This window comes from Macaca nemestrina, chromosome 10, assembly GCF_043159975.1.
Source record: "Macaca nemestrina isolate mMacNem1 chromosome 10, mMacNem.hap1, whole genome shotgun sequence".
NCBI lineage: Eukaryota > Metazoa > Chordata > Mammalia > Primates > Cercopithecidae > Macaca > Macaca nemestrina.
In genome coordinates, this window is record NC_092134.1 from 138,942,067 (window position 1) to 139,086,245 (window position 144,179).

A 144,179-nucleotide genomic window follows, 5' to 3' on the forward strand; every position below is an offset into this window, starting at 1 on the left:
TGGACTGAGGCTTCTAGCTTATAAGCCGGCTGCATGGGCAGCCCCCGTCCCCTAGCAATGTCAACAATGACTTGTGCTGCCATAACACAGAGGCACGTGTAGATTCTATTCCAGGTTAGAATGTGTCTCATGCCACTGCCAATTGTTGCAGCAGCATAAAACAGAGTTCTGACGTGAGACAAGTGTATTCCATTCCGACGACTGCTGGTTGATAAATAAATCAAAAAAGGCCAGATGACTTAGGTCAAGGTGAGTTTATTGTCCAAATAGCATAACCTAATTGCATTCAAAACCATTTTCAAATCCATCTTTAAACTAGTCAGAAAACAGGTTATTATTTTTTTAAATCACTTAACACTGAACAGATAAGACCTCTTAAAAGGCAGCTGACTATATCATGTCACCATCATAGCCAATGCAACATTTTTGCCACACTTCCTAAAAACCTTTTCGCGTCCACTGATCATGCTACTTTAGCACTTTCTAACATCCTGACCAAATAGACACCCACACCGCTTATAGAGTACACTGTGAGAGAATAACATGGACTTGATATGGCATCACACTTGTTTCAAAGCAAAAAAAAAAAAAAAGTAAAAAAGAAAAAGAAAAGAAAAGAAAAAAAGTCCAAGACAAGAAACTATAACTGAGAGAGAGGAGAGAGAGAGATCTGAGGTACATGATATAAGGGTAATGAACATAATGGAAAAAATCCAATGGCCTGGTGATTTGCTGGGGATATAAGAGTTGGCCAGCAGTAAGAACTAAACCAATTAAAAGTAAAAATAGAAACTTTGTTTTTCAAGGACAGGCACCTGTCAAAAGACATTGGATACTGTAATGGCTACAGTCAGTAAGGCACTTTATTTCCCCAAAGTAGGCTGCAGGCGAAGGGATGCAGGCTGCGCGTACACATTTGCTGCTGGCTTCTTAAAACCTGAGCCGAGAATAGGGTCTGATAGCCCAGCCAAGTTTAAAAGCAGACACACACGAACGTAGTATCGCTGTGCCTGAAATGACCATTCTGGGTTGTTTAGAATCCAGAATCATCAAAAGCCATGCGGTATGAGGAAGTAATAAACGTCCTCTTGAATCTTCTCACCCCATTTTACGCAAATGGATGGCTGCATGAACAGCTCTTGTAAATTGCTCTGAGTTCACACCAATAGAAACCTGCACTCATTCTATAGCTACAGAGGGTTTGCTGGTTTAAGGGGACTTTATCGTCTCAGCATTAATTTTCCTTTTAAAGCTATTCTCAAGGTTGGACTGTCTCAGAGATAAACAAAGAGGAATCCTTTTGGCTTAGAAGCCAACTGGCTTACTCAGACTTCCTCCCCTTCCTACCTCCAATTCCCACGCTACCCATATTATCTTCTTGAACTAGAAAATCAATTATTTACATGACATAAGGTGCAAGTCTATTTCTTCTCCCAGCCCTGTCCCCTGTGGCCCATGGAGAGAAAATTCCCCTGCCCTCTTTGAGAGAGTCATCTGATCCTGCCTAATGTTCTTAACCTTTCAGTCCCAGAGCTCCCAGGGCACAGTCTGGAGAGGCCCTAGAGGTGCTAGACGGCAGGAAAGCGCAGCTCCGTCTGAAGAGTCGCCCATGCTGCTAGCAAAAGGATGCAGTGTGACGCTGTCAGGATTGTCTTCTCCTTGGCTTTGTCACTTAAGCCATGTATGCCCCTGACCTGGCTGATAAGAGGCAGAACAGAGCCTCCAGTACAGAGCACATAGACCAAGGGTGACCCAGTGGTAAGGCATGCTGTGCTCTCCAGTGGGGTCCTGAGGCAGTTCAAAGTAAGGCCTCCTGGAAGAGCAGCCCCTTCTGGAAGGAGCTCGCCTCTCAGCACGCGTGGGGTGTTCTGCGGAGGGAACTGCCCTTGGCTTTCTCCTGCAGGCTTCTGGGCTGTTAGGGACCCGCATGGAGTTTAATTATGCTTAGCATATATTTTTGGCATACTAGGATTTCTTCCCCCTAGGATTTGGCCAAAAGAGGGGAAGGATCAAAATTTGGCAGGCTGGGGGAACTCGGCCCCCACTGATGGAGAAAAAAAACAAACAGATGGAAGTAAAGACGAGACAGAAACACAACAAGGTAGAAAAAGACCAGGATAATTTGGAACCCCTTTAGTGGGAGGTAAGAAAAAGAAGAGAAAGAACAACAACAAAAAAAAGAGCAAGTTCAAATCCACAGCGGGAGAGCCCCTCTGGAACAAAACTCCTACCAAAGAGACTAAGATCCAAGGAGAGGGCAAAATCCAGGATTCCTTCTTTTGTTTAAGCAGGAGCAGGCAGAAGAGCCTAACAACCCCCTACTTTCCCATCAGCAGCCCCACACCCATCATCACACAAGGCCCCAAGGATGGGAAAGAGAAAAGCTAGAAGGACCCAGGGGCCTCGGGACTACAGGAAGAGTAGAAAGTTACAGACCGTGACTAGAGTCGGGTAGGCCTGTGCCCTTCCCTATTTGTCCAGTTCTTTCATTTGCTGCTGCTGTTTAAGCTCAAGGGTCAGTCGCCGTGAAATGAATTTGCACCTCAGTTTCTCTTTAGGCTCCAAGGTTCCCGAGAACGCCACGGTTCCCGCCTTCCCCATTCTGTGGGACTCCTTGGGGCCCAGGAGAGTGTGCTGATCAAAGCTGGCTCTTGAGAAAACTCTGGCTAGCTAACTTGCTGGCTGCTCCACTTTCCTCTCCAAAATTTCAGAATTCGCCACCCACTGTCCCACCAGAAATCCCCTAGAATTTTAGGGTCATGCTAACTCACAAAGCCCTGAACCCTTCTAAACACACTTCCCAGGAGACTGACTCATCTGGAATTTCACCTCTGTAGAAAAGCAGCCTCTTCACCTCCCTTCAACTATCATCCCATACTTCTCTGACCTATTTTTCTTATCCTGCCAATTCAGTGTGATTGAAAACCTGACCGTTTAGTACCGCTTAGCAGAGGACCTGGGCTTGCCTAGTGCTTGCCTGCGCAGCTGGAGACAGAGGAGGGAGAAGGAAGCACCATCAACGCTGTTTGCTATTTGCTGCAGATTCAGCTACTCGCAGATTCAGACCTAGGAAACCCACAGAGATGATCCTAAACTCAAGGTGTCCATGCCAGGGGAGGGGAAAGACGGAAGGAAAAACTTCAAGAGGAAAGGGCCCTTTGCACACGAAGCCCCGCTTTTGAAAAAGCTGCAAGATGAGGATCTCCAAACAGCCTGCTGGAATTCTTTTTAGTCTGTTTCCTGATACCTGGTACCTAAGTGCAAATTACGACATCTGAGTCTACTGCATAAATGTGTGTACTGAACGTCTGCCTTGAAGGGGAGGGAGGATCCCTTGGTTCAATGTATTTTTTCCATCATGATTAGGATACTGGGGGGTCTAAATGGGAGCCCGATGGCCTCCATAACCAAAAAGGTCCCTGGGAGTGAGACCGCCCTGCCTTCCACCTGAGCGGGAGTCGGCCCTGCTCACACCACTTCTCTATTCCTCACGTGAATGGGCTCCAGGCAGAAACTGTACGGTTGTGAGGTATTATGAAAACAAAAGCGTGAATCATTGTCTTTTGTAGTTATTGATTTTGTCCAGTAAACCTGAGGTAAAGAATACTCCGTCTTTGAAGAATGTGACCAGAGGAAAAAAAAAAAAAAAAAAGGAAGAAACAACCACCATGAATATGCTACCAGAAAAAAACAAACTACGGAAGGGCTTTTCCAGTATGAAGAACTCATATCTCAACCATCTACTTCAGGACTTGGAATTTAAGCAGTAAAATAATATATTATAAAAATGTTTATAAAATAGCAGCACACTCTGTGAAACATTACAGCTAGGTACTGTCAATGTGAATAACGATGGATGATTTTAGCTTCTTAGCAGCGCAAAAAAAAAAAAAAAAAAGAAAAAACCAAACTGAACAAAACGAAATGAAAAAATAAGAGACCCTTAGATCATTTTCCATCTTCAACCCTCATGCTATGAAACAAGGCAGAATCTGTGTCTAAAATAATTCTTCAAATAGCCCTGTTCTGATTTTTCTTTTTCACTTAAAAAGGCAAATATTTTAACAAATAGCTTCATTACCTGTCAATTACAATTGTGCAAAAAAAAAAAAAAAGTTGTTGCTCCAACCTCTTTGCTAACTGAATGCCTCTAAGAAGTGGAGAGGAAAAAAATTCAAGTACGCTGAATACAACTTTGCAATAAAATTAACAACAACAATAAAAAAAAAAAAACGGAAAAGGGAACAAAATGCCACACCCTGATATCAGTTCAGCCATCTATCTTTGCACCAGCAATAACTTTTCTTTCCATGTCCAAAGGAGAAGTATAGAGATGGGAATTAAGATCCTTCTGTGCCATCAGAATGGTAACAGATTTTAGTTTACAGGCTTTTCTGAGGAATGTTGTGATGGGAATGTCAGCAGGAAGGGGCGTCTCTCGAGTCCTGGGAGGAGCACCAGAACTGTGTACCAAAGAATGGCAGATACCACAAGCGAAGAGTAACCCAGACTGGGGGCAGGAAGGGAGGGGGCAAAAGAGAAGAGGGGAGGAGTATTCAGCATGACTTGCATAAACCATCCCATCTATCGCTCGGGAACAATTTTTCAAAGTGCTTTTCGAATGGAATGGTTTATAACAATGCTAAACTGTGAACCAGACATGCCAATCAGCACCAAAAATTCGTTTTTTTCTAAGAAGAAATGCCAAGGCCACATTACCCTTTAAAATACAATAACAGAAAGGATTCCATTCTGGATCCCACCCTTGGTCTCCATCTGCCTCAGTTTCATGTGAGTTTTGGTGATGGCCCATAGCTACATTTCCCCATTAGGCAGCAATACGGTGGTGTCTGCAATGAACTGCATTTGGAAGAAGCGGGATGTCACAGAACATGAAACCCAGGAGCCAATCACCTGTGTCCAACTGGCAAAATAAAATATCTTTTTTAGGTAGCAGCTACTGTAGACAGCAAGAGGACATTAATGTAGAGATCCAACCACACTCCTGACTTAGTAACAGGTGGCTGAGAGCAAAGGCGCTTCTCCACCCCAAATGGTTCAATCATGTTGAGAGATTGTTTTGTACTCCTTCCCCATCATGTCCCTCCTTATTTCAATTCCTTCTTGAGTTCATTGCTTTGCAATCTAATCATGCCATAAATGGCGTACACAGTTCCTTGAAATTATACTACAAGGGGGTGTATGTGCTAGCTCATAACATGAAAACAAAGTCTCCACTAATTTGTTCCCATATTGCAGGCATACATATTCTCTAACTACTCTGCAGGTTTTCCTGTAAGCATTTTACTATTACTTTTACATAATCAAACAGTAACTGTTCGCATATACAAGGGATTCCCTTATGCTGTACTTCAAATAGGCACCAAATGCTCTTTATTATTCCGTTTTTATAGGACTTTTTTCTCTCACTTCTAAAAGATCTTTAAATATGATCTAGGTGGGGGCAGAATTTTTTTTTACGTTTCATCCTAAAACACAAATAACAAAAACATAACCAGAAAGAAGGAGAGAGCAGATTATGGACGCGTCTCTCTCTTTCGGCCCAACTGGCATCCTCACAGGTCGATATCCCGCACATCTGTAGGGGTGCTGGCTTGGTCCAGTTCATCCTCCGACTTGGATCCGTCGCGCTGGTCCTGACGGTACTGCTGCAGGCTGTTGAGGAGCACCGCCTCAATCTGCTCCTGGCAAGCTTTGAGACAATCCTAGAACAATGGTCCAGACCAGAGCTGTTAGCAGGAGAAACAGGACACAGAGCATCCTCCCAAGAAAACATGCATAATTTAGCTTGCGTAAGTCTATGCTAGTTCCCAGTTGAAATAAATGTGAAGTAAAGGAGGGGTGTTCTTAAAGTGCCAAGGAACCTCACTACTCTAGGTCGGGTCCGTGGGCTGGCAGTGTCAGCATTACCTGCGAGCTCGCTGGAACCGCAGGATCTCAGTCAATCCAGGTCGAGCTCATCAGAACCTGCATTTTAGTGGAGCCCAGGTGATTGGAATTCTGAGAAGCACTGGCCTAAATGACGGTCCACTTACGGATGCCTGGTAATCAAGGGGCCGACCAGATGCTTTCTGCCTGGGGAAGCTGGGAAGTGGCTACTAGAAAAGGGGAAGGCTACTAGAGGTGCTATGACATTAGCAAACTCAGCCCCTGAGAACTAGATAAGAAGGAAGCCAACGAACCAACGTACTGACACTCACATAAACTGTAAATACATTTTCTCACTCTTGTCCCCCAGGCTGGAGTGCAGTGGCACGTTCTCAGCTCACTGCAACCTCTGCCTCCCGGGTTCAAGCGATTCTCCTGCCTCAGCCTCCCAAGTAGCTGGGACTATAGACGCCTGCCACCATGCCTGGCTAATTTTTGTATTTTTAGTACAGATGGGGTTTCACCATATTGGCCAGGCTGGTCTCGAACTCCTGACCTTATGATCCGCCTGCCTCGGCCTCCCAAAGTGCTGGGATTACAGGCGTGAGCCACCGTGCCTCACTGTAAAGACTTAAAAAAAAAATCCCCAATTTTTTCTGCTTCTTTACCATTTCCTTAACTCTCATAAAGATATAATGCAAAATGTCTACAACATTCTGGACCCTTGAGCCATCCAATCTGGGAATAAGCAAGAATATGCAGCATTGCTTTAGTTATCCGTCTATATTGTAGGGGAAATGGACAGTGTGTCTGCCCCAGGCAGGAGCTTCCCTTAGGCAGGTGACATGCGATGCAATGACAAGTCACCGGTATCACTGGACAGGGACCATTGCTGGTGTTAGTAAGAGGGTACGAACAGTAGACTTGCTTCTAACAGGCATTTTCTGGCCTCTCTCCTCTGCAAAAGTGCCTCTGTGCACTCTCTTAAGAAGCACATACATAAGCAAAATATGTTAAATTGAACCTCCCTGTGTCTTTTCATAGTTTAATACAAACTTCCCTTTTGCTTCTTTCACTGTGCAGTTCTCCCCACCCAGAGGTTTCTATTTTGCCAAGTCCAAAAGCATTCTCTTTATTTCCCAAAGATCTAAAATACAGCAGGCCAGGCATATTGGCTCCCGCCTGTCATCCCAGCACTCTGGGAGGCCGAGGCGGGAAGTTGAAACCAGTGCGACACCAGCCTGGACAACATAGCTAGTTCCCCATCTTTAAAAACAAACATATAAATAAATGAAATAAAGCTGCAACTAACCACTAAGGAACAAAATTTCCATACCCCTCAAATGTTCCTTTCCTATCGCTCGTCTATTCCACATTTCAGACTACAGCTTTCAATGAAAATTAAGATTAGGAACAACCACAGACTAAGAGGCCAAAGGCAGAGACGAAATATCACCTGGAACAAGGAGATGAGGAAGGGTGGTATTTGCTGCCCACCTACCATGCTTGCAGGTGGCCCTCACGTTATTTAACTTTTCTTATCTCAGAGTTTCCCCACAAAACACTCAGAGTAAAGGGCAACTGAGATGATATTGATATACGTGCAGTGCTAAGTAGAGCTCGATAAATGATCATGATTATGTGTACCAATAAATTGGTCCTGGAACCTGAAAGAATCCCTCAGATTTATTTGAAATGAGGTATAGAATTGCCTTCAGTCAAGACTGGTGAAGTGTGTGTCAAGATCGTGTGTCTGGTTCTGGGGCGAGCGCTGAGCATGACAGACGTGAACCAGCGGCAGGAGTCTCCGTGCCACCCTGAACGAGGCTGAAACGGAGTCAGGCACTGGCCTCCGGGAATTGCTAACACCTGTCAGACGTTCCTGTGGCATCTCCTGGTTACACCTGTCCGACCTGCTGAGCTGAATGAATGATGAAAAATCGCTTGGGGCTCACCCGCCTCATCCCTGTAGAGTTCTTCCCCAAGTTCTTCCCTCAAGGACCATGTGGCAGCACTGTCCTCATAGGTTACCACTTGCTAGGTGGGAAAAGTTAAGGTGTAATGTTCCTTTACTTTTTTTTTCTTTTTTCTTTTTTTTTTTTTTTGAGACAGAGTGTTGCTCTGTCACCCAGGCTGGAGTGCAATGGCGCGATCTCGGCTCACTGCAAGCTCCACCTCTCAGGTTCAAGTGATTCTCCTTCCTCAGCCTCCTGAGTAGCTGGGATTATAGGCACCAGCCACCGCACCCAGGTAATGTTTGTATTTTTAGTTAAGATGGAATTTTACCAGATTAGCCAGGCTGGTTTTGGACTCCTGACCTCAGGTATCTGCCCGCCTTGGCCTCCGAAAGTACCGGGATTACAGGCATAAGCCACTGAGCCCGGCCTGAAAGTATAATGTCTTTAGGGGCACTTGCCTTTCAGTAGATGTGTGAAAACCTTAAATCCTTATAATCTAAAAAATTTAATATTAAATATAGAATCAAAATGAATGTGGGGGTTAAAGGCAAAAAGCGACTACGGTCAAAACTACTGTTGAATGTCCCTTAGGAAGGTTCTACATCAGGGAGGAATGGCAAGTCTCATACCATCAGTTTTTCTTCTAAAGCTGGGATAGACATAGACAGCCCTTTCTTCATCTGAGCACCGCGTGAAGGAGTTCACTGAAATGCCGGAATCATCGTGGTATGAGATACTCTCTCCACCGTACATGGGCAAGAGCTGAGATCCAGAACAGCAGCTTCCACCCCACATTCCATCTGTCCTCCCTCATCTCCTGTAGCCACTCACTGAGTGAAACGTTGGACCTAACAATTTAAATTCATATTTTCTTCTTTCTCTTTTTTTTTTTTGTTTTTTTTTCTTGCAAAGGAGAATCCATTGAATCCAGGAAGTTCATGTGTAATGTTCCTCCACTGTTGAGAAGCTGTCGAAGGGGATGTTTACAATTGTTTTTTTCCAGGAGGCAGAGGGGCTAAATCAGACCACCTCCATACCATAGATTCAGTGACTATATACTTGTTTCCAACTGAATACCTGTCCATGGAAGACAAATCCTACCCAAAGCATAAGGCCTAAGAGCTTTTGTTATGTAAAGGAGATGGCAGGATTCTCAGCTGACTGAGGGACCGTGCACGCGCGAGTTTTGGTAGACAATAGCTCTGAACCATTACTTTAAAAAGGAAATGCCCGTTAGGTGTAGCAATGTGGTACCCTGAAAGAGGGTTTCGCATGACATAGCCCTTGGTGAATACTTTTCAAGTTGCAGTTCCTGTGGAAGACCTTGCTCCTCAACAAAAACACTCTCGCCTCCTGCCCAATCCTGCCTTGCTCTCCTTCCTCACAGGCTGTGTTCTGGCCCCCGGCAAGGTCATCTGGCTTAATGCATCTTCTACTGCAATATGGCCAACTTGGGACTCTATGGCCATTAGTGAATTAACCATGCCAGCATGACCCTCCACATGGGGAGACCAGGCTCCAGAAAGCTAAAGACCTCGGTTTCAGGCCATGCACGTCTTCCCTTTGGGGTTCCCAGTGTCCCCACTTTTTCTGCTATTAGCCTTCCCTGCCAGCAGCCTGAGACCTTAAAGGAACAGTTCTGAGAAAACCCTACAGGAAGGACTGGGATGTCTGACTGTCACTTCTGGACTTTCAGAGCCACGGGACTTGAGGTGACATGTGCGTGCACAGTAGCGTTTTATGTAAGTTCCAGCCAAGAATGAGTGCGCAGGCTGTCCCACACAAAACGGAGGAAGGTTTCATAGATAGACAAAACTCTCTCTTTTCTTCAGTCGCATTTTGATTTCAATCCAAATCATCACTGGCTTGACTACGGCCAGCTTTGTTTTGTTTTGTTTTTTGAGATGGAGTCTCATTGTCACTCAGGCTGGAGTGCAATGGCGCAATCTCGTCTCACTGCAACCTCCACCTCCCAGGTTCAAGCAATTCTCGTCTCAGCATCCAGAGTAGCTGGGATTATAGGCGCACGCCACCATGCCCAGCTGATTTTTGTATTTTTTATAGAAACAGAGTTTCACCATATTGGTCAGGCTGGTCTCGAACTCCTGACCTCAGGTGATCCACCCACCTTGGCCTCCCAAAGTGCTAGGATTACAGACATGAGCCACCACGCCCAGCCTGGCCAGCTCTTGCTTGATGACCCCTCTGACTGGAAGATAAAAGGATGACCAAAGCAGGTACTCCATGGATTGAAGAATTCTGAACTCCCTTCCCCACCCTCTTCTAGACTTACCTTGTGGCAAAGCAGGACGCTAACCCTCTCTGCAGTCTCTGCCTAACCTTCCTTCAGGTTCCACTTCCATGAAACTTGACAATGATCAGCTCGACTTTCAACTACACAAATCCCTCATTCTAGCTCAGCAAGACTAAAAGGGCAAAAGCCTGTCTTGTGTAAATGATGTTGAACACTACTCTCTGATGGTGGGAAGAGAACTTGGCCTCTCCCTTCCGTGAGACAGAGCTCAGGCCCTGCATACGAATACCTTTGTTTAGCATGGCAGGCGCCCTTTTTGGACTTGTGAAGGGCATATAAATTCTGTGTGCTGGTGGGAAGTGAAGGGAGAGGTGCTGATACATGCAACTGGACATGCCAACTCCACATCGCCTGGGTCTTGCCCCAAGCAGGAGGGCAGGAGAATGCATGGGATTGGGGGGTGGGGGTGGGCATGGGGGCAGCCACCTGGAGAGAGGAAGACCTCCACCTTAAATCCAACCAGGTTGCTTCTGTGAGAGGATCAAGCTGAGAGAAGAGTGGAGTTAGTGTTTCCAAAGGGGCTGGATTATAAGAAGACATACATAAATAATCACAGACTTGGAGAATGTGGAGGTCTAAAGGGCCTTTGGAAATCAAGTAGCCAAATGCCCTCATTTCCCAGCTAGGGAATGGAGCGTGGAGAGTTGACGTGGCTTGCCCCGCAGTGACATCTGGCTAAAAGCTCAGACTGGCTTTAGAAAGGGCAAGCCTCCAATTTCAGAACTCCTTTTTCCCTATATACCTCGACTTCTAAGCGCTAAGTAAAGACATACAGACCAGAGACTCTCCAAGAAAGAAAGACATAGCCCAAGTGGCTGGAAAACCACGAAAGCGCCTCTAATCAAAAGATGTTACACGCACGTAAAGTGCGGCGGCTCTAGGACATCAGCTTTCCTGCAGCCTCCAAAGCACCAGCCATTGTGTTAAGATGCCCCAAATTAAGCTGATTAAAAGGGAAGCCATAATGCTCGTCTGTCAGCCTGGACAGGTGGTACCCTACTGCGCTGGAGGTCGGGCAGACCTCCAGCTTCCATGATAGGCCCCCTCCCTTGCCCCCTTCCCTCCTGGCTGCCCCCGCCCCCACGCCTGGAGCCCTGACAGCAGTGTTTGTGATCTTCAGCTCGTTACAAGGGCCTCTGACTTCCTCTGCTTGCTGGCTCGAGCTCCGCGCCCTGCACCCTCCTCTGCCTCCATGAATGGGTTGACGGAACTCCTACCATTAGCCCTCAGTGTAACTGCACAACTCCATTGTCACACACACGCACTGCACTCAACAGGGGGACAAAGGGCTGAATGAGCCCCAGACCCGCAGCCAACTCAGGCAGAGACAACTTAGGAAACTATCTCATTCTTCCTTTCTTCACAGGCTGTTTGGCTTATTTCCTTGCATACCAAATGAGGCCCACAGAAAAATGAGGCAGGAGAGGGAGGCATCAGCCCCCGATTCGATTCCACCTCCCCACCCCCAGCTTCCAGCAACACTTCACAAGGTTCCTGACCACAGGCCCTCAAGAGTCCACAGAAGACAGAATCTGTAACAGCAGAGCCTTGAAAATGACCTGTGCGGAGAGTGCACCGGCGCTTCCAGCTACAGAGCAGACACAATGCTAAAGCCCATGAATCACACACGTGTCGAAACTGAGACTTCTTCCGGGGCGCCTCCACCTCCCTGCTTTTTAATAGCTCATTGACAACCACGACCAGAAAATGCCAGGATGACCCTAAGGAAGGGATATCCTGGAATCTTCTCTGGGCAATATTTAGGAATGTGTCTAGGGACAGGGATGAGCGTTGAAACACTCCCTTTTGGGTACTGTGTGCACTATTTGGGTGATGGATTCAACTGAAGCCCAAACCTCAGCATCACACAATATATCCCCATAACAAACCTGCACATGGATCCCCTGAATCTAAAGTTTGTTGTTTTTTTTTTTTAAAGAATGTGACAAAGAATTTTGATGTGCCTTAGACAAAAAAAGGTTTATCAATATAAGGAACAGATGACTAGAGTCTTTATTCTGTTAAATATCTTGCAATGAACTCCACAACATCTTTATGGCCTGTGAGCCTCAATTCCACATTTTAGTTAATGAATTTGTGCAACTGTGTCATGTGAAAACGAAGCCACTTACTCTAAGACAAGGTTAGGGAACACTCAGAAGGCTCGGAAGGCCCCGACACAGAATTGAAGTTAAAAAAAAAAAGATAAAGCTTTTCAAAGGACATGGACAGACTAGTGAGTCGGAAACACATTGGAAATCCATCTGCCTGCCTTTGTCCTTTGCTCCTTCCTTCCTCTTCCCTTCCTCTCCTAAGCATCACTCCCGATGACTCTGCCAGGGGCTCTGGATAAAGAGCTGAGGAAAAGCTGGGCCTTATTCAAGAGGTTCTATAGACAAGGAAGCAGTGAGATCAATGCTGGCAGGCAGCCCGAGTAGTGTGCAGAGGGGACGGAAGAGGACCCCGATTCAGCCCAAGGAAGCAGGGCCACAGTCACCGGGGACCCAGGCCAGTGGCACCCTCCTCTCTCAAACCTACCCAGGCACTGGACACCCCCAATAGACGTTCCCCCTAAAGCCAAACTGCCTCTCTGACTGTTTTTAGCAACTCTTAGGATTGGAAGGAGAAAGTATTTAAAATATACCACCCTCTGAGACTTTTATTCCCTAAAAAACTGTCAGGCCCCTCACTCAGCTTTCTCTTTGGAATGAAGCGTTCTGGTTTATTTTGGCAACCAGACGCAGCAACAAAGGCCGACTTTCTCAGAGCCGCATGGGTCCCTCCTATCAAAGCTATCTGCTGCTGGCCAGGGAGCCACAGACTCGCCTGGCCATCTCACAAGAATCAGGGGGACCCTCTTTCAACAGCTCGATCCCCGACAACCCACAACCTAACCCCCAAAGGGGCAGAGAGCGCTGCAAGTTTGAAGAGATCATAAACAGCAAGGTGCGTAGGAGCTGACCTATAACTTCAGGGGCTCTGGGGGAAACCGTCAGCTCTTCCCGATTCCTGTTTGTCCATGCCCTAGGGCCAGGGGGCAAAATGTGGTCCTGTGTATTTCACTTTTCCAAGGAAGAGCCCAACATCAACCCATGGGCATTTCATAGCGTGGCCCGAGGATGTTCCAGACACATGCACATACGTATATATGTATCCATTTATGTATGTGTGTATGTACATACATACATACACACACACATTTTACTGTCGTAAATACACGTAATGTCAAATTTCCCTTTTCAGTCACTTTGAAATGTACAGTGGCATGAAGTACATTCATACTCTCGTGCAGCCATCAGAACTCTCCATCTACAGAATTGTTTCATCATCCCAAACTGAAACTCCATACCCATTAACCACTAACTCCCCATCCTCTCCTCTCCCCAGACTCCTGGAACCTCTATTCTACTTTCTGTCTCTACGAATTTGACGATTCCAGGTACTTCATATAAGTGGAATCATACAGTATTTGTCTTTTTGTGTCTGACTCATTTCACTTAATGTAGTATTTTCAAGGTTTGCCCATGTTATAACAGGGACTGGACTTTCATTTCTTCTTACAGTTGAATAACTGCGTGTCCGTACATTTTGTTTGTCCACTCTAAGAACAGTTTCTATCACTCAATTTTCTCTTCTGGGAGGCCGGCATTCTACATTAGGCCTCACGAGCTCCTTCTTCCGGCCTGATTTCCTACTGCATTTGGCGTTCATAACACATTACTTAGCACACCTTCATTTATGTTCTTCATTTGCCAGGGTTTTGCATGCTTTACTCTTGATTCATCATACGACTGCTAAGTTCCTTGAATGCAGGAATCTCATCCTCTACTTCCCATATGCCACCCATCCACCCCAACTTCTAGCAACAACTGGGCCCTCAGTAAAGACTTCCAGAAATGAATGAAGGAAATACACCACTTCTTGACTCATGAAATGGTAAACAGAGCTCAGGGAGCAAAACTCACCTCCCTCCAAATGCTAATGTGTTCTAAATTCTAGTCCTTTTATTTTTCTTCCCTCTGAGCGTCAGCTTTTCAGAGAACACAGGTTGATGGATGGGAGGAGATTTAGCATTTGGGAAGTTGCATACACACACACACACACACACACACACACACACACACACACACAGTCTAGCCCAGAGCTGCTTGAACGTTTCCACTAAAAACATTTTCAGGGAGAGCGAACAAGCATCTGGGGTGCCAGAGGTAAGCCTGGAACTTCCTGAGGTCTCAGATTTGTATTTGAAAAAGTGTTATGAATTTTACATTTCACTACGTTCACTCTTGGTTTTTAAGTATGAAAATGTTCAACCCAGGCCCACTGGTGTGAATGAGGCATACACTGGCAGCCCCAGTTAAGAAACACGGTGTGTGCCCATTATAGAAATGAGATACCAACTCGACCAACAGTTGGGATTTATAGGAGGACACCCCTACACCAGCTTCGTATCCACTTCATGTTCATTTGACAGAGTTGGCCAGCTGACTTAAATGGACTGGCTACGTAGTATCGGAAAAACGCAAACAGTTTCTCCAGATGAGATGACAGACTGACTTGCCTGCAGTCTTGAAAAGCCAAGAGAGTTAGCAGCAACTCCCCGGAGTGAAACTGACACCACTGTCCATGTGCGATCAGTAAGCGGGGACAGAGGCAGGTGGGAAAAGGCTGGAGCCGGTAGGGTGGTCAGCCCATCAGAGCAGGTCTATCAACAAGCGGCGGGGGTGGGGAAGGTTACAATGCCTGGGGGCAGGAGGAGGGGGGTGGCCGCTCAAACTCCTGTCACTGACATCTTTGTCTCCACACATTGAGGAAGGGCTTGTCTTAAATTGGCTGGGAGTCCTATTTGTAAGGCAGCCTTAATTGGAGACACTGAGAAACGGAGGAAAAAGTGTACCATTTCTATAAATGTTAAGTCCTGTCCACGATTTTCCTCTGGAGGATTAGAAAAGCATTCTTCATGCTGCACCGGAGGGAGCTTTTCAGTCTGCGTTTTGGAGCCCTCGTTTAAAAAGCGTTATGTTTGGAGCCCGCATTTTAAAACCATATCTAAGAACTATCTCGGAGGAGGATCCCGGATTTGCTCGGTCAGCATCTCCCCGCGCCATTTCTCTGAGCGAGGAACAAACGCCAGGAAAAATCCAGGTGGGCGGGAGAGGAAGCCAGGGAGCTGCAGCCCTGGGCTCTGTGAAGTTTAATCTGTTCAGTAGCCCTTGTGCAGGCCTCAGCCATAGGCCTGTAAATCACATGATCCCTTAACTCAATAAAAGCCCACAGAGGGCATCTGAATCCCCCTGGACCATCCAGAGGGTGTCATCGTGAAGTGCCCAGCATTCTTCAGCCTCTCCATGGTGATGCATGAGGGCTCAGGGCCAACAACCCTCTCTCGGGTTGACTTTAAACCCAAGGATTTTTTTCAAACCAAAAGATCCCAGGAGCGGCAGCAAGGGTGGAGTGGAAAGTTTCCAGGGGGCAGTCGGAGCTTGGGGGTTCTAGTCCCAGCTCAGCCACTGCCCAGCCCCTCCTGGCTGGTTACTTCAACCCCTGCCCTGCCCGTGGAAAATAAGGAACTGCTTCTCTGACCTCTCAGCACCGTCCTGGCTCTAACGCCCTAGGACTGCAGCTTCCTACCAATTCAATTCGGAGTCTCACTTGACCCTGGTCTCTCTCAAAACCTTTCTTCTCAGGAACTCCGAATTCTGGCAACAGGAAGTAACAGCCTCTGAGCCGTCCACAGGGCACACAGAATGGGGAAGCTCCATAGCTAATAATAGTTTCTTGAGTTTGTATGGCACTTTGTCTTTTGAAAGCACTTTGTCATCCATTACTGCATTGAACAAAAGGGAAGAGAGAGCGGGGAGGGGTCGAGAGGTTTGCCAGGGGCGGACACCGTTCTCACAGTGGGGCACCTCTTGTGTGTCTGCTCCGTCCACTGCAGCTGAGTCCTGGCTCTCCTTTCTCCTCTGTGCGCCTTACAGCCTCAGCGTGTGTGAGCAGACACGGCGGCTCTTCACTGCTGGGCAGAGGCAGCCCGGCAGCGTGTACAAATATGGCAATGAAGCAACAACTCAGACCCACTGGGAAGCCCACGCCATAGAGGAACGTCGGTAAACAGCCCTCCCGCCCCCCGCCCCCCGCATCTGCTTGCTGAATTTTCTTCTGTATTTTGTGGTGCACAGCTTTTCAGAACCTTAAGAGGGCGTGTCACCTGCTGAACTTTGTACTCCCTTGACGTCGATCTTAGAAAACACACCAAAAATATACCTCTGACACAACATCATCAAATCCGTCGTCTCTTTCCCTGAGCTGAGAAGAGACATCTGGACTTAGCCAAGAAGGTGGTGGCCACCTACCACGTCTGTGTTGGTGATCTTAGCCAGCAGCTCAGTCAGGGCATCACAAGTGAGCGAGCTCACTTCCTCATCCTGCTGGAGCCCGCAGATGGCTGCTCCCACACTTCCAGTTGCGATCATCGATGGTGGGTACATGGCAAACTTAAAGTCTGCAAGGAATGAGAGGCAGAAGGTCAGGCCACAGAACGCATTCGGATCCTGGAGCTCCCTGATGCTGCAGAGACTCAGAAACAGGATGGCAGCGGGTCAGCTGCACGAGTGACTCCCGTGCCCTACAGGCATGTCCTCCCTCGAGTTCTTTCACAAGAAGCCTGTGTTTATTTACCATCACCGTGGCTGTTCCAGATTTAAATGGAGGAGACTGAGGCAGGGAAGGAAGGCAGCTTATCTAAGTGCACACAATGAATGCACAGAGGATTCAAGGTCCCCAATCCCCAAATGCCAGTCATATTAAGCATGTGCGAGGTAACATTCTTGACCCTGGTGGGGGCAGCAAGGTGAGCGAGTCATGGTCTCTGGAGGTGATGGTGGGAACAGAGCAGAGAATGCCTGAGACCAGTGCAGATAAGGTACCCCATGGGCCATGCAAGCAGGACAGATCGGGGGTTCCAGATGTGAGAAGGATGGAAAGGACAAGGAGGTGGGAGAAATGGGCAAAATCTATGCAGAATGCTAATTCAGATGGGATCTTGCTATAGTCTCTGGACAGGCATCAAGGATTAATATGACCCCCCCCCAAAAAAAAGATTCGATTTAAAAAAGGAAATGAGAGAAGCAGCAATGCAGCAAGTGGGCGAGTCGGGGCTGAATTCCACCCAGTTCCCAACCTCTGGCCCAACAGCAAGAACCCTCAGAACATTAGGGCAGAGGATTCTAACCCCAACATAGGCTCTAACTAAGCACCAAAGATTAATCATTGCATCTGAATCAGACGGGTGACTTGGTTTCGACATTATGACTCATGAGCCTGAAGTCCCCATCTTATTACTAAGAGAAAAAAATGTGACTTGCTACAGAGAAGTGCAGAATGAGGATAATAAATCAGAGGGCTTGAACCCCATCCACTGCCATTTCTGACAGCAAATACAGAGGATGCTCCCGTGTGCTGCAGGGCTCCTCTTGAAAGACCAGACCCCAGGGGCTGCGTGGCTATGATCCAGCAGCTGCTTGGTCCACCAAGGGGAAATAAAGACAGCCAACTTCCTCCTGTTACTGCTGCCGACAGCTACCAATGACCACCATATGCAATACGCTACACGTTACGTCCTGTTTAATTCACCCATCAGCCACAGACAGTGCACAAGAGCGTCACCCTAATGGTATGGGTGAGACCCCTGAGACTTCTGAGAGTTCAAGTTGCCCCTGCTCACGTTGACATGACATTAGAGTGGGTATAGTTTCAGTCATCACCCCAGTGACGGTCCTGGAGTGCAGTAAGTCTTCCAAAGCATACTCTTCCCAGTTTTAGCATTGCTCTAGTGAACTTACTGTGTGTAGACATGGAAGGGGCACGTGGGGGCAGGAGACAGAGCATACAGGGAACCGGGGGTCACCCTTCAACGTATAGCAAAAATAATCAGGTTAAACCTACAAAACCAGCCCCTCTCATATCTCCCCTTCTTCCTATACACGCTCTATTACAAACGCATTTTCTACAGCAGCTGTTTTAATGGTGGGCCCATTGCCCCAGCATCAAGTTAGACACTATGGATCCCTGAGCCAAGCGTAGCCCTCCCCTCCCATCACGAACGCAGAGCAAACCTGGCCATCTGCCTGTCTCCTTGGCTTTTTTTCCCATCGCCCTCTCACCATCTCCACCTCTTGAGGGACGTATATAATGGTGCTACGCCCACGCCTGCTGTCCACCTGCCCCTCCTATGCCTTCTCATCTTCTCTGTCGCCACGGACAGTGTGACAAAGCCGGCCTCCCTGCCTCTTGCTCTGCTGTAGGTCTCTTCCACATGGGTCACAGGAGAGTGCTTCTCTGCCCAATAACCTCATTAGCTCCCCCCTGTGACATTCATAACACAAGCGGGGCAGCCGGCCCATGGCCCTGGGCCCACAAAGGCCCGGGTGGGAGCATCTGCCAGGGAAGGGGCAGGAAAGCATCCCCGGCCCTCCCTTCCCTCTGCCACAGGCCTCAGACCGGGAAGCACACCTCACACATGCCCGTCTCTGCTGTCCCACTGCTAGCAAAACCAACTCTTATTACTGGCATACAAATGAACTTCTGGAAGCCAGCAGGCATGGGGGAACAGGTGTACCAGCGGCACAGGGAGACTCTACCTCCCTTTTCGTTTTACTAAGAAAGTTTTCAGGGGAGTCCTCCTGGGGACATTGTCCCGTCCCACGGAATAGGGGAGCACTTTGTGCTTGAACTTGGCTGCCTCTCAGCAGCTCAGAGTGGCACCAAAGGAGCAGCGTGTTCCCACAGCCAGAGGAGAAGAGCCGCCGGAGACCAGGATGGCGGCCGTGCTGCCCTCTGTTGCCTGTACCCAGGAGAGGAGCATCTTCCTTTGGATCCCTGAGCACGCCCCACCTCTCCTCCAGGTTAGTCAAATACTGAGGCAACATCAGCCCTCCAGCTAGGTCCAGACATGGGACTGTGGGCAAATCACTTCCTCTTCCCAAAGGCTTGCTTTCCTATTTGTCTAATAACTGGTTGGGTGAGACAAGTGTTTTTCTAACTTCTAGCTGCAGGTCATTAATGGGTCATGAAATGCATCTGTGGGTCGTGACCAGCATTTTTTGTTGTTGTTCTCCTTTAACCAAATAGAGTAGGATAGAAAGTATCAGGCTCACTGCATGTACTGAAGAGCAAATATTGTTCGGAGAAACTTTTGTATCCGTTTGATATACTTGTACAAGTATCCTGAGTTGTGTTATAAAATGTATTTCTTCCTTCATGGCTTAGGTCAGAAAGAGTTTAAAGATCGTGGGCAGGGTAATGTCCCAGGTGCCTTACAGCTCTAGTTTGCTCTTTGAGGATCTGGAATGGGAATGATTCCCAAGGAGAAGAACAATGAGGAGACGATAGAATGTATTGCGGCCACTAGCAGCCAGCGAAGTCACAAAGCAGCCGTCTCCACAGAGCAGCACCACCTCCCCGTGGCACCAGCACCAGGGCTGCTCCAGGACCGCTCTCAAGGACATCCCCCTCTCTACCGGGAGGGGATACTGAACAGAGAGAAAAACAGAAAAATGAAACATCATTTCATCTGTGCACTGGCTTCCTAGCTGTAACTAGCCAACCCCCACCCTCAACTGTGGAAAGCTGCACCTACCCAATGCAGCCATTCCTGGAAACCATCAGCTTTGTCGCCACGACAGGATGGAGAAATGGTCGCAATATCCACTCAGAAGGAGGAAGCAGAAAACCCAATTACATGCATGCGATGATGAACATTGCAACCATAGGTACCTACGTACACACATGCCTGTGGATGTACCGGAAGGATGCACAGAAAATCAAAGCTGTTCCGTTAGGTGGGAGAAACACAGATGAGTTTGTAAATTTTTCGCATGATATTATTTTAACAAATAAAAGCCAGGTAAAAATTTATCAGCAGTCTCTTAAGTCTCTTGATCAAAATGCCAACAAGCTATACGCTGGTGCAGAAGGCGCGCTCAGGGGTGAGGGTATACCCTCTCCATCCTTAATTGCCCACCTGGAGAGGTGAGATGCTGGCAACTTCCTGAGATCCCTCCTCCTGCAGCAGAGAGAGGCAACGAACTGATCGGCGATCCATTTTCACTGACTCATTACAATGTGCTCCTCCCTGTTCCAGGCAGCATGGAGGACTCCCCCCAAAACGCACAACATTAAGACTTGTTAAGGCTGGGCATCAATGCATTGGATAGCAGAGGATGGTGTGCTCTAATGGCTAGGTCTGTACTGCTATAGGGATAACTTCTAAAGAAACTTCTCAAAGAAAGGAGGCTCTTGAAGGCCGGACACAGTGCCTCACATCTGTTAATCCTAGCACTTTGGGAGGCCGAGGTGGGCAGATTACCTGAGGTTGGAAGTTTGAGACCTGCCTGGCCAACATGACCCCGTCTCCACTAAAAACACAAAAATTAGCCAGGCATGGTGGTGCGCGCCTGTACTCCCAGCTACTCTGGAGGCTGAGGCAGGAGAATCACTTGAACCTGGGAGGTGGAGGCTCCAGTGAGCAGAGATTGTGCCAAGCACTCCAGCCTGGGTGACGAGAGCAAGACTCTGTCTCAAATTAAAAAAAAAAAAAAAAAAGAAAGAAAAAAAAAGAAAAGAAAAAAGAAAGGAGGCTCTAGAGTGAAGAGGAGCATTTGAGACACTTCTCAGAAGACTCTCCAGGGAGATGGGAAGGATTTGGAGAGTAGACCCAAAAAGCTCCGAGCTGGAAGGTGAAGTGCATGGAGTTTGGACAACCTCCACTCCTGCCCCAGTCCCCACCAGACCCAGGAGGGCCTTTCTCCAGGTTGCAGCATCTGGGGATCTAAAGAGAGCAGGAGCAGCCACACACCTTGCCATGGGGAACAGAGGCCGTCCCAGGGCCTAGGCCTCCAGCTCTCCTCCAACCAAAACAGACCTCTGGAGAACACAGCTCACTGGTTCAGAGTATTAGCTCTGGAATCAGACTAAGGTTGAATCTCCATCTACCACCTACCAAGTGTGTGAAGTTGGGCAAGTTACCTGACCTCTCTGAGTCTTCATTTTCTGATCTGCAAATAATGAGAATAGCAATACCCACGTCGTAGTGTTGTTCTGAGGATTAATTTAAAATTATCCTTGTAAAAGCACAGTGCCTGGTTTAAGGCAAGCAACGAATGTCAGCCAGCATCCTCCGCAACCTGCCCCTCCTCTGCTCTCACTCCTGGGACTTTCTGCAGGACTGCGGTGGGGAGTTCTGACTGGAGATGCTCTCCAGTGTCTGCAGAGATGAGGAGAAAGGCGCCCAGCATCCCTGGATTGCAGGCAGATGCAGGGAGCAGGCCAAGCAGGCCAGGAAGAATGAGGGCTCTGTGCTTCCTGGAGAATCTGTCACTATCCAGTTGTGTATGTGTCCCAGAAATGACATCACCGAGTCCCCAAAGTCTCCTGCTGCTTTGCAGAACTGGGAGAAAGTGCAGCCCCGTGGGGGAATGAAGAGAACCCCACGAACACTCAGCGAATGGACGAGAGAAGTTGGCAACGCTAACCCAGCACGTTCCACAATTCATTCAGATGCGGTTCACCCGAGCCAGGAACGATGCCCGCATAACCAGGAACACCCGACATTCCCGCCTCCCTCCCGGCAAAGTGGTGGAGGCAAGGGACACACCTTAGGGGAATCCCAGCTGGACCCACAGGCACCAGGGGCAGCTCTGGTGTGGGCTGCATGCTTGTTCATGATGGCGGTGGTGATGGTGAGGTATAAATAAAAAGGAGCTAAAATTCATCTGTTTCAAACATCTCCTTTTACGGGTGAATCAATGAAGTATTGGGAGATGAAGTGATCTGGCTCATGTCATTCACTGCGAGTGTTGGGCCTGGGGTCTGGATGAGATTTTGGGACTCCGGATCCAGAGCTCTTCATAACTTACTGGAAACTGACCAGCTCCTCAAGGTCACCTCCCATATACCACTCAGGAGGATAGGGCAGCCTTTCATGTCAGAAGTGGGGGAAAAGCCCCAAAGGTGGCACTCTGGCTCAGGAGTCAAAGGACTTGGGTCCCAGCTCCAGACCCGGCACCAGCAAGCACAAATGGCTTATCCTCCCAAGGATGCCCTGAGAGCCCCTGGGGGTCCCACTGGGCTCCCTCACCTGCACGGGCCCTGAGAAGTGCTGCATTTCATCAGCTTCGTATCTGTACTTCTTGGTAGGATTTTACTGAAGAAAGAGTTCAGAGCTAAATAAGTTTAAAACCATGGAATACACGGCCCTGCCCAGTAAGTTTAGCACTTATCATTTTGGCTACGGTGGCCAAGGTCGTGGGGTGCAGGGGTGATGGCTTTGCTCCTGTTCACCAATGGGGGACAGAGATACGCACTCTGAGGCTGAAGAAGGAAGGGAAGGCCAGGTCAGGCTTTCCCCATGTCTCTTCTTCTCCAACCTGCAGTCAGGTGGAAGTTCAAAGGGCCAGAACCAGAGTGTTCTCAGGCCAGGGACATCACTGGGCACACACCTCACCTGCCACCCCCAGAATAGGACCAGCATACCCTGTCCTCGTGGGGCAGGACTGCTACAACAAGGGAAGGCCCATGCAAGGCCTGCTGGGAGGAGCTGGGGAGGGGGCTGGTTGGAGGGCGATGAGGAGCCTGCTACCCATTCATCTTACATCTGCAGAGAAGAGAGATGGCAAGCACCACAATGCCTGGCTGCCTGTCCCCACAGGGCATGCTAACGATTTCCCCTCAGTCCCGTGACCTCTCAGCTTCAGGGGCAGCTCAGAGGCTTGCAGATGGACAGACGGTTTCCATTCTTCCTTCCCAGCACCCCTCAAGGTCAATCTCCCACTCTAGATCAAGGGCCAAATCACAGAACTTCTCTGGGCCACCACCATCTCCCTCTCACTTGGGGATGGAATCAGAGGGAACACCTGCAGGTAAAGCCAGAGCAGGGGCTAGGACAGCACAATGGGTTATAGTCAACACTGGGACTCTGGCCTTGGCGTGGGGAGGCCTAGTGGTGGCTATTGCGTGCGGCAGAAAGAGCAAGGTGCAGCATCTTAGGGTGGGCTTCTAGTGAAGAAAGAGGGGACGTGGGTGCCTGGGGAGGGAGGGTGAGCACCTCCCCCTCCCCGCTGCCAGGTGTAAACTCAACGCCATTGGCTCTGCTAAACTAACTGGAATCATCCACCGAGCATGATACCACACGTCAAGAATCTCCCAATGCCAGAGTGCGATCCCGGCTCATCTCCAACGGTCTTCTTTCCTCGCTTGCAGACCTGTGTGCTCTATCAGCAGAGCTGCAACCAGGGAAGCTATGGCTCAGTTCTGCTTCCCCAGTTTTGGGAACTCCAGGAACGGGAATGCTAGGAGCTGTAGTCAGGAAGATCCCCCGCCCAACCCAGCCATGCCTGCACTGACCAGGACCTGCTGCAGAGGGATACCCTGTCCTTGCGGCCCTCCCTCTTCCAGAAGCCATTTCAGGCTGAGCAGCGAAGGAAGGAGGGCTCCTCTCTGCCTTGCCACCATCTTACCCTAGAGCCCCATAAAGCAAGACCGCCACTTCGCCACACTTCCCACAGCCCCTCTGTGTTCTCCCGCTCTCCCTTCCCCTTTCACACACACATACGCTCCCCACACACTGCAGAACCACTGCCAGCTCTTTCACAACCAGCTTTTCCCATCAAATAGCTGCACAGCCTGAGGGTTGGCTGCCATCTCTCGGGACCCCCACCCTCCACCCACTGTGGGCCTCCAAGACCCTGGCCACAGGTGTTTCATCAGCTCCAGGACGAACATCCAGGACTGGGGGAAAAGGAGAGAAGGGTGGGATGTGAGGGGCAGGTGAGAGCAACAGCTCAGGCTGGGGAATCCGCATCTCCTACCTCTGGTCCCCAGCCACCCTGTGCCCGCTACTGGCCAGAGTCCTAGGTCCTCGCCCATTCATCATACTCTGGCCCTACAATGCACAATCTCTTCTGCATGGAAGGTATTTCCTTCAAGAAAAGCGGCCTTTGGTGTTAGTATTGTGAGGCCAACTGCTGTAAAACTCCACGCAGCCAGGATTCTACGTGACTCGGTCAGTTGCACAAACCCAGATGCAGATCAGGGGAAGCAACGTCTTGTGATGCAGGCCCATCCTTTCCAGACCTAGGAAACCGCCCAGGACCTCCCTCTGCTCTGCCCAGTCCACGCCTGAGGCTTCGTGCTTAGCGCACGATTTTCATTTGGTTTGGGGTGTCCTTTCCCAGTCCCTGACCAGAGCTAGTTCAAGGTCCCCAAAACACAGCCTTTATAACTGCCTCTGTCTCCCTTTGGGCCTCTGTCCTCAGTCCCTGAATCCCAGGCTCCCTACTCTGGCCCCGGAGCTGGCAGCCAGCCCAAAGATCTGGGCAAGAAGGCCACGGATGGGGGATGGGATCCCCAGTTTTCGAGAATGGGTCTAGATGGAATCTGGGGATCTGCCCACACCCAGGTAACTCCACCCAGCACCCCTACCCCAATCAGAGATCCGAGAGGAGGAAGGGGTGGATGGACCCCAAAAGATCTGTTAGACAAGAGACAATGTCGAATCAGAGCTCTGGCTATCAACAGCTGGGCAGTGGGGGAGTTTAGGGTCGGGGGTCAGCTGTCCTTGGGCCAGAGAGAAAGAACTGGCTGACCCCTCCCCCACAGTGAATCAAATGAGAGAGGAAGGAGACAGCCGAGCCTGGGAGACAAAATGACAGGTCACTGGAGGACTGACCTCTCGGGCCCCCGCCAGACAGCGGAAGGGAAGGAAGCCAGAGTGACCACTATCCAAAAGGCAGCAGGGGTCCACAGGGGTCCTAAGAACCACCCCCAGGGCTACAGGAAGGACAATGGACTCTCCCACCAAGGCGCACGGGGCGCATGTGCACGCCATGAGGCCTGGCCTGCATCCAGAAGAACAGGACTACAAAAAACCAGCAAAGGGTTGAAACCTGTGCCCTGGATGAACAGGCAGGAGGCGGGAAGGACTCCACACTCAAGCCTACGAGTGCAGAACACACAGGTCCTGCTAGAAACAGACAAGGGCAGCCAGTAAAGGAAAGCCGTCATATCCACTTTAGCCGGAACAGTTAAAATCAGGGTTAACATCGGAGATGGTAGCATTTTCACAATTAGTGAAGGTCCAACCTACACTTCTGGTTTACAAAGCATTTCCACGTGCATCACCTTTCTGATTTTAATTTTCCTAGCTGCTCGGAAAAGGCCACAGGATGATGTATCAATAGGCTTGTTTTGGAGATGAAGAAGCTGGGGTTCAGAGAGATTAAGCAGTCAATCAAAGGTCACCCCACTGATATGTAGCAAAGCCTGACCTTCCGACTGTGAGCACAGGGCATATGCACTACATTGTACATCACATAATCATCTGTAGCACTCACGAGTAACATGTAACAACCTACTGAAAAAAGTTACCACCTGAGTCCACCTAGCAATTTAACTACTCTTGGCAAATGTGAGGTGAACCACACCAAAAGGTCTTCCCAAGTGATCAGCTTTTAATCTAAGGTTTCTGACTGTCAAAACATGAACTGCTGACATCTCTGCCTTGGATGAGTAAGGTTCCGGGGTCTCTGCCATGGCCGCTACCAAGAAAAAAAAAAAAAAAAAGAAAACCAGTAGACACTGGCCAAGGCTGTTTAGTAAGACAATAGCAAACCACTGCCTTCAGTTTATTAGGAAAATACAAAGCAAATGGGCCAGGAGGAACTATGTATCAATTGTGGGATCCCCGTGGCAGGCAGAATTGCAATGTTAAAGGCTGCAGCCAAAATCAAAACACCTCCACATGAAGTGAGACCATCAGAACCCAGCACTCAGAAAGCCAAGCCTTACCGAAAGCCAACCGGGTTCACTCCTCTGCCCAGTGGGGCAGACAGCTAGAGAAGTGAACAGCTAGAAGGCCATAAATGCCCTACAGTAAAAAAAAAAAAAAAAAAAGAATTCCTTTGGTCTCCCTTACCACTAATCAAGGCAGCATATTTATCTTGACATTGTTCCTTTAACCTGTATTTGCCCCCATCCCCCCCAGATTTCCTCTTGGGCTTATCTCCAAGCCATCCTTTTCCTTAAAAGATTAAAGATTTAAACACAACCAGTGAGCAGTGTGTATAATCTTCAAAGAGCACTTTAGCCATCATAAAGAATATTTTAACAGGCACTCATTTTTTTTTTTTTTTTTGCCTTAACCACACCTGTCCTCATAAACCATTTATGAGTTTAGCAGAGAAAGCGAATATACAAAGCTCAGATAAAGTTAAAAAAGGCAACCCAGGAATGAAACCTGGGACTTTAGACTACTCAAGACCATCCCTCCTCTAAGCTCCTCAACTAAAATCAAAGTTTGTACGGCCTTTTGCCTCTCCCTGGACGCCTCCCAAGTCTCTCTCCCGTCTCCCTCCCTGGCTCAAGCCTCATCTTACCGGTGGCACACAGAGCAATGAAGGTCTGGGCGTGCTTGCGGATCAGAGACTGCTTCTCCCGCTGCTGGGGCAGCTTGCGCAAGATGTGCTCAATGAAGTCATGAGGAGTGACAGCTGCCAGGTTCCACTTCAACTTCCCCAGCACCACCAGCTCCCACTCCTGGAGGGGAAGGCAGGAAGAGGAGAGGAGAATCTCAACTCCACAGGCTGACCTGGTGTAGGGGGTTGGGGGTTGGGCTCCAGACCAGTTTTAAGGCCGCTCATTAGGACGTGGCTGCTAGATTGTAAGGTGGGCCCATGTGTCAATGTGCCCCTCAAGCTTTGAAGTTGTTGACAGCTCTTCTTAGGCTTCAAATGTCAGGCTCCACTGAAAATAATGAGAGCCCAGGTAGCTGTTGCCAAGATTCTATTTTCTTCTATTTCGTTTCCACTCCAGCTCCCCTAACCCCCTCCCTCCCAACCCTGACTTGCCGGCAATACTGCTTCCCGCCCACCCAGAAGGCTGAACCTACAACGAGATACGGCCAAGGTCATTGTGGCCCTTTCGTGGTAATTTATTGTATATGTCTCTATCACCGAACTAATAGTCTTTTTAATCTTCATGGAAAAATGATGCACACAGATAAAGCTCAAAATAAGGTTCCTTGGCCCAACTCCTTGGCAACCAATTAGCTTGCTTTTACTTAGTCCCCAAAAGTGCCTTTATCTCTCTGCTGTTCAAACTTTCCCCTTTGACATATCAGGCAGAGATTTTGGGGATATGACCCCCAGCCCTTTCACCTAAATGTTTCAAGGGGCCGTTGTCATCATGACTAAAGGACCACATGGTCATTAGCAGACCCATTTTGCAGGTGGAGGTGATTCGGGGCAAGGTGAAGGTGCCTGCTTAGTGTCACAGCATCCCTCGGTGCACCTGTGGGGACCACACGACCCTGTCTCTCTTGGGTCTCTCACTAGCAACCCACCTGAACAAAAACTTTGTTTCCCTCTTTCACTGAGATATTTATGGGAAACTGCTCAAAGGGAAATAGTCCAAAATAAAACATTAAAAATATTGTATGTGCTACCAGAAAATATGCCTATCCACTGAGCTGTCATCAGAATCAGAGGCAGGGCCTGTTTGCCACTGCACCCCCTCTCCCATTCACCCGGAGAACCTGGACTCTCTTTCATTTGCTAAACCAGCAACCAGAGCACCAGTCCCAGAGCTGTGGGGCGGGGGTGACTCCCTTTCCCTCCCAGGCCTCAGCCTCTCATTTGTAAAATAGGACTCTTCCAAATCCCAACTTCTGGGATAAAGGGAAAGGGAACAGGAAACAGCCAAGTTTGTTTGGAGCAATATAGTGCTTGGCTAGTCTTGGAAAGATGTGGGTGTCCTGAAGAACATCTCAGTTCACCATCCTCTGGAAACAAAAGAATCATATGAAGATTATTTTTCCTGCTCTCTCATGAGAAAGTCAAATTGGTTCCCAATTCTAACAATGTTTTTTTCATAAGCTTTAAAGTCTGCCCTTGGCTTTCTGTGGACAGTTGGGGTAAAGGGACCTAAATAAACTACTAAACCACCACCATCTTCAAAGACGGCTTGAAATGCCAGCCCTTCCTCTTCACAGGGTAACGCGAGTACGAACCACTGGTCTTGCACCGTTATTAAAGGAAGCAGATCTCCCAGAAGACAGCACCTTTCTAGGCCTCTCGGACCAAAAGAAGCAGCTCAAATCTGGCAGCGGTTCAAAGGTGAAGTCATTCAGGCCCCTCTCCACATTCTCGGCAATTCCTCCCCCAGCCTTGTGCATGTCTTCCACTAGATGGCAGCACAGCCCCAGAAAGGAAGAGGCTCCTCACAAAGAGCTCAGTTCAACAAGCCAGCCTCAGCCCTGTGGACTTTGTACAGGCCCTGCCAGTAAGGAGGGGGAGGGGGGGAAGGAGGGGGTGCTTTTCTACACAGTGCAAAGAGGGGTGTGCAAACCACGGAAGGTGGGCCTTGGAGCCGCTCTTCCATCCAGTACAGCTGCAATATGGCCGTCTTATATGTGAAGCTGCAGGGAAAAGGAGTTAGATCAGGTGGGAAAGAGGTTCCCTGGTAGAAAACCAGAGATAAGACAGGATCCCTGGGGTTGTAGAAAGGTCACAGTCCCACTGGAGGTAGGAACCCAGGCCTCGGACTCCTTCAGTGAAAGGCCACGTTTTGACTTTGCTCAAAGTCAATGGACTGATATTTAGTGAACAGCTATTCATGTGTTGGTATCTTGAGGTTTTGTAGATGCAGAGGGCTTTACCTTTGAACTCCAAGTCTTTAGGAGACACACACCGCAGCCACGTACCTATCATGTGAACACGTTCTCAGACTATTTTTGAAATTTTGGAATTTAATTAAAATATCACTGTTAATTAAAATATTCCACGCGTCCCCTACACACATGCATACACAATTGCAAGTGCGTCTCACCACCAGATCTCCTCGAGGATCTTATTCACAGATGTTGCCTCAGTGCTGGGCACGGAGCCTGGGCACATAGTAGGAACACAAAAAATATAGACTGTGGTTTCCTATTAAATGAGCTATTGCCCGTCAGTGTGTAAATTCTATTGGTGGGGTCATTTTGGATCCCAAGAATCCGCTCTGGAAGTGGTGAGAAGAAGGCATATTGTTGGCCAGGGGAAAGCGGGAATCGCAGAAAGGAAGGGAAGAAGGGGCCGGTCATTACCAGCAGCTCCTGAGGCTTGATGGAGTTGTCGGTGTAAATGCACAGCTTCTCCGCAGTCAGCGGGCTGGTCTCTTTGAGTTTGGAGGCCAGGAACATGCAGACAGCACCCAGGAGTTGCAGATGGGACTTTGGAGTCGGGACCCCAGCCAAGAAACGGTCCAGGTAATTCATGGCCAGAGGGAAGACCTCTTCTTCGCACTTCTGTTCCTCACAGACCTATAATGGGAGTGGGAGAGGGTTGGGGGGCGGGGGTGGAGAGCACAGCATCAGCAAAAGAGAAAAAGAATGAAAAAGCATAATCTATGGGAACAAAAAAATTTAATTTTTTGTGGGGAGGGGGAGGGGAGTAAAATGGGTGATAAGAATAAAGAACAAAGATGAGGAAACTGGGGTGAATCAGAATAGCCCATCGGTGCTTTGGTATTCCAGGGAGCCTATAAAAGGGGGTGAACTACAGCTCCAAAACGGGGAGTCGGGGAAGTGCGCAGCAGCCGCGGCAGCTCCGCGACGCTCCCTTTGGCTACTCCTTCGCGCACTCTAACTCACTCACTCTTTTTTGGATTTCGTCATCTTTTCAAAAAATCAATAAAAATATTCTGGAGGCTCCGGGGGTCCACTTCTTGGTCTCATCCGGATCCCCAGATCCTCCTCTATCATTCCCGACAATTGGAAAAAATGTCTGGGGGGGTCCCTGCGGCCCAGGGGCCGCTATTGGGGGGGCGGGTGGGGAGAGGTGGGGAAGAGAGGGGGAGGGAGGAGAGGAGGAAGAGCGCCGCAGCCTCGGCAGCTGGAGTCGGAGGGGGGGGGACGGTTTCAAAAAATAATTAAAAATCGAGGAAATATCCTAGAAAAGCCCTTTTGGCGTGAAAACCCCAAAGAGGAGCCAGGCTTCCCGAAAGGGAGGTTTCGGGTGCCAGAAAGGTCTGTATTCCGACCCCTGGGGCTTTGGATCCCGGGAGGAAACTTGAAGGGGTGAGCGCCGCGGCGGGAGTGTCCGGCTGCGGCCCACAAGGACAGAAACTAGGGAACGTGGTGACGAGCTAGGGGAAAGACGGGAGCAGGGAGCCCTGGAAAGAGGCACGGGGGGCTCCAACCTCTCTTTTAGGGGTGACCCGATATCCCCCCTACACACACCCCCTCCCCCCCCTTCCTACCCCACCCAAATCTCCGCACCGAGGAAGCTGGAAAACCAAACTGTAAGTAACCTTCGTGAGGTGGGGGGTGGGGGAGAGGGCACGATTAAAAGTGGGGTGGCCGGGATAATGGGGTGCGAGGGTAAGCGGGCGACGTTTCCCAGCCTTTCCAAGGGGAGTTTGCAAAGCAACATGGCGAAACCACGGCAGGTCCAGAGCTGTGCATACGTGGGCACACGGCTCACTGGGCAAAGACTTGGAGTGAGGGGCAAGAAGTGGTTCTTTTGGGTTCCCCCGAAACACACGTTTCTTCAATGGGACTTCCGGGGCTCCTGAATTCCCCGTTTCTCTCCTTCTCCCTCCTCCCTCCACCTCCCCCCTGAAGTGCCAGCGCGGAGTCGCGACCACATGCGGGGACCTGAGGCCAAGACGAATTTGCTCTGGCCTTTTGGGGGGCTGCCTTTCTACTTGGGGTCCCGATTTCAGGCCCCGACTCCCTTCCTGACCGCAGCGCCAGCAGCCGCGGCGGCTTCGCAAAAGACAGGTCGCGAGGGGGGTGGGAAGAAGAGGCAGCCACATGCAGACACACGCGCGCGGGATGCTCCCCCACCCCCGCCCAGGGCAGCCTCGCTTCTCCCAGATTTTCCTCCCCCCTCTCCCTCCCCAGTTTATCTGGAGAGGAACAGAAAAGAAGCCACGCGTCTCGCCAAAAGGCGCGCGGTGACCTCCCGCACAGGAGCCGAGAGGTCGGCGCGGGGATTGCCCTCTCCCAGGTTTAGGGCTCCGGCCGGGGACCCGAGAATCCGGGAGGGGTCCTGGCTCCTAGCGAGCGCCGCCCGCCGACCTACCTCCAGCATCCAGGTGGCCACCATCCTGCGCATGTAGGGTTGGATGTCCTTCTGCACGCACTTGAAGTAGGAGCACTGCGGAAGGTAGCGCTCCTCGATGGTGAGCAGGTTCTGCAGGACGCGGTCGTCTTGGAGCAGGTTGCGGTCACGCACGGCCCTGCGGACCGGGTCCACCTCGCAGCACAGCAGCTCCATGGCCAGCCCGGCGACCCCTCTCTCTCCTGCTTTCTCCGGTCTGGAAAAGTGTTTTTCTCTTTTTGTTTTTTGGAAGGGGAGGGGAAAGGGTTCCCCTTACCTCCTTCCTTTGGCTAAATAGGGGGTTTTCGGGGGAGAGGTGAGGGCAGAGAGAGAAGGTGGAGCGGAAGAGAGGCGAGGATTGGGTGGTGGGCGAGCAGAGCCTCCGGGCTGCCCCACTCGCACCGGTCCTCCCCTTCAAACTGGTCTCGCTCTCCCCAGCTCGCTCTTCTCCGCTCTGAGGCGGTGACGCAAGCTGGCTGGGCAGTTAGCTCTCCTCCCTCTCCCCGCGCTCCCCGCTCTGGTTCCTCCTCCCCTTCCCTCCCCTCCCGGTCCTCCCCTCCTCCTTTCAATCTCTCCCTCCCTCCCTCCTTTTCCCCTCTCGTTATTAAGGAGAACAGCAGCTGGCCCGACCTAACTTCAAACGCAGTCCCCCGCCCCCCCACCCCTCTCCCTCCATCCAGCCCTGCATGCCAGGGGCCCCGGACAGGGCAACCCACAAAAAACTACCGATTCCTATTTCTGCCCTCTTAATTTCACTCATTCTGTAGGTGTAGCACGCCAAAATACGACCCTCCAACTTTGGCTTCTTCAAAACGGATCCTAATACTTCTGCCCTTGGATTTAAGATCCAGGAACGTAGGGTAGATTGTTTGAAGATGGGGTGACCTCAGACAATTTGGAAATAGTTCCCTTAAGTGAAAAATAAGAGAGGGGGTGATTTTAGAAAAGAGCAACCTCGCATACCCAGAGATAAAGGTCATGTCCCTGAAGTTTGTGTTCCTGATAACTTCGAAGCTGTTCCAAAAGCCCCGATTAAAGGGACCAGAACAACGTCCCTTCTGCCCCCCTGCAGACTGTGGGCAGAGGAAAAAGAAGAAGGAGGGGTGCGTGTGAGGAAGGAAGGGGGATGCTTCTCTGGAGGGATAGAATGTGATCCTCGAGCAGAAACCATAGTGTTTCTGGGGGCCCTTGGGGCGCCGTGGGGCGACGCGGTGCAGCGCCTAGGGCCGCCGCAGGCCGGGGGCAGGGCTCCCAGAGGTTTCTCCGCGGCCAGCGGCCACGCAGGAAAAACCCGCTTCCTCGCCCCTGCATCTGCTGACAAGCCGCCCGAGGTGTCTGCGCTGAGCGTGGCCACACCGATACAGCTTTCTAGGAAATGGCCCGGGAGGGGGAGGGGGCGAGTGAGGGATTAGGTCTGGCTCCCCCTCGCTCCCCCTGCGCAAACACCACCACCCCTTCCTTTCCCCGGAGGCATGAGGCCTCCACCCTCGGTCCTTCGTCCGCATCCTCGCCGACCCCTCCGGTTGCGCGCCTCACTCGCCAGGCTTTTTCCCTGGGAGCCAACTGCGGTGAAGTCGCCGCCAGCACGGTCGGCCCTGACACGTGCTCTAACGCATCCTTCAGTCAAGGCTGTCTTTACAGGAGATAGGATCTGGTGGCGTTTCCTCACCTCCTTCCTCCTGTCACCCCCCACCCCCACCCTGCCCTTCGGTGTATTTCAAGGAGGAAGGGGACAGACCAGCGCCCTGATGTGCTGGCCGAGCTGGCACGTGCAGCGGGCATGGCGTGGCTTGAGCTCTCTGGGCACACCGAGGCCGACCGAGTACCTCCCTCACCGAGAGAGGGGGCCCCGGCAGGGGCGCGGAGAGCCAGCAAGGCAGGGTGGGGCGCGGGCAGGGTGAGCCGTACACTAGGTTCTCTGCAAGGCGGAGGAGGGGAGCAAAGAAACCAGAGGTGCAAGCGATTAACTCAGGCCCCGGAGCCAGCCTCCTTAAACGAGGGTGGGGCGGAAGGGGTTGTGGGGGGGAAAGGAGGGGATATCGCTTTAAAAGGGTGAGTAAGAGTTTGGGGCGCCGTCTCCCCTCCCTCTATTTGCATAGCCAATAGCTCTGGGGCTCCTGCTACTGCGCGCTGATTGTTACCGGGCAGATTACTTTTTTTTTTTTTTTTTTTTTTTAGTAGGACGCGTTCCCCACTACATCAAAAGGAAGCCAAGGGAGGGCGGAGGGAGAGCGGGCGCTGGGGCGGGCGAAAGCTGGGGAGAGGCCCGGCCGCCTCCGACCTTATCAATAGCAGCGGGAATGAGTATGCCATCTCCTATATGTAAAGAAAGGGGAGGGAAGGGGCGGGCGAGGAAAATGTCTAATTGCTGTGGAAGCCATTAGCTTTCAGGAAGAAAAAAAGCTCGCTGAAAAACCCAAGTTGCAAACTCAAAATGAAACAGTCCAGCGCCGCGGATGACACCCGGGCCGAACACCGTGTTCACCCGCACACAGTGGGTCCCGAACAATCCCCTATTGATTTTAGTCACGTTGGACTTCCGGACTGAAGCTTTTGAGTCACCCCGGATAAATACATTCACTTACATTTTAAGACCCCCCATAAGGGAATTACTCCAATTTCACCTAAGCCACCTTTAAGCGGATCAAAGAAAGTTGCAACGGGGAGAGGGGAGAAAAGGAGGGAGCGCGGGAGGTATTTTTAAAGTATAAATCTAACCCGACAGGCAAGGACAGAGGCCACCGGGGCTCCCAGCCTCTGGACATCACTTGATAGTTCTGCGAGCAAGGTCTCTTCCACCCCCACCTCCCCGCACACTCCCCCCCACCCGGGGAAAGGCATCTCGAGCTCTGGGTCTCCCGAAGTGGGGGCAGGGGGGGCGAGGAAGAAACGGGTGGTCGTCCCGGGGCCTTGCCCACCCCGAGGAGAATGCCTGGGTGGCGAGTCCTCACGTCTCGGGAGTGAGCCGAGGGCCCTCTCGCCCCTTCCCTCTCCCCCTCCCCCCACTCCGTCTTGCTTTACAGAGAAATTCCAGCGGGGAGGGGGCAGCGAATGGGAGGGGCAGAGAGGGTCGCGGCCGGATGCCCCCCCTTCCCGGCGCCCTCTGCATTCATGGAGACCCGCAAGTTCGGGCGCTTCCCGCGTGGCAGGCTGGCCTCTTGAAGTTCCCCTGTCCACTTCCCCTTCCGATTACTGACTGTTCCCGAGCGTGAAGCTCGCCATCGAATCCAATCCCCGGTGGTTTTGCAGACTCTCACACGTGGGGTGGGGCGTGAGAGGGTGCGGAGGTTGGCAGGAATGTCTCTAGGAGGCTTGGACTGGAAACTGAGTTTTCCCTTTTGGTTGCCACTCCGGCCATGTGTTAAAACTCTAATTTCTTGTTAAAATGCACTCCACCTAGCACGCGGGAAAAGGCATGATGCCTTCTAGGCAAAAGTGCACATTTTCTTTCAGTGTAGACTTAGGTTTAGAGAAAAAGCGCAAGAGCCTGTGCTCTGGCTTTTAAGTCCAAACTGATCACTTTGGCGAGGGGGTGGGGGGCGGCGAGGGGCGGTAGAAGGTTGGTTTTTCCTTACCTCCTTTTCACCCTTCACAGAAAAAAAATATGTGTGTGTGTGTGTGTGTGTATATATATATATCCTGTGTAGCGCTGGTGATAAACTTCAGCGAAGGCCAGTTTTATTGAACTTTTATTCCTTTTCCGGCCGGCTCCCCACCCTCTACTCTAGCGTTTTGGAGTTTCGGTTGGAAAGTGTACAAAGCCTGGAGGTGGAGGGTGCAGCAGGGTGTTGGGCGTTTATAGGCACATTTCTGCAGGAGCCTGCAGCACTAAGCACACAGACTCCCAAGCTCACCTGGCGGATGCCTGCCAGCCAGGTGATTCCGAGGTCGGCTCAAGGCCCGGGAGCAGCGCGAGTTCGAGTCCCGCCTTGTCCGCCCAGGGGCGCTTTGGCCGGGTGGGGTGCGAGGAGTGACTGAGTTCAGGCTCAGAAATAGGAGCCACTGCCTTCCCCTCGGCTCCCCCAAAGAGGGGAGCTGTGTTTGTGTTTCTCCGTGGAGGGATGGATGGTCAATCAAAACCGAACACCCGACTGGCAAACGCGAGGGGACACAGAAATCCGAGGGGACACATAGGAGGCACATCAAGAGGAAGGAGGGACAGGCAAAGTAGAAAAATGCGGACAAGGAGAAGAGGGAAACGTCGGGAAGCGGAGAGCACGGGGGAGGAGGGTGGGTGGTGACGGGCAGTGCGATTGCAGGTGTGAACTCGCTTCCGGGACCCTCTGGTCGCAGCAGCGCCCGCCGGGGCGCTGGGGCGCTGGGGCGCTGCGCGCTGGAGGGGGACAGAGTCCGTCCGGCCTGTGCATCCGCCCTCCTTTCGGCGAATTTCGCCTTGGACGGGGCTGGATTCCTGAGCCGGCAGATGCGACAGGCGTGAGTTAAGAAGGCGAGCGCCTGCCGTCTGTCACCCACCTAGCATCTCACTCCCCTCCCTTAGGAGAAAAAAAATTAAAAGACCCGAACTTCCCCCTCTTCCTGTCTGATTCAGCTTAGGACACGCCTCACGCGGCCGAAAATAGCTCTGGAAATACAGTTGCTTTACAAAAGTGAATTTTCCAATCAGCTTTGGGGCGGAGGGCGTCCGGCGGTCGGCGTCGGGGGGCCCTGCCTCCCGGGAGGAGAAGGAACCGGCCGCCTCTGCGCTTCTCCCCCTCCGGGCGCCCCCGGGCGGGGGCCGCTGGGCGGCGGAATCGCGCCTCCGCTCGGGGAGCCACCACGCGGCTTTTTCGCGGAATTTTGACGTCATCCACACGTGGGGGAAGGGGCTGGGAGAGCGAGAGGAAGCGGCGGGGGAGGGGGCCGCGGCGGGGAGAGCGCGGCGGCGGCGCGGCGGGTCTGGCACCCTCGGGGTGGGCGCAGCGCCGGGCAGGGTCCGGGCCCCGGGCAGCGCCGCGGAGGAGGCCGTGTCGCGGACCCAGGAGCCGGCGCCGCGACCCGCCTCCCTCCCCGCCCCCCGCCATCTTCCACCCCCAAGCAGTTTTATTTTTTCTACTTTGAAATCGGGGCCGCTCTTTGCTCCGGAAAAAGCGCGTTTCTTTGGGTTGTGGTCCTGTTCCGCTGGGGACTGAGATCAGACTGAAGTCGCGATCGCTGGGGGCGACCCCCGCCACTTGACTTTCCATGCTCGCTCCACTAAGGGAGTCGTGAATGTCTTTTTCGGTTCCTCGGGGAGTGAGTTCTGCATTGCCTTTTACACCCGGAGTTTTTCACGCGCGACGTATTCCTCCCTGCTCCCCCGCCCCATTCACCATCTCAGTATCAGCTGGGTTGGTTAATGCGATGGCTATTACGTGTAAGATACCCCGTGCATGCATTGTGAGCGCTATCGGATGAATTTTGCTGCATTTGGAACAAATGGATCTAGAAATACCCTTTTCAAAACAGTTCTACAAATCGATGTGAAAACGTGTAGAGCGACTCCCTTCCCACTCGCTGGATACCCCGGTGGCATCCGTACTCATGGAGAATCTTCTAAACTGCAAGGGCTGAAAACTGCAGCTGCAGAGTGAGCCCACGCACCTTCATTTCCCCTGAATTTGGGCAAAGTCCTTTTAATCTTTCAATCTGGGGAGTTATAGCTGAAATGTGTCATGATTTTCTAAACCCACGGTGACAGTTCTGAGTTTATGCTGAAATTTACAAGGAGCTTCAGTGGGGATGTTTGGAAGAGAAATACTGTGAACTGACTTTTACCTCCTTGAGGTAGAGAGGCTGCTGTAGGAATCAGATGCAGAAAGCTACGGGCTTCTCTGAAAATGTGGATTTGAAGTGGAACTATTTGTTTCAAAAGTAGGAGAGAAGCTTTCTGTCTGAATCAGATATTAAGTGTGGAAATGTTTCTTTTTTAAGGTGACACAGTTTGGTTATGCACAGTACTTTTTCCTTCTTTTTAACACATTCCCTCTATTTTTAACTTATTATTTATTTCTTTTTCGTTTTATGATTGCTGCTCTGACCCAAGAGACTTGGTTTTGTTTCTTCTGGGGGAAAAAATGAGCTACAATTAATAAAAATGTCAGTAATTACTGTCATGCTTAGCCCGAGTGAACTGTATTTAAGAGTGCTTGCTTTTTGGTCCCCGATTTGATGGACACTTGGTTTGTCTGCATAAAGGTAGAAAAAACAGAATAAATTATTAAAAGAAAAGGAAGGAGCCAAAGGAAGTGTTTAAAAAACTAAAAAGGCAAAATGTCCTTTAAATTTTGCTTCAGCTTCATTTCAGACAGTTAAGTAGTGGAGGTTAAGCACTTTAGAGATGTAAATTCTGTGTAAAATGTCAAGACTATCCCCACCAGAATTTTTTTTTGAACAATAGTCAATTTTATTTGTTTTCTAAACACTTTAATTTTGTCCAAATTCAAACATTCATTCCCCTTAAAAATGTCCACTTTCCCAATGTGATTAAATATTCTTTCGATTTCATGGTTTTATTCAGCTGTGTATCAGTTACAGCCAATTGAAGCAATATAAAGTATTTCTAATAAATATTTCATATTTTAATTTTCAATCTTTAAACTTAAGAATTACTAGCATCTATTAGTACAGTTTATAACATAATTCCATAACATGCTAAATTCATATTCTGCAAACTGTGAAAAACAAATTAATTTTTAAAATGGAGAAATAGTTCTCTTCTTGAGGCTTTTTTTGGTTTGTTTTCCTTGTGGCAACTTTCAGGAGGCAGATTTAAAATTTTTCTAAAATCATTTTCTTACTGTTCTTTTGTTGGCATTAAAAGGAATGAGTTTTGAAATGTGAAACAGGTTGATTTTAAAGTTTTGTCATCTTCAAAATGTATACCTCTGGAGAGAAATGTTGTATTTTAGAATTGACCTGAAAATAGGTGGTTTGTATAAGGGGACTAGACAATCCAAGCCAGTTGGATGTAGATGCCTATGAGGAATGCATTTCCTCTTTGCTCAGCCTTAAATCAGGGCATCTGCTCTTACAAGAACTTGAAACAAAGTCTACACCCATGCATGATGCCAACAACTCAAAAAGCACAAATCCAGAGCAAAGGGGATTTATGTGGAAAGTGAAATTAGAGCAAGAAAATCCAAATTTATTTCTGCTCTTAGCTATCTCAAATCATACTTTCGTTGTGGTCTCATCAGTTATAAACCAAATAATTATTTCTTTGTGATGCATAGAGGTGAGTTCCTTCAAGCTTCATTGGTAATCATAGTAATTATGATGATGATAATAACAAAAATTATCTTCCTTATTCTTTCGATGAGTGTGGGGGGGATGTTCACTTTATTTCTTTAAACATTGTCATCAAATTGTAAAAAAAATATGGATGCCAAAGTTAGGTTGTTGTTCTGAGAAATAACATGAAAAACATTTAATTTTGTGCTTTTGAAAATAAAAAGTCACCAAAATTTAGTATACCTATTGCCTAGGGGTAGCAAAAAAAAAAGACACAGGATTAAAAAGGAACAAGAAAATTCCTTTGTGTAATTTCCAAAGCCTTTCCTTCGTCGTGCCCACATATGTTTCCGTTTTTGAGAACAGCCAGTTGGTCCATCAGGCAAATGCAAACCCAGGACCCAAACTCTTTCCTGGTGTCAAGGAAGATATTCTGAAGCAAATGGTTTGGGTTAGTTTACATAAGGTTTCAGATGAAATGTCTCACATCTGGCATCCCATGGCCACCAATTATTTCAGGATCGTGAACCATTATTTTAAAAAAATATTTTGAGAGAGGGGAGCCTAGATCATGGATTAGGGCTGTGCAGGCCATTTTGTTTGGGGGTCTCCCTGAAATTATATAAACTCAGGAAATTTAGTTGTATCAAGTAGCAGCACATGATCCCCATTGTGTAGTTCCAGTACACTAGTGACTTGCAACCTTTTCTACCCCCTACTTTCTTTTGAATATATATTCTCCTAATATTTCTCTTTTTAAATAAAATGGCACATTTAATTTAAAATTTCCCTAACAAAATATTGAATAAGACTCAAATTTACTTGCTGTTGTACAAGAAAAGTTCATATAATTACTCTTTGTAGTGTAATTACCAGCAATTTTATGTCATCTAGCAAATGATTTAAGTAAGTCGGTAATGGAACGCCAGTGAAATTTGCTACACTTGGGATGAAAACCATACTTACCTCAAGAAATCAAAGTCTGACCTTCCATTTAGACACTTAAGACTTTACTTAGGCAGACTGTAGGTTTCATTTAGCGGAAATCTTTCTCATTCAGGAAAGCATCGTTCTCAACCATAGATTAGATGCAGTCTTGCTTGGAGCCAGGGGAATGGACCGCAGGACTTCATGCTATTTTGGCCAGTCATAGAATATGCCTTCTGTGTCTGCAAGTTTGCGACGAAACTATATATTGTATTCATTAAGGTTATTCATGCTGAGAGATCACATATGTGTTAAACGGATAACATCACAGGTCTGTGCACAGATACATCAGAACATGTCAGGGATATGATTCCAATCTGTAAGGTAGAATTGAAGTGGTTTTAATGGAAGAGTTAAATACGCTGAGATTGTTGTGCTTTGGAGAATGCCTTTGGGTTTTGCAATTTATCCATTCATTTATTTGGTTAAAATTGAGTCCTTACCACGTACCAAACACTGTGCTAGGCATCGGGGATATCGTGGACATAGACAATGTTTTGGAAGGTAGACAGGAAGGAGAGTTGAATCATACAGTCCCTGTCCCTGGGAAGCACATTGTCTAGTGATTTAGCATGGGAAACAATATCCCGGATAAGTACATGTTCTTAAAAAAATAATAAAATCATAGAACAAAAGGCATAAAATGATATGCTATTTTATCCACCTTATACAACACACCTTAAACCAGGGAGGTGGAAATCTATCTTCTCTTTAAAACTCAGTCTAGTCAAGTAACGATTACTTGGATTGCATAGTGATTTTAAGAATTATGTTCTTAAATTATGTTCTTAATTTGTTTATAATCTATGGGAACAAGTTGGTTGGATGTCTGATTCACATGTCACATATTTGGGACTCAGTCCCTTTAAAGTAGCCAAAGATAGAGCCGTTTCCTTGGTCCATCATTCTGAGAGCATTCCTTTCTTTGAGTAGCTGTATTTCCCACAGCATCTGTTTCTCGTCTGCACGAACCCTCCCTGTATCTGGCAGGGCATTGATGAGTGTTTCACTCCTTTGGCTAGGGAATTTGAGGTCACAATAGCTCATTTTCTTGTCGTGGGACACCCAGGCATTGAGAGGAGAATATAGACCTCCGATTATTAGCTTGACTGTCTCCTAGAATTGATGCAGAAAATACTGTCGTTCTCATTAGCATCATGTTGGTGAAACAGCTCTAGCCTAGGAGTCAGCATACAGCCATCCCTCAGTGTCCGCGGGGATATCGGTTCAAAGACTCCCGCCCCACCACCAAAATCCAGGATGCAAAAATCCCCGATATAAAATGGTGTAATATTTGCAACTAGCCTACATACTCCTCCCATACACTTTAAATTATCTCTAGATTACTTAGAGTACCTAATATAATGCAAATGCTTTGGAAGCGGTTATGCTGTGTTTTTATTTGTATTGCTTCTTGTTGTATTTGTTATTTTTTACTGTGTGTTTTTCTCTGCATATTTTTGATCCGTGGCTGGGTGTATCTGTGGATACGGGACCCGTGGATAGAGAGGGCCGACTGTACTCTCTTTCTTGCTCCTACTCTGCCACTAACCAGCACGGTGACCTTGGGGATAGACTATGTGTTTCCAAGATTGAGTTTCTTCAGCTACAAAATTAACTGGCTGTAGTAAATGATCGTTAAGTTCCCCTTCAGCTCAAAATCTCTAAAATTCCAGTGACTTTATTATCATCATCGAAATAGGAATCAATTTATTATATATTTTATGTTTTAAACAAGGATTCTTAAATTGTGGGTTTAGGTATGTTCTCACTTCCTAGGTATCTGGGAGAATTAATCTATCAAGAGTTGGAACTTTTAACATTTAGTTCCTCGTATAGATGGGCGCTTGGTACATGTTGTCCGCTGAGGAAAAATGCCGTTTTCCTTGTCCTAAGTTAAGGCAGTCTTCAAAAATATATAGAACATAGGAATATATGGAATATAACACTGTTCCAGGGTGCTTAAGGAAATCCTAGCAGGTTAGTTTAACCTAAAGCTTAAACTAACCTAAAGCTTATTCCTACAACTCAAACAAAGCCCCCATCAGAGCACATATAGACATGGTTTGGAATGTCTATGTTCCCCAGCTTGCAGATCCTTCTTTAGGTGACAGTCCATGGCCCTGGTGAGCTTCTTTAAACAAAGCTTGTTCTGAGCTCCCCAGAACTCATGGAGCGTCAGGTTGCTCCTTTAGTGAAAAGGGAATTAAGCAAATTTTGCGGAGTTGCAGTCTTTGGACAAGACATCCCTTTTTGTTTCCTGGCAAGTCTTGATAACCAGAAACAAGCAAGGAAAGATTTCTGCCGTATCCCACTTTTCTCCCTCGTTTTTCACTGCATTGAACATGGGAGGAACATCATTCGCTGAGGTTACATGCACTCCAGTGAAGTCCACTTAGATGCAAATTATTTGCTTTACAAAATGATATGTTTGTAGACACGTGTTTCCTTTTTAAGGTGTGGCTACTACAAAAGAGAAACTCATAGTAATTGACAAATAGTTATATCTGGGATAGTTTTTAAACAATGTTCTATATAATTTTTAAAATGTATGGTATATGGCATGGAGAGAGTGCTGGATTTGGGGTTAGGAGAGGTGTGTTCTAGTCCCCATTCTGCCACAAGCTGTGTAACTTGGGGCAAGACTTGAACAAGATCACAGCAACTTAGGATTGTAAGGAAAATTCATGGGTCTCTGAGGTCATACTCCCATCTATCATGGCAGTACCTATTCCGTTAAATGATTTACTAAAGGTCACACAGGGAGTTGGGGGCCCAAACTTCCTACCTCCTGGCAATTTTTACCCTTAAGTGCTGTCTCCAGCCACTGAAACTAGGCAGAACAAGCCATCTCCCTCATTTATACTGACAGCGGCTCAGATATTTGAAAGCACCATCTCTTCATCTTCTGTCCCTTAGACTGAATTACCCTTTCTCTTCAGCTGTTCAGCTGGACATTAGACCACCAGCAGGCTGCCCTCCTCTCGATCCTGACTAGTTCACTGATACCAATCTTAAAGTGTTGTATCCTTCTTAATGTGTGGCTTATGAGAAAGAAAACAATTTGAAGCAGCTTCAGAAACCTGCGGACCCTCAAGGCAGGACCCTCAAGGCAGTTACAGGAGAATACAATAGGGCATGACTGCCATCCTTGCATTCTCCACCCCAGGCTCCTGGAGCAAGGCACAGTACCACTGGGGATGCTGGTCTAGAGAGGAAAGATAAAACAGTTATCTCTTCCTCTGGAAGCTGATTTCATTAATGAAACCCCAAGTTGCACTCCATTTTCTCATCTGTAAATTGGGTGAACTAAATGAGGGATCATTTTATCTCATCTGTGTTCTGTGGCCCCAAAGAATAAAACTAGTGTCACTGATTAAACATTTGAAGACAGATTTCTGGGCCCAGCGTGGTGGCTCACACCTGCAATACCAGCACTTTGGGAGGCCGAGGTGAACAAATCACTTGGGGTCAGGAGTTCGACACTAGCCTGGCCAACATGGTGAAACTCCATCTCTACTAAAAATACAAAAATTAGCTGGGTGTGGTGGCACATGCCTGTAGTCCCAGCTGCTTGGGAGGCTGAGGCAGGATAATCACTTGAACTGGGAGGCAAAGGTTGCAGTGAGCTGAGAACACGCCACTGCACTCCAGCCTGGGCAACAGAGCAAGGCTCTGTCTCAAAAAGGAAGACAGATTTCTGTTTATATAATGAGCTTCCTCTGCAAGCCATCCCTACACAGTGGGCTGGACTTCAGGAAACAGGTAAAGTGCCTATGGCAACTCATTAGGAGGTTATGAGGGGACTGAATAGTCATTTATTTGCTCTGAGCCTTGGTTTCCTCGTCTGTAAAATGCAAATAATAATACCTACCAAGCACAGTGATTATGAGGAGTAAATGTTTATAGTATGTTTAATACAGTGCCCTGGCATAGTAAGCACTGAAACAAAGCTAAGTGGGTTTTTTAAACTTTAACAGTAATTAAAGTCTATTGTGTTGCATTCTTTCAGGACCAATTTACCTCTAGGAGTCTGTGGAATTATTAATGCATGTCATATACTGTGTGAAGGTATGAGAATTTCTGTACCAGATCTCAGCTCTGGGGGATTTTTCCTTTTTCACTTCACCATGGATCAGTCACTCAGTGACTGTGGCCAACATGCTGTAATCTCAAACCAGTCTATTCTGAACTCCAGATTGCCTCATGCTCACTGACAGGTACTAAGGTAACCTTCCAACTTGAGTAGAAGGCACAGGGAAAACTCATCCACCGAATCGCAGAAGTGCAAAGAACCTTAGGCATCCAATCCAATGTTTCCCAAAGCGAGGAAGGATATATTAGTTCATTTTTGCACTGCTATAAAGACATATCCGAGAGTAGGTAATTCATAAAGAAAAGAGGTTTAATTGACTCACAGTTCCGTATGGCCGAGGAGGCCTCAGGAAACTTACAGTCATGGTGGAAGGCAAAAGGGAATCAAGGATCTTCTTCACATGGGAGCAGGAGAGAGAAGTGCAAGGAAGGGAAATGCCAGACACTGATAAAACCATCAGATTTCATGAGAACTCACTATCAGAACAGCATTGAGTAAACCGCCTCCTTGAGCCAGTCACCTCCCACTGAGTCCCTCCCTTGATATGTAGGGATTATGGGCATTAGAATTCAAGATAAGATTTGGGTGGAGACACAGCCAAACCATATCAGAGGAGGTATACGGAGGAGCATGCGTTTTGTATTTTAGTAATTTGAGGTTTATTCTAATGAGTATTAGGAAAAAAGTAACATTTAAACTCATAATTTCACAGATATTATATGGTACTTAAGTTTATAAAGGGAATTGATTTTTTTAAAATTAAGTTGAATAAGTGATATTTAGATACACTTTTTTTTTAAATCAGGAAGGTTGTATGCAAATAAGTAAGATTTAGGAAACATTGCTTCCTTAAAAAACTCTGGATCAGAGAGGGACAGCGCTCACACTGACCCAGGATCATATAGCCTGTTAGTGACAGAGCTGGGACTAAATTAGCGTGTCTCACTACTAAAACTACGGAAGTTAAGACTTTGCATGGATTCTTCTCATTTAAACAGTATCGTTACAATTTTCTCATTCTTTTTGTTTTTTTCTGACAATATTTCATTCATGTATTGTTTCACAAATGAATTCTGTCCTATGAATGACATTAGATACTTCTTATTGCTTACTTTTGTTTTAGTGATGCTCCCTACTTTGAGTTTTTGGATCAGTTACCTTGCTTTTCACCAGACCCGTAAGTTGCGTCCGTAGGTGGGTTTGCATCTGTTTTCTCACCTTCTCAAATTTCTCTGCCTTTCAAAGTCACTTTTGAGCTTACCTTTCAACTACCTGAGGTGGTGATACCAGTTGGTGCTACCAAGAGGCTGACTAGAAAAAGGAAAAAGAAGAACAGGTGAATGTCCTGTCCATAAGGGACTTCGAAAAGCTTTAACGTATTCTTGAGAATCTAGAAGACCACATGTGTATCTATGGCTCTGTGCATGCCCAAGAAAGACCTGAGAAGGTGCTACTCTTTCACCAGACCCGCTGACCTGGAGACTCTGTGCAGGTAGAAAGTGACAGTGAAGACAGAACTTTAAGCTTCCCACCAGATTGTTGAAGGCATGCTCCAACAGATACAGAGTCCCCCAGCAAAGTCTGGGAAATGTATTGGTTCAAAGCATTTAAGGAAATCTCTGTCTAATCATTAGCTGATCATGAAGCAAATCAAAGACAGAATTTAGTGGTTGCACACGACCAAAAATACAGACTTTATAGAATTAGTCAAGGAAAATCACTAAGTAAACAACAAAAGCAATAAATTCAGCAGGATGTTGGGGGGGGGGTTCTGATTTCCAGAGTTGCTACCTTGTATTATTTTAAATGTTCAGTTTTCAATAAAAAATTATGAGGCACACAAAGAAACAGGAAAGTATGGCCTATGCATAGGGGAAAAAAGCAATTAATTGAAACTGTACCCGAGGCAGCCCAAATGTTACACTTACTAGACAAAGACTTTAAATTAGCTATTATAGGTATAAATATGCTCAAAGCACTCAATGAAACCATCTCTAAAGAATTGAAGTATAAGAAATAGAGAATGTCAGTAAAGAGGAAGAAATTCTTTTAAAAGAACCAAATGGAAATTCTGAAATCAAATAGTAAAATAACTAAAATAAAAAATTCACGACTGGGCACGGTGGCTCACACCTGTAATCCCAGCACTTTGGGAGGTGGGCGGATCACAAGGTCGGGAGATCGAGACCATCCTGGCTAACACAGTGAAATCCCATCTTTACTAAAAATACAAAAAATTAGCCAGGCATGGCAGTGTGCACCTGTAGCCCTGGCTACTCAGGAGGCTGAGGCAGGAGAATGGTGTGAACCCAGGAGGTGGAAGTTGCAGTGAGCCGAGATTGCGCCACTGCACTCCAGCCTGGGCAACAGGGCGAGACTCTATCTCAAAAAAATAAAAAATAAAAAAATAATCACTAGGCAGGGGCTCAATAGCAGATTTGAACTAGCAGAAGAATCACCTAACTTGAAGCTGTGTTAACTGAGATCATCCAGTCTGAGAAACAGAGAGAAAAAAATAATGAAGAAAAATAAACAGAGTCTTAGAGACCTGTGGGGCACCATCAAGCCTACCAACATACACATAATTGGAGTGTCAGAAGAAGGAGAGGGAAAAAAAGTACAGAAAGAATATTTAAAGAAATGATGGCTGAAAAATCCCAAATTTATTTAAAACATTACACATGCAAGAAGCTCATCAAACTCTAGATTAAACTCAAAGAGAGTCACACCTACACACATCACAGTCAAACTTTCAAAAGAAAGAGAAAAACTTGAAAACAGCAAGACAAAAAGCAACTCATCACATACAAGGAATCTTCAATAAGTTAAACACTTGACTTCTCATCAGAAACCATGGAAGCCAGAAGGCAGTGGGCTATCGCGTTCAAAGCATTGAAAGAAAAACATAGTCAACCAAGAATTCTATATCTGCAAAATTATTCTTCAAAAATGAAGGCACAATTAAGACATTTCCAGATTTTTTTTTGAAACAACAGAGGTTTCATTGCTAGTAGACCCTTCCTAGAAGAAATACTAAAGGGTGTTCTTATGGCTTAAATAAAAGGATGCTAGACAGTAACTCACATCCATATAAATACATAAAAAGCACTGGTAAATGCAACAACACAGGTAAATATATAAGACAATATAGATGTAAGTTTTCTTTTTTTGTAATTGTTTATCTGATTAAAAGACAACTAACTACATAAAGCAATAATTTTAAAAGTGTTGATGGACTTACATAAAGGTAGAATTTTTATGACAATAATAACGCAGGAGACGGGAGGGAGCTAAGCTGTCTTGGAGTCAAGTTTTTATATAGTGCTGAAATTAAGTTGGCATTAATCCAAACCAGATTGTTTAAAATTTAAGTGTTCATTGTAATCCCCAGAGCACCCACTAAGAAAATAATTTTGAAAATACAGGAAATGAAACAAAAGAATCTACATGTCACTAGATAATAGACATTTAACACAAAAGAAAACAGTAACGGAGGAATAGAACAACAAAAAAGACATATTTCATATAGAAAACATAGCAGAATGGCAAACATAAATTCTACCTGATAGATACTCACATTAAATGTAAATGGACTAAACACTCTAATCAAAAGAGAGATAATAGATAAAGAAAATATGATCCACCTATATGTTGTCTGTAAGAGAAACACTTTAAATTAAAAAGCAAATAAGTGTAAAGATGGAAAAAAGACATACTATGAAAATAATAACCAAAAGAGAGCTGGAGTTGCCATGCAAATACCAGACAAAATAGACTTTAAGACACAAATTGTTACTAGAGACAAAAAGAATGTTTTATAATGATAAAAGGGTCAGTCCATCTGAACACCTAACAATTATGAACATATATGCTCCTAATAGCAGAGTTCCAAAATACATGGAAAAAAATCTGTTTTGTATTGAACAGAAACTTGCCTCTGTGTTGCTTTTACTCCTGGATCTTATTTCTGTTGTCTGGAGCCTCACACAACATATATCTAACACACATATGACTAGAAGGTTTTTCAGATATTTGAAGCCAACTCTCATGCCTTTTCTTACTTTCAATTTTTTATGTGACCTTGCCCCTATACATTTTTTTTCCTAGAATGTATTTACATCTTTTATAAAGAAGGCTACTGAAATGTTAAGAGAGGAACCTACTTTCATAGAATTTCAGAGTTGGAAGGAAACAGAGATGATCTTATTCAAATCTCTACCGTTACAGATGAGTAAACTGGGGCCTGAGCTGGTTAAGTCATTGAGCCAGTTAATGGCAGACCAAGATTGGTTTCCAAACTACTTGTTCAATGCTTATTCCAACATTTTCCGTCTTTGATAGTTTTTCCTACTTTAGGTTGCTATTTCTTCTCCCTTCTTACAGTGGTATCTGGCACCCTTCATCAGAGAAAAAAGCTCAGAGTGATGAAGAAACTGCACTAGACATTAAAAGACATGGATTCTTATCTTTTTTGGTCACGAATCAACTTCTGAGGTCTTGGATAAGTCACTTATGAAAATAGTAACTATTATTATTCACCAATAATATTTTACACTGTGTATTGAGTACCTGCTGTTTATGAGCCACTGTGCCCGGCACTTTACCTATATGCCTCTTCATTTAAGTGTTCAAAATGCGTCTCCTTTCTTATCTGTGCAATAAGCAACGGAGTTGTCTGTTGTCCTATCCAGCTCCGGAACTGGGTGATTGTAAAGTATAGTCTTACAATGCCTGAGGCTTCATCTTTGTCTTCCTCTTCCTTGTTTCCTGGGCTGGCAGGAAATGGTAAGGAAGATTAGAATAATTTCTCTAGATTTGTCACTGTAGCGAATCCTTTGTATTTGTACCCTTCCAAGGGACTTTCCATTTTCCCGTAGGACTTGGCTTGACTTTTACGGGTCCTGTTCAGGGTTTCCAGGATCATATTCTCAGCCCACTTCTCACTTTAGATTTTCCCACGGGCCTTTGATTCACTCTCATGGCTTCTTATTTCACCTGTGAGCTCAGAGAAGTGAATAATTTGACAAAGTTCACTCAGCTATTAGCAGCAAACTTGACAGTCAGTCTGATCCCACTGTGTTTGTTATTTCTGCTACATGATTCCCATCTCTGAAGGTTCACTTGATCTTACTTTCCCACCCTTGCTTAAGACCTAGCTCAAGCCCTAACCTGTCATCATCACACCAGGCCAAGTGCTCCTCCCTCCCAATTTACCCAGAGAGTGATGTTTGCACAGCACATCAGGCATCACCTTGGAACTTCTCCCTTGGCAGACTTTGTGGTCTAGTGGTTATGAATGTGGGGTCTGGAGACAGAGGGCCAAAGTATGAATCCTGGCTCTACCACTTATTGGCTGTGCGACCACAGAAAAGTTACTTAACCTCTCTGGGCCTCAGTTTCTTCAACTATAATCTGGAACTGCTAGTAGCACTTACTTCATAGGGTTGTTACGAGGATAAATGTGATAATCCATGTAAAGGCAAGTAGCACAGTGCCTGACACATGAAAGAAGCACACATTAAATTGACTCCTTCACCAGATCTTGGGGTAATCCCTGATTGGCCCAAGATGATCAACATAATCCCATCTTGCAGAGTGACTGAGTCAGAGTTGGGTACATGAACTTGACTAGTTTAGAGTGGCTTGCAGAATGCAGAGGATGTGGTCTCAGGTATGAGGCTTGGAATTGGAATTGCTAGAGTTTTTTTGCTTGTTTGTTTGTTTGTTTTTGTTTTAACTAGAGAGAAGTCAGCTTGAGGACAAAGCTGGCACACGTAGTAAGAAAGAACTGAGAAAAGCAAAGGAGCTAGAACCAGAGGCTTGATCAGATATCTCCTGAAGTCCCATTGACCTTTGGAATTCTCGTTGCTTGAGCCAATTAAACATTTGGGGAGCCAAGCATGGTGGTGCATGCCTGTGGTTGCCTGTGGTCCCAGCTACTCAAGAGGCTGAGGTGGGAGGATCACTTGAGCTCAGGAGTTTGAGTCCAGCCTGGGCAACATAGTGAGACCTTGTCTCTAAAAAAATAAATAGAAATGTATACTTTTAAATCAGGTGCAGTGGCGCACACCTGTAGTCCCAGCTACTCAGGAGGTTGAGGCAGGAGGATTGCTTAAGGCCAGGAGTTTGAAGGTATATAGTGCACTATGATTATGTTAACTCCAGCCTAGGCAACATACAAAACCCTGTTTCAAAAACTAAATTGGTATTTAAGCTAATTTGTTAGTTTTTAAAATCATCTGTAACTGAAAATGTCCTTGATATCCTCATTGATGCTGTATATTATTATTATTATTATCTTCCCATGTATATCAAACCTTCGTCATTAGATCGTAATGTCCTTTGGAACAAAAATGAACTAAGATGAACTTACTGAGCAGTATATGCTGCCATCCACCCAGTACAGATCTGGCACATAGCAGGTTCTCGTCCATTCACACTTCATGTTGGATACTAATTTCCCACTGGTATCTATGGATTTTGAGCTTTTTTTTTTTTTTTTTTTTTTTTTTGAGACGGATTCTCACTCTGTTGCCCAGTCTGGATTGCAATGGTGCAGTCTTGGCTCACTGCAACCTCCACCTCCCGGGTTCAAGCCATTCTCCTGCCTCAGCCTCCCAAGTACCTGGGACTACAGGCATGCACCAGCACGCCAGCTAATTTTTGTATGTTTAGTTGAGACTGGGATTTCACCATGTTGGCCAGGCTGGTCTCAAAGTTCTCACCTCAGGTGATCTGCCCACTTCGGCCTCCCAAAGTGCTGGGATTACAGCCATGAGCCACTGTGCCCGGCCGAGACTTTGAGCATCTTTAAGGCAGAAAGAGGAAGTGGCCAGAGTCCCAGACAGGGTGATGGCCCGCTGCTGCTTTGTCTTCTTACTCCCCTATAATGAGAGGAGAGTAAAATACTTAGTAGATTAGCTCAGCCTTATTGAGCACCAGGCATTGTACACACCGGATCATCCTTTTTCCTATCAGTTACCTGTGGGTATATTATTAGTGCCCTGTGTTGCAGATTGGAAATTTATGCTCAACAATGCTACGTAACTTATGTAGATCACACAGCCTCTACATAGCGTAATTTAGGATCTGCGCGCACATTACCGTATCCGTAACTTTTTCTCATTTCCACTTTTAAGAAAATGAAATTAGAAGTCTTAGACAATGCCTTCTGAGTATGGCTTACACAAGTAAAACGGTGTACAGCTCTATCAACAGACGCAGACTAGAAAAGCTTTGGACTGCTATCAAGGGATTGGTAAATAAATGTACATTAACTTTAAATAAAATGTGTATGGTAGGTATGATTCTTTTTTTTTTCTTGAGGCGGAGTCTCGCTCTGTCGCCCAGGCTGGAGTGCAGTGGCCGGATCTCAGCTCACTGCAAGCTCCGCCTCCCGGGTTCACACCATTCTCCTGCCTCAGCCTCCCGAGTAGCTGGGACTACAGGCGCCCGCCACCTTGCCCGGCTAGTTTTTTTTTTTTTTTGTAGTTTTTAGTAGAGACGGGGTTTCACCGTGTTAGCCAGGATGGTCTTGATCTCCTGACCTCGTGATCTGCCCTCCTTGACCTCCCAAAGTGCTGCAACTACAGGCATGAGCCACCGCGCCTGACCTATCTTTTATTTTATTATTATTATTATTATTATTTTTGAGACAGAGTCTCGCTCTGTTGCCCAGGCTGGAATGCAATGGTGCGATCTCAGCTCACTGCAACCTCCACCTCCGGGGCTCACACCTTTCTCCTGCCTCAGCCCCCCAAGCAGCTGGGACTACAGGCACCAGCCACCAAGCCTGGCTAATTTTTTGTATTTTCAGTAGAGACAGGGTTTCACCATGTTAGCCAGGATGGCCTTGATCTCCTGACCTCGTGATCTGCCTTCCTTGACCTCCCAAAATGCTGGGATTACAGGCATGAGCCATTGTGTCTGGCCTATTTTTTATCTTCTCTTTCTCCTTCTCCTTCTTCTCCTTCTCCTCCTCCTCTTCCTCCTCCTCCTCCTCCTCTTCCTTCTCCTCCTCCTTCTCCTCCTTCTTCTTCATTTGAGACAGAGTCTTGCTCTGTCACCCAGGCTGGAGTGCAGTGGCACAATCTCGGCTCACTGCAACCTCCGCCTCCCAGGTTAACGCCATTCTCCTGCCTCAGCCTCCCAAGCAGCTGGGACTACAGGCGTCCGCCGCTATGCCCGGCTAATTTTTTTGTTTGTATTTTTGGTGGAAACAGGGTTTCACCTTGTTAGCCAGGATGGTCTCGATCTCCTGACCTCGTGATCCGCCCGCCTCGGCCTCCCAAAGTGCTGGGATTGCAGGCATGAGCCTGCGCCTGGCCAGAACGCTTTTCAATAGCAAGGATATGCCAGAATTGTACGACTTCCCACAGTTAATGGGCATTTGGGGGCCCTCCTTCCCCAGTTGTTTGCTTTTATACGTCATGTGCCATGAGCATTGTCGCACTTGCTTCTTTATGCATTCAAGTGCCAGTGGAAGGAGAAAGATCTCGAAGTCCTGATTCTATCAATTAAGTGGTCCAAGAACGAGAATGAGCATCTTGAGGTCTCCCTCTTCAACAGCCTTACAGTGTGGAGGGGAGCAGACGCACACATAGCTTTCACTTAGGGAGACGAGGGTCAACTAAAAGTTAAGGGAGTGCAGGGGGAGGGAGACTGAGGGGTTCAGTCGAGGGGATGGCTGAGAAGGCTGCCTGGAGGAGGTGTGCTTGAGTCCTGGGTTCAAGGGTCAAAAGGCTCTGATGCTTGGTCTGCTAATCTTTCTTACCGTATCGTTGCCTGGCAGTATGCCTGTTATTTGAGTGGACTCCTCTTGGACCATTTGCTTGGATGAACAGTGGGCAGAAGTGGAAAGGAAGGGTGCTCTGGACAAAGGTGACAACGCCCAGGAACAAAAGTTGGAAGGTGCACAGTGTGCCCAGAGGGCCAGGAATTGGGTGGAGTGACCGGCTCCTTGGTCACTTGCAAGTAGCATGAGAATGGAGAGGGCTGGGAGCATGCACTAAAAAGCACCCAGGACGAACTTAGGTTTGCACAGAAAAGGATGTTTCTTCAGGGTTTGTGAGGTGAGTTGGGTAGAGAATGTAGGAATGGAGCAGACGACTCTGGTTGGGCTGATGAGAGCGGAGAGACAGATTCATGTTCTTTCCAGGTGCCCCGGCAGCTCCAGGTCTCACCGAACCTGTTGCGATGGCAGCCTCTATGCTTCACTGCTGGGGATTGCTTCTGCTTTGAAATAGCCACATGGAAGAAAAACTACAAAGTTTTGAGGGGAAAAAAACCCACCTAACGTTAGCTGCCGACGTGTCTTCATCTGTAAAAACCTTCTTCGTGTCTCATGGATTTCAACATGCAGTTTCTCTTGGGTTTGTTCCATAAAACGTCAGATGCAACTTTAATGGCCTGACCCCAAAAAAGATAACTTCACAGCCATCAAACAGTCAGCAGCGTTCCACATACCCTCTTGCTGGAGCCAGCCTTCTACGGGGCCGTGTGGATGTCAGGCACACACAATGTGAGTCACGCTGACATAGCTGGGATGCCTGGATTGCGCTGGAATCTGGGGGGTACCAATCACAGGCCAGAGAGAAGCCATTGGCTGGAAGGAACAATGCCAGAATGTTCACCGTCTCTGCAGAAGGAGGGGGTGTTGGTGGTGAAGGGAATGACAGTGGCAGCCAGAGGAGGAAAATGACCCCAAAGCAGGGTGGGCACGTCTCAGTGATGCTGGGCAGAAGCATTCCAGGGGCTCAGGTCATGACCACACCCCTCTTCTCCTGCCCCACCACCAGAAAAATTAAGAAGGTACAAGATTTTCCCTACAACTGAATACACGGAATGCCCTGCTGTCTTCAAGTTTTTGGGAAACCCAGAGTTGACACCAACAGCCCAAATGGATGAAGCACTTACCTCTACCAGACACTGTCTGTATCTTACAAATAATTCATTTAATTCTCACAGCTCCTTCATGAGGTAAGTTTTGCAATTTCCATTTTACGACGAGGGAAACTGAGGCTTAAAAAGATTAAGAAACTTGCCCAAATCCTGCAGCCAGAAATGGGCAGAATCGAGACTTGAACCACCATCTCTCCAAAGCCAAAGCCTGGGCACTCACGACTACCCTCAACAGCCCAGTGGCTGCTTCATGCCATTGGTGCCACCCCCACACAGCCACCTCTTGGATGGTGGAACCCTGTGTGTTGAATAAGTCGAGAAAAATTCTAAAAGGATTCTTTTTCCTCCGCTGTTTTCCTGGGGGCTGAGTAGACATGTTTGAACATGCTGTTCATCTGACGCTTGTTTACTTCAGTGGTTGTGATGTGCGAGACCCAGACCAGGAACAGTGAGAGGGCTCGAGGACAGCCCAGCATGGACACCGCTCTGGAGGACGCCGCAGACTGGAGGAGCTGTTGTAGCTGCATTTTGGAGGCTTAGGTTGCATGTCTTAGATCTCTAATGAGTCTGGTCATTATTTTTTCAGCCACGGTTTTCTTACTGCCTCCCTCTCTTCCTTCCTTCCTTCCTTCCTTCTTTCCTTCCTCCTCCTTCCTTCCTTCTTTCCTTCCTTCCTCCCTCCCTTCCTTCCTTCTTCCTTTCTTCCATTCTATCTTTTATTTTCTCTCTTTCTCTGTCTCTCTCTCTCTCTTTCTTTCTTTCTCTCTTTCTTCCTCCCTCCCTCCCTTTCTCTCCTTCTTTCTTTCTCCCTTCCTCCTCTCCTCCCTCTCTTGGTCTCTCTCTTCCTCCCTTCCTTCCTTTGTTCTTTCAAGATCTTTCTTTCTTTCTTTTTTCTTTCTTTTCTTTCTTTTTTCCTTCCTTCCTTCCTTCCTTCCTTCCTTCCTTCCTTCCTTCCTTCCTTCCTTCCTTCCTTCCTTCCTTCCGTTCGTTCGTTCGTTCAAGGTGTAAGCCTTTTTCTGGTTTACTACATGCCAAGGACTGTGCTAAATCATTCACATAAAACCACTAGCATGCATCACCTCATTTGGTCCTCCCACAGTCTAATGGGTAGGTACTGTCATTATCTTCATTTTAAGAAAATGAAGAAACTGAAGCTCAGAGAGGTTCATTGATGTCTCCACCGTCTGCCTAATTCAGTACCCTGCACCCGTAACCACTATAAAAGAACAACATGCCAATAGTTCCCTAATGTTGTAAAAGGCACTGTTTTAAACGCATCTGTTATATCAACTCACTCACTCCTCCAAACAAGCACGATAGAGATTACTATTACCCTTGTTTAATAGATTAGGAAACTGAAGCACAGAAAGGTCATGTAATGTTCCCCAGGTCACCCAGCTAGTAAGTGAGCTGGACAGGGCATCTGTTTTACCGAGGAAGACATTCCTCAGTTTTTGTTTTGTTTTGTTTTTCACTTGAAATCCCCTGCGATGGCCCAGAGCGGAATGCCGGCGTCCTGAGAATAAAGCCTCTGAGCTGACCTGGGAAGGGGTGCCAGTGGCGGCTGTGTCCCCTACAGCTCTGGAAGGTGGAGGCGGTGGAGAGAGCGACTACACAGCAGCCACAAGCCTGGGTCCCTGCCAGGGGAGACCTCAAAGTCCTCTCGAGGGTTGGCTTCCCTGTGCTGGGCCGTGCACAAAGGCGAGTGGTGGCTTCCAGGACAGCAGCAGGACGTGGTCCTCGGGAGAGGAGAAAGCCCCGGGGAAGGGCTGATGGGACCTCAGCCCGCAGCTCTGAGAAGGGCTGCTCTGTAGGAGGGGGGATGCAGGTAACAGCTCCCCCAAGAGCCAGGCAAGCAAAAGTAGGTTTCTGTTTGAGCAGCAGCTGGGGAATTTCAGGGAGAGAGAGAATCCACTCCCGACAGTGCGTCATGTTCAGCCCTGGAAGAGGTGACCATGAAGGGGGCCTCTAGAGAGAGGAGATGGGCTGCGCTTAGGCCGGCCTCTTTATTGTCTCTGCCTCTAACCTTTGGGAATCCTGTCCATCTTTGAGCCCCTGGTGCCAGTGACTCCACTCTGTGAATCCCTCCCTGACCAGCCATCCCCCACACCCATAAGACTCCAAGTTCTGTTTGGGGGACAGAAGGCCCAAGTGCCCTGAGGTCCAGGCTGGTCCACATTCATCCCTGGGTGGGCTGTGGCTCAGACCAGTCATTTGGGTGATGGAAGTCTCAGACACTCTGGAAGCTAGCCCAGTTGGTCCTGGTGCCCCCAGTAACACTCACACCCTATTCTCCTGCAGCAAATCTACCCTCTCTACTATTCATTTGGCCTTGGGTATTAGGTATCATGTGACCTCGCTGGTATGGCATCTCCTGGTGTTAGCGGCTTCTTGCACGAGTACATTTCTCAGATGATCAGACAACATTTATTGAACATTTAGCATGTGTCACCCACCATTGTAACTGCTTTGTGGGGTTATCGCATTTAATTCTCCCAAGAACCACATGAGTTGGTGTTATTTTTATCACCATATTACAGAGACGGAAACAGGGGCCTAAGCACTCAGTGGCTACGGGATGAGCTGGTACTCAAACACAATATTGGAACCCCGGCCATCAAAATCTGATTTGTCACTGGTTTGTCTCTCAACAAAAAGAAGTCAGAGTCTTTCTTACTCCCTTCTATCTCCCGTAGCTCCTGGTGAGTGTCTGTAGACAGTAGTTGTTCAAAAAATGTGGGCTTTCACTGACTGTTCAAAGACATTTCTAGGTTGGTTTTTTTAATGATCAGCGAGACAGGGTGCTCTTAACAGGACAAAATAGTGTTGAATCCTTGGCAGACAAAATCAGGTGCTTTTTAGAAGAAATGAGAGAGAGATTTGTAGGCCATATGTTAGAAAATTTTGTTCCAAGTCTTTTTTTTTTTTTTGAGACAAAGTCTCGCTCTGTTGCCCAGGCTGGAGTACAGTGGCACGATCTCAGCTCACTATAACCTCCGCCTCCGGGGTTCAAGCAGTTCTCCTGCCTCAGCCTCCTGAGTAGCTGGGATTACAGGCATGCACCACCACACCTGGCTAATTTTTGTATTTTTTAGAGACGGGATTTCACCATGTTGGCCAGGCTGGTCTGGAACTCCTGACCTCAAGTGATCTGCCCGCCTCGGCCTCCCAAAGTACTGGGATTACAGGTGTGATCCACCATGCCCGGCCATGTTCCAAGTCCTTAAGGTAACAAGGAGACATGTGAGAAGCCCATTTGGGATTGAAGGATGCAAGAAAGCCCTGTAATTGAGGCAGCCAATCAGAAGCTTTTATTAATGGGCCCTCTTTCTTTTGTCCCCCACTTCCAGAGAATCTTCCATAAAACTGGCAGACTCCTCCTGATCTCCACCCGTGCCGTCTGCCTCTCTAGTTCCGGACACAGAGCTGGTGCCCTGCGGCCATCTCAAGCAGGAACCCTGCAAGGTCACCAGGAAGACTGCGTGCCTCGCTCTAGCCTCCTCCTAAGGGAAAGCAGACTCCTGTTTTTGAGAGAAGTTACCTGATTTCGAGAGAAACATAAAGGACTTTTTTCTCCTTAAGGTAACATTCCACTTGTAAAAATGAAGTTTGGAAGAATTTCTGCAAACTCAGTGTTTTGGTCAGTTGATCTTTTACTGTACCAGGCGAATCTGAGGCCACAAATACACTGGGGAGGAAGATATGCCCTTCACAAAGGATTTGCACTTAGCCAGACACTCTGTTGCTGTGCTTCTTTAAATAAAGAACATTTCTGGTATATTTTGTTAATTTATTTTTATTTTTTAGAGTCAGGGTCTTGCTCTGTTGCCCAGGCTAGAATGCAGTGATATGATCAGAGCTTATGACAGCCTTGAACTCCTGGGCTCAAGTAATCCGCCTGCCTCAGCCTCACGATTCATTGGGATTACAAGTGTGAGCCACCGTGCCCGGCTCTTTGCCTGGTATATTTTAAATTGTTTCATTTCCTTGAAAGTGAGATTTATCTATTATATTCAGAAAATCTGGCAAGATACATCTGATTGCTTGAGATTCCTAAAAATCATGTTACATTAACACTGAAAGGGACATTTGAGTCTCACGTTCTCACTTTAAAGATGAAGAAACTGTGGCCTGGAGAGGTTACGTGACTTGTTTTCGTCCCATAGTCTTGTGTGTGTGTGTAGCAGGCTGCCCAGTTTCCAGCTTTCCCCCTTTACTGTGCACCTTCCTTGCATCCGAGGTATACAGGGAAGCTGGCCCTCCCAGTCAGGCCTCTCTACCTGGTCCTCACCTGCCATCACTGATGTTTAATCATTGATCCCTCTTTTGGATTTCATTGTTATTGTTTTTTCCTTTTATTATGGAAATGTTTCAAACATAAAAGTAGGAGACATAAATAACTACCACGCTCCCTCACCCAGCTTCTACAATTATTAGCACGTGGCCAATCTGTTTTTCGCTACACCTGACCCCAGTTCCCTCTCCCACCCAGATGACTTTAAGGCAAATCCAAACATGATGTCATTTCATCTGTGGCTGCTCCGCGTGTAACAGCGTGTGAAGCCTCTCCCACATACATGTATGTCCACAGTGCAACGTCACAACTAAAAAGAGGGAACAGTAGTTCCTTAATTTCACCAAATTTCACTGATTGTCTTTCTTACTACGTCTCTCTCTCTCTTTGCAATTGGTTTATTAGAATCAGGACTATCGGGTAGAATTATGAGCTGATCATTCAGGGTCCTTGCATTAGAATTTTGCTGAATGAGGGAAAATAAATTGCATAATAAGGAGATTTTATAATAACCATAGATCACATTCATAAATGCCTTTATACTTCCTAAGTCTCTTTAACCATAACTTTTTTTTTTTTGGAGGCAGATCTCACTCTGTCACCCAGGCTAGAGCGCGGTGGCACAATCTCGACTCACTACAACCTCCGACTCCTGAGTTCAAGCAATTTTCCTGCCTTGGCCTTCCCAGTAGCTGGGATTATAGGTGCCCACCACCACGCCTGACTTTTTTTTTTTTTTTTTTTTGTATTTTTAGTAAAGACAGGGTTTCACCATGTTGGCCAGGCTGGTCTCGAACTCATGACCTCAGGTGATCCACCTGCCTCGGTCTCCCAAAGTGCTGGGATTACAGGCGTGAGCCACCACACCTGGCCAACCATAACTTTCACATCAGATAGGGAGACAGGTATAATTTGCCTCCAACAGAGAAAACTGAGGCCCAGAGGTGGCATGGAATCTAATTAGTGGTCGAGCTCAGATCTCCCACGCTTCCTGACTTGGCTCTTTTTACTGCAACAAAATCTCATTATAACTCCCATCTCGTTAAAATTATAGCTTCAATTTTGTGCAGCTCACTAGGACCAACCCTCTTCCAGATACTTCCTACGTAGAAGCTCACGGAACCATCATGACAACGCTGTAGAGGAGATGCTTGGGTTCTCATTGCACTGATGGGGAATCTTAGGCACAGAGGTGTACACACATTTTTCAAGGTCACCCAGCACCAGCATTTAAGCCCAGGTCTTTCTGATTCTAGAGCTCCCGCTTGCAATAGCTATCACATGCTAATATCACGTAACAAGGTGACTGTAATCCACAGTGGAGAACATTTTCTTCTGTGAACTTTATCCTTATTCCCTTTTAGAATCTGCCTTGAAACGTGAACCAAAACCACATTTTTAAAAATGCTACTATTCAGACATTTCACAAATGTGGATGTGATGTTCCTTTATTCGAAGTCGTGAAGATCAACATGACCCTCGACTGAAAAATGCAGAGCTGAAAATGAATCCAAGACCCCAGAACTGTCTGTCCTGGCCTCACTCAGCCGGTGACGAGTGCCACACAGTCCCTGCCTTGGCCTGACTCTGCTCGCTCTGTCTTGTGCTTTCAGGAGCAGTCAAAGTCCTTTTTAGAAAATATTTCTTGGTCTTCTGTGGCATTGGATGGACAGAGTTTTCCACTAGGTCTTTTTTTTTTTTTTTTTTTTCCGGCCACACTGGCCCTTAAGAAGATGTTACTCAAGGCTCCACACCTACTTCAAACATTTTTAGGGGCCCTGGTTGGGGCCTTGCGCAGAACTGCCAGGAACCCTACAGAGAGGAGGAGCCCGGCTCTGGGGGCCTCGCCTTGGTCCCAGTGTTTACCCAGCCCTTGCAGAGGCCCTGCTGTCAGTGTGCTGATTCTCTTTCTCACACTTCCCCAAACAGCATATTCTTGTGAGGCAGCTGTTGCTTGCAAGGCCTTCTTTCAGCCACAGTCGCTTTTCCCATGTTTATAGCCCTGGTGTTTCCCCCCTTCCTTTTTTTTTTTTTGAAGGGCTTTTCCCCTAAGTCTTTCTGTCGCTGAACAGCTGTGCTCTGATATTAGATAGAATGTTTTCTGTCCTCACCACCAGCTTATGAACAAAAGGGTTTTAAGAACCCTGATAAATGAACAAGGTCTCTGGGAAGATGAAATGTTACCAACATTTCAAACAATCAAAATCCTTGTGCATCTCGAAGGGTTTGCCCTTTCAAAGCAGTGCCGGGTGGGTATTTTGTCTTGGAGCCTTGGAGACTGTAATTTTTTTCTCAGTCTCCCTATCGACCTGACATGGGAAAGTTGGTCAGAAGATGGCCCTTTACTGCCATCAAAGCCCCGAGCTTGCTTTCCTATTGGCTCTTTGTCCTGCTTTGAGGCCCCTCTGGAGAGTTTCGGGGGGTTCTCTCAGCCGGGAGAGGCCAAGGCCGGGCGTTTTGGTTTCTGTTATCTTCCAGTTTATGTTGAGGTTCTATCCTCATCTGAAACAAACTTGTGGCCACTCTTGATTAAGCGTCACCTGTGTGCAGGTGCTCTGCCAAGCACCTGCCATTATCCTGTTCTAGCCCCAGAGCAACCTGTGACATGCGCGTTGAGACCTCTAACGTTCACACGAGGAAACTGAGAGTTGGAGGAAATAAGCCGCTTGCCCAGGGTTGCTTAGCAAGGCTGTTTGCCACGTGGCTCCAGCTCTCCAGCAAGTGGTGGAGCCAATCTTCAAACCCAGATATTCTGGACTCTGAAGCCTCTGCTTTCGTCAGTAATAATGGGATCCCTCAGTGGCCAGAGGTGGCCAGAGAGGGGGACGCCTACACTATTCTGCCTTCCTACTTCCATGTAGGACCTCCTTCTAAAGCAAAGGGGCTCTCCTTTATTTACACTCTCCATCCCCCATCTTTGCGCCGCCCCCACCATCGCACCGCCTGGAAAGTGCACTGTCTTCCTTATTTTAATGTTGTGGAAACCCTAGGCCACCTTCTCTGCTTCACTGGCAGCCCAATCCAGGGTCCAAATCCAGACGTTTGCTCTCCAGCCCAAGCCCCTTCCTGGTACTGCCTCACATGGGAACAGAAAGGTCAAGGCTTAAAGTAAAATGACAGATGGAAAGAAAAGCCTCCACCAGCCTGTAGAGCTCCGTGAAATCCTTCATTATGGGATTTCCCTTGTCAGGGCTACAAGGAGAAGCCTGAAGGCTCACGGCAAAAATCAACACCACATAAAGGCACTGTACAGGCAGGCATTGCTCATCACAGTGAAAACATCTGACAAGCGGTCCCAAGGGTGGCGCAGCGGGGTGATGGGGAAGGAGGAGGGGGAGAGGAGAGGGAAGAGAAGAGGAAAATGACCAGCATCGTGACTTCATTTCCTGTCTGTTGGCACCATGCCTGCTCTCTTCCACAGATATCTTCTCTTCTGAAGAAGAGATCTTTTACAAATCCAGAAGAAAGACTTTGGCTAGATCCAAGGAAGATGACAGAAACCATCTGAATCTAGAGATCCAGACATGTCCTTCTCTGGAGATCTTGAAGGCCAGGGTTCAGGCTCGTCATCTGGGGAGTTTAGGGAAGGGCCTGCACAGAGGCGGAGGCATGGACTCAATGGTGTGGGCCCTGTGGATTCAGGAGAGAGGAGGAGTGTTGGCCTTGGGGGCATTGTCATCTCAAGCCAGAGTAGGGCCAAGGCAGTAAGTCCACACAAGGGACTGAGAGGTGGGCATATATGGAGCAAACTCCAGACACACCTGTCCTTGCCCACACATCAGGCTGCACACCTTTTTCTCATCCGTCCTCACCCTTCCCAGTCTTTTCTAATTTCCATGGGGTTTTCATGTCAATAAAGAAAAACCCTTGCAGGACACAGAATTGATCACAAAGCCTGTGAGTCCAGCAGGCTTGGGAGGGGCTTCATTCTTTGGAAGAGAAGCGGGGGCAGGTTCTGTGCCCAGACCTGGAGAGGCTGCCCAGAAGGGGACTGCATCCCCTCGGCTGCCCCGTGCACTCCCTAAGTGGAGCACCTCCAGGTTCTTCAGTGTTAGGGGAAACTATGAAAAGGGCAAAGATGTTTCCACAGTGGCTTTTGGGAGTGCGCTGTGGCACCTGCAGGGGGGTATGGAATGTGTGATGCTGGTGACGGTGTGGCACAGGGAAGGTCCCGTGGGTTCCACACCCAGTATATAGCTGTGAGTCATTTCATCCTCTCTAGTCTCCATTTCTCCTTTGGTCAAAAAGGGTTCATCTTAATCATCCTGCTTGCCTGGTAGGGAAAACAGGATCTAGGGAGAGAACGTTTGGAAAGTTCTTAGAAAGGTTAAAAGAGACACGTAAGTGTGGTTTGTGTTATCCTGGATTTCAGGGGCTGGAGGAATAGGAACCTACACGAGGCTTCCCCAGCGCTGGCAGCCAGAATTTGCCAAGCCTCTGCAGTGGCGGTGGCCATCCCCCACCAGAAGCCCTGGGAGGAGAGGGGCTCCAGCAACCAGCGGCGGTTGGAACCCAGAGGGAAGTGTGGTCGCTGGGCCTGTGGCCGGCAGAAACCACCTCCTTCCCTCCCTGCCTGGCTTGCTCCAAACCCCAGGAAAGGCAGAGTTTCTGTGGATACTTAAGCTGTGCCTGCTGGACCAGGCTGGGGTGGGGGTGGTGGGCCGCTCTCTGCCAAATGGTGCCGGTGGGCATGGAGGGGGAGCGACAGCTGGGGGGTGGAGCGCTAGCAGGGTCAGAGCCTTCTCCTGCCAGCCTGTGCTGGGCCTGGGGGCTGCCGCCTGCTCTCGGCTTAGACAATGCATGAGGGACTCTGGGCAGGGGCAGGACGAGGCTCAGAGAACCTGTGTGTGGGATGCTGGAGAGGTCCAGGGCCAGCAGGCAGGGCATAAGGTGCGCCCTGCCCATTGAAACCAGAGGGAAACAGAGTTGAGCCTGGCAGGCTCTGGCTGGCTCTTCCAGTGGAGGAAGCGCCTTGCTTGACTAGAATCATGTGCAAAGTTCAAGGCCTCCCTTGCTGCCCCTGGAGTGCAGAGACCCCTGTGGCCCTTCCCCCCAGTCCTCCTCACTCGTACACATTAGCTCCACCCTCAGGGAGGCACTCAGACGGAGAGGACTCTCCAGTTTGCTCTTGCAGGCACCGGTGTGTGTTGGCACGCTCTCAGCTCTCTCTTCTGCCCGGCCCCCTAGGCAACAAGGTAGCCTCGCAGTGCAGGGGGCAGGGAAATGGAGTTGACACAAAGGTCTACCTGAGGTGTGACTGCCACCACCTCAGGATTCTGGCGTTTCAAGGTCAGCCCTCCAGACTTGGTTTTACCCTCCTAGGCACTGGATCGCAATTTTTACAGTCTGGCCCCTGACATTGACTGGCCTCTCGTGAAAGGGCCCGTATCCCTTTCTACGGTACACAGCATGGTAAGACCAACTTAAATAGCACCTAATATGGTTTTAAAAATGAAAGCGTGTCGCTATTTCTACACATGGCCATTGAACCAATGACTTTGGCTCAAGGAGACCTTGATCCTTGTTTCAGCCCCATCACTGGGTATCCCCACCTTCACCCTCTACCTCCACCCTCTACCTCTACCTCAATTGCAAGAGTGACCTGGCAACTCTGGGCCTCAGCTTTCTCAACCTGAAAGGAGGGGAGAGGGGCAAAATTTCTTTCCAAAAGGAAAACTCATCTATAAAAGCGCAATAGTAATGCTAACTTTTATGTGCTGTCTATGTACTCTCCTTTTTTTCTTTTAATTCATGCCCCAAAAGCTTTTATAAAAGGGCTTCACTCTCAATTCCTCTTTACTATCATTCACCCCATCTAAAGTTTCTCCAGGATGTTGATTTTGCCTCCATGCCCACTGAGTCTCTTAACCCCCTCCTTCCACTGGCATCCCCACTGTTTCCGTGAGTGGCTGAGCCCCTTGTCAGCATTTTCCTGGAATGTTGCCATGGCCTGAAGGATGCGTCTCTCTGTGGATGCAACCTCCATCCAAATGGCTCTTGGAGAGGTAAAGGGATGTGTTCATGTATCTGGTCTGTGATGAGCCATCATTGGAACCAAAGACTTGTTGACTCCAAAGTTCATGCCCTTACTGCACATCACAATGTCTCATTCCCCAGCCTCATTGTCTGCTGCTTCTCACTTCCCTTACTTTATTACTCACACACCTTGAAGGTGCCACGCAGTGTAAAGCCTCTGGCTATTTTTACAGAGCAGTCCTTCTGGCTAGTGTGACACTCATATGCTTGCTTAGGAAACACCTGTTCAGGTACACTGCCTTCTCTATCCTTCTGTTACTCCATCAATCATATCTCTGTCTGTTCCATGGACCTGCAAGCAGCTTGAGGGTAGGGACCAGGTTTTATTTGTCACCAATCCCTAAAGACAGTTACAGTACCTGACACTAATGTGTACTGAAAAGTTTTTCAAAGTATCATGTGCTTTACGTGGATTATCTTATTTAAATTCCTTAATAACCTTGTAAGAGATGGAGGGGCTTCAAGATGCATCTGGGACTCACCTTTTCCACGGAGAGAAACCAACATAGCGAGTAGATAATACAAGTTCAAATAGATCATCTAAGAGAGAACACTGGAATTCAACAGTGAAGTGACAGGAAACACCAAAAGCAAGGAAGGGGAGAGAGAAGCAAGGCAGCCTGCTTGGCTGGGAAGGAAAGAGAAGCAAGGCAGCCTGCTAGGCCAGGATCAGTTGTGAGTCTGGAGAGGCTCTCTACTTGTGGGGAAAGGGTAAGTGGTCCACATGCCTGCTGCGGACTCCTACAATCCTAGCCATGCGAGAGCACCTTGACCCTCATAGGCCCCAAGTCTAACATAAGGAGCTATCTGGAGACCACACAGAGGCTTGCTCCAGAGGGGGAGCTCAGGCTGGGTGTCACAAACCCGAGTCCTAGGCAGCTACAGCATGGTGCCACTTTGAGAGCTCAGCCCTCACACACTGCATCCTACTCTGCTTCTGGGGCCAAGACAGGGGCCATGAGCAACTATCTCAAGATCCCCACCAGCAGATGGGCAGCTATGCATTTGCATGCACCCCAAGGACAAATTTCACTGCCCATAACCACTGCCCCTGTAGGATGCTGTAGAGCTGAGGTGAGAGCAAAGCCTGTATTCTCCAGCTGCCTGCCTACTACTGTTCCACAGGAACGCAACCCCACCCTTCCCAGTAGCAGGGAGCGCAGCTAGGAGAATGTTGCATTGGCCTGAAGGATGGCTCTCATCAGCTGTCCCCACCTGAGCATTCTGTGGCAACCAGGAGATTACCCTGCTTCTGCTACCACAGTCAGCACCTGCATGCACCACCGGGGAGACTAAGGTCAGATCCACATGGCCCTGCACCACCCCCAGTACCCATGCACACTGTCTAGGGCCCTGGGGAGCAATCAGCCCAGTCCACCGCCATTGATACCTAAGCACTTCTCCTGGGGGCCTAAGGTCAGGCTTACCCAATCTGCCACTACCACTGCAGCTGGCACCCACCTGCACATGCCATCTCTGAGTCTTGGGACTGGTCCTCCCAACTCATTGCAGCCACTGCCCACATCAGGGTGAACCGCTTAGGTCCCAGAGGGTTGTCCTGCCACTGCTACTACCATCACCCATTCCATGTCCACCACCCAGGAACTCGGGAATCTGCCCATATGCCTGATCCACCGCTGCCATTGCTAGAATGCAAGCAAGCCACTTAAAGTCCCAAGAAACGGCCTGCCCAGACTCATTAACACCAGTGCCACCCTGGCACTCAAGGACAGGCACACTCACACTACTGCCGCCATCACTGGGGCCCAACGATTGACCCACCTGGCATCCTGGTCCCCAAAAAAACTTCACCACAGCTTCCTCTACCAACTGCACCCTAAGCCACTGAAGAAATGACAGGCACCATTGATGCTGTTTACAGCCAAAAAAAAATTATACAGAAACTGCACTACTGTGTGTACCCAGAATCAAAGCCAAAGTGCTCTACCCAACCACCACCATAGGTACCTCTTCAGGAAAAAGTCCTTCTCCACAAAAGCAAATTCAAAAAATTGGAAGAAACTACTGTTAAACATTAGATGAGCAGACGTAAGACACAGAAAACATGAAAAAGCAAGGAAATATGACACCTCCAAGGGAACACAATAATTGTGCAACAACAGATATCAATCAAAAAGAAATTCATGAGATCCTGGAAAAAGAATTTAAAATATCGATACTAAAGAATCACAATGAGATACAAGAGAATTCTGAAAAACAATACAAATAAATCACAAAAACCATATAATTATATCAATAGATGCAGAAAAGGCATTTGATAAAATTCAGCAGTGCTTCATGATTAAAAACTCTCAACAAACTATGTATAGAAGGGACATACCTCAACATAATAAAGGCCATATGTGACAAACCCACAGCTAACATCATACTGAATAGGGAAAAGCTGAAAGCCTTTCCTCTAAGAAGTGAAACAAGATAAAGATGCCCACTTTCAACACTCCTATTCAACATAGTACCGGCAGTCCTAGCCAGAGCAATTAGGCAAGAAAAAGGAATAAAAGGCATCTAAATTGAGAAAGAAGTCAAATTGTCCTTCTTTGCTGATGGTTCTATCTTATATATAAAAAATCTAAAGATTCTACCAAAAAACTCTTAGATCTGATAAATTCAGTAAAGTTTCAGGAAACAAAATCAACATACAAAAATCAGTAGTATTTCTATAAACCAATAATGAAGAAAGAATCAAGAAGGCAATTTCATTTACAACAGTTGTAAAAAAAATCTAGGAATAAATTTAACTAAGGATGTAAAAGATCTCTACAAGGAAAACTACAAAGCACTGATGAAAGAAATTGAAGAGGACACAAATTAAAAAGACATCCCCCCGGGCGCGGTGGCTCAAGCCTGTAATCCCAGCACTTTGGGAGGCCGAGATGGGCAGATCACAAGGTCAGGAGATCGAGACCATCCTGGCTAACCCGGTGAAACCCCGTCTCTACTAAAAAATACAAAAAACTAGCCGGGCAAGGTGGCGGGTGCCTGTAGTCCCAGCTACTCCGGAGGCTGAGGCAGAAGAATGGTGTAAACCCGGGAGGCGGAGCTTGCAGTGAGCTGAGATCGGGCCACTGCACTCCAGCCTGGGCGACAGAGCGAGACTCTGTCTCAAAAAAAAAAAAAAAAAAAGACATCCCATGCTCATGGATTAGAAGAATTAATGTCATTAAAATGATGATACTGCCCAATGCAATCTGTAGATTCAATGCAATCCCTATCAAATTTCCAATGTCATTTTTCACAGTAATATAAAAAAAATCCTAAAATTTGTATGGAACCAAAAAGAGCCTGAATAGCCAAAGAAATCCTGAGCAAAAAGAACAAAGCTGGAGGCATCACACTATCTGACTTCAAAATAATTTAAAAAGCTATAGTAATCAAAACAGCATGGTATTACTATAAAAACAGATACATAGACCAATGGAACAGAATTGAGAATCCAGAAATAAATCCACTTATTTATAGTCAATTGATTTTTGACAAAGGTGCCAAGCACATACATTGGGGAAAGGGTACTCTCTTCAATAAATGGTATTGAGAAAATTGGACATCCATATGCAGAAAAGTGAGATTGAGCCCTTATCTCACCGTGTACAAAATCATTTCAAGATGGATTAAAGACTTAAACATAAGACTTGAAACTATAAAAATACTAGAAGAAAACTTAAGGAAAACACTTTAGAATATTGGTCTAGGCAATCTTTTATGACTGAGACCTCAAAAGCACAGGCAACAAAACCAAAAATAGATAGATGGGACTACATTAAACAAGAAAACTTCTTCACACCAAAGGAAACAATCAGCAGAGTAAAGAGAAAACCTGCAGAATGGGAGAAAACTATTTATCCAATAATGGACTAGCATTCAGAATATACAAGGAACTCAAACAATTCAACAGTAAACAAACAAACATATAATCCCATTAAAAATTTGGCAAAGGACATAAAAAGACATTTCTCAAAAGAAGACAAATGGTCAATGTTATGTAAAAAATACTTAACATCACTAATCATCAGAAAAATGCAAATCAATACCACAGTGACATATCATCTTAACCCAGTTAGAATGGCTGTGATTAAAAAGACAAAAAAATAACAGATGCAGGTGAAGATGTGGAGAAAAGAGAACTCTTAAATACTGTTGGTGGGAAGGTAAATTAGTGCAGCCATTATGGAGAACAGTGTGGAGATTATTCACAAAACTCAATACAGAACTACCATACAATCCAGCAATCCCACTTCTAGACATTTATCCAAAAGAAAGGAAATCAGTATATTAAAGGGATACCTGCACTCACATGTTTTTGCAGCACTATTCACAATAGCAATTATATGGAATAATCCTAAGTGTCCACCAAGGGACAGACACTTGGAATAGATAAAGGAAACGTGGTATAAATACACAATGGAATTTGGCCATAAAAAAAAAGAAATCATATCATTTTCAGCAACATGGATGCAACTGGAGGTTGTTGTGTTTAGTGAAGTAAGCTAGACACAGAAAGACAAATTTAGTGTGTTCTCGCTCATATGTGGGAGAGCTTAAATAGTTGATCTCATGGAAGTAGAAAGTAGAATGATGTTTATCAGGGGCTGGGAATGGTGTGTGGGTGGTGGGAGTTAGGAAAAGAAGAGAGGTTGGTGAATGGGTACAAACATAACAGTTAGATAAAAGGAATAAGTTCTAATGTTTGACAGCAGAGTAGGGTTACCATAGTTAGCAATAATGTATTGTCTGTTTCAAAGTAGCTAGAAGAGAGAACTTAAAATGTTCCCAACACATAGAAATGAAAAAATACTCAAGGTGATATATACCCCAAATATCCTAACTTGATCATTGCACTTTCCATGCATGCAACAGAATATCACATGTACCCTATAAATATGTAAAATATTACATATCAATTTAAAAACCCTACAATCTATTATTTCCCCTCTTTTCCAGATAAGGAAATTTAGAGGAAGGGAGCAGTGGCAGCTCTAGAATGTTAACCTATGGCAGGGATTTATGGATTACAATTTGGTTGCAGGGGTACCAGGAGGTTTTGTCCCAAAGCTGATTTTTGCTCTGTGTTGCTTTTACTCCACACATTGCATGTTTGAGAGTGGCTATGACAATCATGGGGGCTAAAACCCTCCTTTGCCAAGCAAAGGTACCACTTCTACAGGGAAGTTAAGTCAATTGCTGAAGATTGCATAGCTGGAAACTAGCAGAGTCAGAACTTAAACCCTGAGATAGTTGTCAGTAGGAGGTTAGTTAGAAGTCATTAGGTATTTTTGCCAAGACACTAATAAGTCATTAACATGGAGTTTACAAGAAGAATCCCAAAGGCCCCAGTTTTTTCTAGCTTCTAGGTTACCAGGGGAAATAAGTCGTTAAAATGTACATTATGACACATACAAAAAAGGCAAACTCAGCAGGTGCAAAAAATAGCCATTGGGCAGAAATCTATGCGGAGTTGCAGAGCCATTGGTGAGGGGCACTGGGTAGGTGGGTTTTCAGGTGGTATAAGAATATACGACTTAAGGTTTTGATGAGAGGAAATGTGCCATCATATTTCAGCTGCAGCCTACCGAGTCTACCCACCATGTGGGTTCCAATTTCCTCATCTACATGAGGAAGGGTTAAGATTCAATAGTCTTCCAGCATTGATACTTTATGACTGGTTTTGTTTTCAAAGCAGAGAAAATATTAAACACATACAGCTCTTAGACTCTCCTCTATTCCTGTGACTTTTTAAAAACTTTCCAGAGAATGGCTTCCTGGACATTGCCACGTAGAATGTCTATTTTGAGACGCGTCTGTAGCCAGTTCTCATCAGGAATCAGCTTCCCCTATCCCCGACCAGGGAATGCATGGATTTTAATATTCATTAGTGTCAGGAAAGTCAGCTTCAGGAAAATAAAAGAAAATCATAACGTTCTCCAAAGCCATCCAGGATTGTTTGGGGTTCTTCATGATTTTGTAATATCCTGGCCAATTCTTCCTTATGATAGTGTGCATGATCCAATACTTCCTTCTGAGACAGTGGGGGATCTCACAGCTAATGGAGAAAAAGCTAGTCGTGGTTTTGAGATGAGCCTTTCTGAGGGAAGCACGGCCAGCTCTTCCCAGGCTACTCTATTTTTCTTGCCCACTCTGAAGTCAAACACTGCAGGGAAATCCAGCTGCTTCTTAGAAGCCAGTCCATTCCACCCCCTTTGCAGAGGAAGAGAAAGATGGATTTAATGATTCTGGTCATAAGCCCAAGGGTCATGGCTGTGTCAGAGCAGAGGTTACCAGTACCCAGAGTCTACGGGCCTAGTAGAGCCTGGGAAAGCCATAGAGCTGCCAAGCGCCTTCCATCCAGTGATCCCAGCAGCATTTGGAGGGAAAAGGCACAGAGAGAATGTGGGGAGGGCGGCATGGAGGATTTTAGGATAAGGCCACTGATGGGAACTAGCTCTGTTAAAGCTCTGGGCTCAGTGACTTTCTGGGGGCCACTGGGTTTCTTTAGGGCCCTTTATGATTTCAAACAGCATACCCTCGATTTTGCTACAACCCACTCATGTGTCTTCTCAGGGTGCATATCCAGAGACCTTTCCAGGAGGGAAGAAGTAGCAAGTGGGAGGAGCATGAGCATGCACAGCTTCCACGTAGCAGGGAAAACCCCGCAATGGGATATGGGGAGGAGGAGAGAAATAGGAGAGGGGCTGGGGCCCTTCACAGGGACTCGCTTCCTTTCCTCTTCAGGAGCCATTCAACCTCCTGTGAATTCATAACTCAGCTCTCCTGCCCACTTGGGTATCTGGGCAACTTTCCTAGGGACTGGGCCAGCCAGTTTCTCCCAGCCTGGGCCCTAAACAGCCTCCGCCTCCCATGTCTAGATGCTTCTGCAGACAGACAGGCTAATTCAAATGACCCTGCTCAATCTCATGATTCCCAAGCAAGATCCTCAACTCCTTGCACAGTAATGGTCTCACCAAGCTTAAGGGAAGGGTGGTCCATTTGGGATATTCTCATGCATAGTGTGAACTAATAAGAAAGTGCTACTCTTTCAACACAGAGAAAATGCTACTGACCACTCGCCCTTGCCCTCACCCTTCCTCAGTGTAGACTGTGCCAGGGCCATCCCACGTGAGGGAGGCAGAAAACGAGGCCACATCCATGGCCCTCAAAACTCACAGTCTCTTGCTGGACACAGGTGTATATAAAACTAACTATATTACTGGGGAGTAAGTGTGGCTATGGAAATGCAGAGGATGGAGAGAGTCTCATCACCACCCAGCCGGTAGAAGAGGAGTCAGGAAAGCTAAAAGGGGATGGAATTTTACTCAGAATTTAGGATTTTCATCGGGAGAGATAGATAGATGGCACTCCCAGGCATGGGGAGATTAGAGCACAGGCAAGGGAAATGCCGTGTCTGAAAAATGGTCAATATTAGATTTGACCGAGCCATGGATGTTTGAGGGGGAAGTAGATGATCAGAGTAAGGATTTAAGTGAGAGCATAAAAGATGTTGCTGGAGATACAGGGGCTCCAGCCCGATTACGGAGGACTTTAATTCTACCCTAAAGATTTTGTAGTTCATCCTCCAGGTGGACGGTTCCCTTGTACTCCACACCCATATTCCTTACTATTAATATCTTTTTTTTCTTTCTTTTTGAGACAGAGTCTTGCTTTGTTGCCAAGGCTGAAGTGCAATGGCACGACCTTGGCTCACCACAACCTCTGCCTCCCGGGTTCAAGTGATTCTCCTGCCTCAGCCTCCCAAATAGCTGGGACTACAAGGCACCCGCCACCACACCCGGCTAATTTTTTTGTGTTTTTGGTAGAGACGGGGTTTCACTGTGTTAGCCAGGATGGTCTTGATCTCCTGACCTCGTGATCCGCCTGCCTCGGCCTCCCAAAGTGCTGGGATTACAGGTGTGAGCCACCACGCCCGGCCTCCTTACACTACTGTAGTACATTTGTCAAAATTAATGAACCAACGCTGATATATTATTATTAACTAAGCCTCTGCTATATGGTGGTATTCTTAAAATCAGTAGAAGTTTACCTTGTTCTTCCTAACCCCATGTGTCTTGTGCACCCCTGTGGTATGTGGACCCATGGGGAGACCATTGTCCTCTATGGATCCATGGAAAGTTATTGGTTTGAGCAATGCCATCTGTACTCATTTGTACCTTCCCATTTACAAGAAGACTGCCTGGAGCCAGAGCCCAGCCTGATAGATGTTAACCAGCCCAGATGAGCAGCAGCCCTGCAAACACAACTGCCTTGGTTAGCACATACTTTGATCAGCTCAGGTGAGGCACCAGAGGAGGAGGCTAGTGTGGATATTCTCGGGGTGGAGGGGCAAGATGGCAGGCAGAACCAGAAAGTAGCTGGAACTTCTGATAAGTGAGACTGAGGTCCAGAAGCAATTCAGTGTAGTGAACAGGATGCTGAGACCCAAGGCTCAGGATACCCAGGCTCCCATTGATTCTGCCACGAGTGAGGTAAGTGGTGGTTGGGAAGACAATTCATTCAACACATTGACTGAACACATATTACATGCCAGGCACTAGGCTGGAGATCTAAAATGAGTAAGACCCATACTCTATCCTCAGGGGTGCTCACAGTCTACACAAATAAGCAGGTGGTTTCACAACCCCAGGTATTTATGAGGCCTTATGTTCCGTCCTTCAAGACTATCTGTGACCTCCTCATTCTTCCCTGTTTCTACAGACCAGACCTAGGTGATAGTGAGGATGCTGGGCCATCAGGCACAACTCCCTGGGTTAATTTGTCCTCAAATGAGAAAAAAATGCAGGTGATCTCAGAGGCACTGCTTCCTGAACTCCTCCAATCCGCAGGCATCTTGCCTGCACAGCCACATAAAACCTTGTTCTAGGCCGGGCGCGGTGGCTCAAGCCTGTAATCCCAGCACTCTGGGAGGCCGAGACGGGCGGATCACGAGGTCAGGAGATCGAGACCATCCTGGCTAACACGGTGAAACCCTGTCTCTACTAAAAATACAAAAAAAAACTAGCCAGGTGAGGTGGCGGGCGCCTGTAGTCCCAGCTACTCGGGAGGCTGAGGCAGGAGAATGGCGTGAACCCGGGAGGCGGAGCTTTCAGTGAGCTGAGATCCGGCCACTGCACTCCAGCCTGGGCGACAGAGTGAGACTCCATCTCAAAAAAAAAAAAAAAAAATCTTGTTCTTCCTCCTCTTTTCTGGGAATCAGAATTTAAACAGAAGCTGTCAGTAAGGGATGTGTCATGTATGCTCTGGATACATTCAATCTATATTTCAGAAAAAAAAAAAAACCTTAATTCTCCTGATAGCTCTTATCTCATGGCCTGTCCAGGAAATGGGAGTCTTGTTATAAATTTTCTCCAAAATGATGGCTGCCCTCCAGACACATGGGCCCCCAAGGGTCAAGGAAAATTCCCACTGCTTTCATGAGGAGCCAGGACACACAGAGCCTGGCAGAACAGACAGTGCCTTGGGCTTCGAGCAATGCAGACAGGCTCTGCAACAAGGAAAGTACCCAAGACTCGGGGCTGAGGTCTCCCACCCATCACTCTGACTTTTAGCCTTGCTTTGTGCTGCTTCCCAGCCCACGTCCCTCAGGCAACCCAGATTCCACCTCATTGCCACCCACACCTCACCTTTGCTCCTTCCCACTCCCGGGGTCCGCACATGGGCTCGTCTCCACCTTGGAAATGCCACACCCTTCTCTCCATCAGTCCTTGTTTCTCCTAGTGACACCTAGCTTCCCTGGTACCATTTCCAAGAAGCTTTCTGAACTCATCCCTAGTGACACCAACCACTCTCTTTCTCAGTACCTGCACAGTACCTCAACTCTTTGGATGCTAATATGGAAAGCTGGGCCTCTTTTCACCTGATGCTCCCTTTCAGTGCCTCATTCCTATGTTGTGTGACTAGGAAGAAGACTGACAGGCCTTGATACAGGCGCTTAAGCATTAAAGGCAATGGTCTTGTTGTGGGAAATAGAGGACCAGAGAGACCGATATGGGGAACAGGAGGATTGTTTATTGAAGTTACTCACCAGCTCAGATTTTTGGATATGAATCCACTGAGCCGGTGCATACCTTAAATAAACAATCCTCCTGTTCCCCATATCGGTCTCTCTGGTCCTCGGTTTCCCACAATAGTCTCCCGTGGGATGTATATACACTACGAGGACTGCACGAGATGGATGGGGTTAGGAAGAGCACGGTAAACTATTGACTTAAGAAACACCACCATTCAAGACCAGCCTGGACAACATAGGGAGATTCCTTCTCTACAATTTTTTTTTAAATTTCACTAGGCAAAGCAGCACACACCTGCGGCCTCAGCTACTCGGGAAGCTGAGGCGGGAGGATTACTTGCACCTGGGTGATTGAGGCTGCAGTGAGCCTGATGGTGCCACTGCACTCCAGCCTGGGTAACAGAGTGAGACTCTGTCTCAAAAAAAGAAAATACCATTGTAAAGCAGGGGCTTTAATAATAAAGTACCAATAATAATATGGTAATGATAGCGTGACATTAACAATGTACCAGTGTAATTATTATTAATAATATGTTAACAATATCGATATTGGTTCACTAACTGTGACAAGTGTGCTACAGTAGTGTAAGATATTACAGTGGTAATAGGAGAAACGGGGTGTGGGATATGTAAGAATCCTCTGTATGGCCGGGTGCGGTGGCTCAAGCCTGTAATCCCAGCACTTTGGGAGGCCAAGTCGGGCGGATCACGAGGTCAGGAGACCGAGACCATCCTGGCTAACACAGTGAAACCCCGTCTCTACAAAAAAAATACAAAAAACTAGCCGGGTGAGGTGGCGGGTGCCTGTAGTCCCAGCTACTCGGGAGGCTGAGGCAGGAGAATGGAGTAAACTCGGGAGGCGGAGCTTGCAGTGAGCCAAGATCCAGTCACTGCACTCCAGCCTGAGTGACAGAGCGAGACTCCGTCTCAAAAAAAAACAAAAAAAACAAAAACAAGAAACAAAAAAAAGAACCCTTTGTACTATCTTCACAACTTCTCTCTAAATCTACGCTTATTCTAAAATTAAAAGCTGATTTTAAAATACTAATATTTTCATAGTCTATATTTTAAAGGTGTTTTGGGATGTACGCAATGCTATTCTAAAAACACAACATAGTTAAAATATAGATTCTGCTTCATGACAGCAGCACCCAAATTAGATAGAAGTGTCTAGAGGCAGATGACCCAGGCCGCTAAGACATCTCTGCTCCATCAGACTATCCAAAGACTTGTGTCCTCCTTTTCCTGTTCCTTCCACAGTTTTAGATTTGTCCTTATCCACAGAGGCCACGAGAGCTTGCTCCCCAGTCCATGCTCCAGGGGCGGCGTGAAGGAAGTGAAGTATAGGGGATTGTCTTTGCCCATTTGTGTTGCAAGAAAGGAATACCTGAGGCTGGATAATTTATAAAGAAAAAGGGATTTAGTTGGCTCACGGTTCTGCAGGCTGTGCAAGAAGCTTGGCACCAACATCTGCTTCTGGTGAGAGCTTCAGGCTGCTTCCACTCGTGGAGGAAGGGGATGGGGTGTTGGTGTGTGCAGACATCACATGGTGAGAGAGGGAGCAATGAGTGACGGGTGATGGGGAGTGCCGGGCTGTTTTAAACTTCCTAGGCGGAAGCTAGGAAACTAGTAGAGTGAGAACTCACTCAGTATCGTGAGAACAGAACCAAGCGATTTATTAGGGATCCACCTTTATGACCCAAACACCTCTAACATTGGGGATCCAATTTTGACATGAGGTTTGTGGGGACAAACATCCAAACTACAGCAGGGCAGGTTCAAAAATGTACACGTCACTTCTGCTGAAGTCTCCAGAGCGTAATCCAAATGGCCATGCCCAGCTGCTAAGGCATGGAAAACAGAGTCTGAATTTTGAGTAGCTACAGGCCCACCTGACATGTCGGGGGCTTGATACTGTAGAAGGTAAATAGGATATTGAGAGACAACGAGCATTCTTTGCTATAGCTGATGATATTTCTATTTATTTACTTATTAATTTTATGATTTGTCATTAAGTAGAAATGCATATATCGAGAGGACTGTCCATTTTTTAACTGATAGAGGTGCATAATAAAAAAAAATAGGCCACCAGCTTCAGGGGACAGTTTGTATTTCTGGCTCAGGATTCTCAGATCCTGATAGATGCTTTCACCCCAAGTTCTAACTGGGTCTGCAGTTAGACCCGGAATAGTTAGAACATGTGTAAGTTTCTGTGAGACTCAGTATAGCCTAAAATCTCGTCTCCTTGGGGTCTGCTTCCTAGTTTCCCAGGATCTGTTAGCAACCTCTCACTTCTTGTGTGCAAGGAAAACCATCTGTTTTCTTTGGAAGATTTTCACTTCAGTCAGTGAGACTAGGGAGTGAGGAAGAGAGGTGAGGAAGGACAAGGACAGTGTCTGAGAGAGATGGGCAGTCAGAGAAAGAAACAGTAACAGATAAAGAATGAGAAAGGGATAAGGAGAGAGTGGTCAGACATTGGGACTGGAGCCCAGGAGAGGGGCTGCCGAGGTGGAGAGAGGCCAAGAGGAGGGAAGGCTCAGAGCAAGGCTGGCCCAAAGGCAGTGGGCATTTGTCTGGAGGCCTGTCAGGTCACTTGCTCTCGGAAGGTGGGGAAGGCAGACAGTGCATATTGGGGCCTGGGAGGGCTGCTCGTAGTCAGTGTCTGGGGGGCTACGCAGTCCACTTTGCCAAGGTTGTTCTACCCTAAAGATAATCTCAGAAAGGAAGAGGGGCAGGGCTATTTTGTAGGTGGGAGGAGAGGGTCCAGATATTTTTCTCTCCCCACTGTGTCCCCCTCTGCACTTACATGGGACAGACTTTGCGCAGGCTTTGTGTTTACGTGTATAGCTGGGTTTATTTCTTGGTCTATGTTCTTGTCTCCCAGGAGACCACACAGGCCCCAAACACTTCCTCCCCAGTACTTAGGGAAACAGAGGTTCCACCCAAGTGGAACAGGAGTGCTGAAACGCTAGGGGTGATGTTCCCCTGTGGAGACTGGGGAGGGCTTCACGGAGGAGGTGTCAGTCTTGAAGGACAAGAAAGGGATTTTACCAAGTAGAGATGGGATGAGGAGGAAGGACATTCGCAACAGTGGGAACCATGTGATTGAAGGTCAGGAAGCCCAGGGTATAGCAACACTAAGGGAACAAAGAGGAAGGAAGAGGGAGGGAGGAGAGGACCAGGAAGCTTGGGGCTGCTCCCTGTACTGGTAACAAGAATGCAACAAAGTGGTTTCCATCAAGTGATAAACAAAACTCACACAGCTGATAAACACAGCTCTGTGTTTCATATTCTGTCTGAAGAAGATAGGGTCAGGACCAGGTGTCGGGACTCTTGCTCTGACAATGGGCAGCATTCTGTAAACTCCACGGTCCCAGGAGACCGTGGGCATATGACTTTCACATCCACAGAGGGCTGCTTCTTTCTCACCCCAAAGGTCACCGTTTCCCAAGTCCTAGACACCAGGGTTATCCTGACCGCCATGAAGTGGCCAGTGAGGAGGACCACAGCTGTCAAACAGGCAATTCATGAGACAGGTAGTGTCAGTCAGCCAACATACAACTCTCCCCTCCCTCTTTTGCCACTGGCGTCTGCACCGCTCTGTTGTTGCAGAACTAGTCCAGCTTTAGTTCCACACACGATTTCATTCTGCTTGTCATGAATGTTTTCTTGACCGTCTTCGTGGCCTGAGCTGGCATGGCGGAGTGTGCTCTGGTCCTCTTCCCACCCTGGTGGTGCTCTTTCTCTCTCTCCCGTGCTCTTTCCTGTTCTTCTCTCCCTCTGTACTATGGGCTCTTCCCACTGCCTTTTTCCTCCCTGTGCACACTGCACTGAGGTTTACAGACACATCCATGGCGTTAGCGGGCATCTCTGTTAGGTGGATGTTTATCTGCAGAGATGGTGGATTGCTTGGAATACTTTTAGCAGCAGGTAATGGAGACCTTGGCTCAACTGGTTTAAACAAGAAGGACAGGAGTCCTGTGGTTGTTTCTAGGATTGGATAACTTGGTGGGCTAGTGATATCATCAGAGACCCAGTTTCCTTGCATCTTTCTGCTCTGCCATCCTTAGCATGTTGGTTTTGGCCTCAGCCATGTCCTCTCATGGTCGCTGGATGGCTGCAGCAGCTTCTGGCAATGCCTCCTCCCAGAGCCATAATTGCAGGGGAGATGCTCTTTTTGTTTCTTTTTATCCCTTTAAAAATAAAGATGACTTTTCTCAAATCCTCCTTGCACACTTCCTCCAGCATTTCATTGTCCAGACCTGTATTATGTTTCCAATCTTAAACACTGGCCAAGGGAATGGAATTCTCTGTGATTGTATTGGGCTAATCAAGATTTTGCTAGGGTCTAAGGCTGGACTAGGAACCAGCCTCCTCTGAAAATGTGACCACTCGACGTGTGAACAAACATGGGGCACAGTTAGCTGAGAAAAGGGAGAGAGTTGTTGGATCATCAACCGTTTCTGCCACATATGGTGTCCAGGTCTTTGTCTCCAACTCAGATGTTTCTCCTAAATCCAGACCTGTATTTTCAACTACCTTCTGGATATGTCTGCTTGGAGGTCTTAAAGATGCCTCACATTTAACATACTCCTGGTTGAGCACGTTCCTCAGGGCAGCTCTCTCTCTCTTGAGTCCCCTGATTTGCTGATGACTCTATCATTCTCATAAGCTCCCAGATGGGAAACTTACTGCAGGTCTTTGCCCTCCTGCCTTTCCTTGTCTCCATTTCAGCCACTAACAAGAATATCAGAGTTGCAGAGAGTAAAGGGAAAATCTGGTCTTTGGGAATGCCCAAGTCAACCAGGGATAGCCAATGGCTTTTATCTTGCATACCTGCTTCCATTAATTAGTAATAGCTATCTGGAGACTTGTGTGAGACAGATTCTAAGGCAAGTCTGGGCTCTAGGAGAAAGTATGTCTTGATTGATCATCAACATCTATCATGGACACGGGAGACTAAAGTAGTGAAACACACGCCATGTGTTTGCTGTCCTTGTGCTGGGGTTGGTTTGTGGAAGGTAACGGGATCAATTTGTGGCAACATTAACAGATTAAATGATTAATGCTAGTTAACATGTATTGAACACAAACTGCACGCCAGGCACTGTGAACAGGACTTCACGTGGATGGCCTTATTTGGTAATTTGTCTCATTTGACAACCCTGAGAAGCAAACACTGTGATTAATGACTCCTGCTGGGGTAACTGAGACTTTGCTGAGGATCTTGCCCGAGATGATGCAGGTAACGAATGGGAGAGCCAGGATTCAGTCTGGATCATTGGACTCCACAGTCCTTCCACATTGTCAGCGGGTAACCTGGGCTGCTGGACCCATGTCCTCATTTCCCCTTACTAGAACTTACTCTCACACCTGCAATGTGCATACAGGCTGCCGGAGGCGCTCGTTAAAATGCAGATTCTGACTGAGTGCATCTAGGGCGGGCTCTGAGCTTCGGCCCTTCCAATACTTCCCCAGGAAATGATGATGCTGCTGGTCCATGAACCACACTGAGAGCAGCAAGGCTTAGAAGTGCAAGGTCGGCCAGACGCGGTGGCTCAAGCCTGTAATCCCAGCACTTTGGGAGGCCGAGACGGGTGGATCACAAGGTCAGGAGATCGAGACCATCCTGGCTAACACAGTGAAACCCCGTCTCTACTAAAAAATACAAAAAACTAGCTGGGCGAGGTGGCGGGGCGCCTGTAGTCCCAGCTACTCGGGAGGCTGAGGCAGGAGAATGGCGTAAACCCGGGAGGCGGAGCTTGCAGTGTGCTGAGATCCGCCACTGCACTCCAGCCTGAGCGACAGAGCGAGACTCCGTCTCAAAAAAAAAAAAAAAAAAAAAAAAAAAAAGAAGTGCAAGGTCTGCAAATGCTCAATTTCCAGTGCTCAGAGCATATATTAGGTGTTACACAATTATTTATTGGACCAGTGATGAATCATTGTTATCACAATTATCATCACTTCCACACATTGTGTGGCAATGTTGATATTTCAGAGCATTTTGATACCTACTATCTAATTAAAAGTCAAAACAATCCCATGACCCCTACGAAGCAGATGTTGGGCTCCTATGACAGAGGCTGACTTGCTACTCACGAAGCCTGTTCCCCTTATCCCTCAGGTACATGGCTCATCTATGTTTCCCAGTCTTCCTTGCAGTGGGATGCTGCCATTGAATGTGCAAAAAATGATGTATGCAATTTACAGGCTGGGTCCCTAGAATAGACGCCTCTCACAGAATCCTCACTCCACTTTCTCTACTCCGTCTGGCAGCTGGATGTCGCCATCTAGGTGTCCTTGGAAGCCAAGTTGAAGATGGCAGAGCCAGTGCCAGCCTGGGTTCCTGAATGATATTGTGAAGTGGCTCCCCATCTTTGGTACAAGGTGGACCTTAAGTGAATGCGAAATTTCCTTTGTCTTAAGGTACTGAGATTTGGGACTTTCACTGCCATATTATTAGCTAGTGTTATCTTAACTAATGCAGTTCCCCAATTTTCAGATGAGGAAGCTGAGGTCAAGAACAGTAAAGTGATTTCTTTTCTTTTCTTTTTTTCAGGAACACAAACAAGCTAAAGAAAGAAATGAAGCTCAAATCCAGCTCTTCTGACTCCTACTTCTGACCTTCCCTTGAACTTCAGCGTGGAGACTCAGCCATGTTCTCTGCAGGCTTTCTCATTACTTGCTCCCTGCTCTTCCATTTTGCCCTCTAGGGTTGAGGCTAGGGTAGAGAGTAGGATAGCAAGACAGGGGCAGGCAGAGTAGAGAGACGTAGCTGTGAGAAAGAAACAACCCTAAGAATGTTGATGATGCAGGCCGGACTTCTGCCAGCCAAAGATTCCCATGGTTGCTTTCCCCGTAGTTTCTAGAATTGAACTCTACAACTGCACCTGATTTTCTTGCATTCAGATCCATGCCACGCCTTTTTCAGAAATAGGGCTGTGCAACTTAATTTGTTTCTGGGTGACTGCTAGCCAAATTGTGAAGTAGTGAGGACTTGTCCTCAGAACCAATCCAACTCTCCAATGCTTCACCCCGTTCTGTGCCTTTTCCACTTTTCGAGATCCTTTTCTCATCTATAGAGTTGCAGGGGCCTGTTTTGTGTTTTTGCTGTGTATTATAACATAAATAGCACTTGAAAAGAGTCAGAAAAACTTAACCTTTCTGGGCCTTCAGCTACAGTGATCTCTAAAGTTCCTACAAGTTCTAATAGTCTAAGAATTGTTTCAAAGGGAGGATCTAATGCTAGTCATTCATTTGTTTTCATAAATTTATACCCAAAGTGCTTTTCAAGATACATTTTAAACTTCATTTCTGACAGCAGAGTAAAATAATTTCATTTCTTGAGATTCTGTTTCTAGAGACTGATTGTAGTTTCTATTAAAATCTGATTATTTTGTAGGAATAGAAAAACCCATCCTAACATTCACATGGAATCTCAAGGAACCCAGATAGCCAAAACAATCTCGAAAAGGGAAAACAAAGTTGGAAGACTCACACTTCTTCATTTCAAAGCTTAGTACAAAGCTGTGGTAATCAAAACTGTGTGGTACTGACATAAAGACAGACATGTGGACCAGCAGAATGGCATAGAGAGTCCAGAAATCTTCAAATACATGGTCAATGATTTTCAACAAGGGGGACAAGACTATTCAATAGGTAAAGGACAGTTTCTACAATAAATTGTGCTAGGAAAACTGAATTTTACAAGCAAAAGAATAAAATTGGACTCCTACCTTATGCTATATGCAAAAATTAGCTCAAAATGGATCAAAGACCTACATGTAAGGGCTAAAACTATAAAACTCTTAGGAGAAAAAGGAGAAAATTCTCATAACATTGGATTTGGCAATTAATTCTTGGATATGACACCAAAAGCACAGGCAATGAAAAATAAATAAATAAATTAGACCACATCAAAATTTAAAATTGTTGTGCATCAAAGAATACTATTAAGAAAGTGTGGGCCAGGTGCAGTGGCTCACACTTGTAATCCCCACATTTTGGGAGGGCGAGGCGGGTGGATCACCTGAGGTCAGGAGTTCAAGACCAGCCTGGCCAACATGGTGAAACCTCCTCTCTACTAAACAATACAAAAAATTAGTTGGGTGTGGTGGCACACACCTGTCATCCCAGCTACTCGGGAGGCTGAGGCAGGAGAATCACTTGAATCTGGGAAGCAGAGGTTGCAGTGAGCCAAGTAGCGCCATTGCACTCCAGCCTGGGCAACAGAGCGAGACTCCATCTCAAAAAACAAACAAACAAAAAAAGTAAAAAGAAAGTGTGGGCCGGGCGTAGTGGTTCATGCCTGTAATCCCAGCACTTTGGGAGGTCGAGGCATTTGGATCACGTGGTCAGGAGATCAAGACCATCCTGGCCAACATGGTGAAACCCTGTCTCTACTAAAAATACAAAAGTTAGCTAGACGTGGTAGCAAGTGCCTGTAATCCTAGCTGCTCTGGAGGCTGAGACAGGAGAATCCCTTGAACCTGGGAAGCAGAGGTTTCAGTGAACTGAAATCATGCCACTGCACTCCAGCCTGGGCAACAGAGTGAGAGTCCATCTCGAAAAAAAAAAAAAAGTGAAAAGACAACACACAGGATACGAGAGAATATTTGCAAATTATGTATCTGATAAGGGATTAATATCAAGAATATATAAAGAATGCCTACAACTCAACAACAAAAAACTAGACAACCAAATTAAAAAATGGACCAGGAACTTGGATAGACATTTCTCCAAAGAGGATCTATGAATGGCCAATAAGCACAGAAAACATGCTCAACATCACTAGTCATTAGAGAAATGCAAAGCAAAACCGCAATGAGAAACCATTTCATACCCCTTAGGATAGTTATTAAAAACAAATTAAAAAAAAAAACAGAACCTAACAAATGATGCAAATAATGTGGAGAAATTGGGACACTTGTGCATCGCTGGTGGGATGCAAGATGGAACAGCTGCTATGGAAAAATAGTTTGATGAGTTCTCAAAAAGCTAAACATAGAGTTACCATATGATCTGGCAATTCCACTCCTAGGTATACACCGAAAAGAATTGAAAGCAGGGACTTGAACAGATGCTTGTAGGTCAGTGTTCATAGCAGCATTACTCATGATAGCCAAAAGTTGGAAACAATCCAAATTTCTATCAACAGAGAATGTATAAACAACATGTGGTATTTACATACAATAGACTATGATTTAGCCATAAAAAGGAATGAAGTTCTGATACATGCTACAATGCGGATGAAACTTGAAGGCATTATGCTAAGTAAGCTAGACACAAAAGGACAAATATTGCACGATTCCACTTACATGAGGTATCTAGAGTAATCAAACTCACAGGGACGAAAAGTAGATTAGAGGTTGGTTACCAGGGGCTGGGAGAGGTGGGGAATGGGGGAATGGGTACAGAGTTTCCATTTGAGATGATGAGGAATGTTGGAAATAGATAGTGGTGATGGTTGCACAACATTGTGAATATAATTAATAGCACTAAACTGTATACTTAAAAATGCTTAAAATGGTGAATGTTGAAATTTATATTTTATCAGAATAAAAATGTATATGAGAGAGAGAGAAGATTCAGTCATCAGTGGTGAGTGGCTGGGGGCCTCTGACCCAGTGCCACATTAAGGGCTGCGTCCTTTTCCTTCATACAAGCTTGCCCGGTTCAGCCTAAGCTCAGATAGGCCTGACCAACGCTCTCTGGGGTGATCACATCCATGGGCAACAGAGAAGACTGGAGGGAGGAAGAAAGAAAGGTCTCCGCCAACATTTGACTCTGGCCAGCCTCCTGCCTCAGAGAAGGGCCTGTTGTTAGAACGTAGGGTCTCCTAAGGGATGGATTTTTGTCTTTCAGCTCTGGTAAGTTGATCCTTCAGCTCCTGGAGTTGCCCACTTAGCTGTCTCTGCTCCTTCCACAAAGCAACTGTGAAATGAAGGGCTCAGACCAGACTTAAAGAGGCCCCATATGTTTTCATGACCGTCACCTCCCTGGCAGCCCCTCTGTTCCTGCATCACTAAATGAATTCATATCCTCTGCCTTCTTGTTGTTACCTTTGCTTTAATATCCAAATAATACGATTTGCACATTCATGGCAGTACCATGGGAAGCCCAGAGCCTTCCCTAGAACCCTCCCAAGTATTTCCCAGAATTCTGCTGGGGGTTTATATTCTCATGTTCATATTTTCCTCCTAATTCTTTCCCTCATGAAGTTCTTGATTCTCACTTATATTTCGCTCCCCACTCCCCACGCCCACAATGGGGCAGCTGTTCTTTCTCATTTCTCTCTTGTCCAGAAGGCAGAGCCCCTTCTTTTCCCTGCAAAACATCACTAACACAAGGCTATTGTGCTGAAGAGACTTTTCCAAGGATTGAGAATCCCTGGCTGAGTGGCACAGAACAGGAAGAACTACACACTGAAGATCAGACACTACTGTTTCTGGAAACCCGCTGGCCCTTCTCTCATCTGGAATGCTTTTACTGGACATACTCCTACTGAAGACCCTCCTTTCCAGACCTTTGCACCCATCATCTCTTCCCTTTCAGAGTTCCAACACCTTTTAATGTCAAGGTAACTCTTTACCAGATCACTAAGCGATTTTGCTTTTAACTTCAATATCACACTGAGCTCTGAGATCTATCTCCCTTTGCATCCCTTTGAGATTTCCTAAACCCCAAGTGTTTTGTCATTAAGTACACAAAGAACCAAGAGAAACTCTGAAATTACAGTTTTCTTAATTTGAACTGGATCAAATCTTAGACAAGCAGGACTCACTCATCCACCAAACAGAGCCAGCTGCAGAAGTTGTAAAGTTTTTCTCTTCCCATCACAAATGCTTTGCTGAGATTTAGTAAAACTGGAGACGGGGGCTGAACATGGTGGCTCACACCTGTAATCCCAGCACTTTGGGAGGCTGAGGCGGGTGGATCACTTGAGGTCAGGAGTTCCAGACCAGCTTGGCCAATATGGTGAAACCCCATCTCTACTGAAAATACAAAGATTAAGCTGGCATGGTGGCATATGCTTGTAATCCCAGTTACTCGGGAGGCTGAGGCAAAAGGATCACTTGAACCCAGGAGACAGAGGTTGCAGTGAGCCAAGATCTCACTATTGCATTCCAGCCTGGGTGACAGAGGGAGACCGGGTCTCAAAAAAAGAAAACAACAACAAAAATGAAAACAAAAAACTGGAGATGGGGACTCTGCCTGGCTGGGATACTGTGAGACTTTCCAGAGGTGATGGAAGTTGTTTGGGATGGACAGAGGTGCCTGGTGCTAGAGGCAAGCAAGTTTGAGATTCCAGGTCCTGGCCACTGAAGGGTGAACAGGTGACAGTACCTAGAGGAAGGTGCCTGATGGGAACAAGAGCTTACTTTGCCCACTCCCTCCGTGTGTGAAGACCCTTTGGGTGTGACAAGTATCAGTTTACAATTGAGTAGGTCAGAGAGAAAAGAAAATTCATCTGAACCATAAAGTTCTAAAGAGACAGATAACATCATTGCCAATTTCACGGGAAACAGAGCCACAAGAGGCTAATCACACACAACCTGAGTAATGAAGACATTGTGGTAGTGCCACAGGATGGGCACATTGACTGATGGAATAGGATAGAGAATGCAGAAACAGACCTGTGTACTATTTGCTAAATAAAACTGAAAGAAAAGTTATCTATAAGGAAAATATGAAAATTATTCCCTACCTCACACCATCTAAAAACAAACAACTCCAGATTGACTTAATTGTCAAAAAGAAAACCTAAAATTTTTAAACTTCAGCTTGTAAATTCTAAATTTAGTTGAAAACATAGGCAAATATCTTTTAAACCTCGGAGCAGGGAACAGTTTCTCAAAACACAGAAAGTGCTAACCTTAGAGATATTAAAGCAAAGAACGTCATGTAATGCCTTGAATAAACAGAAAAGACAAGTTGTAAACAGATTAGTTTGAAGAATATTATAAAGAACTCCTACAAATCAATAAGAAAAACATAAGCAAGCTGATAGAAACATTATTAAGAGACCTGGACAGGTCTTCTGCAGAAGAGGAAACACACATGTTAATAAACAGATACTCAACCTCATTGTGATCAGAAAAATGTGTTAATTCTACTGGCAAGTTACAAAGTCTAACCAAACCAAATGTTGCAGAAGATGTATTAATAAATCCACAAATCTCTCATTCCTTAAGGGTGTATAAATGATTGCAACCATTTTGAAAAATGTTCACATACTCTATAGCCCAGCAATTTCACTCCTGGTTACACAAACAACCTTTTCACACACAGCAAAAGACATTTCATAGCAATTGCTCGCAATAGCAAAAATAAGAGAGTAGCTGAAAACATTATTTGCAGTATTTCACACAACAAAATATTACACAGTGTTCAAAATTAATAAAGCAGCCAGGCAAAGTAGCTCATGCCTGTAATCCCAGCTCTTTGGGAGGCTGAGATGGGAGGGTTGCTTGAGGCCAGGAGTTCAAGACCAGCCTGGGCAACATAATCTCTACAAAAAAAATTAGAAAAGAAGTAGTTGGGCATGGTGGTGAGTGCTGGTGGTCCCAGCATTTTGGGAGGCTGAGGCAGGAGGATCGCTTGAGCCCAGGAGTTTGAGGCTGCAGTTAGTTATGATTGCACCTCCGCATTCCAATCTGAGTGACAGAGCAAGACTTTGTCTCTAAAATAAATAAATAAATAAAATGAAATTATATAAAAGGAAAGCAAGATAATGATGCATCTAAAATGTAGCATATTAATTACATTGCATGGAAGAGGCAGGGAGAATGGGATAAAGAAGAACCATGTGTTGGGTGGTATGTTTCTAGGAGCGTGTTACATTATTCAAAACAATATCCAAACAATCAAGTAGGTTACGCATGGGGCAACTATAGGAGTGCATCATTAAATAAGTATTATGATTAATCCATTTCCACGCAACTGAGATCCACTTAAGTAAATGAAACAGACGGGGGGCAAATTCAACATGGTAGTGGTGAGAAAAAGTCAATTTGGAGTGAGAAGATCCCTGTAAGTGGCCTTTCAAAAGTTACTTAATTATTCGGAGTCTCAATTTCCTGTACTATTCAATGGTGAAACTACCAAGAGCTACACCCAGTGGGTTTGCTGCGAGGATGAAATGCGAAAATGTATATAAAGTGTCACATATGCCAGCACTACCTCCTAACTTCCTCTCTCTCTGCTATGCACCCCACCAGCAAGTGATGTGTATGTGGGAGGTTTTGTTACAGTGAATATGAGGGGCATCTTGATGAGAAAAAGTCACAGAAGAATGGCAATCCATCTGAGGGGAAAGACGGGGACAGTACAGCTCCTCTGTCTGGGTGCTAATTAGGTCGGGGATTTGAGGGCTGATTCGATGTACCAAAAAGTTTTGTCTACAGCATGAACAGCTCCTCTATTTCCCCTAACTCACCCACTCCAGTCTTTTGTGTGCACATGACAACCTCAGTGGCAATGTCATTAGAACATACTTTATTTTTTACTTTCAGTTTTAGAGGCAGTTTAGCATGGTAGAAAGCATGTTATCTTTTGTAGCAGAGATTACTAGTGACTCTCCATACCTGGTTTTCCTCTTTCCCAGACACAGAGAAGTCTACATCCCCAGCCTCCTGGAAGTTAGGTGGGGCCCTGTGAATGACTAGCTAATGGAGTGTGTGTGGTGATACAGCCAGGTCATCTTCAGCCCTGAGCATGGAAGCCCCTTCATGAAGCTCTAGCCCTTTGTCTTCAGGTAGATTGACAACAGAGGCCCCACGTTGGGCTGGGAAAAGGGAAGGGTAGCTGAGCTGCCACAAGGAGGAAAACTACCCTGGAGATGCACTCAGATCTGCAACCCCTTTTGCATGGGTGAAAAACATACTTTTATGATACAAAGCCACTGAAACTTTAGAGTTTACATGTACCTGCAGCGCAGCTTAGCTTATCCTGACTAATCCAGCCTTTTCTCAGATCATCCTGGGTTAGAACGCTGGTTCCATCAGCTACAGGCTGAAAGGTCAGGATGGAACAAGTCACTGAATGAATCTGATCCTTCATTCTCTGTCTTTCAAATGGTGTCAATATCTGACTCATAGAATTGCCGTCAAGGTAAGATAAACTAATGTGTTTACAGTTCCTTTTCCAGTGTCTGGAACAGAGTAGGCACTCATAACTCATAGCTATTATTATTACTACTATTTGCCGGGTTTGATGCCAGCAATAATGGGAGGAGGGATAAAGCATCTCTATTCCTTAAAGTGAACAGATTTTATTTGAGATAATGAGCCGTGTGCCCAAGATAATTTAACAGACCTTACAAGAGATTGTTGAAAGAGCTAAACACACAGTGGAGGGGCTGCCTGACTTCTCCCTGTCTCCCGGGAGCTACCTACCTGACTCATCCTGAGTCATACAAGGACTTGTACTTTTTTTTTTTTTTTTTTTTTTGAGACGGAGTCTCGCTCTGTAGCCCAGGCTGGAGTGCAGTGGCCGGATCTCAGCTCACTGCAAGCTCCGCCTCCCGGGTTCACGCCATTCTCCGGCCTCAGCCTCCCGAGTAGCCGGGACTACAGGTGCCCGCCACCTCGCCCGGCTAGTTTTTGTATTTCTTAGTAGAGACGGGGTTTCACCGTGTTAGCCAGGATGGTCTCGATCTCCTGACCTCGTGATCCACCCGTCTCGGCCTCCCAAAGTGCTGGGATTACAGGCTTGAGCCACCGCGCCCGGCCAGGACTTGTACTTTTTGAGTATTCTCTAAAGCCCTGGGTAGTACATGTGAGCTACCAGGTCACCATCTGTATCTGCATTAAGGTTCTCATTGGCACTGGATGGTGAGCAGCTTTGGAGATTGACTGGTTGATCTGACTGAGGATCCACAAACTCTGCACAGATGTGGGCTTAAGAAACATGGGGAGGCAGAGAGTCCTGCTCTCGACGTGGCCAACCCAGAGGCAGTGGGATGAACCTGAGGACTTCCAAGCCTCTTCCAGCTCTGAGACACTAAACTTCTCCAAGCCAGAACTGCAGAAGCGAGACACATGCGTGGCCATTCACTGAGTTGAGAAAATCTTCCCTTCAGAGTTTGGAGGGCACGTGGGAGGACCCAGAGTAGAATGGGCAAGAAAGGAGACAGAGTCAGCCTCTGGGCCATCAGAGATCCTGTTCCTGTTTTCACGAAGGTTCTGACAGAGAAGGCTCAGCAGGCTGGACAAGGGCCAGACCGCAGGCCCATGGCGCGGGTTGCTGGGTTAATGTTCAGAAGTTGAGAAGCTGTCAACGCCCTCGCTGGATGATGGTGATTGCACGTCTATTAAGCATTGAGGGATCCTAGAAAAAGAGCATGTTTCCCCCACTCACCAGCTCCCTACCTCCGTCAAAGGAAACTGAAAGCAGATATACTGCAAAAGGGTTTCCCCAGAGCCCCGGGGACAGAAAATTTGCTATGTTGGGGCATCGAACCATGACTTTCAGATCTAGAACAAACCTGTCCCATCTTGAGACCACCGGCGCAAATCTCACTTGTCTGTTTAATTTTCTTTATGGTCAACTCTTTGCGTAATTTGGGCCAAAATCGGGGGCTGTACCCGAATACTGCCACAGAACAGACTCAATTTCAAAAGGCACTTTCTTTCTTCTTGCCAGACCACTTGCTCAAGCTGCTATACAGCCCTCTGCTCAGGCCCCATGCTCAAAGATTGGGAAACTAAGGCCAAGGAAAGGGTGACGTGTGTGAATAATGTCACAGCGGCTTAGATGAGGAACGAGGAATAAGCCTGACATAGCCTTTTAGACCAACATTTTGTGAAGAGGTTCATGCAGCTGATGGACTTGGCCCAGGCAAGTCACTTAACCTTCCTGATCCTCAGTTTCATCATCATCTTCTTCTTTTTTTTTTTTTTTTTTTTTTTGAGACGGAGTCTCGCTGTGTCTCCCAGGCTGGAGTGCAGTGGCGTGATCTCGGCTCACTGCAAGCTCCGCCTCCCGGGTTCATGCCATTCTCCCGCCTCAGCCTCCCAAGTAGCTGAGACTACAGGCGCCCGCCACCACGCCCGGCTAGTTTTTTGTATTTTTAGTAGAGACGGGGTTTCACCGTGTTAGCCAGGATAGTCTCGATCTCCTGACCTCGTGATCCACCCGCCTCGGCCTCCCAAAGTGCTGGGATTACAGGCTTGAGCCACCGCGCCCTGCCATTCTTTTTTTTTTTTTTAAAGACAGAGTCTGGCTTGTTGCCCAGGCTGGAGTGCAGTGGCGCGATCTCAGCTCACTGCAAGCTCCGCCTCCTGGGTTCACCCTGTTCTCCTGCCTTAGCCTCCCTACAGGCGCCCACCCCCATTCCCAGCTAATTTTTTTGTATTTTTTTAGTAGAGATGGGGTTTCACCATGTTAACCAGGGTGGTCTCAATTTCCTGACCTCGTGATCCGCCCGCCTCCCAGAATGCTGGGATTACAGATGTGAGCTACCGCGTCTGGCCAGGCGTCTGCAGTTCTTAGGGCCACACCTGCAATGAGCTTGGGAGACTCTCTGCTCCTTCTCCATTTCTTTTCCCTCGTCTTCTAAACACCCTTTGATGCCTGTTTGTTGGACAAGCTTGCATGTTCATTTAATGCAGGATAAAGATGTTGGCCCCCAAGAGGACCACACAGTCCCATCTGTCCCCATTGGCAAATCGTCTTCTCCCAGTTCATTCCTCTTTTGCAAAACGTGGATTATTATACCAATCTGACAAGGTCTTTGTGAGGATTTGAGAGAACACGCAAAGCCCACTATGTACTAGGCCCTTGATAAATGACTCTGGTGGTGTTTGGGTGTCACGTGCCATAGGTAATGCTGGGCACTTACCTATGTTGGCACTGCCCCTGTCTCCTGTTTCCTAGCTCTGCCCTGTGGGTGACAAAGCACAGGTGCCTTCACTTCCATGTGGTAACTCTTTACTATGGGAAGACAACTATTTGGTCCCCCAGAAATCTTTTCTTCAGGCTTTGTGGACCTGGGTCCTCAGTTTCTGTTCATGTGATCTAGTCCTCTCCTCATCTGTTCACACGCCTTTGGGATAGGCTCAGATTTGCCAGTATCCCTTTTAAAATAGGAGGCCAGGAATGAACTCTGTGTTTCATGAGGATCACCAGAGAAGCCACCAAGTTTCCTTGTAGACTCAGTGGAAGTTAATACCAGTCACACCAAATGACCTATTTCAGAGATGTGCCATAAGATTTCTGGGGACGGGAGACTAAACAAACAAATAAAAACTACATGTCCTTGCAGGTGGTAGGTGGACTTTTGGGATTCTAGAATATTCCATTTCCTGATTTGGCTGATGGTTACATGGGTTATTCATCTTGCAGTGGTTCATTGAGCTAAATGTTTTTAAAATAGCAGCTTTATTGAAATACAATTCACGTATCATACAACTCACTCGTTCAAAGTGTACAATTCAATGATTTTTAAGTATGTTCACAGTTGTGCAATCATCACCACAGTCAATTTTAGAGCTTTTTCATTACATCAAAAAGAAACCCTGTACCCTTTAGCTATCATCCTCCTATAGCCCCATCCTCCCCAGCTCTAAGTGACCCCTAATCTACTCTCTATCTCTAGAATCATTTTGGGGTCCAATGAAAGGTGAACTTTAACAACACATGTCACTTATCCCATTTTATGTACGGGGTAACTGAGGCTGAAGATTTACCCAAGCTTCAGAGTAACTTAGATTGCAGAAATCCTCAGCATCATCACCTAAGTGCAGTTGGCTGCATGGAGGGGAGCTGCCTCCCTTGTCCTGATCAGCCCTTGGTTAGCGCTGGTGCCAGCTGCTAGCATCCATGCCCTCAGCCACTTAGCTGTATTCCTCCTCTCTGGTGGCCTGTGCGTTGGATTCATCCTTGTCCTCCTATTGGGTGCAACATCTCCATGTTTCTAGTTTCATCCAGGCACTGGGTACCTGCAGCGCTTTGGAGCTTAACACAGGTGTGACAGCTGTGTTCTCCAAGAGGCAGATGCTGCGGCGGAGTTAGGAGTGCAGAAAGTTTGCAGGAGGAAAACCTGCGAGACGTAAGAGGAGAAAGTAGAACCAGGCAGAGGGAGGCACAAGATGACCATGTACATCCAACAAAGTCCATACCAGCCCAATGGGCAGCTCCAGAGCAAAGACTGCCCAATGAAGGAGTGGCATGGAAGTAGGCATGCATTTGTGCTGGCACGTTGCTCGACCACTGGCTGACTCCCATCCACCCTCTTGCAAGGAATGTGTGACCTCAGCTAGGAAGTCATGGCAGACCCCCGGGAGCTAAAAGCTGGAGCCCATCAGTTAATCACACTCTGAAAGTCCTTTTCTGAAGCAGCGTCTGAGCAGTGCATGTCCTTATCTGCCAGTGCCCCCAGCCCAAGCCAGACAACCCTGCTGGAATCAGTTATTAACAGGCTGGTTTAGGGAATCATCCGGAATCCAGAACCATAGACTATGGACCCGGATTATCCGCTAAAGAGCTGGTTATCCCAATCTCCCTGCTCCCCTTTTTTGGTAACTCATGTTAGGAGTGGTTTGTCACCACACTGGGGGGATTCTGCAAGGTGTTTGGGCCTCAGTGCTGAAGGACCTGGGGACAGGTGTTCTTTGTACTGTTATTCCTGAATGAATTCAGGTCTCTGGTCCTGTTCGTAGTCATCATTGTCAGCATCACCACCATCTTCACCATAACCTTCTTTCCCAGCAGCAAACAGCATTTTTTAAATACCAAATTCTCAGTGATGCTATATTGAATTTTAATGTAAAGGAAGGAAATATTCCAAGTTGTCCTGTCTACTAGAAACTTCTTGTATTAAGGGTAATCACTTACTAAGCTAATATAGAATAAACATGGGGAACTTCTGGGCTCTAAGATCTTGGGCTTTTAATTTCCCGTCTGTAAGATGGGAATTACCTTGACTGCTTCCCTCTTATCCCTAAAGGACTGGAGAGACTTCAATGAGATAATGGAGGTGAGAGTCTTTGAGCATCCCATTCCACTGTTATCAGAGCATCTTTTTGCCTAGGGCTCTTGAAACCTCTTAAAAGCACGACCACATTTTCATCATATAAAAATTGCCCAAGAGACACTTCATCATTACCAGCACTTGGTGGGAATCTGGCATTCATGCTTACATTCCTTTATGATCACAGAGTCTTGTTGGTCCAAAGAGACCACAAAGGGCATCTTTTGTCTGGTCCGTCCTAGGCAGACAGTAAAAAGTCCCAGGGGATCTTGTTTGCCTCCTCCCCTCTGCTTTGGCCCAGGTAGTTGTTTCTTTCAACACCGTGGTCTCCTTGGCAAGCATTCTCTGTTTGCCAAGGCAACTCCTATTTCATTCTACTTCCTCCTGTAGACCCACTAAGGGAATTTGCCCCTGTTCATTTCCATGTGACAAGCATGTTACATGTGCAGAGCATGTCCAAGGTACTATGGGAGCACAGGGGGCAGGAGAAGAAAGAGCCTGGTGAAGCAGGAAGGCGCCTCACCCACCTCCAAGTACAGGCGAGGCATAATTGTGAGCAGATACGGCACCAGGCAGGACACAGCCCCTGACCACAGCAACCGGAGTGTCGCTTCTGAGATGTGGTGTGAGATGGAAATAACTTAGGCTTTGGAGTAAATCGGATCTGGCTCTGCCACTTACTAACTGTTTGACCTTGGGCAAATAATTTAACTGCAAAGAGCCTCAGTTTCCTTGGCTATAAATTAGAGGTAATAATACCCACTCCGCAGGGAGGCTGTGAGAATTAGAAATAATATATGAGGACTGACTGGATCATAATAGGCACTCAAAAAGTAGCAATTATTATAACAATTACATTTTCTGCTATAAATTCAACAAGTAGTCATTGCACATGTTTCTTTATTCATTCATTGTTCAAATATCCATTCATTCATAAAACATTTAAGAACTCAAGATTGTGCTTGGATCAAGGGAGGTCCTACCAAGAAATTAGAAGCAAGATTCCTTGGCTCAACAAACTGAAACTTGAATTGAAAACAGTGAACTAGAAAGTAGTCAAATTATAACATACAGACAATCAGCTGGGCCCAATGGCTGACACCTGTCATCCCAGCACTTTGGGAGGCTGAGACGGGTGAATCACCTGAGGTCAGGAGTTTGAGACCAGCCCTATCAACATGCTCCACTAAAAATACAAAAATCAGCTAGGCGTGGTGGCAGGTGCCTATAATCCCAGCTACTTGGGAGGCTGAGGCAGGAGAATTGCTTGAACCCAGGAGGCGGAGGTTGCAGAGAGCTGAGATAGTGCCATCGCACTCCAGCGTGGGCGACAAGAGTAAAACTCTGTCTAAAAGAAAAACAGACAATCATCCCTTCTTGTCTGTGTTGCTGTGAGAGTTAGGTGAGCTAAACCTGCAAGGCGGACAGCTCAGTATTGGCCCAAAGTAGATTTACTGAAGAAGAACCAGACTGGAATTGAATCTTACATGAGGTTGGAGGTGAATTCATAGCTTCTACTTTGAAGCTCTGAAGCTTAAGCATTAGTACCGACCCCTCACATAGATGGGCTTCTTTCAAAGCTCTGTATCTAATTTTGTTTTTCTTTCTTTTTTCCTGCAAAGGACTCCCCAAATTGCATAAGCTTCAGGACCCAGAAATGTTAGATTATCCTTCATGAGGGATTGGGTTTTAAAATCAGATGATAAAATAGAAATCTGCACATACATGACTCACATCCAATGTTCTTGGAGTGTCAGGACTACACAGATAAGATTAAAAGATGCCTTGAGGTCAGAAAGAAAGGTATTAATCAAGGAAGTCTTAATAGTGGAGCAAGCAATTTGAAGACTGGAAGCTACATGGACTGAGAGAAAAGATGCAGGAGGCAGGTGGTGAGGAATACAGGGATGGGGAGCACACCCATACCATTTTTACTTTACATGTCTAGGAAATACAATGGTAGGACAGGTGTTTGGAAGCACAGTGGTCTGGGCTCTACTTGTTTGAATATGGTGACTTTGGACAGGTCAAGTAATGTTTCCGACTTTCAGTTTCCTCTTTTGTAAAATGATAATATATAGTAGTACTATTTAGTAATACAAGTAATCCTGCATGAAGTTAGAAAGAATTTTTGTAAAAAGGCTTTGTAAAACCATAAAGAACTCTGTTTAATATTGGTTCTAATTTATTTCACTCATACTCAAGGAAGGATTTTCTTGTTAACCAACCTGATAATAGCAGAAAGCATCACTAAGAGGGAAAAAACATCCAGGACTCCCTGAACAAAAATTCAGGCTTATTACATGATTTTGAGCATCTTCCTTAACTTCTCCAGCCTCAGTTTCTCTATCTAAAGCATGAGAATAATTACACTTTGCCCTTAGTGCAGTTATTAAACACCAGTGAAGTAATTTTTTAATCAGACCGATCTTTCAGTGCTGTGGGAGGAAATGGACATTTCTAATTAATTCTTATTCTGACCATTACTAGCATGTGGAAGGAAGAATTTCTCAAGACTTTGAGTAAGAAGAAGGAGCGGTGACAGCAACAGTCCCCATTGGAAGGGACTGTAATGAAAATGAGGATGACAGGAGCTGTACTTGGGCACAGTAGTACAACCATGTATTTGTGTACCAGGGCGGATCCACAGTGTATGTTAGCTGTTTTATGTTTTGTTTTGTTTTGTTTTTGTTTTGTTTTGAGACAGAGTCTCGCTCTGTCGCCCAGGCTGGAGTGCAGTGGTGCGATCTCGGCTCACTGCAAGCTCTACCTCCCGGGTTCACGCCATTCTCCTGCTTCAGCCTCCCGAGTAGCTGGGACTACAGGCGCCCGCCACTATGCCCAGCTAATATTTTGTACTTTTAGTAGAGACGGGGTTTCACCGCGTTAGCCAGGATGGTCTCGATCTCCTGACCTCGTGATCCGCCCGTCTCGGCCACCCAAAGTTCTGGGATTACAGGCATGAGCCACTGCACCCGGCCGCTAGCTGTTTTAACATAGAGCTTTGCATCAAATTCTCATAACGTGCCAAATGCTTGGTAATATGGTGTACCCTAAACAGCTGAGGAACACAGGGCTCCTGACCCTTGAGAAACTTCTAGAAAGTTTCACCTACAGCCAGGAAAAGAGCTTCAAACTCAGGTCAATGCTAGAGCTTGCTTTTCCTGGTATTCCTGGTTGATTTCCAGCTCCTCGGAGTCTAGAACAAAAAGGACTGCACCAGTGTTTACAAATGAGCCAAAAGACCTTTCATAGGTGAGAAAGTTTGGAGAACCTGGCAAGTTATGAAACTGCTAGTTATTGTTTTATACCAGGGAGGACGTCTGCATCTCTGCTCTTACGGAGAGGGAGTCAGTTACCAGTGTCCAATGGTTTTTGCCACCAATGACATGTCACACTGATTACCCTCTCCCTGCTGCCTGGCAGTGTCTTTACCGCTCCCAGCCTCCCATGCTCATTCCAGTTGGATCACGGGTCTTCACTATTAGATGAGTAATAAACAGTAGAATATAACCTTCTCCTCCTGGCCAATCCCAGAGCTAAACTAACATGTTCAAACACCCTGTAACTATTATTACCAATGATAATAAGAGGAATAACAAGCAGGAATTGCTTTTATTAAATATATCAGGAAGATGCACTTTACAACAGTTCCAGAGACACCTCAAGAGGCCTCTAAATGCTCGGGTGATGTTGGAGCATGTGTTGTCCTCCGTTACGGACGAGTTTCTCCACAATTACTAGTCTCTCTACAGCAGGTTAGGACTCATCTTCTAACTGTATAATAACATAAATGGGTTTTCTGTTTATCAACTATTACATTATAAGTGCGCATTTCCTCCCTATAAAGCTGTCTTTTTAATAGATGTGCTTTGGAAATGATACTGTAATTGTAGCCTTTTAAACAGCAAGATTTTTTTTTTTTTTTTTTTCTGAGATGGAGCCTCACTCTGTTGCCCAGGCTGCAGTGCAGTGGTGCGATCTCAGCTCACTGCAATCTCCGCCTTCTGGGTTCAAGCGATTCTCCTGCCTCAGCCTCCCAAATAGCTGAGATTACAGGCGCACACCACCACACCTAGCTAATTTTTGTGTTTTTAGTAGAGACGGAGTTTCACCGTGTTGGCCAGGCTGGTGTCAAACTCCTGACCTCAGGTGATCTGCCCGCCTCGGCCTCCCAAAGTGCTGGGATTACAGGTGTGAGCCACTGCGTCCAGCCAAACAGCAAGATATTTAGCCTTCATCTGGTGCTGGTTTTCTCAGTTTGGGTATATGCAGGGAGACCTTAGCCTCCTTAACCCTATAACCTCCAGGTCAAGTGCAGAGCTCTGCCAGGCCAGTGTGCACTAAGGCTGCCCAATAAGTGCTTTTTGAATGTTTGAGTGATAACAGCAGAGAGCTCCTAGGCCATCTGCATCACCCCCTTGCTTCTTGAAGGGACTGTATCAGAAACCATCCTGGGAGGTTAGCAAGAGCAACATCACTGGGCATGGATCTTGAGAGTCAAATATGTCCATAACTGGCATTCAGTATGTTTGGCTGGGCGGTACACACACTCTTCACTGTGCCTAGTGCATCTGAACCTGGCGTTGTTAATATTTGATACCTCCTCCCTCTGAACCTCAAAACTGTTTTCCATAATAGCCATGTAGTAATAATTATTTTCTTGATTTGTTCTTCATGTAATCATCTTTATTTTCTTGATTTGTTCTTAACTTTAAAAATAACAACTAAAAAATAAACAGCAATATTATAGATATTATCCATAGTTTGTAAAACGTTTTATATTTGAACCCAAATGAACTGTTACCAAACAAAACATTATACCTTGCAGTTCACACTTTATTTCACTGTTTTCAATTTTAAACGCAGATAAAAACTCTAAGTTCTCACATAGGATGGCAGAATTGAAGTCACTCACACTCTGTTTCTTTGCCTTTATTAATATAATCAATGTGCTTATTTTTTTCAGCAAACTGTTTAAATGCAAGAATATGTGATACCACGTGGGCAGACTATACCTGGAAGAAAGCTCTAATCATTCCAAACCATTATGCCGTTAGGAATAGCTCTGGAAACAGAGGAATTTAGCTAAGTCTTTGAGGGCTGGGGTTAGTAGCTGGGGAGAGCACTATACAATTGGGAGTTCTCAAAATTAACTGCCATAGAGAACACAATGTTTATTAAAAGTAAGCAATGAAAAGGTGATCATCTACATCATATAACAATATTATACAGATGTAATTATATATCTATATGTAATTAAAGTCAATAAACAGTAAGCACAGCAACTATTTGGGACTTAGACAGATAAGATTTGTCTTGAGGGGGGCAGTATTGTGTCAGCGACTTTCTTTAGAACGTCAAGTGCACGGTGATAATAAAAGTCAGACCCATTTGAGTTTCCCTAAGTTCCAGATCCCCCGTTGATGATGCACCCCTCCGCCCGCCCCCCGGCTGCAAACTTAATTGTCTCCATGTAAGTGACTGATACCTGGGAAACCTCCTCCTGAAGGAACAGGAGGACAAGCGTGATCTAGTGACAAGGCTTAGTCATCAGTGGGAGGGGTGGTCTCAGCAGCTCACAGCCTCGCCTCTCCCACCAGTCACATGGCTCTCCTGGTCCAGCTTCCCCTGCACTCAGGTCTGAGTCTTGCAGGGTTGAGGGGGTGACCACAGAAAGGGCTGTTGAGTCACCTTCTGAGATTTTAGAGTATAATGATCTGTTTGAGAGTCAGAGCATTACCCAAAAGGAAGAGGAGTCATTTTGCCCCCCCCACCATAGAACATCATTTGGCTGAGTGACCTGCCGTGTGTGGCAGTGACCACTGCCTAGTAGAGGGTGACTGGCAGGAGACAAGAGGCAAGAGACATAGCCCAAGTAGGAAAGTAGGAGCTGACGCGGTGGTGACCCCGCAGGCACTCCAGTAAAACACTGGATGCACCTATAATTATAACATGAAGTAAGATTTCTGTGGTCTTGCAACTAAATGAGAACTTTCCCAGACATGATCTTGTTTCGGCCTCCCAATAGCTCTGCAAGGTGGACACCACTATTACCAGTCCTACTTTATAGTTTAGAAACTCAGATGCAGGAAGGATGGTCAACTCTCTCAAGATCCCAGAGCAAACACTTGATCCCTGTTCTTTCTAAGCTTGCACTTTTCTCAGTGAATCTCATAAGCTTAAGCAGCAAAGAAGGCACCATGAAATGTGTACTAAAAATTCTGATATTACACAGCATATGAATATGTAACTTCAGAATACTGGAAGTGGACATCTAAGGCCTCTTTTTTTAATTCATTTTAAAAAACTGAGATAATGGGCCAGATGCATTTAAAAAACTGAGATAAGAAATAAAAACAGCGTGTGGCTCACACCTGTTATCCCAGCACTTTGGGAGGCTGAGGCAGTGGATCACCTGAGGTCGGGAGTTCGAGACCAGCCTGACCAACATGGAGAAACCCCATCTCTACTAAAAATACAAAAATTAGCCAGGCGTGGTGGTGCATGCCTGTAATCCCAGCTACTCGGGAGGCTGAGGTACGATAATCGCTTGAACCCAAGGGCGGAGGTTGAGTTGAGATGGCGCCACTGCACTCCAGCCTGAGAGACAAAGCCAGACTCCATCTCAAAACAAAACAAAACAAAACAAAACCCTAAGATATAACTTCACAGAGTAAAGTGCACAGTCCTCAACATGCAGCAGGTGACAGTAAACCTCTAACCCCCACCTCGATCAAGATGTGGAACCACCCCAGCACCCTCCAGGTCCCTTACCCCTCAGCCCCCTCACCCCTCAGCCATAACCCACCGTCTCCTGCAGCAACCACTCCTCCTGATTCTATCTCAGAGATTAATCTTAAGATTTTCTCCCTCTTTTTTTGGCATCTAAAATACCAAACAACTTATTGGACTGACATTTGTCATATTAATCGATCTTTGTAAGTAACTGAGCAAAGTGGGGTACTCCAGCTCAGAGCATTTGTCCTTGCTCTCCCACTGTTGGAATGAGGCTTCCCCAGAGAACCCCATGCTGTATTCCCCAACTCTGTCAGCTCCTTGTTCAAAATCCTTCTTTTCAGCAAGGCCTCCCCTGAACAGACTATTTAACATTTGCAAACCCCATTCCTGGCATTCCCGGTTCTGCCCTCTGCTTTGTTTGATACCAAAATACCCTTCTCTCCCTGACACAGTCTAGGTTTTCCTTATTTGTTTATTCTCCACCTTCCCTAGACAGAACGTGAGCTCTTTGAAGACACAGTTGTTGGGCTCTTCTGGTCACAAACAGTTTTGCCTGTGTCCTCAAATGATAGCATCTGGCACTTAGTATCTGCTCAGTCAATATTTGTTTAAAAAGTGACTATCACATAGACTGACTTGATCAACTCAACTAAACGACTCAAAACATAGTTTAAACACTTACTTCTCATTCAGGAACTTAGAAATGTAATCGCATACATTTTATTGGGAATTATGAGCTCAGTCTACAATAGGTTACTATGAGCTGCAAACCTGAAGACAGAAACTAAGGGAAAGATCAAGACCTTCGGAGTCCGGAGGAATCCTGGCCTCACCATGTCCAGCTACATGAACTTGGGCAAATTAGTTTACCTCCATGAGCTTCAGTTTTCTTCTCAGCTGAAAAATGGACGTAGCAATATCTATTTCAGAGGATAGATGTGGGCATTACATAAAGCACTCTTCAATAAATAGAAATGTATTTATTATAGTGTTCTTGGAGTCATGTTAATATCACATAGCTCAAACCACAGCAAGGAAGCAGGTGCTAGTCCTGCCCTGACAACAGCAACTATAAAGGGGGTGCCTTGTAAATGAGTGATTATTTTCCTGAAAGTTCCTTAAACCCACACTCACTGTCTGTGATTACCTCCCATATCACTGGGACAGGAGAAGAGTTAAGAGTTCTGCAGCCAAATGCCTGTAAGATACACCTGCCAATGGAAATTTTATGCTGAGTGGTGACAGCAAGGAAGACTCAGCGACATACCTTGAAGGTCCCTCCAGATTTATCTTCAGGCCATGCGACACTTTATTGTTATCAATTCCTTAGATTCAGGGTCTCCATTTTCATCAGCACGGCTAGATGGCCTGTAAGGTCTTTGTTTTTTCAGGACACTTAAGAGTTGGAGCAGGAAGGAGCAGGGCAGGGCCTTCTAGGCAGGTGCTGCTGCATGCCTGGCCTCCCACTGCGGCTTTATTCCTTAGTGTGGGTTCTCTCTCAGTCTGCAGGGACTCCTGGGAAGTTGACAGTCATTTACATCTTAATGTGAATAAGGTTTTTTTTTTTAAAGCTCCTTTCGTAAGAGCAAGTGAGATGAGGAAAGAGGGAAATAAGAAAGAGAAAAGGAGAAGTAACTGAGGAAAAGCTGCCAGCTATGAAGAAAACAGCTGATGAAAGGGGCTCAAGCTGCCTTCATTTCTTGCAGGTCTAGTTCTAAGTCTAGGGGCAGAAGTCTTCGATTTGGCTGGACACCCAGCCTCCTCTGCGACCTGTCCGGATTTTTAACTTCACAGTAACTCCTAAGTGGACTGCCGTCCACTGGCCACAACTTACTGAAACTTTCTCCATATTCAGCATTTATTAAGGACTGGAGGTTCCAAGGTAAGTGTGGAAGCAGAAGAAACTGTGTCCCTAAGTTGAAACCTTACGTAAACAAACAAAACAAAGAATGAAGGGAACGGTATTCTGATCCACGGTATATACTCCGTGTGAACTTGACTGCTGCTGCAGACACAGTTTCCTTGCAATTAGATTTCAGTGCAACCTAAGAAAAAAAATTTTTTAATCTATAGCTTATAACAATAATTGTACTGTGCAATCGAGTGTAATGTAATGAATACTTCTGACCAATAATTCATGATTTATTTAATTAATTAATTTATTTATTATATGTCAAGCACAGGGCAGGTGCCTGCTTCAGCAAGCAAGCCAGACAAGATCCTTGCTTTCCTGGAATTTGAGGCTGGGGGCAAGGGGATACAGATAGCAAACAAGTAAATATAAATATGAACAATTTAGAAAGTCATAAATGCCATCAAGAAAATAAAAAGTACTGTGATGGGGAGGGCCTGTGTGTGATGAAGCAGGTCAGGAAAATCCTTTCTGGGAACATGACATTGACGTTCACACCTGAATTATGAGAATGGTGCAGACATGTATGACGGGGGAAATAGCATGCCCAAAGGCCCTAAGGCAGGAAGCAGCCTAGTTGGCGTCACTGAGGACTGGAAAGGTCAGTGTACTCAGGATATAGAGAAGGAGGTGGGAAGCAGCAGAAGATGGGGTCGGAGGGATGGGGCAAATTGTTAAGACCTTGTCAGCTCTTAGTAAGAAGTGTCACAGACAACGAGATGAGAGTAAGTGTTTTTAGAGCAAGGGAATGAAATGATGTTCCTATGTCATGGAATATGTCCCAGTTTCACAATGAGCTTGGAAAAAAAGTATGTTCCAGTTTGCTGTTTCCTTTGTTTTAAAGATGTTTAGTAAATATCTGTTGAGTTAATGAACATGTGGATGAATGAAGGAACTGATCACAAGAGTGGGCAAAGTTAGAGTGGAAAGGGCATTGCCCTCCACCTGAAGTGAAACAAGGCAGTGGCACCACTTGCTGGTTAGGTGACCTTGGGCGATTCACACAACCCAGTTTTGAACCTCAACTTCCTCGCTGGTCGAACGGGGTAATACCTCCCTGAGCTGCTCTCCAGAAGTGTGATAAGGATCAAAGGAGAAAATGTGCAAAATGCATATACAAAGAGTGATGGATGATAATGGAGATGAGCATCACAGTTTTTTGGGTTGTGTTAAAGCCACAGCGACGTGCCTCGATTTTAACCTGGAAGCCCCTGACATTCGTGAATTGTCTTCAAGTTTTGATTGGAGCCTGTTGCCCTCCTCAGTCTACACTGTTCTCAGTTGAGTAGTTTGCTGTCCTCTGTGTAAAGTGATGCTGCATTTATTGACTCCTTAAAGCCTCCTGGGAGAGACCCCAGCTCCTGCACACAATAAAAATCCCTTATCCTCGCCTTGGCACCAAGCGGTTGACAAATGCTTGCAGAGATGTTATCTCCTTGTATGCTGGCAAGTCCGTAAAGGAGTCAGGTCAGGTTTGATTTCGCCCGCTAGAACTCCCCATCAACCCCGCTTCAGTTCACGAGACTAACATCCACAGTCTTTCTAGCCTGAAACTTTCTGGTTCATTCTCCTAGGGAGACTCTTCCTAAGTAGGGTGATGGGATTATATTTCCTGGGAAAGAGTTTCTGTAAACTCTCCCTAATTACCTGCTGACTTTAGCAACTTGTCAGGAAGCCCTTCTCTCTAATCTAAATCCTCCGGCTGTAATTGTAGCCTCTGACCCCTGGTTCTGCCTTCAGATGCAATCTGGAACAGCATCGCCTCTGGCACCAACATATCTGTATCAACTTACCTTGCAGGTTGTCAGGATGAGAAGGAGACTTGGTGACCAGGGAACCTGAAGCCTAGCAGGATGTGGCCCCAGGGTGGCAGATCGCTGAGGCTCCTTCAAAGGTTCATGGCAGTATTGTACACCGCAGCGTCCTTCTCAACTTCACCACTTACTCCCCAAGCCCCCAGGACCGGTGTTCAAGGACACGGAAAACTTTCAATGCCAATAGTAGGGTCTGAACCAGAACTGATTTGCAGGGTAACTGTGAGTGGACCCGTCTGTTTTCCTGCTAGTGTAGGGCTTCAGAAGGAAGAAGCTCAAAAGAGCCACTAAGTGAAGCATAGCCTGGGCTGGCATCTTGGGGCTGAGCAGTTTGCTCCCTAGGGTGTGGGGCAGTGCAGTGGCAGATCTCTCACTTGCAAACTGTAAGGCAGGTGCTGCCCCTGTCTGAGTGTCGATGCTGTCATCTGCTAAATGGGGATAAGAATCATGGGTGATTTCGGAGGATTAAATACACGTCTGCATGGAGCCTGGGCTCCCCTCCCTGCTATCGCTTTGGGTTCTGCCTCTCCAACTTCCAGCCAGAGCTGGAGTTTGGAGTAGATGGGCTCAGAAGATGAGGAAAGAAAGGCCTCTTAGAAATCAAATGGCTCTCACGAACCAGACTTCGCTGAGCTATTTTCAGTGAATCAGGGCCCCATGAGTTACATTACTCTTGAAATGAAGAAAGGTGTGGAAATCAAGGGAGATTATGATGAAGGCAAATACTTTTTGGGATCTGCCAGCTCAAGCTCCTGCAAAAAGTAAATCCATGAGAGACGCTGGACCAAACTCCATCCGCTGCAGCTCCATTGGCCTGTGGACATGCAGGGGAAAGGCCTTCACCAGGAGTTCCTGGTGTCCCACACCCATGGCTACCCGGGGTCAAGATGTACTAGGGGAGATGAGGTTTCACACTGTGCAAAAGGGTCTACAACACAGTTCCTCTAAATATACATCTGCCAAACGGTCTGATTTCTTAAACATTGATTTATAATCTTGATCAGTAGAGATGCATTTGCATCCCTAATCAGGGGTCACAGCCTTAGTAATATTGAAGAGTTTTTTGTTTTTCTTGGTGCAGGTAGGCAGTGGACCTACCTTCAACTCCTTTCTTCAAGCTTTCTTCAATGCATTTGCATTCCCTGAGCACACACTTATTTTGTGAGAGGTAGAATGGGGATGCAGAATGGACTAGATGCCAGTGCTGAGGACAGAGGGGAGTGGAACTTGCATATATGCAGAACAGGTGGCATGGTGTCTCAGGGCTGGGCAGATGGTTTACGTGTGCCCTGGAACCTTGGAGTGTGCAGGTGGCATTGACGGGAGGGCACCATGCTGTACTACATGGCTCTCCATCTTGGCTGCTGTCCAATGCGGCTCCCCACATCTGCCGTCACTCAAGAATGAGCACTTGGGATGACAGGAGTACCCTTTTCCCGAAGCTTAGGTACTTAGGTTCCGTAATGGGGCCTAGGCTTTCCTGGGATATACAGATCACCGTGAAGTGACTGAGAGGCTTCATGGCTTGCCTGCCACAGTCCTTCCCCGTTCCAGTTTAGAATCGCTGGCACACACCTCACAAGGCTCCCAGCCCTCACATTTCCCCACCCCATGCTTGTGATAGATTCATTCACATGAACAGTGTGGGGTGGGCTGAGGGGAGGGGAGAATGTCTTTGAGAGTATTCAGAGAAAGCCTCCACCCTGGGTGGGTGTTGAACTCACCTGTGTGGTCATCCCATCTTCCCCAGGCCAGCTTCTCTCCATGTCCTGCCCGGTGCTAAGTTAAGGCTTTTGAATTTTGCTATCACAAAAGTAACGTCTCCTTAAAGGAAGGAGCAAGGGCTATTTAAGGTAGTCCAGTGCATACTAGGGTGAGGATTTTGTAAACAACCCAGAGTCAGGAACGCCAGAGGCTGATGGATAACCACGCATTAGGTTCCCAGTGGAATCTTGCACTCCTCCCTTTTCCTCCCCACTTTCCTCACCTTCTCCTCCTCTGTGCATCCTCTGTTCCACGCTAGCCCAATCTGTGTCCCCTCCAGTGATTCAGGGAGCATAAGATGGTGTGAGAGCCCTTATAGGAGATTCAACGTCGTGGGACCCCTTTCACCGGAGGGGCAAAGCCTGAACAATCTGTTACATGAAAGATGGAAAGACTGGCCTCTGTTCATTGTGTTAGGGAGTCTTAAGAGAACATCATTTGCAAAGGGGCTGAGAAATCCCTTTTATCTTAGCCTGTTTCTTTTAAGCAGTTCTACCACTCTAAGGATACTTACCTGGTAAAAATATACTGAATGCCCACTACCTGCTTCCTGTCTATCTGCAAAAGAGAGGCTTCTTCTCACCCCCTACCCCCACCCCTACTGAGTGTTCTATATTCTTGCAAATAATTGCTTGCCTACTGGTCCAGAAAATGGAAAACTGTAAGCTAGGCTGATGGCAAAAATTAATTTCATGTGACACCCATGGTAGAAAGAACAGAGCTGAGCCATGTTTGTGTGGACAAGCATATCCTGAAAAGTTAGAAGGAAGCACAGTGGTAGAAGAACAGTCTTTGGCATCAGAACTGAGTTCAGATCCCGTCTCCATTACTTAAAAAGCTATATGCCTTTGGGCAAATGATAGTCTTTTTAAATATCTTCTTTGCATATTTGTTGTAAAGATTAAAAATAATGTATGTAATGGACCTGGAACATAATACATACTAAATAAATAATAATTAAGACAATCTTGATTGAAGTTGTTTGCAACACATTCCTTAACCGGTTGTTACTATGTATGTGCTGTTAATTAATTCATTTAGGCAGTCAATCAACAAATATTGATGTATAACAAACATGTGTAGAACAACAACAATAATATGAATAAGTAAAGAGTTATGCCAGGAACCCAAACTTGTAATTTTGGATGAAAACACTGACCTAGATGTAGACTAAACAGCAATCATTTGATTCATACTATACAGGCCTCCACTGCAGCTGGCGACGGCAAGGGCAAGTTTCAGGATGGAGAAGGCACCTGGTCATCCTCTCGGGGAAAAGCGCCCGTTAGCACCTCTGTTTAGGGGTCATCTGTTTCAGCTACGCATCCAGTACCCTCTAATAATCTAAATTTCCTAAGAGCAGGAGCTCTCATGAAGCCACTGCTTACAATTCAATGGGTACTGACCGCTCGGAAAATCTGCTCTGCTGCTAAACAGACAGAGGAGGGGAGAGAAGTGGGAAAGGACTCCCAGTTCTCACTGTGGGCCCTCTGCTCTCTGCTCTCGGATTCGCTCCGATTCGAGTAGTTTAGTACGAAGAGTGGGGTCCTGGCTTCCAGGCCTCCCTCTGCCCTTGACTTACCATGTACCTCGGGGGAAGCCCCTCATCTTCTGAGCCTCAGTGTCCCGGGATGGAAGATGAAAGCATTGGCAAGGTCATTGCTGTAGTCTCTTATGAGACAAACATTCTGTCACTTACTTTCCAGAGGGGATGTTCATGAAAGGTATGGTTTTGGACATTTACTAGTTGGACTTTTTCTACTATCGATTTCAGGAGGCCAGAGGCTTCTAGATAATGAGTTCTTCGCAGGGAAGTGAACCTGTCACTTTCAGGTCATGCCTTGGGTGTGAATGATGTAAACAAGGCCAGGAAGTCATGGCCTCTTAGCTTAGGTGCTCAGTGCCACACACTGGACCCACAGCTACTGAGCCCGCCAGGACTGAGCGGGGAGGAGTCAATTTCCTGCTTAAACGTGTGATGCTCTGTATCACCCGGTGATCTGTCTCCGTGGGCAGCTCCTAGGGAAGCCATAATTCATCTGTTGCTTCTCTCCACTTGTCTACAGATCCCTGAATATGTAGGAATTCAGTTATCACCTTACCCTCATCACTACAGAGTGACCAGATGGGATAGGCTAGTAGGAAGCTAGCTCCATAGCTGTGCCTCCATACAGCTTCATGCTTGCTCTCCGACTATTCATTCATTCCTAGCACACACCTGACTCCGTGTCACATGTGTGCTAGGCATCGGCAATTCACTAGTGAACAAAACCAGAGACAGCCTCTGCTGTTAGGGAGTTTACAGTCCAGCGGGAAGGCAGATATTAATAAAACACACAAACACTGAATCTAAGGAATGGGTAACTGTGAACTAGGGGAAGTGCTATGAAGGACAGGGAACAGCTCCGTGAAAGTCGATGCGGCAGAGGCTCATGGCTGCTTCCTCAATATCCAGTCTCCTCTCTTCTTTCCTCATTGGATCCCTATTTGGTTAGGGAGAAAAAGGGGTCCAGCTGGAATGCTACGTTTTTCTTACCCTCCCCTGGAGCAGTTATTTAGCTCATTTGAGGTGAATAAGCTATAGTAAAATTCTTTTCTTTTCCCTTTTCTTTGAGATAGGGTCTCACGCTGTCACTCGGGCTGGAGTGCAGTGACATGAACGTGGCTCATTGCAGCCTCAGACTCCCCAGTCTCAAGCAATCCTCCTGCCTCAGACTCCCTAGTAGCTGGGACTACAGGCCTGCGCTACCATACCTGGCTAATTTTTTTTCTTTTTTTTTTTTGAGACGGAGTCTTGCTCTGTCGCCCAGGCTGGGGTGCAGTGGCCGGATCTCAGCTCACTGCAAGCTCCGCCTCCCGGGTTTACGCCATTCTCCTGCCTCAGCCTCCCGAGTAGCCGGGACTACAGGCGCCACGCCACCTCGCCCGGCTAGTTTTTTGTATTTTTTTAGTAGAGACGGGGTTTCACCGTGTTAACCAGGATGGTCTCGATCTCCTGACCTCGCGATCCGCCCGTCTCGGCCTCCCAAAGTGCTGGGATTACAGGCTTGAGCCACCGCGCCCGGCCAATTTTTTTTTTTTAAAGAGTAAAATTTCTGGAGCAGGACTTCTGGGGAAGCTCTCTACTAGGGAGTGAATGCAGTGCTGGCCAAGGCCCCAGGAAGGTGAGCCTGAGGAGGAGACCTCTGCACAGGGTACCAGGTGGGCCTGCCTCCACTGCCTACCTCTGGGCTGCTGGCCGCATGAGAGAAAAGGACTCCCCCACTGCCACCTGGTGCTCCTACCCGTTTTGGTTAAGCCACCATTGGGAAAGGAATCTTAATTGCTCAGAGATGAATGTAACTCCCAATTGATAGAGTGTTTACATGGAAACCTGACATAGATGGAGGTGTGAGGGGAGGGTGTCGAGTATCAAGGAGGAGTGGGGGCAAGTGGCCAGGTGCTGGGGCAGAGGGCTGCAGGGTTTGGAGGGGGGGTCAGCCTAGGTAGAGGCCCCACGGGGACAGCAAGCACAGCGTGGAACAGACACTGGAAGCCCAGTGCAGGGAGGATGCAGATCGGAGGGGAAGGGTGGTGTGGGATGGGGCTGGGAAGGGCTGGGCCCCCACCATGCAGGACTGGGCAGTCATGTTAGGGACTCTCGGCATTTTCTTGGAAGCAACAAGAAGACACTAATGAGTCAAAAGCAAAGGGGAGCATGATTAAAACATCACTTAGTGTCCATTATCCTATGTGAGAAGTCAACAATATTGCTCCCAGGAAAATGTCCCTATATGATACTCAACTCTCAGATTTGCTATGAGGATTAAGATAACATACATAAAAGTACTTTAAAAAAGAAAGCATTACAAATTCAAGCTATTATGCTTTCTATTAATAACAAAATAAGAAAACTTTTTGGACCATCTCAGCTTTTAGTAACAGAAATTTAAAATTGTATTTACTACTTATTGAGTGCTGAGTACCAGATACTGTGCTACACAAATATGATCTATTTTTAAATGTCACAGCAATCTTTAAGATAGATATTACTCTCCCCATTTTTCTATTTTATTTATTTATTTATTTATTTTTGAGACAGAGTCTCTCTCTGTCACCCAGGCTGGAGTGCAGTGGCGCAATCTCGGCTCACTGCAAGCTCCGCCTCCCGGGTTCACGCCATTCTCCTGCCTCAGCCTTCCGAGTAGCTGGGACTACAGGCGCCCGCCACCTCGTTCTGCTAATTTTTTGTATTTTTAGTAGAGACGGGGTTTCAACGTGTTAGCCAGGATGGTCTCGATCTCCTGACCTCGTGATCCGCCCGCCTCGGCCTCCCAAAGTGCTGGGATTACAGGCGTGAGCCACCGCGCCCAGCCCCATTTTTCAAGTGAGGAAACTGAGAGTTGAAAAGAACGTGTGACTGTCCCCTTGTCACTCAGCTAGCAAATGATAAAAGATGGATTTGGACCTGGACTGATTTCAGATTTTTTTCTTTTTTTCTTTTTTTTTTTTTTTTTTCGAGATGGAGTCTTGCTCTGTCACCAGGCTGGACTGCAGTGGCGCGATCTTGGCTCACTGCAACCTCCGTCTCCCAGCTTCAAGTGATTCTCCTGCCTCAGCCTCCCGAGTAGCTGGGATTACAGGCGCCTGTCACCACGCGCAGCTAATTTTTGTATTTTTAGTAGAGACAGGGTTTCACCATGTTGACCAGGATGGTCTTGATCTCTTGACCTCGTGATCCACCCGCCTCAACCTCCCAAAGTGCTGGGATTACAAGTGTGAACCACCACACCCAGCCAGATTTCAAATTCTTAAGCAATGCCCCTCAGAGGCACCCGAGTCCCAGATCGCCGCCTGGTCATACTGCGTGTGACACTGTCATGCCTTCTGCGATCTGCATGCACACGTTAACTTATTTTTCAATGGCAGGGCTGTGCTTTACAGGTGGAACTGACGTCACTGGCGCACTTGTGAGGCGGAATTGTTTTTCTCGTGTGATACTTTCTCACCTTTCCCTGACACTGCTTTTCTTTCCTTCCCAGCACTAAATGTCACTGGCGATTGTACTACGTCTACTTATTTATCAGTTTATGGACGGGTGACCCAACTGGAAGGTGAGCTCCTTCGGCAGGCATCTCCTCCGTCTTGTTTCCCTCCAGAGAGCACAACAGCGCCAGGCACGAGGCGGGCACACAGTATATGTGGGTCAAATAGAGGAACAGACAAGGAGGACATGGATTTGAAATCATTCATGCATGTGATTTTATCTGTCTCCTTAAGCCTAATGGCCACATCTGCCCAAAGGGACAGGTGAGAGGGACTCCTCGGACTGGAATATGCTCTGTGAAAGTGCTTTTCGTAAAGCGGGGGGAACACCAGAATTCCTCGTGTGGATTTTCCAGAATAAATGGCCTGCCCTAACCCCAATTCTCCCCTCTCTTTCTCACCTGTCTTTCTTTTTTCTTTTTTGTCTTTTTTGAGACAGAGTTTCACTCTGTTGCCCAGGCTGGAGTACAATGGGTGCGATCTCAGCTCACTGCAACCTCTACCTCCTGGGTTCAAGCAATTCTCCTGCCTCAACCTCCTGAGTAGCTGGGATTACAGGCATGTGCCACCACGTCCGGCTAATTTTGTATTTTTGGTAGAGATGGGGTTTCACCATGTTGGTCAAACTGGTCTCGAACTCCCGACATCAGGTGATCTGTGCACCTTGGCCTCCCACAGTGCTGGGATTCTAGGTGTGAGCCACCGCACCCAGACCTCGCCTCTTTCTTACTCCTCCATGGGACTGGGGACTTTCCAAGGGCAGGGAGCGCATCTCGGTCATAGTTGGTGTCGCAGCCACAGTACTTCTTCAGGCACTCGATGAGTGCACAGGAAATAGTGAATGACACCCATGGTCCTGGTGTCTTTGGCATGATGCTCCAACACCTGGGCCAACTGTGGTGCCATGTACAGACCCGTGAGAACCAAACCTGCCTATATCAAAGCTGGCCTGAAGGCAGAGTCAGGTCAGAAAAGATGGAGTGCTCTCCAGGCTGGGTTGATAACTTCAGCGATGCAGGGCCAGGAAAGGGAGGACTAGCAGGGAGGTGGGGAGGATGGAAAGTTGGGTCCACCAGGGGGAAGGCTGCAAGCATCCCAGGGTCCTGCCCATTGCTGCCACCCAGGAGTGACAGAAATTCTACCACATCTAACCTCCACTGATACCTAATTAGGGAGAAGTAGATTAGCAAGGGAAGGGATTGAAGCCGGATTCAAACTAGGTTTGGATTTCCCTTGTACTGCATACCGGCAAGTTTCTTGGCTCACCCAACCTCAGATGCCTCCTCTGCAAAATGGAGACAGCAATACCTTTATTGAGTTGTTATGAAAATCAAATGAGATGATTTGTATAAAACACTGAGCACTGTATCTGAGGCTTAGGTGCACTCAAAAGTCCTTATTCAATTGCGTCACAAACTATAAAATTCTGTGCCAGTGAAAGGGATTATCATATAGACAGCGGGAGGCTACCCAAGGACCAGGAAAGCACCCCCTCCCCACTCGTCTCACTCCTGCCCTACCCAGATGCTTGACATTACAGCCTCTGGCCCTTTGGGAGCTCAGGTTTAAATGCAGATTTGATCAGCTAATGTTTAAAGGCATTCATTTAAGTTATTAGCACCTCCACTCTAATCAGATTAACCTCTGCTGCAAAAGGAGTCTTGGGCCCGGAAACGTGAAGTGAGGGAGAATGGCAGCGGTAGGGATGCGCGCGCGCGCGCGCGCGCGCACACACACACACACACACACACACACACACACACACACACACGGAGGTCCTTAACCCTTAGATGGCCGTGGAGGACCTGGAGAAGCTGTAAGTGCGGCAGGCACTGCATGTAGTTTGAAGAAGAAAGAGGACTTGAATATGGATGGAGCAACGTTAGATGGGTGCTGATGCCGTGGGGATGAATAAACTATTGATTTATTTACTTATCTATTTTAAAAAGCTTTTAGGCATTTATAGGGTCTTGCTCATCCTGTAATTTCTCAATCAAAAGATCTTAAAATGTCAACTTCTCTCCTGGGAAGTGGGAGGTGAGATAGAGAGGGAAGATTTATATCTGTGTGTAAGAAGGTCTTTTTTTTTAATTAATAGATTTTGTTTTTTAGAGCAATGTTACACTTACAGAAAAATTGAGCAGAGAATACAAAGAGTTCCCATATACTCCCAGTCACTCGCCTCAGTTTCCCCTATTATTAACATCTGGCATTGGTGTGATGCATTTGTTACAAAGATGAATCAATATCCATGCATTATTATCAACTAAAGTCCACACGTCCACAGTTAGCATTAGAGTTCACTCTTTGTGTTGTACAGTCCTACAGGCTTTGCCTAATGCATAATGTTATGTACCCACCATTACAGTCTCATTCAGAAGAGTTTCAGTGCCTTGAAAGTCACCATGATGTTAGGGGTCCTTATCCTCAGAGGCTGGGAACCACTGGTTGAGAGCTGGGGCCTTGTTTGGGGTAATGGATTTGCAGGAGAGCCACACGTGGGGATGCAGCTCCTGGAGAAAGACACAGCCCAATTTGTGGGCTTTTGCAGGGCTGGAGCTGGGGCTGGTCTCAGCATTTGTGGGGTGAAGGAAACAATCTGTCCTTTTTTCTTTTTCCTTTCTCCCTGTCTCTTGTTAGTATTTTTCCCTCTTCAGGTTTCAAATCTTTTGATAGGCCCTTTATAAAAGTCTTAGAGGTCCTTTGGCTTTGGTTCTTAAGCTTGAGTGTGCATTTGAAGTACATACAGCAGTTTAAAAAATCATGAGTGTAGTGCCGCACGCCTCTAGTCCCAGCTACTCGGGAGGCCAAGGTGCGAAGATTGCTTGAAGCCAGGAGTTCAAGACCAGCCTGGACAACATAGTAAGACCCTGCCTCTACAAAAAATTAAAAAACTAAATTAGGTGAGCATGGTGGTACACACCTGTAGTCTCAGCTACTAAGGAGGCTGAGGTGGGAGGATCGCTTGAGCCCAGGAGTTCGAGGCTGCAGTGAGCTGTAATTGCATCTGCACTCCAGCTTGGATGATGGAGTGAGACCCCATCTCTTAAAAAAAATCATCCTGATGCCTGGAACCAACCTTGGTTGAGTTAAATCAGATCTTCTGGAGATGAGACCCAGGCATAGGTGTTTCTTCAGAATCTTCCCAGATGGTCCTAATGGCAGCTAGTGTGGTGAGCCACTGTCCTAGCTAATGTTCCTGCAGTGACTTAGATTCTTGGAGGTGTTGAGGTCCAGACACCTGGGCCTTCTTCAAGGGTCCTACTGTAGGGCAAGAAGGGCTCACAGGTGTCTCTACTATATAAGCGGTGATAGAGAGAGTATTTTGCATCCTCACACAGGTTCACAGAGAGGCAGCTATAGCACGTTGAGGGCTACCTTGCTCAAAAATACTGAAAAACCAGAAAAACCTGAATCTGCACTAATAGTAGATGGTTACATGAAAATGATAACTCCATGCTCTAGAACAAGACACGGCAGTGTAAATGAAGTGAGACACACCTGTAGGTATTAGCACGCAGGGTGATATTCAAAGCCTGCAACCAGCTAGGTGCGGTGGCTCACACCTTTAATTCCAGTACTTGGGAGGCCAAGGCAAGGAGGATCGCTTGAGCCAAGGGGTTCAAGACCAGCCTGGGCAACAAAGCAAGACCACGTCTCTATAAAAACTTCGCCAGGTATGGTGCTGCATGCCTGTAGTAGCAGCTACTCAGGAGGCTGAGGTGGGAGTATCATCTGAGCACAGGAGGTCGAGGCTGCAGTAAGCCATGATGGTGCTACTGCACTCTAACCTGGGTGACCGAGCAAAACCCTGTGTCCAAAACAAAAACAAAAACAAGAAAAGACCCCCAAAGCCTGCAGCTCCTGCTTGAGCAAGACCAGTGAGGACAGACACCCGACCAGCAGAGCAGAACCCGGCCCCGCTGGCCTCCTGGTGCACACAGAGTGAAGATCAGCTTTGCTGACACATGAAAAAAATCTCCAGGGTGTTGTTAAGTGGAAAATGTCAGTACCAGAACAGCACAAGGAGTGCGATCCCCTTTAGGTAAATAAAAAACAAGCCCTAAAAATAGGCGTACATATACATATTTGACAGTAAATGTAGAGAAAAACAATCCAGGAAGGAGAAGGCTACAGATACAATGACCTCTCAGCTGGGAATTGGTTCTGGGAGTGGGTTGGGGGTGGCAAAAAGGCTCTGTAACATTCTGCCTTATTTAATTCTGTATTATTAAAAACTTTTTATGGTGAACACATGTTCATACATTGTAAGTGCAATGAAAAAATGAATAATCTTTTTATGAGAAGAAAAATGCCTGTGGGGGCCAAAGTTCCAGGCTGCAGTCCTGGTTTTGTCACTTATTAACAGGCCTTGCACCTAATCTTCTATATCTCAGTTTCCCCATCCGTAAAATGGGGACAATGCTGTTTCATACTTCACATGGTTGCAGTAAAGGTTAGGTGAATGGAGATACATGGTCTTGGATATGGTTAAAAATGAGTAAAGAGCGTGGAGAAGGTTAACTTATTCCACCAGATACACGTGGAAATAATTCACTTTTCAGCAATTCCCACTGAGAATGAGTGAAAATGATGGATATGAAAAGCATGTAAATTAGAGCTCTATACCAGAGAGAGGAATTATTAACCACACTTCCTATTTCTCATCAAGCTCTCTATTCCTATTCATTTATTCATTCACCTGTTAATCCATTCATCAAATGTAGATGAAGCAAGTGTTACAGGTTGAATTGCGTCTTCCAAAAAGTTAGGTTGAAATCCTAACCCCCGGTACCTCGTAATGTCACTTTATTTGGTAATTAGAGTTGTTGCAAATGTAATTATTTAAGATTAGGCCATACTACAGTAGGATGGGCCCTTAAACCTATATGACTGGTATCTTCGTAAGAAGAGAAGAGCCGGGCTCGGTGGCTCAAGCCTGTAATCCCAGCACTTTGGGAGGCCGAGACGGGCGGATCACGAGGTCAGGAGATCGAGACCATCCTGGCTAACCCGGTGAAACTCCGTCTCTACTAAAAATACAAAAAACTAGCCGGGCGAGGTGGCGGCGCCTGTAGTCCCAGCTACTCGGGAGGCTGAGGCAGGAGAATGGCGGGAACCCGGGAGGCGGAGCTTGCAGTGAGCCGAGATCATGCCACTGCACTCCAGCCTGGGCAACAGAGCAAGACTCCATCTCAAAAAAAAAAAAAAAGAGAGAAGAGACACAGAGGCATTGATAAACAAGGGAGAATGCCGTGTGATGACGGAGACAGAGTGAAGTCTCTGCAATTGCAAGGCAACAAACGCCAGAGATTACTGGCCATCCCGAGAGCTAGGAAGAGGCAATGAAGGACTCAACCCTCCAGGTTTCAAAGGGAGCACAGCCCTGCAAACACCTCGATTTTGCTCTTCTTGCCTCCAGAAGAGTGAAATAATAAATTTCTGTTTTCTTAAGCTACCCAGTTTGTGGCAATGTGTTGCATCAGTCCTCGGAAACTAATGTAGCAAGCAACGTGGGGAGGGGAATGAGCATATTTGGGCTTTGGAATCAGAGAGATCTGGGTTTAAATTCTGTGTCCATCATACTAGTTGTGTGATCCCAGATACAGTATGTAATGTGACTGAATCCTGCTTTCCTTACCTATAGGGACGGAGAAAAAAACACTGCCCATATGTCACAGAATCCTGAGGACTATTAAATGAAATAACACGCAGACAGTACTTAGCACAGTCCTTGGTACATACTAGACACTGAGTAAAATGTTAGTTCCCCTTTAAACATTTACTATAGTCCAAGCCCTGAGTCAAATGTGTTGCAAAGTTTAAAAGAGCACCATTTGCACCCTGGAAAGAACTAGAGTTGGGGAAAAGCCAAATAAATTGATTTTTTTTTTTTGTCTCTCCCTGACGTTTCCCGTCTATATGTCTGTTAGGGATGGTGAAATCCTCCGCATGGTGTATCAAGAGAGGAAACGAGCACCAACTCTGTTAGGCCAGACAACTTACATGGCAGCCCTGAGGTGGGGACCATTTTATTCTCATTTCCACCACAAGGACACACATAATTTCTACTACAGTCTAACCTGGATTCAGGACTCACTGCAGTGTGTTCCCAGCTCAAGTCTGCCCCAGCCTCTAGATGCACCACGACCCTCCAACAATGCTTGGGCAAACCCCGTGTTAAGATGTCGTTCCCATCTCAGGGCCTTTGCCCCTGCGGCCTTTCTACAGTCTACGGAACACTCGTGTGCCATTTCCAATTCTCTTGGCCCTCCTTCTTCATCCAGCCTCTGCACGGTGGCCATCGGCACAGGCTTCCCACAGCCTCGTTCAGGTTCCCATGACAGCACCTCACGCAGCTGACCTGCGCCTCTGTTTCCCCTTCTGCGGCCTGGGCTTCCTGGGGAATCTATTCACTCAAGCACAACTGGTGGGGCCACCCTCGAGCTAAGGGATACAAGAGATTGGGGATAAATGCTTCACCCTGTGTTCTCAGGACCGTGGGTCGACACGCATTTCATGAGCTCCTCAGAGGAATCCCACGGGATCTAGTATCCTTTGCCCTTCCTAGTGGCCAACTAAATAAAGCATTCTTGTATAAATGTTCCCTTCCTCTCTGCTCCCTAGAATCATGTTTTCAAACAAATATCTGTCTCAAACTCTGCTTTCAGGAAATCCCGAAGAAAGACACAAGTTACCGTCATTTTTCAAGGTGTAGGTCAAATATCCAGAAACGGAAGCCATCACCCCAACCCACTGCCATTTCCACGTCACACGGTCCAGAACACTGCAGAGACGAGCTCAGTCTCCAGGTCTCAGGAGGCTCCAGCCTCTTGGACGCTCAGGCACTCAGGCCTTGCGGCTCCACCTTGCACCTGGTGCACTCCTTCATGGAGCCTTCACCACACTCCTTTTTAACTGCAACTAGTGAGTTCCACCAGCAGAGCCCATCCAAAGAAGAGCCTGTATCGTATTCATTGTTGATTCCCAGTGCCTCGTCCAGCAGTGTCATGGCAGCACTCAGAGTCTGCTAAATGTATTCCTTGGGTTATAAGTAGAAAACGTGGGGTGTGTGCTCAGTAGCCTTGGCTCTGGTTTAAGCCCTCTGAGGCCCCTGCCTTCCCCTTGCGTGTCCCCTCCCCTCCCCCAACCCCCGCCCTCAGGGTCTTGGGAGCTTCCGACACCCAACCTCAGGGTGATTGTTAATGTCTTCCTTCTACTCCACCACTTGGCGACTTCCACTACAGAATGTCTAGTCACCTCTGTTTCTCTCTTCCTATCAGGTACTACACTTCACAAGAAGCGCTCCTGAGAAGCTCCAGCTCCTTTCTTCCGTGAGCTTGAGTCAGAAACTTGGAATGGCTTGTGTTGCCTGTGAAAGCATTTCCTCCTGAGAAGGTGCTGCCTACATAATGTAAAATGAAATACAAGTATCAACGCAATTCCAGTTGTTCATGATATAATGTTAAAGGAAATGATGAACATACAAAACCATACATGCATACATGGTTTCATCTATTTTTTTTTTTGAGACAGGGTCTCACTCTGTCGCCCAGGCTGGAGTGCAGTGGCACGATCATGGCTCACTGCAGCCTTGACCACCCAAGGATTAGATGATCCTCCTGCCTCAGCATCCCCACCCACCCCCAACCCCTGCCCCACAGTAGCTGGGACCACAGGCGCATACCACCACACCTGGCTAATTTTCGTATTTTTAATAGAGACAGGGTTTTGCCACCTTGCCCAGGCTGCTCTCAAACTCCTGGACTCAAGCAATCCACCCACCACAGCCTCCCAAAGTGCAGGGATTACAGGCTTGAGCCACAGCACCCAGCCCATGGTATGATCTTAACACACCTACTGCTAAAAAATTACATGTGTAGAAAAAAACTTTTTACAACTCCTGCAAAGTGAACATAAAATAATACAAAATAATAATAAAAATAAATAATACTTACTGGAAAATAATCACACCAAAATGTTGTATTTGATGGCAAGATTGTGTGTTTTTCTTCCTTACTGTTTTGATATTTTCTATTACTTTAAAAAATAGGTTCTACATGTTTATGGTACAAAAAATAGATATTTAATGAAAAAAAAGTCCCCCTTCTATCCCTCTTCCTCATCTACCTGGCTCCTTTCTTCAGAGGCAACCACAGTTACCAGCTGCTTGATACACACACACACACACACACACACACACACACACACACACACATCATGCATTTATACACAGTATATTTTATACAAGTGGTAGCATATTATATACACTGTTCTGTACCTTGTCTTTTTTATTTATCTTAGCAATTTTTCTGAATCAGGACAGAAAGCTGGTATACAGGTTTTAATAGACCATACATACTATTCTATTGTATGGCTATATCAAAATTTAATTAAACGGAGCATGGCAGCTCACACCTGCAAGCCCAGCACTTTGGGAAGCTGAGGCAGGCAGATCTTTTGAGCTCAGGAGTATGAGAACAGCCTGGGAAACACGCAAAAGCCCGTCTCTACAAAAAATACAAAACTTAGCTGGATGTGGTGGTGGGCGCCTGTAGTACCAGCTACTTGCGGGGCTGAGGTAGGAGGATGGCTTGAGCCTAGGAGGTTGAGGCTGCAGTGAGCCGAGATCACATCACGGCACTTCAGCCTGGGTGACAAAGCAAGACCCTGTCTCAAAATAAAACATTAATTAATGTTTCTGTAAATAGTAATTTTTCATATGTACAAGCATATTTGCAGGATAGATGCCTAGAAATGAAACTCTTGACTCAAAGGATATGTGAATTTGTAATTTTGATAGTTCGGCAAATGTCCCTGCATAGAGGATGCACTGATTTATACTCCCATCAACAGTATGTGAATGCTGTCACACATTTTTTTTTTTTTTGAGACAGAGTTAACTCTTGTTGTCCAGGCTGGAGTGTTGATGGCACAGTCTTGGCTCACTGCAACCTCTGCCTCCTGGGTCTCAAGCGATTCTACTGCCTTAGCCTCTTGAGTAGCTGGGATTACAGGTGCCTACCATCACACCCAGCTAATTTTTTGCATTTTTAGTAGAGACAGGGTTTCCCCATGTTGACCAAGCTGGTCTCGAACTCCTGACCTTAGGTGATCCACTCGCCTCAGCCTCCCAAAAGTACTGGAATTACAGGTGTGAGCCACCACGCCCGGCCCACATTATTATTAGTACAGTAGGTTATCAAACTTTAAAGGAAATCCTTACCAACTTTACAGGTGAAAAAAATGATGTTTCATTGTAGCTTTAATTTGCCTTTGTTTTAACGAGGTTGACATCTTCTCAAATGTTCAGGAGCTATTTGGATTTCTTTGTTGTGAACTGTTCCTATTCTTTGTTCATGTTTCTATTGGATAGCGGCTTTTCTCTTATTTTTCGTTCTCTATATGTTAAGGAATGTAGCATTTTCCTATTGTATGAATTATAAATATTTTTCTCAGTTTGTTCTTTATCTTTTGACTTTACTGAGAAATTATTATTAGTATTATTTTATTTTTGCTTTCCAGAAGTTGTAAAAGGTTTTAATAGGTTAAGATTCATTATTCTTTTTTGAATGTGTTGGAGTTTTGTGCCATACTTTCTCTCACATGAAGTTATAAACTCTTCTCATGTTTTCTAGTAATTTTATGATTTCATTTAAATCTTCATCTATCACAATCTACTTCGGCACTAGTTGTAAAGTAGGGATCACCTTTATTGTTTCTTCATACGGATATCCAGTTGAACCAACATTATTTATTGAATATACAAAATTCTCACATATACTTAAATCTATTTGTGAATTTTCTATTTGGTTTTAGTGGTCTTTCTACTCACCTTGTTTTTATTATTGAGGACTTATAATAGGTTTTTATACATGGTAGTTTTAACTTTCCTTGTTACTTTAATTTTTCCAAAATTTTCCTGACTATTCTTGGTAATTTTTCCACATGAAATTTAGAACCAGCTAGTTTAGTTCCCAAAAAATACCCTTTTGGTATTTTTATTGGGCTCACATTAAATTTATAGATTAACTGTCTTTGACAGCTTTATGATGTTGAGAATCTAAGAACATGATGTTTCTTTGCATTGTTAAGCCTTCTTTTGTGTCCTTCTGTACCATTAACATTTTAAATTATAAGTCCTGCATATTTCTTAAGTTTATTCTTAGGAATTTTATTTTTTGTTGCCATTTTAAAATGGGATCTTTTCGTTCTTTATATCTTCTAACCAGCTATTTTTGTAGATGTGAGTGCTTTTTGATTTTCACATGTATAAATGGAATTTATTGAATTCAGTTGGAGTTTTGTAATGGTTTTATTTGATTTCTTTTTTCCGAATATACCAGGGAACTGTAAACTATAGCCTATGGGTCAAATCCCGCCATGGCATGTTTTTATATAGCCAAGAACTAAGACTGGTTTTTACATTTTAAAAGGGTGGTTAAAAAAAAGAAGAGGAAGACCGGGCGCGGTGGCCCATGCCTGTAATCCCAGCACTTTGGGAGGCCGAGGCGGGTGGATCACGAGATCAGGAGATCGAGACCATCCTGGCTAATATGGTGAAACCCCGTCTCTACTAAAAATACAAAAAACTAGCCGGGCGTGGTGGTGGGCGCCTGTAGTCCCAGCTAGTCGGGAGGCTGAGGCAGGAGAATGGTGTGAACCCAGGAGGCGGAGCTTGCAGTGAGCCCAGATCATGCCACTGCAATCCAGCCTGGGAGACAGAGCCAGACTCCGTCTCAAAAAAAAAAAAAAAGAAGAGGAAGAAGAAAGATATGTAACAGCAACCATAGGCAGCCCACCAAGTCTGCAGTCTTTGCTATTTAGACATTCCAAGTAAATGTCTGACAACCCTTGACATATACAATAATGTCATTTACAGGTAATGATAATTGATCTCTATCTTTCTAATTTTATGTCAGATTTCTGTTTCTTCTTTAATTACCTTTTCTGGTTCCTGGATAGTGAACATCCTTGTCCTGTTCTGAGATTAATAGGATTCCTTTTCGTATTTTTGCAGTTAGGAGGATACTTGACTTTTAGGTGTGATAGATGTATGCTCTCATATAAAGAAAATACTCATTTATTCTTATTTTCTTAAGCATTTTACAGAAGAAAAGATGTTTAATTTTATTTTTCAGCATCCATGTAGCATTTTATCTTTTAATCTATTAAAATGAAGAATTATTTCAAAGATTTAAAAATATTGATTTATCCTTACAAATTCTGGGATCAACACTTTCCTTAGATATTCATAAGTGAAAATTGTTTGCTGATTTTTATTTAAAGGTGGTCAGGTTTACTTGATCCATAAATATAATTTGAAGGCTTTTTTTTCTAAAAGTCAAAGATACAGGTACCAATAATTTAAAGAAGCAATTAACTACAAGATTTATTATAAGAAAGAGAACTCCCCTGTTCCACTTCCTGTCTCATCTCCTAGTCCCTAGAAGCAACAACTGTTGATTCTTTTGGTAAAGCCATTTCTTTCGGTATTTACTTTCACATATTTAAATAATAGTTTATACTTCCATCTTGAATTTCTACTTACGAATTACTTATTAAATTCTTATAATAGAAGGTGAGAAATTAGCTTTCTTTTTACTCCGACTCTACCACAACACACAAATACACTTTTGTCTTCACTACCCTTCCAATACAGTTATAATTTTCCTTAGATCAATATTCAAAATGAACATCATTATATATTATGCATTCATAGTTTAACCATGTAACACTTTATGACCTAGTTTACTTTTATACATATTTTGTTTTGTTTTTTCAATAGTTATTAATTGCCTTTTAGTTTTTTTCTTTGTTTAGTTTTCTGTGTACCTATAGCTAATTTACCCCTATGCTTCTCAGCCTGTTCAAATATATCAAGGATTTCATCAATTTCATCTTCTTGAAGACATTGCTCTCTTGGAGCCTTCTAACCGGTTCCGCAATTTACTGGTTACTTTTTAGGCTTGGTGCACAGGTATAATCCTAGGATATGCCTGCAGAAGCATCCTGGGAATTTCCTTTGACTTTCTCTTTTGTTGGATTCCCTCTTTCCTTGATCCAGTGAATATTTGTTAGAATACAGGTTGACTTCTATAATTGATAACTAAAATAACAGTCAAATAAACAAGATAGAAGTTTATTTCTCTCTTATGTAGTAGTCTGGGCATAAGCAACTCAGGACTGGTAGGTGGTCTATTTTACTGCTCCATCTCAAGGCTGTTGCTGTGACACATATGACTCAACATGTCTCACTGATTTGTTTTAACTTTAGCTTAGTAGAGGGAGAGAAAGAGAGGACATGGAGGGCATAGCCCTTTAAGCTCAATACTTAGAATGTAGCTCACTTCATATCCATGATCATATCTCATTGACAAAGAACCTAGTCACGTGCTACATCTAGCTGCAAGGAAGCCTGGGAAGTGTCATCTTTATTAGCATTGCCGGATGCTCTGTTTAGACATAGTGAAGTCTATTATTACAATGAAAGAAAGAAAGGTATTCAGAGAAAAGTGACAGTATTTGCCATGATACGCTTTCCTTAGTTTACTTTCCCTTTTTAGAGCACCTCCTAGTATTTCTTGAGAAAGAACACAGGGGAGGTAAAGGTTTTGAGACCTTGCATGTGAGAAATATGTTAATTATTTTCTTCACTTAATTGATAGTCTGGATAGATAGAGAATTCTTGGTTGAAAATTATTGTTCTTCAAAATTATGAAGTCATTTTTCAATGTTTTCCTAAATTTCAGTGTTGCTCTTGAGAAATCTGATGTTAGTCTTTTTATTGAGCCTTGGTTTGTAGTAATCTGTTTTTTTAATTTCTAGAAACTAAGGATATTCTCTAATTCCTCAGGAGCTCTGAAATACAATAATATAACTTGCTGTAAATTTATTTTTGTCTATGTGCTAGTCACTCAACAAGACTTTTCAATATGGAAACCCATGCCTTTCAATTCTAGAAACATTTTTCTAGAATTATCTCTTCGATAATTTCTGCACCTACATTTCTTTTCTGTTCTCTTATCTGCAACTCTTATAATTTGGGTGTAGGATCGCTTTGTTGTACCCTCTAATTTGGTTATTTTTCTTTCTTATTGTTCATTTCTTTGCTTTATTGCTGCACTTTGGAAGACTTTTTCAACATTATCTTCTAATTTATCTACTAACGTTTCATTTTTGCTCTCATATTTCACTCTCTTACAGTAGCATTGACTACTTCCTCCAGAATAAAGTTAAATAACAGTGAAAATAGTGGAATATTGATTCTATTCTTGCCCTTTTGGGAAATGTTTCTAGAAATTTTCTGCTAAGCATCCTGCTAGTCAGTTGATATGATAGATTTAACTGTCTATCAAGCTATCACTGTCATTTCCTTTAGTTTCTTCTCAAATGTCACTTTAGCAGTAATCCCTAAACAACATATAAAAAAAAGCCTTCCTCCAATCACCTGTAGCATATTTTATGTTTTTACCTGCTTTATTTTCTCTATAACACTTATAACCACGAGGCACACACTGTTTGATTGTTTATTTTCTATCTCCTTCCTCTAAAAGGCAAGGACAATGAGGATAAGAATTTTGTGTTTGTTTGTTTAGCACTATATTGCAACACCTGGAATAGTGTCTCTCACATAGTAGGTACTCAAGTATTTATTGAATAAGTAGTTATATACATAATTACTTCTCATGTTAAATGTATTTCCTTTTTTTTCTGTTTTATTGACAGATAAATTTCTTCAAATGCCTGTTTAGTGTCTATGGGAAAGACAATATTTATTCTTTGATCTATTAATATGGTAAACTGCATTAGTAGATGTCCTAATTTTGAACCATCCTTACATTTCCTAAATTGACTCTAGTCGTAGTATAATATATCTAGTCATGGTATAGTATATTTATAATGTGCTTCTAGTTTCTATTCATTAATGTTTTATTTAGAATTTTTGCTTTAGTGTTCATGACATTCACTGGTAAGGTTGGGTTTGAGGTTTCCTTTGTTGTGCTTAGGAGTTAGATTTTCTGTATCTATAGAGATAATCATTTTTTTTTCTTCTGTTAATACATTTCTGTCTTTTAATACGGTAAATTATATTCACTGACTATCAATGCTGAACCAGCACTGCATTCCTAGTATAATCCTCACTTGTATTGTAAAATGTTGTATTGTTAACCCTTTTATATATTGCTGAATTTGATCAGGATTTTCTTATCTATGTTCATGAGGGATATGGGTTGGTAGTTTTCTTGAAATTCATTTGTCTGATTTTGGTATCAGAATGATGTTGGGCTCGCAAAATGATTTGGGAAATGTTTCTTTCTATTTTCTGGAGAAATTGTGTAGAATTGGTATTCTCTAGACATTTGATATAATTCAGCAGAACAATCATTTGGGCCTAAAGTTTTATTTCTGGGAAGGTTTTTAAGTACAAATTCAATTTCTTTAATAAATACAGGACTATTCAAGCTGGGCATGGTGGCTCACTCTTGTAATCCCAGCACTTTGGGAGGCCAAGGCAGGTGGATCACGAGGTCAGGAGTTCGACACCAGCCTGACCAGCATAGTGAAACCCTGTCTCTACTAAAAATACAAAAAAATTAGCTGGGTGTGGTGGCGGATACCTGTATTTCTTAGCTACTCGGGAGACTGAGGCAGGAGAATCACTTGAACCTGGCAGGCAGAGGTTGCAGTGAGCCGAGACCATGCTACTGCACTCCAGGCTGGGCAACAGTGCGAGACTCCGTCTCAAATAAATAAATAAATAAATAAATAAATGGCTATTCAAAGTATCTATTTCTTTGGGGTGAGTTTTGGTAGTTTGTGCCTTTCAAGAAATTTGTCATTTCTTCTAAGCTGTAGGATCTATGGGCATAGGTTTGTTTGAAGCATTCCTTTATTGTTCTTTTAGTATCTTCAGAGTTGTGGTGATATAATTCCCTTTTCCTTCCCAATACTGGTAATTTACGTCTTCTCTCATATTTCTTTTTCAGTGTGACTAGAGGTTTATCAATTTTATTGATCCCTTCAAAGTATCCATTTTTGGTTTTATTGACTTTCTTTTTTTGTTTTCAATTATACTGATTTTGGTTGAGTTTATTATCTTCTTGTTAACACATGCATTTAAATGCTATACATTTCCCTCTGAACACTGCTTTAACTACATCCTACAAATTTGGATATGTTATATTTTATTTTATTTAGTTCAAAATATTTTCTAGCTTTCCTTGAGATCTCCTTTGATCCATATATTATTTAGAAATATATTAATTTACAAATATTTGGAATTTTCCAGATATCTTTCTGTTATTGATTTCTATTCTAATTCTGCTGTGAACAGAGTATATCCGGGGCAGTCAGATCACCTGAGCTCAGGAGTATACATGACTTACATTATTTTTTTAAAGCTTAACAGTTTTTCTTTATGGCCTAGAATATGATCTGCCTTGGTGAATGTTCCTCGTGCATTTGAAAATAATGTTTATTTTAGATTTAGTAGAGTGTTCTATAAATATCAATTAGGGTAAGTTGGTTCATAGGTTGCTCAGTTCTTATATCATCTTGCTGATTTCCTATTTGTTTGTTCTATTGATTACTGAAGAAGTAGTTTTGAAATTTCTAAATACAATGTGGATTTTACTAATTTTCCCTTCCCCCTTCCCTCCTTCTTCTTCGTCTAAATTGCACTCTAAATATTAGCATGTAGTTCTGTTGTCTTCTGACCTGTACTATTTCTGACAATAAGTGATCCCTCTCCTTTCCCCCCGACCCCACTATCTGGTTCTTTTGAATATTTTCTCTTCTTCACTGATTTTTAGCAATGTAATTATAATGTGCCCTGTGTGGTTTTATTTGTTGTTGTTGTTGTTGTGTGTTTGTTTTTGTTTAGCCTGGAGTTTGCTGAGATTCATGGATCTGTGAGTTCATACTTTTCATCAAATTTGGAACATTTTTGACTATTATTTCTTCACATACTCTTTCACCCTTTAATCCCCTGTCTGAAACTCTAGTATCAGGCTTTTCGATATGGTGATGGTGGTGGTCACTGAGGGTCTGCTCCTTTTTCGCCGGTGTTTTAAAATCTTTATACTGATTTTCACTCGGGGTTGTTTTTGGTTTTTGTCTTTTTTTGTGGGTTTTTTGTTTTGTTTTTTGCTGTGCTTAATCTGCGTTTTTAAGTCTCTCCAGTGAATTTTTATTTTCAGATATTGTATTTCTAAGCTCTAAGCTATACAAGTTACTTAGTTCGTTTTTATGTCTTCCATTTCTTTTCTCATTCTGCGTATCTTTTCCTTTAAATTTGATATTTAAAATAGATGCTTTGATGGCCTCAATGGCTAATCTCATCATATCTGCCGTTCCTGGATCTCCTTCTACTGACTAGTTTTTTTCCTGGTTATGAGTCGTATTTTCTTGCTTCTTGACATGTGTAGTAATGTTGGGTTGAATGGGCACATTGTGATGACAAAGTCTTTGAGTGCTGGATTGTGTAGTCCTCCTTTAAGAGTGTTTCAGTTAATTTTGTCAGACAGTTTAGTTATTTGTGGATCAGCTTGATCCTTTCTGGACTTGTGTTTAAGCTTTGATAAGGTAAACTTGAAGTAGCCTTCTCACTAGGACTAATTTAACCCTACTACTAAAACATGACTCTGCTGGGGATTTTACTGGAGGTCTCAGGTATTAAATGAGATTTCCTTCTTTCTTTTTTTTTTTTCTTTTGAGACTGAGTCTGGCTCCATCGCCCAGGTTACAGTGCAGTGGCATAATCTTGGCTCACTGCAACCTCCACCTCCCGGGTTCAAGCGATTCTCCTGCCTCAGCCTCCTGAGTAGCTGGGATTACAGGCGTGCACCACCTCACCCAGCTAATTTTTCTATTTTTAGTAGAGATGGGGATTCACCATGTTGACCAGGCTGGTCCTGAACTCCTGAACTCAGGTGATCCGCCCGCCTTGGCCTTCCAAAGTGCTGAGATTGTAGGCGTGAGCCACCATGCCCTGCCTTCAATGAGGTTTCTTTTTTTTATATTTTTATATTTTTTATTTTTCTGAGACAGAGTCTCACTCTGTCACCTAGGCTGGAGTGCAGTGGTGTGATCTCGGCTCACTGCAACCTCTGCCTCCGGGGTTCAAGCAATTCTCCTGTCTCAGCCTCCCGAGCAGCTGGGACTTGGGACTCCTGGTGCACGCCACCACACCCAGCTAATTTTTGTATTTTTATTAGAGGCTGGGTTTCACCATATTGGTCAGGCTGGTCTCGAACTCCTGACCTCAGATGATCCACCCGCCTTGGCCTCCTAAAGTGCTGGGATTACAGGTGTGAGCCACCACGCCCGGCCCTAAATGGGATTTCTTTACCCTTACTGGTAGAGGCTTAATGTCCCCCAGCTCTGAATGGGCACTGAGACTTATCGCCCCCGGTTCCAGTAGTCATTCTCTCCTGGTGGGTTTCTTTTTTTTTTTTTTTTTTTTTTTTTTTTGAGACGGAGTCTGGCTCTGCCACCCAGGCTGGAGTGCAGTGGCCGGATCTCAGCTCACTGCAAGCTCCGCCTCCCGGGTTCACGCCATTCTCCTGCCTCAGCCTCCCGAGTACCTGGGACTACAGGCGCCCGCCACTGCGCCCGGCTCGTTTTTTGTATTTTTTAGTAGAGACGGGGTTTCACCGTGTTAGCCAGGATGGTCTCGATCTCCTGACCTTGTGATCCGCCCGTCTCGGCCTCCCAAAGTGCTGGGATTACAGGCTTGAGCCACCGCGCCCGGCCTCTCCTGGTGGGTTTCTTTATCTGGTCTCATGAAGTTTTGTTCTATGCATGTACAGCTTAGTATGCAACCAAAGACTCAAAGGAATCGCTAAGTAGATATCTGGAGTTCTTTCTTTACAGAACCTCTACTTCTCAATATTGTGCCCCACCAACTCCAGCCCCCTCAACCGCCCCAAACCCTGTTCCTCTTCTTTGTGCTGTGGTTCAGATAGAAACCAGGGAAACTGTAAGGCTTACCTCATTATTTTCTTTCTCTCAAGGATCACAGTCTTGCACTACCTGTTGTTTAATATGTGAAAACTGTTGTTCCATACATTCAAGCTAGCTTTCTAGTTGCTTATAGAGATGGGGCCAATTTGCTTCCATGCATTCCATCAGGGCCAGAAGGTCGAAATCTCTGGAGATTTTATTGGAATCATACTAAATATGCATATCAAATCTTCCAGCCCAAAAATACTTTCTATCTGTCCACACATTTGGTATTTCTTTAGTGTTGTTTATTTAAGAGCTAATGCATAAAGACAAGCGCGGTGGCTCATGCCTGTAATCCCAGCACTTTGAGAGGCCGAGGTGGGCAGATCACCTGAGCTCAGGAGTTTGAGATCAGCCTGGCAAACATGGCAAAACCCTATCTCCACTAAAAATACAAAAAAATTGGTCAGGCATGGTGGCATATACCTGTCGTCCCAGCTACTCTGGAGACTGAGGCGTGAGAATCACTTGAACCTGGGAGGTGGAGGTTGCAGTGAGCCGAGATTGCACTATGTCTCAGGAAAAAAAAAAAAAAAAAAAAAAAAAAAAAAGCTAGAGCTAATGAACACAAACATCAGAAAGCATTAAAATGTATAATGTGAAAGGTTTCCCTACCATGTATTCTCACAAATTCCCTTCCACTTCAAATTGAAAACCACGGTTATTAGTCTTTCTTTATATCCTTCCAGATACAGTTTTAATGTGAAAACAGGAAGATAAAATACCCACTCTTCTGCACGGCGATTTTTTTTTGTATGACAATGTATCTTGGCATTCTTTCTATAGAAGTACATTAAAATTTTCCTTATGGTTTGTTTTATCACAGCTGATTGTAATTCATATTAATGATACTTCACAATTTGTTTTAGCAGTCTCTTATTGATGGACTTTTATTAAAATTAATAAGAATTCGCAGTACTGCAGGATAATAAATTAATACACAAAATGATTACAGACTATTATCATCATTTGAAAGGTTTTTGAAATACTATCTAATTCATTATTTATCTATCTTATCTATCATCTATCTATCATCTATCAATCACCTAAGAATTATTGAGCTGAATTTCAGCTCTTCCATTTTCTCAGCCTCTCTAAACCTATTTATTTTATGTTATTTTATTTTATTTTATTTTGAGATGGAGTCTCATTCTGTCGCCCAGGCTGGAGTTCAATGGCATGATCTCAGCTCACCGCAACCTCCGCCTCCCGGATTCAAGTAATTCCCTGCCTCAGCCTCCCGAGTCGCTGGGATTACAGGTGCCTGCCACCATGCCTGGCTAATTTTTGTATTTTTAGTAGAGATGGGGTTTCACCATCTTGGCCAAGCTGGACTTGAACTCCTGACCTCGTGATCCACCTGCCTCAGTCTCCCAACGTGCTGGGATTACAGGCATGGTTCCCACAATTGCCTGGACAAATTGTGTTCCAGGTAAATATTTGATAATGATCTAAATTGATAGTATCTCAGCAAATTTACTGGAATTATAGGATTAAGGATTTTTTAAATCAGAAAAATGATAAAAATAATAAATAATATTATGGGCATCCAAATTGAGGAAAATACTATTAGGCTGGCTGAGACTTCAACAACAAAAATTCTTACATTAGAGGAAAGTGAAGCAAGCCCTATAAAAACCTCAAGGAAATGGTGTTACACAAGAACAGTATATAGAAAGAGCTGTCATTTCATAGAAAGGGACTGACATATTTTTAAGCATATGCAATTTTGTAAATATACAAAATATATACCAAATACAAAAATACACTACTTAACAAACCTTCTTGAATATCTATTAGATTAAGCATATTAAACAGGCATTTTTCTGAGCAACAGTGGTCAAATATCAGCAATTTTATATGGTTTCACATAATATTTATTCACAAAAAGACAAATGAAAGAGCTATGTTGAAAGAATTTAAATACAGAATGACAATTTTAAAAGTGTATGAATTGTGGTTTCAGAAGAGAATGTAAGTGCTATCAATTTGACAAGGTGGAAATACTAAAGGGCCGGGCACAGTGGCTCATGCCTGTAATCCCAGCACTTTGGGAGGCCAAGGCAGGCGGATCACCTGAGCTCAGGAGTTCGAGACCAGCCTGACCAACATGGAGAAACCCCATCTCTACTAAAAATACAAAAAAATTAGCTGGGCATGATGGTGCCTGCCTGTAATCCCAGCTACTCGGGAGGTTGAGGCAGGAGAATCGCTTGAACCCTGGAGGCAGAGGTTGCAGTGAGCCGAGATCGCGCCATTGCACTCCAGCCTGGGCAACCAGAGCAAAACACCGTCTCATAATAAGAAATAGTGATAAAAGTAAATAAGAAATGTTGAGATGGAGATGAGAAGAAGTTTAATTGTACCTATTTCTTCATCATTAATATGGGAGGCAGGGAGGTCTGCAGTCAATAGAATCTGTTTATTTGACCACTGTTGCTCAGAAAAATGCCTCTTTTAATCTAATAGATATTCAAGAAGGTTTGTTAAGAGGGTATTTTTGTATTAGCGTTAGTCCATTTTGTGTTGCTGTAAAGGAATACCTAAGGCTGGGGAATTTAGGAAGCAAAGAAGTCCATTTGACCCACAGCTCTGCAGACTGTAGGAAGCATGGTGCCAGCAAGTGCTTCTGGTGAGGGCCTCGGATTGCTTTACTCTTGATGAAAGGGGAAGGAGAGCAGGCATCAACTGGCAAGAGACGAAAAAATAGAGAGGGGAGGAGGTGCCAGGCTCTTTTGAACAATCGGATGTTGTGGGGACTGGTAGAGAGGGAAGTCACTCGTTACTCTGAGGATGGCACCAAGCCTTTCAACAGGGATGTGCTCCTGTGACCCAAATATTTCCCACCAGACCCCAACTCCAAAATTGGTGATTGCATTTCTTTTTTTTTTTTTTCTTTTTTTTTTTTTTTGAGACGGAGTGTCGCTCTGTCGCCCAGGCTGGAGTGCAGTGGCCGGATCTCAGGTCACTGCAAGCTCCGCCTCCCGGGTTTACGCCATTCTCCTGCCTCAGCCTCCTGAGTAGCTGGGACTACAGGTGCCCGCCACCTCGCCCGGCTAGTTTTTTTGTATTTTTTAGTAGAGACGGGGTTTCACCGTGTTAGCCAGGATGGTCTCGATCTCCTGACCTCGTGATCCACCCACCTCGGCCTCCCAAAGTGCTGGGATTACAGGCGTGAGCCACCGCGTCTGGCTGGGGATCGCATTTCAATATGAGATTTGTAGGGGACTAACATACAGACTATATCAGCCCCCAGTTATCTGGAATCCTCTTTCTTTAATAGAAGTTGGAGAGCTAAAATTGTAGCCATCTCAACATCCTTCGCAACTAGAGAGAGTAGGACAGCGCCGTTTCTACCCAATGAGATATACGTGCAGACCTACTTGGAGAGGATCTCTTTTTTGAATAAAAAGACAAAGCTACAAAAGGTGAAGAAAATGGCTCTGTTCTTTCTGCCTAGATGTAGACAAGACCCCAGGAGCTGCAGCAGTCATCTACTAACACTGAAGTTCACAGAACTAAAAGACGGAAGGAGCCTGGGATGCTGATGAAATCGTGACACAACCCTGGACTGCCTATCTCATAGCTTTTATTTAAGCCTTCTTATTTAACAAGTTATTGATTACTAAAGCCAGACTCTTTCTTAACTGATCCAGAGTTTGGTACCCATAGGTGAGGCACGGTAGGCAGCAGAGTCCAGTGCATAGAACTGGCTGAAAGGAGAGCACAAATTAACCTTTCATGGGACAGGTCTGGAGGTAGACAAACCTGCGTTTGTGTCCTGGCCCTGCCACGAACTGGCTTTGTACCCTGGTCAAATTACTTAATATAAGACTTCCTTTCCTCATCTTACATCTGGATCCTGAAAACATTATTTTTAACATTATTTTGTACATAAAAGAGAAATGCATGTGTATTACACAGTGTCTGGCACATAATTGTGCCAACTGGTGGTAGCTTTTTAAAAGCCATGGGTAAGCGGGGGCCACTCTACCTTTCTAAGACATGATTATATTTGGCTTGAACCCCTATTTCACAACCCTGTGAAAATCCAGACCTTACCTGTGACAGGCAGACTTCCAAGGTGGCCCCAGTGACCCCCGCCTCTTGGTATTCCTGCCCTTGTATATAACTCCCTCCGCTTGAGTATGAGCCAGACCCGTTGACTTAATTTTAATCAATAGAATACGGCAAAGTTGAAGGGACAGCACTTCTGTGATCAGGTTACAAGAGATTTTTGACTTCTGTCTTGCTAGTGGACTCTACTGGGTGGGTCCACATGGCAAGGAACCAAGGGTAGCCTCTGGCCAGCAACCAGAGAGAAGATAAAGATCTCCAACAACGTATGAGTTTGGAAGAGGATCGTTCTTCTATAGAGTTTTCTGGTGAGACCCCAGCCTTGGCAACATCTTGACTGTCTTCCTGTAAAAGGACCTTGAGACAGAGGACTCGGCTCAGCCTCTGCTTAGACTCCTGACTCACAGAATCAGTGACATACAAAAACAAACTGTTTTAAGCCACTAAGTTTTGAGGTAATTTGTCACACAGTAGATAATAAACTTCCATAGAATCTTGATATTGATCCTATTTCTCTTTGCCTTCACAATCGTGTGTCTGTGCCCCTACCCTGTTTTCCACAAAAATATCCAGACAGACCCAACTATTTTGTGAGTGAGGTATTCTTCATGAGAATTTAGGGCAAACAGAGATTTCATCCCCTCTCCTCTCTTTTCCTTTCCCCTGAGCAATGGACAGTAGCATATTATTTCCCTTGACCTGTGACAAACAGTTCTACCTATATTCAGGCCCAAGCACCTGTCAAAAACTACAGTTTCCCTAAAGGAAAACTAATCATTATAGTAAAAAAGACACCTGCACTCATTTGTTTATTGCAGCACTATTCACAATAGCAAAGTCACGGAATCAATGTAAGTGTCCAGCAACAGATGCAGAAGATACAGAAAATGTGGATACAAAAAATGTGGTATGTGTGTGTGTGTGTGTATATATATGTATTTATATATGTGTGTGTATATATATGTATATACCACAGTTAGTATTCCATGGTGTATATATATAGTATTAATATTAATATTGGTACCAATATAGTAGTATTAATTAGGACTACTATACTAATTAATGATATATTGCTAATACTAATTAGTACCAATATTAACATTAGTATTAATATTAATTAGTATAGTAATACTAATCAGTATATAATATATAGTACATATAGTATATAGAATGTTATATATACTATATTATATATAGTATATACATAGAATACTAATACTTTAGTATACTAAATAATTAGTAGAATTAATATTAGTACTAAAGTATAGCATTAACTATATAGTATTAATATAGTAATATATTAATAATTAATTGATAATTGATACATATTAATATATACTGTATTTATATATCACCATATATTTGTATACTGTAAGATATGAGTATACTGTAATATATTTATTATAATACTATTAATACCACATAAGTAGTATATATAATATATCATTTATTATTTATTTATTAATAATTAATATATCAGTACTATATATGGTATAAATACTACACACACACACACACACACACACACGCACACCCCTTGGAATACTATTCAGCCACAAAACAGAATGAAATCATGCCTTTTGCAGCAACATACATGAAACTGAAGGATTAGTCTCCTAAGTGAAATAACTCAGAAACAGAAAGTCAAATACTGCATATTCTCACTCACAAGTGGGCGCTAACACTGGGTACACACGGACATACAGAGTGGCATAACAGACACTGGAGGCTGCAAAAGGTGGGAGGGAGGGAGAAGGGTGAGGCAGGAAAAATTACCCATTGGGTACAACGTATGCTATTTGGGTGATGGCTACGCTAAAAACCCAGACTTTGCACTATGCGATATATCCATGTAACACAAGTGCACTTGTACTACCTACATCCATTTTTTAAAGTACAGTTTCCCTCCTAAGAGACATTCTGGAGAATCCAAGTTTTTCTATCTTGTTACATAGCATTAGTATTGCCGTTCATGGACCAAAACTAAATGGAAAGGAACAATGGGCAATAGGAGAATAGAAGTAGAAGTCTGAGACAGACATGGCGTGGATTCTGAGAAGAGCAAGAAGAAACTCCTGTGTGCAGAGAAAAGATGAAAAAAGGGGCCGGGCGCAGTGGCTCACGCCTGTAATCCCAGCACTTTGGGAGGCCGAGGCGGGCAGATCACGAGGTCAGGAGATCGAGACCATCCTGGCTGACATGGTGAAACCCCGTCTCTACTAAAAATACAAAAAATTAGCTGGGCGTGGTGGCGGGCGCCTGTGGTCCCAGCTACTTGGGAGGCTGAGGCAGGAGAATGGCGTGAACCCGGGAGGCGGAGCTTGCAGTGAGCTGAGATTGAGCAACAGCACTCCAGTATGGGCGACAGAGCAAGACTCCATCTCAAAAAAAAAAAAAAAAGAAAAGAAAAGAAAAGAAAAAGAAAAAAAGTGCATGCATTTTCACTTTAGCAAGAGATAGAGGAGCCAAAATCTCTTTCCTGCAAGGCAGTGAGCTGCATTTTCACTCATTCATTTGTTTGGAATCTTTAGATGTCACCCCTTCTGGAGGCCAGAGAAAGATGTCAATCTGGAGGCCAATAGAATCTTACTAGCCGTCTGAAGAGCACGGTATTATTCTCAGTCCAAATGGGAAAGATCAGAGAGAATATCTTCTCTGGGCTCACTCAGCAGATATCATTGCCTTCGTCTAAGTTTGCTGCCTGACCCTTGTGATGTCCCCTAGACCTTGCCACCTGACTGGGTTTAAAAGGTAGAGGCTAGAGGAAAGCGACTCCTTATTTTCTGTCTAACGTTGGTAAGATGAGTATCAGAACGAAGCCAAATCCTGGAAATGAAAGCTTTGGGCATGAACAATAGAGAACTACTGCTACTCAGTATATGGGAGTGGTAATGTCCTGGAGACTGAATACTTTCAGAGAAAACTGTTGGAGACCGGAATTGAGAGGCAGAGATGAGGGCCAAGTACTCAGCACTGAAGATGGTGTGGAGGCTGTGGGTAACAGTGTGCTCAGGCACACAGACATCCACATGTACACCTCTCCTTTCTTTTTCTTTTTTCATTTTTGAGACAGGGTCTCACTCTGTCACCCAGGCTGGAGTGCAGTGGCGCTATCTCGGCTCACTGCAACCTCCACCTCCCTGGCTCAAGCGATTCTCCCACCTCAGCCTCCCAAGTACCTGGGACTACAGGCATGTGCCACAATGTCCCTGGCTAATTTTTGTAATTTTTGCAGAGATATGGTTTTACCATGTTGCTCAGGCTGGTTTTGAACTCCTGGACTCAAGTGACCCACTCTGCTTGGCTCTCAATGTATGGGATTACAGGCGTGAGCCATCATGCCCGGCCCACACCTCTCCTTTTATTTGGCATTGTCCTCCTGGCCCCTCATGCCCTGGTGTGTTTATCTTCAATCCAGGTTAGGATGTGGTAGAGCTGGGATTCTACTCCGGCTTCCTGATTGCAGTTCAAGCCTTTTGCTGGGGTAGGCTTGGGGTAGGAAGGGGTAGGAAGTGCTACATACCCTGTGGTCTGTCGCTTAGAAATCCAGTTGCCCTCTCAAGGAGAGAAGAGGGATTACTAGAACACACAGAAAGTCCCAAACTTATCAGTTGTAGGAACTAGAGCAAGACAGTCACTTTCTCTCCAGGTGTTCACAAAGATGATTCACTGCCCTCAACCCTCCGGATGCTTCTACTTCCACAATTACTCTCCGCTGGTAATGTCAACTCTGATTTCAGAGGGAAAACACAGAAGCCCTCAAATGAAGCTCACAACCTACTTGCATTCCTCCTCCCTCTTCCTTCCAAAGGTCTCTCCTGTCTAAGGTGGTCTCTCCCCACATGCTTGAGATTCTATCCTCTCCTGCCTTCTTAACCTTAGGGCTACTGATGCTTTTTCTCCTCTCTTATTTCTTCCACTTCCTTCTCCCTCTAGAAAGACTTCTCATACAGAATAAAACATGCTCAAAACCTTCCCTTCATCTTGCACCCTCTTTCAGGTCTTTTCTTTCTCTTCCCTTCACAGCCAGAATCTTCAAAAGAGCTGTCCAAATGCGTATATTTCTTCTCAAGTGTTATTTTCTCCTCAATCCTCTGCAAGCTAGATTTCATCCTAACCACTTCCGTGAGACCGTGGCCCCTAGGATCACCATGGCTCTCTATATCACTGACTTCATGAGTACCTTTCAGTCCTTATCTTACTTAGCATCTCTGCAATATTTGACACAGCAGTCCGCTTGCTCCTAGAAACAAAAGCTTTCCTGGGGTTCCATGAGACCACACTCTACTGGTTTTCTTCCTTCTTTTCTTTGATCTGCTTGCAACTTCTTCACCTCTATTCACTCCTAAAGTAAGCTCTGTGCTGGGCTGTTTTCTATCCTCACCTTGCACTCTCTCCCTTGGGGACCGCAAGCTCCTTCATGGCTTTATTATAACCTACTGATGACTCCAAAATCTAGTTTTTATTTTATTTTATTATTATTATTTTTTGAGACATAATCTCACTCTGTTGCCCAGACTAGAGTGCAATGGTGTAATCTTGACTCACAGCAACCTCTGCCTCCCTGGTTCAAGTGACTCTCGTGCCTCAGCCTCCCGAGTAGCTGGGATTACAGTCACGTGCCACCACGCCTGGCTAGTTTTTTTATTTTTAGTAGAGACGGGATTTAACCATGTTTGCCAGGCTGGTCTTGAACTCCTGACCTCAAGTGATCCGCCCACCTCCGCCTCCCAAAGTGCTGGGATTACAGGCATGAGTTACCGTGCCCGACCAAAATCTATTTTTTAGCACATATTTCTTTTACTGAAATCCAATTGCCCACTAGAAATTTCCATCTGGATGTGTCTCCAGCCCCTTAACTTCAACATGGTCAAAATGGAACTCAACTTTTCCCAAACCTGCTTTTTCTTTTTCTTTTTTTCTGTCTTGTTAAATGATGCTAAAACACACTCCATTGTCTAAGCCAGAAACCTGGACATCATTCTTGACTGTTCTTTTATTTCTCACATTTTTGCATTGAACCAAACACCCAGTCCTGTGATACTATATCTGGAGTCTGTCTTGAGTGAATTCACTTCTACCCTCCCCCACTGCTACCACCTGAGACCAGACCCCTACATATCTCACCTGTGTTATCACAATCATTTTTAAAAACTGGTCTTCCTCATTACCCTGCTGATCCCTTCCCATTGATTCTCCAAACTGCAACCGGAATAGTCCTCCTGTATATAAACCTGATCGTGGTTTTTTTTTTTTTTTTCAAATCCTCCAACGTCTTTTCATTGCCAGTTAATCTCCTTAACAAATCTTGAAACCTTTCTCATTCTCTGACCTCTACCTTTGCTCACTGCTAGCCGCTTCCTACCTCACGTTTTATATCCATTCTAACCCAGTGCTCTCAAATTGGCTACCCATTGGCCCATTAAAACCCACAGGTGTGTTTTATTTGGCACAAGCAGTGTATTTTTAAAGTTGAGCCAACATTTAAAATCAGGGAATTTCTCATAAAAATCCAGGTTTTCAGTTTCTTTTGAAAAATTGGAACAGGCATTAACACCCCTCCCCCCACCCTTCTTGCACGGCCACAGTCTGTTGGAGCTGAGTACGTTAGCTCTCCAGTGTTCACCGTCCCCGGCTCCCTAGTGCCTCTGTGACGTTAAGGCTGGACATCCAGTGAACGTTGCTTTCATGGTTATTCTGTTTTCTCTGTCTGCAATACACTCGTTCATTTCTCCTTCCCTGGCTAGCTCCTAATTTTCCCTGAATCTCATTTTGATCATCACTTTGCCAGGGAGAGCTCCCTTAAGCCCTAAGGTCTTATATACATGGTCCTATAACACAAAAGCAAAGAACGTCTCCCACACTAGGGACTTAGTATTGGCCAGGAAAAGAAGGGAGGTAGGCTCTGAGGTGGTTAAGGGAGACTATAAGTAGAGTACAGGACCAGCCATTGATTCCGGGACCACACCCACGTCCCTGAGCAGAAGGCTGAGGCAGGCAACCTTCACAACATGACATGCTTTCCTCGGTCGTGTTGAAAGTGGCTTCCAATGCATTGGCTTGTCATGTATTTCTTCTGGGTGCTATTCTCATGCTTCTTATGATATGGAGAATAAAGTCAATTAAGAGTTGATATGTGCCTAAAAGGTACTATGTGTTGTACTAGGAATAGGACATGTATACATAAATAATTCACAGTTTTATCTTGAGAAGAGAACATGATCTAGTGGAGAAAACATGCATAAATACAAATAATCAGAGTAAAATTGTGAAGATAATAAAGGTATGTACATAAGGCATAACAGGAATATGGTTACAAGGAGATTATTTCTGCTGAGGAAATCAGGGAAAGCTATTAAGAGGCAATGCATGAATTAAATGTTGTGGGATTGGAAAACCCACCACAAAACAAAGCTGGAAGGAAAGCCATGAGAAGTAGCATGAGTCCCTCCTAATTCTACAGTGTTAAACAAAGTTTCGCTAACAGAATTTCAAAATACACAAAGCAAAATCTGACAGAACTGAAAGAAGAAATAAGTCAGTCCTACAGTTATTACTGAACATTTCAGTGCTCTTTTCATACTAATTCATGCCCTGGAGAAATCACTCAGCCTTTTGCAGACTTGGTCTGCTCATCTCTAGAGGAGGGACAATGCTAGGTTATGCTTATGTTTTAGAGTTGTGGGAATGAAACGGCATGGAGGAACTTAGCAGTCTTTTAAGAGCTGTACAAATGTAAGATTTATCACTTTTCTACTATTCAAAATCAATACTTTTCTCATCATTGTACAGCAAACAAATAGGGTGATAAACTCTTGAATATTTACTTTCTGCCAGCCACTAGGCTAGACACTAACCTCAAGAGGTCTCAGAGAATGCTAGTAGCCTGGAGTGGCTCACAGTCTCATACAGAGGACAGGCACTGATAATTGTATGTTTTTTTTTTTTTTGAGACAGAGTCCCGCTCTGTCAGGCTGGAGTGCAGTGGCGCGATCTCGGCTCACTGCAAGCTCTGCCTCCAGGGTTCACGCCATTCTCCTGCCTCAGCCTCCCAAGTAGCTGGGACTACAGGCGCCCGCCGCCACGCCCGGCTTTTTTTTTTGCATTTTTAGTGGAGACAGGGTTTCACCATGTTTGCCAGGATGGTCTCGATCTCCTGACCTCGTGATCCACCCGCCTCGGCCTCCCAAAGTGCTGGGATTACAGGCATGAGCCATCGCGCTAGGCCAATTGTATGTTATATACTTACATATTGTGTGTATATATGTATATATAATTATCTATTATATATAATAAGTATTATATGTTAATATATATTTATATACTATAAATAATACTTTGGCTAGGTGCGGTGGCTCACTCCTGTAATCCCAGCACTTTGGGAGGCCAAGGCAGGTGGATTGCTTGAGGTCAGGAGTTCGAGACCAACCCGGCCAACATGGTGAAACCCCATCTCCACTAAAAATACAAAAATTAGCTGGGTGTGGTGGTGCACGCCTGTATTTCCAGCTACTTGGGAGGCTGAGGCAAGAGAATCACTTGAACCCGGGAGGTGGAGGATGCAGTGAGTCAAGATCGCACCACTGTACTGAAGCCTGGGAGACAGACTGAGATTCCGTCTAAAAAAAAAACCACAAAAAACAAACCTTTGGATTATTATGAAAGCTTTAACACAGAAGGAAGCAGAGGGCACCAGGTATCACAAACATCTAGCATTTCTTCCTTTGCTGATGTATTCAGATGTGAACTTCCTGGGCGCCAGGCCCATCCTGCAACTTTACAAATGATGAGTGACACTGGCCAAGTCTCTGCCTGTGGAACTCATGTGCTTGTGAGCTGGGTGTGTGTTCAGAGGGGGTTTTGGCGGGGGGGAGGAGATGATGGTAGCACTCCAGATAATAAACAAGTAAATAAATAAGTAAACAAAATAAGTAGACAATATCAAATAATAACATTCCTATAAGGAAATCAACAGGGTAATATAACAGACATTGAGCCGGGCGCAGTGGCTCAAGCCTGTAATCCCAGCACTTTGGGAGGCCGAGACGGGCAGATCACGAGGTCAGGAGATCGAGACCATCCTGGCTGACACGGTGAAACCCCGTCTCTACTAAAAAATACAAAAAAAAACCAAACTAGCCGGGCGAGGTGGCGGGCGCCTATAGTCCCAGCTACTCGGGAGGCTGAGGCAGGAGAATGGCGTAAACCCAGGAGGCAGAGCTTGCAGTGAACTGAGATCCGGCCACTGCACTCCAGCCTGGGTGACAGAGCCAGACTCCGTCTCAAAAAAAAAAAAAAAACCGACATTGAGCAGGGCAATTTTAGATACTATGGTTGGCGAAGGCCTTTTTGATGGAGGCCTGAAGGGTGAGGAGTGAGCTAGGTGAGTGGTGATGGTGATGGGTGTGTGTGCGTGTGCAGGGAAGAGGGGAAGAGAGCATTTGTGATGGAGAACCACCAGTTTGGCTATATTCGTTATTTTCTATTAGTTGGTAGTTGGGTGACTCCAACTTGCACAAAGCGTACCCAGCACAGAATAAAGCTATGTGCAAACATTTTTAGAGGAGGGGTCCCAGAGGACAGGGACATTCTGCCAGTAACCCAGATAGGAGCCCACCCTCTGGTTGGGGTCTCAGGAGAAGCAGGGAAGGAGTAGACCACCCAGCTTTCCTGCAAACCCTGCACAGTTTGAGGAGTGACTTGGAGAGAGAGAGAGCAACTTTCCTTTGCCCTTTCTGAGCCTGAGCCTCACCCCCTACTCCATCTTCTCCTTGTCCCATCCCCTGAGGGTCTGGGGACATGTACCATCCTTCCAAGAGGTACTTGCATTTCAGCCAAAAGTCCTGCAAGACTGGAAACCCTGACGCCCCCAGAAGAATTTAGGTCAAGTGGGAAATTCAGACACCACTTGAAGAATCACAGTCACTATGGACACTATGTTCTCTTCCGGCGCCACAGCCATGCTCCCAGGCCCAGGCAGACTGGGGGCCCTGAGGATGGTGCCTGTGGTCTGTTGGCCCCCTGGTCCCGTGGCAACTCTGAAATTCAGGTTTCCGTTGCTGCCATGAGGAGGAAATGGGGGAAGAAAACGCCTTTGCCTGAATTCATGCGTTTTGGTTGTATTGGGGCTGGAGTGAGTTAGGACGGGTACGGGGGGTGGGTTGGGGTAGGGACGGGGGCGAGTGTGCCTGCCTGAGTACAAGCCGGGCCCGTGCGAGTGTATGTATGCAGCTCTGTGTACGAGATTCTAGTTTGATGGGACATTTTACATAAAGTGAGCGTCTAGCCACGTTCACTTCCTCTCCCGTCTGCCCCTGTCTCAGAATTGCAGCGCCTCTTCCGTCCATGTCGGGCCCTCCTGGCTGTCACTGCGTCTCTCCTGGATGCAGAGAGGGGCGCGGGGAGCCGGGCTCGGGGAGCGGCCTGGGTGGGAGCGCTGGGGCACCCCTGGGCTCAGATGCCGCGCAGATGAGGTCACATCCTCCCCCTCCCGGCTCCTCCGCGCAGGAAAGGCCAGAGGAGACTGAAATGCATGTGGAGCGAGCAGGCCCAGGCTTTGCTTGGCCGGGGCTGGGATGACCTCATAGTGAGGTGGGAGATCGGGGCCCACCTTCCAGCTCTCCCCGTGGCGGACGGCGAGGCTGGGACCGCGTGCGTGGCCCGCGACTGTCGGTCCCCCAGGCTCTAGGGACGGGGACTCGGGGCGCGGAGACCGGGACGCAGGGCGCGCGGCTCGGCTGCAGGGAGGCGAGGCCCGGGTGCCGCTGTGGGAACTGGGGGGCGGGGACTGCGGGGAAGCGAGGGGACCCCGGAGCCGAGAGGCAGGAAGAGTGAAGAGAGGAGGAGCAGGAGAAGGCGGGGCGGGGGGTGGGGGGTGAGCGAAGGGGACTGCTCAGGGCTCCAGGCCCATTCCCTGCAAAAAAAAAAAAAAAAAAGGCCCCTGCGATGGTTGTTACCAAGGCAGGGAAAATGATGACAAATTCGCTGGATAGGAACATTCTCTTGAAACGAGTGAGAAAGTGGGAGAAAGAGAGAAACTGGAGGGAATGGGAGCGTTGGTGTGTCTCACGCCCTGGGGACCAACTTGAGAATGGGAGCAAGGAGGTGGCCGTGGGACTTGAACCAAGGAAGTCGCCCTCCTTGAAGATGCACAGAGACAGCCCTAGGGAGCCGCTGTCCTGGGGAGCGGAGCTGCGGAGACCTGAAGGGTGGGTGGCCTTCGCATGCCCCTAAGACCATTTGGAACATAATTTTGAAAATGACCCATCGAGCATCTAAAATGTTTTATCATAAGTTTAAATACTTGCAAATGGTGTGACTTTTGCCGTATTGACATTTTATTGACATTTAAAACTATACCGTTATCTCACTCTGAAATGCCTCAAATGGAATCTACTGGCTTCATCTCGGTCACCATTCATTTAAAACAATTCATGTAAAAGCCCTGGAAAGCTGGAAGTTTTACTAGTTCCCTTGTCTCCTTCAGCTCCACAGAATGGCATCTAATCATATGTTTTTGGATTGAAAATATTTTATTTTTCAGTCGGCTGAGAACAGGAGCTGGAGACCAGCCTGGGCAACATGGCAAGACCCTGTCTCTATTTTTAAAATCCAGAAATTAGCTGGGCGTGGTGGTGCATGCCTGACGTCCTAGCTACTTGGGAAGCTGAGGATCGCTTGTGCCCAGGAGGCGAAGGCTGTAGTGAACTGTGATTGCATCACTGCACTTCAGCCTGGGTGACAGAGTGAGATCCTGGCTCAAAAAAAAAAAAAAGAAGAAGAAAGAAAAAAATATTTTATTTTATTCATTTTGTTATGTTTCTCTGCCACAAAAATGTGTGTTTATATTGAAATACATTTTTCTTTGACTTTACATAATATACTTTTATAATAATTACTTAATAAAAGATAAAATTTTACTACAAATGCATTTGCAATTAGGCCATATGTCCATGGATGAATATTACTTACATGATTCAAGATCAATTTCATTCTGATTTTTCATTTTTATGGATACTTTGTTCACATTAAAAGTAGATGGCAAGAGAAGTTTTACAATGGCAATATCATCCAATTCTTTGAACTACTTACAAATTATTTGCTAAAAAGTCACATGGTGATGTATTATCAAAACTATTTTTTTTGTCAATTGATAATATATCAGCTGATAACTTGAGTCTTTCTTCAATATATTGAAAACAAAGAAACAAAAGTCATTTGACTTACAAATGATTTGTTACTCAGGTAATAGTGTCATTCCTTGCCATTTCTGGCAGTTCAACTACGAAGGCTTTACCCAGGCTGGGCACAGTGGCTCACACCTAATCCCAGCACTTTGGGAGGCCAAAGTGGGCGGGATCACCAGGTCAGGAGATGGAGGCCATCCTGGCCAACGTGGTGAAACCCTGTCTCTACTAAAAATACAAAAATTAGCCGGGCATGGTGGTGCGTGCCTGTAATCCCAGTTACTTGGGAAGCTGAGACAAGGGAATCGCTTGAACCCAGGAGGCGGAGGTTGCAGTGAACTGAGATCGCGCCACTCCAGCCTGGGCGAGAGAGAGAAAGACCCCTTCTCAAAAAAAAAAAAAAAAAAAAAAAAAGGCTTTACCCAGGCATATTAAATGTCACCCTTTCACTTAAAAGCAGCTTGTTTAACCAGATGTTCTCAGGAAGGTTTAAGGAAAATAGAAATATTCATTAATTTTACTTATGTCTTTGTATTAACATGCATTTATCAATTGCTTTAAATATATATATCATAAAAACCTTAGCGGTACCAAAGTGTTTCACTCAATTTGTGAAAAATATTTAATGGATAGCCAATCAGCCAAGTTAGACTTAACTTCTGTCAGAAAGAGCCTGCCTTCCTTTCTCAATTCAAAGAAATGTGTTCATAGGAAGGAACCTTTTTGACAACCTTGTCAAGGAGGCTTGCTATGCATTCGTCACCTGGGGGGATATGGAAGCGGCACCTTCCATATTCCCAGTGAGCCTCTCTGGGCTGTGGT

General features: G+C 45.7%; 1 protein-coding gene and 1 long non-coding RNA gene across 4 annotated transcripts; one reads left to right on the forward strand and one right to left on the reverse strand.

The window, feature by feature from the left end:
- Positions 1-239: 239 nt before the first annotated feature.
- On the reverse strand, positions 240-31,765 carry LOC105484147 (cyclin D2). Its single transcript, XM_011745486.3, has 5 exons — positions 31,281-31,765; positions 29,300-29,515; positions 26,592-26,751; positions 16,515-16,663; positions 240-5,726 (listed from the first exon to the last, which is right to left on the reverse strand). Exons 1-5 carry the CDS (start codon positions 31,473-31,475, stop codon positions 5,577-5,579), a joined length of 870 nt encoding a protein of 289 aa, XP_011743788.2. The 5' UTR covers positions 31,476-31,765; the 3' UTR covers positions 240-5,576.
- Positions 30,040-81,077, forward strand: LOC139356916 (uncharacterized). Of its 3 annotated transcripts, XR_011609448.1 has the most exons (5): positions 30,040-30,220; positions 52,748-53,568; positions 56,841-57,072; positions 80,133-80,282; positions 80,416-81,077. It is a non-coding gene; the product is annotated as an uncharacterized lncRNA (long non-coding RNA). The 3 variants fall into 3 exon arrangements; XR_011609446.1 differs by lacking the exons at positions 80,133-80,282; positions 80,416-81,077 and having other exon boundaries at positions 56,841-57,268; XR_011609447.1 differs by lacking the exons at positions 80,133-80,282; positions 80,416-81,077 and having other exon boundaries at positions 30,073-30,495; positions 56,841-57,268.
- Positions 81,078-144,179: the final 63,102 nt, after the last annotated feature.

Bases quoted from the DNA above. Each gene is read 5' to 3' on its own strand.
- LOC105484147 (XM_011745486.3), bottom strand. From the start codon at position 31,475: ATGGAGCTGCTGTGCTGCGAGGTGGACCCGGTCCGCAGGGCCGTGCGT. The intron at 26,752-29,299 runs GTAATGACCGGC...CTTCCCCTCCAG, and splicing joins TCAAGCCTCAGGAGCTGCTG to GAGTGGGAGCTGGTGGTGCT. The intron at 16,664-26,591 runs GTAAGATGAGGC...CATTCCTTGCAG, and splicing joins CATTGCTCTGTGTGCCACCG to ACTTTAAGTTTGCCATGTAC.